General features: G+C 52.1%; 3 protein-coding genes across 5 annotated transcripts; 1 reads left to right on the forward strand and 2 right to left on the reverse strand.

The window, feature by feature from the left end:
• Positions 1-3,915: 3,915 nt before the first annotated feature.
• On the reverse strand, positions 3,916-20,996 carry tsr1 (TSR1 ribosome maturation factor). 3 transcript variants are annotated; one of them, XM_060847919.1, is made up of 16 exons: positions 20,752-20,989; positions 20,290-20,393; positions 19,189-19,405; positions 15,814-15,948; positions 14,887-15,299; positions 14,510-14,644; positions 13,440-13,587; positions 11,606-11,757; positions 10,570-10,775; positions 9,304-9,463; positions 7,654-7,764; positions 6,290-6,422; positions 5,569-5,685; positions 5,061-5,201; positions 4,660-4,734; positions 3,916-4,161 (listed from the first exon to the last, which is right to left on the reverse strand). In XM_060847919.1, the coding sequence occupies exons 1-16, from the start codon at positions 20,870-20,872 to the stop codon at positions 3,983-3,985; spliced, it is 2,547 nt and encodes an 848-aa protein (XP_060703902.1). In that variant the 5' UTR covers positions 20,873-20,989; the 3' UTR covers positions 3,916-3,982. The 3 variants fall into 3 exon arrangements, with proteins under 3 accessions (XP_060703902.1, XP_060703903.1, XP_060703904.1); XM_060847920.1 differs by lacking the exon at positions 7,654-7,764 and having other exon boundaries at positions 20,752-20,996; XM_060847921.1 differs by lacking the exon at positions 14,510-14,644 and having other exon boundaries at positions 3,918-4,161; positions 20,752-20,986.
• A 12,174-nt stretch (positions 20,997-33,170) lies between these two features.
• si:ch211-167j9.5 (tyrosine kinase receptor Cad96Ca) lies at positions 33,171-83,663 on the reverse strand. Its single transcript, XM_060848242.1, has 12 exons — positions 83,554-83,663; positions 80,238-80,327; positions 75,576-75,681; positions 73,346-73,529; positions 67,517-67,655; positions 66,710-66,808; positions 63,426-63,586; positions 62,952-63,083; positions 36,842-36,956; positions 36,002-36,101; positions 35,261-35,360; positions 33,171-33,908 (listed from the first exon to the last, which is right to left on the reverse strand). Exons 2-12 carry the CDS (start codon positions 80,308-80,310, stop codon positions 33,786-33,788), a joined length of 1,332 nt encoding a protein of 443 aa, XP_060704225.1. The 5' UTR covers positions 80,311-80,327; positions 83,554-83,663; the 3' UTR covers positions 33,171-33,785.
• An 8,467-nt stretch (positions 83,664-92,130) lies between these two features.
• On the forward strand, positions 92,131-113,572 carry wdr81 (WD repeat domain 81). Its single transcript, XM_060848055.1, has 11 exons — positions 92,131-92,173; positions 93,817-97,363; positions 100,385-100,492; positions 101,916-102,100; positions 103,048-103,229; positions 104,015-104,177; positions 104,525-104,675; positions 104,966-105,655; positions 105,957-106,102; positions 106,919-107,098; positions 111,217-113,572. Exons 2-11 carry the CDS (start codon positions 93,895-93,897, stop codon positions 111,538-111,540), a joined length of 5,598 nt encoding a protein of 1,865 aa, XP_060704038.1. The 5' UTR covers positions 92,131-92,173; positions 93,817-93,894; the 3' UTR covers positions 111,541-113,572.
• Positions 113,573-115,741: the final 2,169 nt, after the last annotated feature.

Below are 115,741 nucleotides of genomic sequence, written 5' to 3' on the forward strand. Positions count from 1 at the left end.
CTTTGGCAAATAGAATTAAGGAGAATCCAAAGGGTTTTTACAAATATATTAAGGACAAAGGGGTAACTAGGGAGTGAATAAGGCCCCTCAAAGATCAGTGAGGCGATCTTTGTGTGGAGCCACAGAAAATGGGGGACTTACTAAATGAATATTTTGCATCAGTATTTACTGTGAAAAAGGATATGGAAGATATAGACAGTAGGGAAATAGATGATGACATCTTGCAAAACGTCCAGATTACAGAGGAGGAAGTGCTGGATGTCTTGAAATGGTTAAAGGTGGATAAATCCCCAGGACCTGATCAGGTGTACCCGAGAACTCTGTGGGAAGCTAGAGAAGTGATTGCTGGACCTCTTGCTGAGGTATTTGTATCATCGATAGTCTCAGGTGAGGTGCTGGAAGAGTGGAGGTTGGCAAACGTGGTGCCACTGTTTAAGAAGGACGGTAAAGACAAGCCAGGGAACTATAGACTGGTGAGCCTGACCTCAGTGGTGGGCAAATTGTTGGAGGGAATCCTGAGGGGGAGAATGTACATGTATTTGGAAAGGCAAGGACTGATTAGGGATAGTCAACATGGCTGTGTGTGTGGGAAATCATGTCTCACAAACTTGATTGAGTTTTTTGAAGAAACAAAGATGATTGATGAGGGCAGAGCAGTAGACGTGATCTATGGATTTCAGTTAGGCGTTCGACAAGATTCCCCATGGGAGACTGATTAGCAAGGTAAGATCTCATGGAATTCAGGGAGAACTAGCCATTTGGATACAGAACTAGCTCAAAGGTAGAAGACAGAGGGTGGTGGTGGAGGGGTGTTTTTCAGACTGGAGGCCTGTGACCAGTCTATTTCTGTGCTGATACAGCCAATACCAGACTCTGTACAGCCAAACTTTCATTAGAAAGAAAGTTTAAGTCAACATCAGTTGGTGACTCTCTCTGGCATCATTCCATTGCAAAACTGTTATTGACCACGAGGGGATCCCATTGTTTTGCTCACAATAAGAAAGGTGTGAAATGTAGAATTCGAGAAGATTAAGTAAACTGAAGTGCAGTGTAAGCTGCTCCATAAATACAAGATGCTGCTGTTTGGCTGATCTTTTCCCACTGACCATCCTTCTCTTCAAGGATAGCAGTTTCTGCACTTCCCTCGGTACCTCGGAGCAGTGCCACAGCAGAGCTTCTAATTATGTGATAGAAATAAGATTGCTCTCAGGCACCAAGTTGCACGCATCTGCAAACCCAAGACGTTCTAGGCTGAAATCCTGCAAGTCATCAGATATATCAAATACAGAGTTGTTAGAGCAGGCCTACCTGGGTCCCAGTACAAACAGGTCTCTATAAAATCCCTGAAGGATAGTCAGGGTAGATGTAGGCCAGATGTTGACCCTGGTTGGGGAGGCGAGAGTCGAGGCACCCAATTTTAAGCAGTTAAGAGAGAACGGAGCATTTTTGTTTTACTCAGTTATGAACCTTTGTAATTCTCTACCTCAATGGGGCTGTGGAGGCTCAGAGTCTGTTTAAGGTAAAGATTGATCGAGTACCAGTGGCATAGGGACATGGGGAGTAAGAGGCAAAGTCTTCACTTGACCATGATTAGAGTGAAAGGCAGAGCACGGTTAGCAGACAGAAGATCCAATTGTTCTGAAGTTTCCAGGGCTCCAGTCCAACTGCCTCATTATGCAGGACTCTCCAGATTCCCAGGACAGCTCTCATCTGTTATACAAGACCCCCTGAGTCCTAGTAAAACCACCTGCTGTTATACAGGATAGCATGCTGCTGGTGTGTTGGGAGTGAATAGTTTTCCTGCCTCTGCCCGATCTGTGGTAAGGGCTGGTCAGCTGTTATCAACCTGCAGCACTTGGCTCATCCCTTGGTTCCTGATCAAGTGAGGCACCAAGAAGCCAAGATGAAGATTCTTTTGAATCTGGAACAGTTCTTACAGATTGCAGGGTAGCTAATATAACAGGAGGATGCCATGTGGCCCCTTGAACCTACTCTGCTGTTCATTATGATCATGGCCAAGTGCTGGATCCAATTCCCTGAAGTGTTTCACACTTGGTTGTCTCTTTGGGAATTCCACAGGCTCACCACTCTCTGGGTGAACAAATTTATCGATCTCAACACATTCTCAGACTGTGACCCCTGCGTCTGGACTCCCTCATCATCAGGAACATTCTTCTGTGTTAGCATTTTATAGATTTCTAGAAGATTCCCCCTTCCTTATTCTTCCTCCCGTCAATCTAAATCTGAACCAATAGAATCTCTCCATACATCAGTCTTACCACCCCAGGAATCGATTTGGTAAACCTTTGTTATATTCCCTCCTCATTCTCCCTCCGATGAGGAGACCAAAACTGCACACAATACTCTCACTGAGACGTTCAATGACAGAAAGAGATGCCCGGTCCTGTACTGGAACCCTCTCACTATGAAAGCCAACATCCCACTTGCTTTCTTCACTGCCTACTGCATCTGCCTGATGACCTTCCCACAGCAACGGGTGTACAAGAACACCCAGGTCTTATTGCCCACATCATGCTGAAACATCTCTGCATCCATATCACAGGTCCCAATCCCACCCAGCTTTGTCTCATCCACAAATCTGGAGACACTACATTTAATTCCCTCAACCTAATCATTTATATTGTGACCAGCTGAGGCCCTAGCACTGATCCCTTCATACCCCACTGGTCACCTGCTGTCACTTGGAAAAAGACCTGTTTATTCCTAGCCTTTATTTCCTGTCTGCCAACCAGTTCTGTGCTCAGTCAGTATACTATTCTAATTCCATGTTCTTTACCTTTACATACTAATCTCTCAGGGACTTCATCGAAAGCCATCTGAAAGTTCAAATAAACCACATTCACTGGCTCTCCTTCATGAGCTCTGCAAGTTACATCCTCAAAAAATTCCAGTAAATACATGAATCATCATTTCCCTTTTGTAAATCCATCCTGACTCTGTCCGATCTTGCTACTGCTTTGTAAATGCTCATCTTTTACAAATAGTGAGTTTTGAGAAGATTTGTAGCTCAGATTGAGGTTCTAGAACCCTCCTTTACAATGTACTTGACTATTTTCCCATCGACTGATGTCAGACTCACTTTCTCGCTGTCTCCCTTTGTAAACAGTGGAGTTACATGAACTACCTTCCAATCTGCAGGATCTGATCCAGAGTCTAGAATCTTGGAAGGTTATCACCAGTGTTTCCTCTGTATCTAGGGCCACTACCGTTGCTCCTCTGGGATGTAGCTTATCGGGGCCTGGGATTGATCTGCCTTCAGTCCCAATGTCCCCAACCCCATTTCCATACTAATACCGATTTCCTTCAGTTGCTCCCTCTCACTGAATCCTGTGATCCCCAACATTTCATGGGTGTCCTCCTTTGTCAGCACAGAACCAAAGGATGTATTTGGTTGATTAGCCATTCCCTTGTCTCCCATTATACCGTCCTGTGTTACTGACCATAAGGGGACTGCATTTGTCTTCACTAATCTGTTTCTCCTCACATACCTATCGAAACGTTTTCAGTCAGTTCCCCACAGGCTTAACCTCATGTTCTCATTTTCTCTTTGTTCCCTTTGACTGAACTCTAAACTGCTCCTGCTCACGTCTGTTCTTTCTTCTCTGGCTCTAATACAACATATAATTTCCCTTGCAAGCCATAGTTTGGCCACATTTCCCATTGCACTTTTGCACATGATAGCTATGAACTGTTGCAGGTCACCAGTGTGCTCTTTGAATGTTAGTCATTGTCTTTCGTTATCCCTTGAAATAACAAGGATATTCAAACAAAGGAAAGCACTGACCCCTTGTGGGAATGACTCGGCATTGCATCAACCGCTTCAAATTTAAACCTGTCCCAACCAATCAACTTCCAAATCTTCAAATGATACAAACTGAAAAAGGACAGTGTGAGCCAACATTTTCTGAATTGGAATACTTTTAAAATAAAAGGCACAGAGGAAGAAATCTGGCTGGACACTCTAATCCATCTCAACCTCCAGCACATTGACAGTAGATTCAGTTCGCTCCCAAGGTATTGGGCTCGGAACGTAGGGATCATATGCCCATTTTGGGAAAACTCGCTTGTATAAGCTCATCAGCACAGTATCCTGGGATTTCAGCTGGCCATCAAACAAACATTTCATGTGTCCGTGAGTCCCTGAAAACAACACATTTGTTAGGTCAGAGTTACTATCCCAGAGCTCTAAGATTAACCTTCAACCCACGACCACCCACATTACAACGGTGACGGAACGACGCACTGTCAGAGGGTCAGCGCTGAGGGGGCGCCGCACTGTCGGGGCGCCGCACTGTCGGAGGGTCAGCGCTGAGGGGGCGCCGCACTGTCGGAGGGTCAGCGCCGAGGGGGCGCCGCACTGTCGGAGGGTCAGCGCCGAGGGGGCGCCGCACTGTCGGAGGGTCAGCGCCGAGGGGGCGCCGCACTGTCGGAGGGTCAGCGCTGAGGGGGCGCCGCCCTTCGGAGGGTCAGCGCTGAGGGAGTGCCACCCTGTCGGAGGGTCAGCGTTGAGGAAGTGCCACCCTGTCGGAGGGTCAGCGCTGAGGGAGCCACGCATTGACAGAGGATTGGTATGACGTGTATTAGCTCATTAACCATCACCAGATGATTCATCAGATCAAGTGCTAGAAAGGACCTTACCTAAAGGCTCCTTGATGTGACCCTTTCGTCCCCATTTTGTTCGAAGTTCCACTGGCTTAAACCACAGCACATCCTCTGTAAAACAAAGCTCCTCCTTAATATCATCAGCCACTGTTCATTGGTGAAAGCAAGAAATTTAGTTACTGTCATCTCTTTCCAAAGTGGCATTAAAGCACTCCTAGGACAGGGACAGCACGGGGTTAGATAGAGCAAAGCTCCCTGTACACTGTCCCCCCCATCAAACACTCCCAGGACAGGGACAGCACTGGGTTAAATGGAGTAAACTGCAGCAGTCAGTGTGAGGTTCACGTATTCCTGATCCAAATGTCTGTGCCCGAGATTTCTGCTCCCCAAAAGTTGATGTTTAGAGAATAGAATCTCAGCACTGCCCAGCTCCTCACCTCGGTTGAAGAACATGTAGCGCACCACGGAAGTTTTGTTCAGGATTTTGAAGGGATGGCCACTCAGGATAATTCTCTTGACGATGATGCGGTCAGGGTCAGCCTTCAGTACAGAGCCGGTTGCAACGAGGTCATGCATACCTGGGACCAATCAGAGAGGTGGAGACAACAAACACTGAGACCAGGAGCAGCTCTGAGCTGCAGTGAGAACAACAGCCCTCCTCCAGAATGTTAGTGACACACTGAGGGCCCAGCTCCCCATCCTCCAACTCCATGCAGCAACTGTTCACAGTAATATAAATTATAGTGGCTATTCCACCATGTCAGCACCACACACACTCCACAGCCCTCCTCCTGCCAGCAACACCCATGCCCACCCCACCCTACAGACAGGCGCACTCAGTATCCAAGACAGAGCAGAGTACCCATCAGTCCCACCCCCACGAAACAGCCATCTGCCTGCCGTCCCCCTCACCCACTGACTCAGACGACAACCTACTGCACATACCATTGACTCTTTGCTTGAACATTAGGACGGAGGCTGGCGAGAAGGTGATTGGACCGTACACAGTGCCCACCAGAGTGCTGTTACAACGGAAAAAACGCTCATATTTGAACTTGTTGGCTGAGGTAAAGGAAAGGCATGGTTTAAATAAAGGAGCAGCATATTTAGACATTTGCTGAAACTCAGGCCCTCAAAAACCAAAAGCTATTTACAAGCTGCAATTAATATTTAAAACCTTCTCCCTATTCCTGAGGCCCCCGAGCATAGTTAGAGAAATGGCAATACAGCAGAAGATCCATTTATCTGCTTTTAATGACCATGAAATCAGGAACATTGGCCAAGGTAACAGTGAGAATGTTTTACACTCGTGCTCCAACATCATTCACTTCTGCTTGAAAGAACAAAGAACACCTCACAGAAAGCATCCCTCAGCACGGCACTCCCTCAGCACTGACCCCCCGACAGCGCGGCGCTCCCTCAGCGCTGACCCCCCGACAGCGCGGCGCTCCCTCAGCGCTGACCCCCCCGACAGCGCGGCGCTCCCTCAGCGCTGACCCCCCCGACAGAGCGGCGCTCCCTCAGCGCCACACAGAAACTCAAGCCTCTGTTTTAACCCTTCGTCAATGATTGTCACTGGACACCAGATGAGAACAGGATCAGCACGAACTCCCTCCCTCCCTCCCTCTGCTCTGGTCCAATACCTGCATCCCCGAGGCTCAAATACCTGATGTGTGCTGGGAATATAGAGGTGGAGCCCGAAATCTTCTGCAGCCACAGTGGAACACCATCTCCTCTTTCGACTTGATGGGCTCAGTGTTGTTTGCGTGCCTCCTGAGCAGGAAATGCATCACTGACATCTGTGATAGAGAGAAGGAGAGAAAGAGAGGTAGAGAGTAAAACCTCAAACAGTTCAAGTAAACATCACCGTCAAAGAGGCATGTACATGAGAAGAGTCATCAAATTCACAGATTAACAGTAGCACACAAACACACCAGCCTATCCATCAGCACTCTATAACACTGGGGGACAGTACTGGTGGGGACAGGTCTGTCACTGTACAACACTGGGGGACAGTACTGGTGGGGACAGGTCTGTCACTGTACAACACTGGGGGACAGTACTGGTGGGGACAGGTCTGTCACTGTACAACACTGGGGGACAGTACTGGTGGGGACAGGTCTGTCACTGTATAACACTGGGGTACAGTACTGGTGGGGACGGGTCTGTGACTGTATAACACTGGGGGCTGAATGTGCATATGATCTTGGTTAAACCGCACCTGGAGTCGTGTGCGCACATTTGGTCTCTCTATCTGAGGAACGGTATTACTGCCACAGAGAGAGTGTAACAAAGATTTACCAGAATTGCTCTTGGGAGGGTGAGACCAGCTTATGAAATGAGGTTGGACAAACTGGTCCTGAATTCTCTCCCGAGTTCTGAAGAATGCATGGCGATCTCATTGAAACTTAGAAATTACTTAAAAGGGACAGTCAGTGCCAATACAGCTAAGATAGAACCCCTGGTCAGAAGATGCCATTTAGGACCAAGACATTTGTTCTTTTCCTCAGACGCTCTGAATGCTTGGAACTCTTTTCCAAAGAGTGCCTGTGGAAGCTCAGACTTGGAGTAAATGAAGTTAGAGATTGACAATGGTTCACAGGGATAGTGTGTGTAAAGAGCATGGAAATGTTCGACCAGCTACGACCATATTGAATTGGTTGCCATTCTCAGGGGCGATGGCCTAGCCCTGCTCCTATATTTCTGACATCCCGAGGGATCCTGACAGGGCGGACATAGAAAGGTTGTTTCTTGTTGTGGGAGAATTCAAACCAGGAGTCAATATTTACAAATGAGGGATTTTCTATTTAAGACAAAGGTATGGGCTTTTCTCTCTCTGAGGAACATGAATCTTTGGAAGTCTTTGTGAAATATTGGTGGAGGCAGAGTCTGAGGGAAGATGGATAGGTTCTTGGTATGTGAGAGGATGAGATAGGCAAGTACATCAGCCACTTTCTTACTCAACGCTAGAGAGCAGGCTCGAGGGACTGACTGGCTTCCTCCTATCCCCGAAGACAATGTGTGCAGTACCTTGTGTTCGTGCGGCAGCAGGGTGAAGAGGGCCAGGGGAACCTCTGGGTCGAGACTGTCCATCAGTGACACAGGCACGCTGCCAATGTGTACAGTAACATACCAGCCTGGCTGTCAGCAGGAAGAGAAAACCACCAGTCAGCTAAACACAGCAGCAGCTAAAACCCCAGCATTGACTCTAACGAGCTGATAAATCCCAAAACACTCTCAAACTCTCTGGTACAATGTACAAAGTGTGAGAAACATACCCTCTTCCTGTACAATACCAGGTTCAGCACCAGAGATTCCCTAACATCTCAGATGGCAGCACAGGTAGTGGGTGAAAACCTGTCAGGGTTTCAGCAGGCAATAACCAGCAGAGGTATATGGGAGGCCCCCTGACACATGGAGGGAAGAGAGGACAATACTGGAGTTCCACCATACACATGGGTTACTGGCAACATGAGCCCATCTGTATCCCGGTGTGAGACAGTCCCTTCAGGAACTGCGTCCCAGAGAGAGACAGTCCCTTCAGGAACTGCGTCCCAGAGAGAGACAGCCCCTTCAGGAACTGCGTCCCAGAGAGAGACAGCCCCTTCAGGAACTGCGTCCCAGAGAGAGACAGCCCCTTCAGGAACTGCGTCCCAGAGAGAGACAGCCCCTTCAGGAACTGCGTCCCAGAGAGAGACAGCCCCTTCAGGAACTGCGTCCCAGAGAGAGACAGCCCCTTCAGGAACTGCGTCCCAGAGAGAGACAGCCCCTTCAGGAACTGCGTCCCAGAGAGAGACAGCCCCTTCAGGAACTGCGTCCCAGAGAGAGACAGCCCCTTCAGGAACTGCGTCCCAGAGAGAGACAGCCCCTTCAGGAACTGCGTCCCAGTGAGAGACAGCCCCTTCAGGAACTGCGTCCCAGTGAGAGACAGCCCCTTCAGGAACTGCGTCCCAGAGAGAGACAGTCCCTTCAGGAACTGCATCCCAGAGAGAGACAGTCCCTTCAGGAACTGCATCCCAGAGAGAGACAGTCCCTTCAGGAACTGCATCCCAGTGAGAGTCAGTCCCTTCAGGAACTGCATCCCAGTGAGAGTCAGTCCCTTCAGGAACTGTGTCCCAGCGAGTTTAAAAAAAAAATCTAAATCCTGACTAACAAGACATGATCTGAAAATGTGTTGCTGGTTAAATCGCAGCAGGTCAGGCAGCATCCAAGGAACAGGAAATTCGACGTTTCGGGCATAAGCCCTTCATCAGGCTTATGCCCGAAACGTTGAATTTCCTGTTCCTTGGATGCTGCTTGACCTGCTACGCTTTAACCAGCAACACATTTTCAGCTCCGATCTCCAGCATCTGCAGACCTCACTTTTTCCTCCTAACAAGACATGATGACTGCAAAGATCGGCTCACCCACGTCCCAGAGGTTAAACAGTAACCCCTGGTCTCTGGTTAAAGCTGATACACACTTCTGAAATTAGAGCTCAGGATCCTGCTGTCTAAAACCAATCTGGGATCTTTACAGTTCAAACATACGCAGCACGACACCTCTCCCTATCCATCTGCTGCTGAAACTACATTCCGAATCCTGAAAGCACAGACATAACAGCGCTCCCCCCAGCACACCTCCCCACCACCATACCCAAACTCACCCTCTCCCACACGTTACACACCCTGCCCCAATTACCATTGCACCTTCCACCTCCTCTTCAGTCTCCCTGTAGATTCTCCTCTTTGTCCGGGTATAATTCTGGAACTGGAATATTCTGGCATAATCCCGCGGCAAGTTCTCCTTGGGGTCCCAGGGTGAAGTGCGGAAACTCTTCAGCCCCCGATACTTCTGAAACCTGTGGAGGTCAACAAAACATGTCCAGAATAATCAGACATCATTTCAGGAGGATCTAAAGCACTGATTCGTGTTCTCTTAATTATTCTGTGCCACATTCCCACCACAATCACAGAATAGTCCACACAGGCGGCCATTCAGCCCGACATATCTGTGCTGATGCTTTGGAAGAGCTATTCAATGCCATAACAGGATAGCTAGCCATTGTGCTGGATACTGGCTACCCTGATCAGATCACTGCTCACTCTGTAACCCAAAACTTATGAATGGGCGTAAAGCTGCCACTTTCAGTCCCAAAACATATCCAATATTCGATGCAATTCTATGATTGAATTGTGTTTACTAAACAATCCCAATTGCACTGAGAATGACAGTAAATGGATATAAAATGATCAATTGGATTCACAGCATCATCTGCTTATGAACCATCCTACTATCGGACTCACATAATCTTCCATCTACAAAACCCAAACAGCTCAAGCAGACCTGAAGGAGGAGCTGACAGATTTATCACAGGTATTGTATCATGGAGGAGGAGGATCTCAGTAAAGGAATTCTCAGCAAACTCTTCAGGAGTAAACGCAGGAAATTCTCAAAGTAGTAAAAGCTGGAACGTGATGAAGATTTTCACTACTCCAAGGGCTGAGAGTCTAGCTTCACCAAAAGGCCAGAACATTCAGTCCCTCACTCTATCGTCATTCTGTACTGAAACAGGAACCATGTTGTGCCACACTGCTCAGTCAGGAGCTGTTCACACGTGATGCACTTGTGAGAGTGCACACACACACACAGAGACATGCCCAGCACTGGACTACAACAGCTGCCTGCAGTGTCCAGCAACAGAGGTATTGTCCAACAAAGCACAAAGAACTACCGTTGAGTGTCCCTGCTAGGTGCTGCTCAGTGCCAAGATAACCAGAAAGTTTGTTTCGCTGTCAACTTATATCACTGACACCTGGAAAACAATCACTTGGAAATGCTGTACAGAAGCAAAGGTAATGACTGGAAGGATGGACCTGTCCATCCTTTGTGTTGTGGAGTCTCGGGATGAGCCCTGTATGCAGTGTTACTGACCAAGCTCCACAATATCAGGCAGCCTCCACACACCTGACTCGAGCAGCTACATCCTTCGGTGTGTCTACCTCATCGGGGAACATTTCATCCATTCGCTCCTGCTTGCACTTTTCCAGCATCATCATCTCCTCCTCTTCATCCACCTTCTCATCATAATTATCATCGCGAATGCTTTCTGGAACCGTCATGGTTTCACATTCCTCATCAGCCTCTTCCTCACAATCACTTTCTCCGCTGGCCTATAGGAAAGGAATAATAGCAGCTGGAGGTGACAAATCCCCTTCTCACTTAAAAACCACCGCCAGCACCAGGGGTGTCCAGGTAACACTTCAGCACATCACAGACAAGCTGCTCCACACTCACTCTGCCCAAGTGTTTCAGAGTGCACTCACTGCTGCTACATGAGCAGAAGCAGCTACAAGAAACACAGCAATACCAGACTTTCAGCAATGAGATGAATTAGCAGATAAATGCCTGCTGGGGGGTCAGTTGTCAGTAGGACAACTCACCATTCAGCAGTATCACAGGAGTTTTCACATGCAGCTTAACTGGCAGACCCCCTGTGCACACCAACCCAACGACAGCAGCACCAACATTATAGCACCCCTTCAGAACCATGCTGTGTAGGTGGTGGGTGCCAGCCTATTGTACTTGCGTACCAGAAGCTCAGATACTGGGAATTGGGGCTCCTTGTAGCCCCAGTGAGATGAGCAGCCACTGTCACACTCTCTGGGAACTGCACCTACATATCCAAGTTGTACATCAGATTGTGACTTATGGCCAGCTCCCAGGGATTGTTCTCATTTACTAGACCACATGGTGCTGTTCTCCCCAGATGTAAATATTAAATATGATGCCAGAAATGGCCCCCAGAGCCCTGCTGAAAATAAAATAATGGCTGTTTCACTCTCAAACAAGTTACTAAAAAACCCTGACCCAGTGGGTGTAAAATTAAACAGCAACGTTTCCTGTCTCAGGGGAGTGGGAACTACAATTTTTAAACCGATTTTCTTTAGAACTCCGCGCAATTCAGAGACAGATCTACAGAACAAACAGCACCAAGGCTTACCTGTGACACCGTCTCACCCATTATCTCATCTTTCTCCATATCTTCGTCACTTTCCTCCTCATCTCCCTCATCATCCAGAATCCAGGTGGCCTGATAATCAGAGGTACCTTTCGGAACTTTCCGAACAATCTTCCTGCTTGAATTCAGAGTATCTAGGAGAGGGAGATGGGTAGAACTAACAGTGACGATTGAGTTATCAAAGCACCAAGCTAAGCAGTAGGCAGTGAACTTCCATCATTTTCCAATTACCATTAACTGGAGGCTCACTGCCTTCACTATCAAAAGATATGGAAAACATGTCAGGATTGGCATACATCAGGAGATGGAAGGGAGAGAGGAACTTAGTCAAGTTGCAATCCAAGGAAAATGGTACTGCTGGACTTGAAAGAACTGGCTCAAAAGATCGTACGTACATTCATGTACTTTTCCAAAATTCCGAGATTTGCAAAATGGAACTGCATCCCGTCAGAAAGTAGTAAATCTAACTCTCCTCTGTTCAAGGAGGGAAGGAGGCAGTAAACAAGGGACTACCACTCAGTCAGCTTGACACCAGCCATGGGGGAAGGTGTTCGAATTAATTAGTGAGGAAGATAAAACTGGGCACTACGGAAAAACTCAAGGTAATCAAGAAAACGTCAAGCTGCTACTATGGTGGGAAGAATAAAAATGTAGAGCGTTACTTGCAGATGTGAGGTGCTGTGGTGCACAAGTCACAAGGTTAGTATGCAGGCACAGCAAGTGAATAATAAGGTGAAAGGAATGCTCGGCCTTATTACAACAGGAAGGGAACATGAAAATCATGACATCCAGCTGCAGTCACACAGCACATTGGTGAGACCACTAGTCAAATGCTGTGTACAGCTCTGGTTTCATTATCTCAGAAACAATGCACATGTGTTGGAGGAGATCCAGAGGAGGTTCAGAATGAGGGGATGAGGAGGGACAAGAGGCATTTTGGGGACGAGGGAAGAGAGCTATAATATGACAGAGACAGAGAAAAGTGCAACATTTTCTATTTAAATAAATCTCGGTCCCACTAAATGAATACTTTAATTTAAGTATCTATTTAAAAACGTTAAGATAAACTAAAGCCACACAATAGTCCACACAATTTGCAGAAAGATATGCTTTAACTTTTGAACAACCTCACTCCATACTGTCTGAAGCAGGACATTAGATCCATCAATAGAATTGTGTGCACCACCATTGTTTAGCATTTGAACTTAGTGGAGTCTCCAATCCCCTACTTCCCTGGGATCGAACCAACACGAGTCCAACACCCCCCCTCAAAAAAACACCTCTGCTATCCTGCTGAGGACCTTTGGGTGATTTTACTGTGCAGTGTTATTCACCTTTCCACAGATTTTGAAATCGATTACCCCACTCTGTTGGAGTGATCAAGGCGGCATTCACATCATATTCTCACAGGTTCCCAAACAACACCAAGATGAAGTGGGGCAGGAGCAGGGGCAGGGGACTTCAAGAGGATGTGAGGAAAAATCTTTTCACCCAGAGATAATGGGAATCTGAAACTTGCTGCATAGAAGGATGGGAAAGGAGGCAGAAATCTTCATAACACTGTAGAAATATTTAGACGTGCACTTGTGACACCAAGGCATATATGGCTATGGCACAAGAGCTGAAAAAGGGGATTAGAACATTCAGCTAGTTGTTTTTGACCAGTGCAGACTCAATGGACCAAAAGACCTTTTCCCGTGCAGTATGACTGTGTAATCTGGGAAGTCTCTGGGTCTGGGGGAACTGGTAGAAGAGGCACAGAGTGACAATGTTGAGTTAGTCCCAGCTTGCCTGGAGTTTAGGATGAACCACTCACCCTCAGCCTCCTGCAGCTCTTCGTCTGTGGGCCAAGTCTGCTCTCCCTCCATCGGATCAGGAACAACTTCCGATTCAAGCGATTCCTGCTTTCTAGAATCTGCTTTCATCAGAACTTTCAGGTCCTCTTCCATCTCAGCACAGGGATCCTGACAAAGAGAAAGAATTCCAATCGATGAGTGCAGGATCAAGGATAGCAAGCCCACCCCGATGGCCCCATCTTTCAGACCTCTGCTCAGGCAGGCACAAGATTTCATCCTCACATTCTGCCCCCAGAAAGGGCTTCTCTCTCTCTCTCTCTCTCCTTTATTAAATACATTGCTGAGATAACATTATGTAACACATACTGCAAAAATATTTGCTTCACTGCTGACTGCTCATCACTTTTCATTTATAAATATTTCCATGTTGTAACAAAAACTTCCCACACAAACATATCAGACTGTAATTATACCTTCCCACACAAAACCTGGTGGAAATGCGTAGCCACATCGTGACGTGTTGACTGAAGCAGTTTCCATTCTAAATATGGACATAAGAACGAATGAAATTTCACTAATAAAATGTATATTGCTAATCCCATTGCAATCTGTAACCTCATTAGTCCTACAGTATCCCCACTATTTACCAGTGTAACTACAATGACAGATTTACTTATGCTTTTCAATGTTGGCATGGCAATTTATAATGGAAATATGAAAATTACATACAACCCAAAAACAACAGCTGAAGTGTATGTAAACACACCCAAAACCAGCCACATCCCTGGCCTTTTAACCTCTTCCAACGCAGGTCGATATCTGGTCTCTATTTCTCCAAGATGGATCAGTATTGGTATTAAATATTGATAATTACTAAACTGGAACAAGGACTGAGGGACTTCAGTTATGTGAAGAAGCAAGGACTGTTCTCCTGAAAGACAGGAATCCCTCTGCAGGAGATTTTAAATCAACCTGGTCAACTTCCTCAGAGGTTTTGATTGAGGATTTGAGGAGAAACATAGGAAGGTCAATTACCAGGAGACAGGTGTAAGGTGTGCTGAAAGGTCATGGGTCAGAAACACTAACTAACTTTGTTTCTCTCTTGAGATTCTGTGTAACCTTCTGAGTATTTCCAGCATTTCTGTTTTATTACAGACTGAAGAACCAAACAGGAAATAAAACAGGGAGATGAAGAGCTTCCTTCCGCCCCATGAGCTGCTATGACCTGGAACACATTGAAAGAGCAGAGCAGCAGATTCAATAATAATTTTCAAAAACAAATTTAACAAATACATGAAAACCAAAATAAAACTGTAGACTATGGAGAAACAAATGGGAAAAGGGGGAGAAATTGACTAGACCTTTCAGAGTGATAACACAGGCAGATGGACTGAATGGTCTTCTGTGCTGTACGACTTTATGGAAAAGCCTTTTAAATGCTTCAGTTAAATTTCTACTCACACTTACCGTCAGGCCCTCTCTTTTCTTTGTAGTCTTGGGGTTCAGGGGCATGGGGTCAGGTGAACCATCAATTTGCTGCATCTGGAAATCTCCGTGTCCTACAATGTGAACCAGCCTGTTTACATTCAGCGGCTGCCCCCGGATATAACCAGACACCTTCAGTGTCCCCACCAGCCCATTTCCAGCATCGGCCTCAAACGTCACTTGCTGAGCCAATAAGTAGGAGCGGTGATCTCGGAAAGCAAGGTGTCGCTGTTTCTGCATTGCAATGTGTCTGACAATCAGTGCAGCATCCTGCTCCGTGTCCATGTGAAAGAGTTTCGCATCAAGAAAACGTCTCTCGAAAATCTTGGTCAAACTCCTTTTAGCATCTGTTCGCTTCTTGACAGGAAGGTCATTGATTCCTTGAACCACAAACACTGTGGGACAACGGTCAGTTAGAATGAGGACACTGATCTAGATTAGCATTTCACACACCCCCACAGCAGGGCCTTTAGTCAGGACAAGCCATTGTACCCAACGAGTCATTCCTACCCATCTAAAAGAGCTCAGGGCCCCCACCCACGTCGGCGCGACCCCCCTCCCCCGACCCTCACAGGCGTCGGCGCGACCCCCCCTCCCCCGACCCTCACAGGCGTCGGCGCGACCCCCCCTCCCCCGACCCTCACAGGCGTCGGCGCGACCCCCCCTCCCCCGACCCTCACAGGCGTCGGCGCGACCCCCCCTCCCCCGACCCTCACAGGCGTCGGCGCGACCCCCCCTCCCCCGACCCTCACAGGTGTCAGCCCACCTTCCCTAATACCCATCCCCTCCAAACATCAGTCCCTCCCAATCCCCACCCACATTACACAGACTTTTAACCTTTAACTCTAGACTGATAGTCCTAGAACAAAGGCATGCGACTGTCAGAGCCCACCAGCACCCAGTCCGTACCATGACTTGGGAGGCCCTGTGCAAACAGGCAGGAGAGGCAGAAGTCACCATAACTGTCCCATCCCTCATGTGGATCCAGCACCAACATCAGCGTGTCCACCACTTTGGCAAGGTCAAGGACAGCATGGATATCACCTGAACATAGTACAGAAAGTGTGTTAGAAGAGCAGGAGGCCATTCTGCCCCTTTATCTTTTCTATTTTTAAGTTTTAACATAGCTGATCTGTATCACACCTTAGCTCCCAATGTCAACATCCTTCCAATAAGAAGTCTTTAAAGTTTCAATAACGCGGGTTTTCAGAGCAGGAAGATCCAGATTTCCATTCCTTTTGTGGGAACAAATGCTTCCTAATAACACCCTTAATGGCCTGGTTCAAACTTAAGTTCTGCCATACATCCCTCAGAACTAGAACCAGCGTCAGTAGGTTATCTCTATCTAAGCATCATTACAAATGTCAGCTTTTTTCCAGGTGGCTATATTTTAAATCAACCCTTTTAATTTCAAGTAAAATAGAAAGTGACCTTCTACTTGCTCTGGTTGGCAATAAGCCAGTGAGACCCGGTAACCACAGGGACTGAGAACCCAGATCTAGTCTTAATTACAATCAGGTAACAGGTTAAATATCAGGACAATGAGGATAAAGCAGCTTAACTTCACCACAGGTAAACAAACAGAGTGTCAGTCCATCACATTCAGAGAGTGCAGAGAGAGAAAGATGGCAGCGTGTGGGGGGGGGGGGGGGGGGGGGGGGGGGGGGGGGGGAGCTGCACCTGTAACAGCAGCATCGGAGTGATAATAGCAGCGATAACCAGAGGGTGCCTTACTGCTGCAAGTCAATTCAATAACCCTCCGATGGAATGAATGAAGGGATTTTGAAAAAGACTCTGCAAGACTTGCTCCGAGATGACGGAGACAAGAACCCATGGAAATGCCAGAAACAATTCTGGAACTTTAAAAGCAAAACCACATTTCTACCCAGAGCTGAGTGAGATGTACAAACATGGCATGAGATCAGAACTGCGTTATCAAACCAGAGTCTAAACCTTCACCGTTTCTCTCTGCATTGATGTAGTCAGACCTGCTGAGTTCCTCCTTCACTGTTTTTAATATCTGTGCTCTAGTTTAGAAACTAGTTGCATACTAAGTAAAGTTTAGTCAATGTTGGTTTTAGTGCTTATTACAGTAAAAATCTGAAAACTCTAAATCTTGTGCGATTCCTTTAATTCTAACCTCCTTTTGAAAAAGTGATTCATCTCTTACATTGTAATATCACCATAACCCTTTTATCATCTTCATTAGATCACCATTTAACTGTCTAAACCAAAGGAAATATTTCTCTAATCACATCTCCCCATTTACCCCCTGCTAATCCCCCGCCAAAGGTCAATACTGAGGTGTGGAACCCAGCCAAGGGCTGAATCCAGATACCCCTGCTGGGGTCTGACCAGCATTTTCCAAACATTTCCTCTCTCTGTATTACAGCTCCATCGAGGTAGAGACTAATTATCATTTTAGGATGTGTTTGCACTGGTCTTCTAAATGTTCATGTTTCTGCTGTCGAACACCGGGATTCCATCGTAGCTCCCATTTTTTCTGGGATGGAGCAGCAGTTAGATCTGCCACTCGGCTGGGCTAAAAGAGCAGCTGTTACATGCTGCAGACCCGCAGCAATCAGAATCAGAAAGTGACTGCAGAGTCAGTCAGTCATGGAGGGTGGGCTATTAACAGGTGTGAATTTCCCAGCCCTTTGTTAACTCCAGAGGGTTCTCGGAGGGTCAAGGGAGTAGAGGCTGCTGAATTGAAGTCGGGAATGTGACTGTAATGCCACCCCAGGCTCCCCAGGGGTGTGACCATCTGCTGGTTTTCAGCTGCAGCTGAACTGGTCCCAGACAGCAACACACAAATGATCCACACTGAGCCTAAACTGCTTTGGTAAGCATGCACTCTCCAATCACATACACATTGTTCTTTTGCTTGAAATACAAAGCCCCAGCTCTCTATTTTATAGATGATCATAGAATCCCTACAGTGTGGAAACAGGCCAACAAGTGCACACCGACCCTTTGAAGAGTATCCCACCCAGACCCATTCCCAACTCTATTACTCTACATTTCCCCTGACTAATGGGCCTAATCCACACATTCCTGAATACTATGGGACAGTAAGTATGGCCAATCCACCTAACCTGCACATCTTTGGGCTATGGGAGAAAGCTGGAGCACCCAGTGGAAACCCACAAACACGGGGAGAATGTGCAAACACCACACAGACAGTCGCCCGAGGCTGGAATCGAACCTAAGTCCCTAGCACTGTGAGGCAGCATTGGTAACCACTAAGCCACTGTGCTGCCCATTTGGTATTTCAACAGCCAGATTACAACATACACTAGCCCACTAGCCTGCTGAATGAATTACTCTCTTATACCATACCTCCCACCTTCTCTTGGTAACCATCTTCCTTTCCAGATAAAAATTCAAATCAGTTTTGAAAGCCTCAACTGTCCCTGTCTCCACCGCTCTCAGATGGTGGAAAACAGACCCTAACCATTCACTGCATGGAAGTGTTCCTCACGTTGCCATCGCTTGTTTTGCCATTGACCTTAAACATGTCCTCTAATTCTCAATCTTTCCACCAACAGGAACAATGCTTCCCTGTGTATTCCGTCCAGACCTCTCAGCATTTCGATCACCTTTAACAAATTTTCTCTTCTTCATGAAAGAAAAGCAACTTCTCCGACATCACTGGAGTGTCAACGCTGGAAACATTCCTGTGAATCACTTTCGAATGCCTTGTTAAATTGCCATAATGCACAAAGAACCACAGGCATCTGTCTCTCTCTCTCAGACACAAATGGACATTTGACAACTCAAGGAGCACAATTCCACAACATTGTCACTAAATAATTACCCTTAAGAGTGACATCTGTCTCATCTCCACCTTTTTCTGGGAATGCAGCTCATGTCAGTCCTCATTCCTAATGAAGGGCTTTTGCCCGAAACATTGAGTTTCCTGCTTCTCAGATGCTGCCCGACCTGCTGTGCTTTTCCAGCACCACACTCTAGACTCTGTTCTAAAGGGTCACTGGATTTCTCTCCACAGATGCTGTGAGATTTGCCAAGTTTCTCTGGCAATTTCTGTTTTTGTTTCTGATTTGCTGCATCCGGAGTTCTTTGGTTTACTTTCCTGTAGGTTGTAGACACAAACAACCACCCAGCAGAAGTATCTGAGACTGCATGACACTACTAGGGAGTTCAGCATGTATCATGGGTGGGTGACCACTCTCTAACTCCAGCACTGACACATGAATGAAATGCTGAGAACGTTGGCTCCATCAATCGGCCGAGTTTACTCTTTAGGAATTCTCTGCCACTGACCTGAATTTACTCGGATGAAGCTGAATCTCTGTTTGAACCTGGGGCAAATCAAGCCAAATTGTTCACCACTTCTGTTGAGGTCATACACACTTGAGGTCTCGTCACTCCGAATTAGTCTCATGACATCTGCGCCACTTGTACCAGAGTGCAAGACGATGACACCCACCAGATGGGGGGGACCCTCTTTTGTGCCCAGACTCCTCTTCTCCGCGAGCACCTAGAACAGAACATGGGTCAGAAGGTTTACCTTGTTATAGCTCATAAATACAAGCCACTTTTCAGCCTTTAGCTGTGTGTATAACTCAATCTGGAAATGGGGAGGGGCAGTTCAAGCACAAAATCCACAGATGCTGCCAAACACACCGACTGAATTTCTTCAGTACTTTGTTTCAGATTCCAACATGCGCAGCACTTTGTTTTATTTCATTTTCGGTAAAAACAATGACTGCAAATGTTGGAAAACAGAGTCTAGATTAGAGTGGTGCTGGAAAAGCACAGCAGTTCACGCAGCATCCAAGGAGCAGGAAAATCAACGTTTCGGCAAAAGCCCTTCATCAGGAATATAGGCAGACAGCCTGGAGGGTGGAGAGATAAGCTAGAGGAGGGTGGGGGTGGGGAGAAAGTGGCATAGAGTACAATAGGTGAGTGGGGAGGGGATGAAGGTGATAAGTCAGGGAGGAGGGTGGAGTGGATAGGTGGAAAAGGAGATAGACAGGTAGGGCAAGTCATGGGGACAGTGCTGAGCTGGAAGTTTGGAACTAGGGTGAGGTGGGGGAAGGGGAAATGAGGAAACTGTTGAAGTCCACATTGATGCCCTGGGGTTGAAGTGTTCCGAGGCGGAAGATGAGGCGTTCTTCCTCCAGGCGTCTGGTGGTGAGGGAGCGGCGGTGAAGGAGGCCCAGGACCTCCATGTCCTCGGCAGAGTGGGAGGGGGAGTTGAAATGTTGGGCCACGGGGCGGTGTGGTTGATTGGTGCATTTCATTTTCCCCAAATATTGGGGGTAGGGGTGGGGACAGGGTGTGGATGAGGCCGAGAGGCGAGTGTTGGAAGGGTGACAGAGGGATGAATAGCCAGAGGCAGAAGATTGAGAGCACACGCACTGCTTCCCTCCTCTGCTGGCGGATCTGAGTTGCATGGTGCCGCCGATCGTGTCTCCTCAGCTGCTTCTTCAGCTTCTTGGTGCTCACTTTCACACTCACTCTGCCTGGAGCCAACACAGAGACACAGCAATCAACCGCAGTCCTGAGGGGGATCATACCCCCACCCTACCCCTCACCCCCGCCCTACCCCTCACCCCCGCCCTATCCCTCACCCTATCCCCCCCGCCCTATCCCCCCCGCCCCCACCCTACCCCCCCCCCGCCCCCCCCCCCCCCGCCCTACCCCTCACCCCCACCCTGCCCCCCCCCGCCCTACCCCTCACCCCCACCCTACCCCCCACCCTACCCCTCACCCCCACCCTATCCCCCGCCCTGCCCCCCCCGCCCTATCCCTCACCCTACCCCCCACAGCCACGTGTGCTCCCCTAGCCCCACCGTGTGTGCGCCTCTCCCCCGCCCGCACCTCTCTGCTCCCGCTCCAGGCTGCCCTTGGTGCGGTGCCTGCCGGCTTTGTGCGCCTTGTTGCTCTGTTTGAAGGCCCCGGGCCGGTGCCGCTCCTGCTGCACGCACCCACCGCCCGCCATCTTCACAAAGAGCTCACTGCGGCGGCGGCAGGAGAAGTCCTACAGTCCCGCGGCATCCTGGGATACTGGAGGAGTGCACTGTTTGTGAAGCTCTACAGTCCCGCGGCATCCTGGGATACTGGAGGAGTGCACTGTTTGTGAAGCTCTACAGTCCCGCGGCATCCTGGGATACTGGAGGAGTGCACTGTTTGTGAAGCTCTACAGTCCCGCGGCATCCTGGGATACTGGAGGAGTGCACTGTTTGTGAAGCTCTACAGTCCCGCGGCATCCTGGGATACTGGAGGAGTGCACAGTTTGTGAAGCTCTACAGTCCCGCGGCATCCTGGGATACTGGAGGAGTGCACTGTTTGTGAAGCTCTACAGTCCCGCGGCATCCTGGGATACTGGAGGAGTGCACTGTTTGTGAAGCTCTACAGTCCCGCGGCATCCTGGGATACTGGAGGAGTGCCTGGGTCGTGGAGACCTACGGCATCCTGGGATACTGGAGGAGTGGGAGGAGTGGGGAGTGCAGATGCTGGAGAGCAGCTCCTATATGAGAGAGTGTGTTGCTCCAGCGGGTCAGGCAGCGTCCGAGGGGCAGGAGAATCAACGTTTCAGGCATAAGCCCTTCTTCAGGAATCAAATACTGGGGGAGTGGACGATTTGTGGGGGAGGTTGTCAGGAGCAGCCTTGAGTTGTGTTTCAGGGTCAGAAACACAGAGGAAACAGCGTTAGGGAGCGTTCAGATCAATGCAAATCTGGACCCATGTGTTTAAAGTATCAGTGATCTACAAATTGAAATATAAAGTCAGATAATTCTGGAAATACAAGGCCTGCCAATAATTCTGAGGCAGGCATTCCAGCATCTGCAGTGTTTTTGAGAAAAAAAATGTTGGTATAACTGACAGACTGCAATTCTTTCCAGATTTAATAGTGTCATTTGTGGAAATTACTGATGAAATGTGAGTATTGGCTAAAAAATATTCATGGGCAGACCATAATGAAGAGGAAAAAGTGACATCTACAAAAGAGCAAATTAATATTTTAGCAGATCAGAGCTACAGTGATCTGTTCCAGAGGGGACAAGGCAACATTGGATAAGAGACGTCACAGAGCGTTACAGATGATCTCCAGTCGATGGCTGAGGAGGACACATTATAACATACTACGACAACATATTTCCTGACAGGAGGAATGACAAGCAGCAGTTGTTAGCACAGACTGGAGAATAAATTCAGACATTCACAGCTCAACTTCATTTTTCACACAGCTTCATTCTACTATTTAAAACAAGAATTGGCCATTCAGCCCCTTTGGTCATTGTGACTGATCCATATACTAACATTACACATGAGTGGTAGAAATAGAGTCGTACAGCATAGAAACAGATCCTTCAGCCCAACTAATTGACGCCATCTATGTTATTCAACAAAACTGGTATGATATATTAGAGGAAGTCTTATGGCTTGTGTGCGATAATGATTGGGCAGAGAAAAACTGACTGTAGAAATATCTATTGGAGGTGAATATATATTCTGGTTGAAATGCAGTTTAAGAATATGAATACAGTTTAAGAACGAGAAAATGTAATGGTTGTCTCAGTAAAGGTGATGCTGAAGCTGTGAGATTGGAGTGAAATCTCAGCTGGTTCGTTGATGTCCTTTAGGGGAGGACACTGGAGCTGCATGACTGTCAGACAACGCTAGATTCACCAGTCTCACTGGTGAGGATTGTAAACCCCTCCCCCAACCCAATCAGACCATAACCCCTGCAGCCATTGGAGCAGAAAGGCCAATCGCCCCTCTCAGGGGCAACCAACTCCAAAGACAGGTGTGATGGAAGCTCGATGATTTCTATTTGTTTTAACATCATTTATTTCTGAGATGGATTTTTGATATTAGCTGGGCCAGCATTTATTACCCATCCCTAATTGCCCAGAGGGCAGTTAAGAGTCAGCTACATTGCTGTGGGTCTGGAGTCATGTTGTAGGCCAGGCAGGATAAGGATGGCAGATTTCTTTCCTAAAGGACATTAGTGATTGAAGGGCATTAGATTTCATGGTAATTGTTTGAGTCCAAATCTGAATTTTTTAAATTAAATTAAATTAAATTTTTTAAAGTGTTCTAAGACGGTAAGTGGATTGTGATCCGTGAACCCAACCGTTTCCGACAGATTGTTTGTGACATACACACTAAAATGTTGTAAGGCCAGTACCAAACTCAATCGTTCTTTTTCGATTGGTGATGTTGATTTTCTTTGAAAAGTAACCAGCTGGCAGTTCGATCCCATCCTCACCGTCCTGTAGAAGTGCAGCTCCAACTCCTATGTCACTAGCATCAATGGCGACTTTAAAAGGTTCTGAAACGTTTGGTGGAGCTAAAACGGGTTTGGTGGTGGGTGGTGGCTTTCACCTGGTCGAATGCCTCCTGGCATGGTTCTGTCCACTGCAACTTTGTGTTCTTCTTCAGCACGTTGGTTAACGGTGCCATTAAGCTGCTGAAGTCTGGAACAACCGTCCAGAATGCACCCACCGCATTCCAAAGACTGATGAACAGAGTTGTGGCTGGGTTAACAAACTGGGCAGTCTATCTGGACGATGTAGTGATCTTTAGTAATTCCTGGAAAGATCACATGGTACAGTTGGCAGAGCTCTTTGAATGACAAGAGATAGAATCCGCTGAACCCGAAGAATCAAAGCACCTCTTTCTTCGAGGTCGGTCTTGGAAATTCCTCAATGGCCTTCGTCTTTGTGTTCCGTGGGGTCAACCTTCCATGACCGATATTATGTCCCATGAACGTCACCTCTGCTTTTGCAAATTCAGCTTTATTTAAGTTTATCACCAGTTTTGCTTCTCTTGTCATTCAAAGAGCTCTGCCAACTGTACCATGTGATCTTTCCAGGAATTACTAAAGATCACTACATCGTCCAGATAGACTGCCCAGTTTGTTAACCCAGCCACAACTCTGTTCATCAGTCTTTGGAATGCGGTGGGTGCATTCTTCATTCCAAGGGACGTCACTTTAAACTGAGATAGTTTGGGATTACAAACAGAATTTTTTTTCGCAGTCTCTAATAAAGGTAACTGCCAGTAACCACGCATTAAGTCCAACCTGGTGATGTAACCGGCTTGTCCAACTTTCTCGATACAGTCCTCCAATCTAGGAATTGGATATAGGTCCAATTTGTAACAGTGTTGACCTTCCGATAATCCACGCAGAATCACTGAGTCCAGTCCAGTTTGAGAACTAAGATGATTGGCGAACTCCACTCCGTCTGGCTTGGTTCACGATGTCGTTGTTGAGCATGACCTCCACCTCCATCTGGACCTGCCTGGCTTTGAAAGGATTTAGCCGAAGGAAGTGTTGATTCATTGGAGCAGTATTCTCTATGTCCACTTCATGTACAATAACATTAGTCCTCCCCATCTGATTCTTACATATGTCCTGACACTGCAGCAACAAATCTTTCAACTGTGTTCTGTGTTCCTGAGACAGATAGCTTACTAATCTATCCCACTCCTCAAGGACTTCTTTATCTTTTAATCTATTTTGAGGCACATCAAAATCCACAACATCTGGATTTGATTCCTCATTCTGCGGGGCAGTAACTAACACCTGTTTCTCCAGTTCTTTCTGTCTTCTGGTTCTCTGGAGGGGACTTATACAGTCATTTATAATCCATGTGAAAGGATCTTCACATTTGGGAATTGGCAATAAACATGCTGGTTTTATTACTGCCTGTGGCTTACCCCACCATTTGGCATGCTTGACACGTATAGCAAAAGTTAACCACATCCTTTGCATTCTAGGCCAATAGAAATGTTTTTGTATCTTAGCCTGAGTCTTTCATACCTCTAGGTGACTTCCTACAGGTAGTTCATGTGCTAGCCATATCATCTCCTGTCCATATGCTACCAGCAACACAATCTGGTGCACATCTGCCCATCTGAGAATTCTATCTTTCAGACGATAACCCTCCGGAATATTCTCTGCCTGCTTTTCGGAGTACACATCCACATATATATCTTTTATTGTCTTGTCTTGCTGTTGCAATTCCCTTAGCATTTCAGGACTAAACACTTCTGTCTGACCCTCTGTGTGTTCAGGTTTTTTCTGCACCATTATGTCAACAGGGTATCTGATAACTGAACCTCAACTCCTTCATCTCTTTCTTTAGCTCTTGCTTCGTGCAATGACTTATGATAGGGAGATCTGGTTACTACATAATCTGGGAAAATACCAGGATATTTCTGAGTTAACTCCTCAGTTTCCTGATCTTCCTTGGGTCTTTCCACAACAAGGGGTGTCACTCTCACCTTGGATCCTGCTAAATCATTCCCAAGAGAAAACTGGAACTGACTCTGTTAATCACTCCCACTGTAACTTCCCCAGTCTTGAGTTGGTACTCCAACCTGATCTTACACAGGGGAATGCTAAATTTTTGTCCATCTATCCCATAAATTACCACACCCTCGAATAAGAGATCAGAAAGAGTGCAAATTCTCTCATCTCTTACTATCAGTGACTGGTTAGACCCTGTATCTCTCAAAACTATAACTTCTTTGTCCTTCCTCCACTGTTCTTTCTGAATAAACTCTACCCACAGATGTGAATTCTTTGTAGAAATCAGATACTAACTCTATACCTATCACCTGCCTAGGCTGTGCACTTTCTTGCAGCTCCTCAGCTCTTCTTGGGGGTCTCCTTTACTACATTCACTATTGCTACTGGTTTAGCTTTTTTTCCCACAATGCCTTTCTTTAACGACCAGCACTGCGACTTTGTGTCCCACTTTACCACAGTGGAAACACCTGAGGCCTTTCACCCTCATGGGCATCTTTATCCTGTGGTAAATTCTTACTAGTGTTCTCTACTCTTTCTTTCGTAGTGTAGGATCTCCCCTTTTCCCAACTTCTATCCCTCACAGGACAAGAGTCTGGCCGGAAGCTTGTCTTATACACCAGCATGTACCCATCTGATAATTCCGTTGCCCTGCTCACTTCCTATATTTTTTGTTCCTCCTCGTGAATCCTTATCTCTGAAAGTGAATTTTTTAAACAACTCCTCCAGCAGAATAATCTCTCTTAGAGCCTCAAAGGTCCTATCCACCTTTAAAGCCTGCACCCATCCATCAAAATGACTATGTTTAGTTTTTTGAACTCAACATAAATCTGACCTGGTTCCTTCTTTATGTTTCTGAACCGCTGTCTATATACTTCTGGTACCAATTCATAAGCACTTAAATACCCTGTTTAACCTCTTCATAATCTCTTGACCCCTCATCTGACAGCATGGCAAATACCTCACTAGCTCTGCCTACCTGTTTAATCTGAACGAGCATTACCCATAAATCCTTGGACCACTCCATCTGCCTAGCCAATTTTTCAAATGAAATAAAGAAGGCTTCAACATCTTTCGCATCAACATGTGGCAGAGTTTTGACATTCACCACCATCTCTAATCTCCATCCTATTAACTTGACTTTGCTGCCGAAGTGAAAGTGAGGACTGCAGATGCTGGAGATCAGATTCCTGAAGAAGGGCTCATGCCCGAAACGTCGATTCGCCTGCTCCTTGGATGCTGCCCGACCTGTTGCGCTTTTCCAGCAACACATTTTCAGTTTTGCTGACTAAGTTGCAACTTCTCAAGTTCAAATACTCTGTCTTTTTGCTCAGCTAAGAAGCATCTCTCACTCTCTCTTCACCCCCTCCCCACTTTTGTTTATCTTCTAATTCCATTTTCCTCAATTGTATTTTAAGTTTTTCTACCTCGACTGCACTTGCCTGTTTCACTGACACATCTCAGTGTTTGAGTAGCTCCCTTACAATTTCAGTTTTATATTTGTCCTTGATTAAACCCAAATCTAACTTCTTTGCTAATTATAAAAGTTTGGCCTTTTTCTTTTCTAAACTTTCTTGGCAAAATCATTTTCAAACCCCAGAACCACTTTAGCAATTTTAAGAACCATTTCTCTCACTTTTAATTTAGCCAACCACGGTCACCGAAATTAAACAAACTGTCTCCTACATTTTATTTAAAAATCTTGGACACAAACCAGCAAGTGTTTAAATCTGCTGGGCTTTGTTTGTACCCCAAATCTATTCAAATCTGTCCAAATCTCAGACTAGATCTGTCTAAATCTGTTCACATCCCGAAGCCGAAACCCAAACTGTTCAAATCCTCCCGGATGAACTCGAGGCTGTAACGACACGGGGTAAACCCCTCTGCTAACGTAAACCCGATGCACAGAGAAGCTCACCTCGCACCATAATCTGTTAAAATTCGAGAGGAAGAGAACCATCCTATAGGTCACTATTTAAAGTAAAAATTAACAAATTTATTCTTCAAGTCCAGCAGGGAATATTAAAAGCAACAACTATATACAACTCCTTTCTCTTAAACCTATCTTTTACCTCCCACTCGACAATACTTGTCTGATAAAAAAATCCTGATTAAGGTTTACAAAAAAAAAGTCACATTTCAAAATCCAGTCAGCTTTATCAACTCTTTTTTGTTGGTTCTTCTTTTGTAGATTTTCTCTGGGTCAGTTTCGATGTTCTGCTATGCAAACCTCTGATAGACAGGTACCTTTCAGAGAGCACTTCAGCTCGCAGTCTATATTTGTGAATGTGCTTGGCCGTTCTCCTTCTAACTGTTCAAAATGTCTGGTTTTATACCCCAAAACATCAGATCATTTTATTGGTTTAAATATTATCAAAGTACTAAATTCAAATGTGACTGGAATTTGGTATCTTGGGGCATAATTTAAACTAATTGGCTGAATTTGAATTAGTTTTTGTTTCATGGCAAGTCAGCTGTAGCTATTTGTTTCCTAAGTGTTACATTCTTACTCTCTTCAGGACTCTCTGTGTTTCGTCAGTTCTTGCTAGTTTTTCAACTCTCTTAAAAGGTAAAGTACATACCTTTACAACTCCATAGACACCCCCACCCCCAAATTGTCAGTGGGAAATTGAGAAATAAATTTGTAAGGAGATCTTGGGGATGTGTAAGAATAATAAGATAATTATGGTAGGAGATTTTAACTTTCCAAACATAAACCAAGATTGCCATAATCTTAAGGCTTGGCTGGAGAGGAATTTGTTCAGTGTGTACAAGGAACTTTTCTGATTCAGTAGGTGAATATACCTACTAGAGAAGGTGCAAAATCTGATTAAGGGCTTATTCCCAAAACGTCAACTCTCCTGCTCATTGGATGCTGCCTGACTTGCTGTGCTTTTCCACTGCCACACTTTTCAATTCTGACTCTCCAGCACTTGCAGTCCCTCTAATGTGCAAAACTTAACCTACTCTTGGGAAATAAGGCAGGGCAGGGCAGGTAGCGAGGTATCAGTGCGGCAGCACATTGGGACCAGCGACTATAATTCTATTCGTTTTAAAATAGTGATGGAAAAGGATAGACCAGATCTAAAAGTTAAAGTTCTAAATTGGAGGAAGGACAGTTTTGATGGTATTAAGCAAGAGCTTTCAAAAGTTGATTGGGGTGGATGTTCACGGGTAAAGAGTTTGCTGGAAAATGGGAAGCCTTCAATAATGAGATAATAAGACTCCAGAAATGGTATGTTCATGTTAGGGCAAAAGGTAAGGATGGTAGATGGCTAGAGAAATTGAGGTTTTGACCAAGAATAAGAATGAACCATATATCAGAGCAAATCCCTGGAAGAGTATATGAGCAATAGGACTATACTTAATAGGGAGATCAGGAGGGAAAAAGGGGACATGAGATAGCTTTGGCAAATAGGGATTCTACAAATACAGAGGAACCTCGATTATCCAAATATCAATTATCCGAATTTCGGAGGTTCCGATAGAAACATTACATCAAAGAGGTGCTTCCAGCACTGATTGCACCTTTTGTTTACAATGATTAAAAACGAACTCAGCTTACTGAAATGCTGCCGAGAACAGTCCTGGACATCGATGGGAGCTATGACTGACCCCTCCCCCTGCCCTCCCTCTCTCCCTTTCTCTCCCCACACTTTCCCTGGAGTTCCACACTGCGGGAAGTGGAGGAGATGCGGTGGAGGGCATCGTCGACCACGTCTGAGTGGAAATTGCGGTCTTTGAAGAAGGAGGCCATCTGGGTTGTTCGGTAGTGGAATTGGTCCTCCTGGGAGCAGATGTAGCAGAGGCGCAGGAATTGGGAAAATGGGATGGCGTTTTTGACAAAGGAATTGGGAATATGGGATGGTGTTTTTGGCGATGCTTTGGTGATTGACGATACTCTCCAACACATCTCCTCCACTTTCCGCTTCTCCGCCCTTGAACCCCGCCCCTCCAATCACTACCAGGACAGAACCCCACTGGTCCTCACCTACCATCCCACCAACCTCCAGATACATTGTATCATCCTTCGTCATTTCCGCCACCTCCAAACGGACCCCACCACCAGAGATATATTTCCCTCCCCTCCCCTATCAGCGTTCCAGAAAGACCACTCCCTCCATGACTCCCTCGTCAGGCCCACACCCCCCACCAACCCAACTTCTACTCCCGGCACCTTCCCCTGCAACCGCAAGAAATGCAAAACTTGCGCCCACACCTCCCCTCTCACTTCCCTCCAAGGCCCCAAGGGATCCTTCCATATCCATCACAAATTCACCTGCACCTCCACACACATCATTTACTGCATCCACTGCACCCGATGTGGCCTCCTCTATATTGGGGAGACAGGCCGCCTACTTGCGGAACGTTTCAGAGAACACCTCTGGGACACCCGGACCAACCAACCCAACCGCCCCGTGGCTCAACACTTTAACTCTCCCTCCCACTCCGCCAAGGACATGCATGTCCTTGGCCTCCTCCATCGCCAGACCATAGCAACACGACGCCTGGAGGAAGAACGCATCATCTTCCGCCGAGGAATCCTCCAATCACAAGGTATGAATGCAGATTTCTCAAGCTTTCTCATTTCCCCTCCCCCCACTTATCTCAGTCCCAACCCTCAGACTCAGCACCGCCTTCTTAACCTGCAATCTTCTTCCCGACCTCTCCGCCCCCACCCCACTCCAGCCTATCACCCTCACCTTGACCTCCTTCCACCTATCACATCTCCATCGCCCCTCCCCCAAGTCCCTCCTCCCTCTCTTTTATCTTAGCCTGCTTGTCACACCCTCCTCATTCCTGAAGAAGGGCTTATGCCTGAAACGTCGATTCTCCTGTTCCTTTGATGCTGCCTGACCTGCTGCGCTTTTCCAGCTCCAGCAAACATTTTCAACTCTGATCTCCTGCACCTGCAGTCCTCACTTTCTCCTCCTCGAAGATCTGCAAGGCAGTCCACGTGCAGAACTGCAGGAAATGGGAACGATACTGAATGAGTATTTTGCAATGTTTACTTTAGGGAAGGACATGGAAGATAGACAACATGGGAAAATAGGTAGCAAAATCTTGAAAAATGTCCGTATTACAGAGGATGAGATGCTGGATGTCCTAAAACATATAGAGATGGATAAATCCCCAGGACCTGATCAGATTAGATTACTTACAGTGTGGAAACATGCCCTTCGGCCCAACAAGTCCACACCGACGAGCAACCCACCCATTCCCCTACACCTAACACTATGGCCAATTTAGCATGGCCAATTCACCTGACCTGCCCATCTTTGGACTGTGGGAGGAAACCGGAGCACCCAGAGGAAACCCACACAGACACGGGGAGAATGTGCAAACTCCGCACAGTCAGTCACCTGAGGCAGGAATTGAACCCGGGTCTCTGGCGCTGTGAGGCAGCAGTGCTAACCACTGTGCCACCGTGCCACCCCATGTAACTGAGAACTCTGTGGGAAGCTAGGGAAGTAATTGCTGAGCCCCTTGCTGAGATATTTGTATCATCAATAGTCACAGGTGAGGTGCCGGAAGACTGGAGGTTGGCTAATGCTATACCACTATTTAAGAAGGGTGGTAAGGACAAGCCAGGGAACTATCGACCGGTTAGCCTGACCTCAGTGGTGGGCATGTTGTTGGAGGGAATCCTGAGGGACAGGATTTACACGTATTTGGAAAGGCAAGGACTGATTAAGGATAGTCGGCATGGCTTTGTGTGTGGGAAATCATGTCTCACAAACTTGATTGAGCTTTTTAAAGAAGTAACAAAGAGGATTGATGAGGGCAGAGCAGTGGACATGATCTACATGGACTTCAGTAAGGCGTTCAACAAGGTTCCCCATGGGAGACTGATTAGCAAGGTTAGATCTCATGGAATACAGGGAGGACTAGCCATTTGGATACAGAACTGGCTCAAAGGTAGAAGACAGAGGGTGGTGGTGAGGCTTGTTTTTCAGACTGGAGGCCTGTGACCAGTGGAGTGCCACAAGGATCGGTGCTGGGTCCACTACCTTTTGTCATTTACATAAATGGATATGAGCATAGGAGGTATAGTAGTAAGTTTGCAGATGACACTAAAATTGGAGGTGTAGTGGACAGTGAAGAAGGTTTTCTCAGATTACAACGGGATCTTGACCAGATGGGTCAATGGGCTGAGGAGTGGTAGATGGAGTTTAATTCAGATAAATGCGAGGTGCTGCATTTTGGAAAAGCAAATCTTAGCAGGACTTATACACTTAATGGTAAGGTCCTAGGGAGTGTTGCTGAACAGAAAGACCTTGGAGTGCAGGTTCGTAGCTCCTTGAAAGTGGAGTCACAGGTAGATAGGACAGTGAAGAAGGTGTTTGGTATGCTTTCCTTTAATGGTCAGAGTATTGAGTACAAGAGTTGGAAGGTCATGTTGCAGCTGTACAGGACATAATTTAGGCCATTTTTGGAATATTGCGTGCAATTCTGGTCTCCTTCCTATCGGAAGGATGTTGTGAAACTTGAAAGAGTTCAGAAAAGATTTCAGGAATGTTGCCAGGGTTGGAGGATCTGAGCTACAGGGAGAGGCTGAACAGGCTGGGGCTGTTTTCCCTGGAGCATCGGAGGCTGAGGGGTGACCTTATAGAAGTTTTCAAAATTGTGAGGGGCATGGATAGGGTAAATAGGCAAAATCTTTTCCCTGGGGTCGGGGAGTCCAGAACTAGAGGGCATTGGTTTTAGGTGAGGGAGGAAAGATATAAAAGGGACCTAAGGGGCAACATTTCACACAGAGCGTGGTACGTGTATGGAATAAGCTGCCAGAGGAACTGGTGGGGGCTGGTACAATTACAGCATTTGAAAGGCATCTGGATGGGTATGTGAATAGGAAGGGTTTGGAGGGATATGGGCCAAATGGGACAGGATGAATTTAGGATAGCTGGTTGGCATGGACGAGTTGGACCGAAGAGTCTGTTTTTGTGCTGTATATCTCAATGTGAAGAATTTTCTCAGTGAAAACCCTGTGGACAAGGAACATTGAACAACCCTCCCAGTCTTTCCTTTCACCCATTACATCCATTTGTTTTGTTTGTCTGGGTATATCAATATGTAGGGGTTATTTTACAAGGGGGGGAGGTTAGAATTTTAACAAGTAGAGTTGTATGTTGATGATTTATCAATCATTGTTGATCTGTAATGAGTAGTAATTCTTGTCAGGTATAGAAACCTGGTCTGTGCTTTCTGAAAAGATAGGTAACTTGGGGACCCTAGATATACTCTTGAAACTTTTTTGACATTCTGCAGAAGTAGTGGGGCTGAATACTTGGTGCATTGCCTCAGTGAGATGTAACACTAACTTTCCGACATCTCACTGATTTCACATAATGCACGGTGTTCCAAAAGTGAGTCTGTGGTTCCTTGATGATGCTTTCTCCTTGACCTATTTTCTCTGGCAGTGTGTTCCATTCTCAGGGTCAGGACAAGGAGGCAAGTCCCAAACCCACTGCAGCTGGAACAGGAATTGAACCTGAAATCTTAACATGATTCTGAACCACACAGTAGCCATCTGGCCGCTGAGCTAAATGGCCTCCACTTGTTACCTTACTGCAGTATAAACAACCAAGCTTGTGAGGTATTTACACTGCACACAGATAATGTAAAATGCTAGAATGATTTCAGCATAACATCTACGAGATAGCTATGGATATACCAAATATATTTAATGATTCTGAACTAGGCAATAGGCCTTCAGCTACTGAGCTAACTAGCCTCATTCTAGTATTTAATAAAGAATACATTAAATTGTGTTATCCAATTACAACAACGAACATCCAGAGTATCCATTCTTTCTTTAAGTCAGGGATAAAATTTCATTGAAAATTATTCTTGGAAGGTTCAAATTGTGTTGATTTCTGGAATGAAGGTCTCATGAGGAGAAGGTGAGTCAAAAAGTGAACCCAAAACATGGACTCTCCTGCTCCTCGGATGCTGCCTGATCTGCTGCGCTTTTTCAGAGCCACATTTTGACTAGGTTGGGCTTGGAGTAATTGGAGTTGAGAAAAATGAGAGCTGACCTTATTGAAATGTATGCCATTGTGAGGGATGCTTTCCCTCTTGGGGGGAGTAGAGAACAGGATGGGAGGGGTGGGAAACAGCTCCAGTGTGAGGGATCTCCCAGATGAGATGATGAAGAAGTAGTTCTCCTTTCAGAGAGCCTCCAGACTTTGGCATGTGCTCTGTCAGAGGGCAGAACAGGCTGGCTCTTTGAATTAATTCAAGACAGAATTAGATAGATCATTCATTGACAAGGGAGTCAAGATCACTGAGGGATAGGCAGCAAACGTAAGGCAAGACCTAATGTGGATTGAATGGCAGAAATGACTGGGGGGGGGTCAGATGGCCGTCTCCTGGAGTTATTTCTTCTGTTCTCTTCCGCTCTCAGACAATGATCTCAATCCTAAGGCTCATGGACCAGATGGACACACCAGCATCCCGGGCTCTGAGGACACATGACTATCTTCAGAGAATAGCACTCAATTCAGATTAGTTCCAGACTCTCACACTAAAGTGTCAAGGATTTAATGATGCGATCATTTGTCAATCTTTCCCCAACATATGCAGTGCTGTTTCACACTGAATCAAACCAGCCCCTGACGTAGGTGTTTTGGACAGAGGCAGACTGAGGTATGGTCCATGGGGTAGAGTTAACCAGCTCACGTTCCTCAATACAGTCTTCCACCTGAATGTAATCCTGCAGAGAAAGGAATCAGAGCATTATTCACAAGCAACGTTCAGACTCAATACAAATTGTAACCAACTCACTCTCCAACTATTAGTGCTGACTCTCACTGGGATACAGATCCTGAAGGGGCTGACTCTCACTGGGATACAGTTCCTGAAGGGGCTGACTCTCACTGGGATACAGTTCCAGAAGGGGCTGTCTCTCACTGGGATACAGTTCCTGAAGGGGCTGTCTCTCACTGGGATACAATTCCTGAAGGGGCTGACTCCCACTAGGATACAGTTCCAGAAGGGGCTGTCTCTCACTGGGATACAGTTCCAGAAGGGGCTGTCTCTCACTGGGATACAGTTCCTGAAGGGGCTGTCTCTCACTGGGATACAATTCCTGAAGGGGCTGACTCCCACTAGGATACAGTTCCCGAAGTGGCTGATGCCCACTGGGATACAGTTCCTGAAGGGGCTGTCTCTCACTGGGATACAGTTCCTGAAGGGGCTGTCTCTCACTGGGATACAGTTCCTTAAGGGACTGTCTCCCACTAGGATACAGTTCCTGAAGGGGCTGTCTCTCACTGGGATACAGTTCCTGAAGGGGCTGACTCTCACTGGGATACAGTTCCCGAAGGGGCTGACTCTCACTGGGATACCATTCCTGAAGTGGCAGTCTCTCACTGGGATACAGTTCCTGAAGGGGCTGACTCTCACTGGGATACAGTTCCCGAAGGGGCTGACTCTCACTGGGATACAGTTCCCGAAGGGGCTGACTCTCACTGGGATACCATTCCTGAAGTGGCTGTCTCTCACTGGGATACAGTTCCTGAAGGGGCTGACTCTCACTGGGATACCATTCCTGAAGTGGCTGTCTCTCACTGGGATACAGTTCCTGAAGGGGCTGGTCTCTCACCGGAATACAGTTCCTGAAGGGGCTGTCTCTCACTGGGATACAGTTCCTGAAGGGGCAGTCTCTCACTGGGATACAGTTCCTGAAGGGGCTGTCTCTCACTGGGATACAGTTCCTGAAGGGGCTGCCTCTCACTGGGATACAGATCCTGAAGGGGCTGTCTCTCACTGGATACAGTTCCCGAAAGGGCTGACTCTCACTGGGATACAGATCCTGAAGGGGCTGACTCTCACTGGGATACAGATCCTGAAGGGGCTGACTCTCACTGGGATACAGTTCCTGAAGGGACAGAGTTGAGAATTTGAGCAAATCTAATTATCAACTATTTGAATATGGAACATGTGATACTAATGACAGAGCTCTTGGCAATGGCCCTCACTCCCTTTTGCGAACTGGCCGGAGCTGAGGGGTCAGAGGAATAATTAGCCTTTCCCTGTGGTTCAGTAAACACAGCAATTACTCACTGCGTCATTCTCAACTAAGTCCTCCAAATACTTCGTGATGTCAGAGAATGTTGGCCGCTCCTCATGTCTCTCTATCCAACAAAAATCCATCACTTCATAACTGAAAAAATACAAAGAGTTCTTAGAAACAGGGATGCTGCAAGCTCAGTACATAGTCCCCATCAAACACACCCAGGATAGGGACAGCACGGGGTTAGATACAGAGTAAAGCTTTCTCTACACTGTCCCCATCTAACCCTCCCAGGACAGGGACAACACGGGGTTAGATACAGAGTAAACCTCCCTCTACACTGTCCCCATCAAATACTCCCAGGACAGGGACAACACGGCGATAGATACAGAGTAAAGCTCTCTCTACACTGTCCCCATTAACCACTCCCAGGGACAGGGACAGCATGGGGTTAGATACAGAGTAAAGCTCCATCTACACTGCCCCCCACATCAAACACTCTCAGGACAGGGACAGCATGGGGTTAGATACAGAGTAAAGCTTCCACTACACTGTCCCCCCATCAAACACTCCCCATGACAGGGACAGCACAGGGTTAGATACAGACTAAAGCTCCCTCTACACTGTCCCCCATCAAACACACCCAGGACAGGGACAGCACGGGGTTAGATACAGAGTAAAGCTCCCTCTACAATGACTCTCCTACAGCCTCCATCATTATTATCTAAACATGTTTTGAGAGTGGGAAGAGAATGTCAGAAATCATACTCAGATGAACGTTGGCCTCTTACATCTCATCTCGACACTGTGAGGGTTTCTTCATTTTGTATCCAGAGCAAACATTCAGAACTACCTGCTCAGCTGTCTCAAACTCCGGGTATGGGGAACTACCTGGAGACAGAGAGAGTGAGAATGTGAGGGGTGATGAGAGAGGGAGAGTGGGAGAGGGAGCATGAGATTGTGAAAAGTGCGGGAGAGAGAGAGAGAGAGAGTGCATGGGGCAAGAACGAGTGAGACTGGCGGAAAAAGGGTAGATAAAGAGAATGAGGGGGAGAAAGTGTGAGGTAGGGAAGGGAGAGTGGGAATATAGTGGGAAGGTGAGATTAAGAGAGTGGGAACGTCAGTGGGTCAGAGAGCGGGTGAGTGAAGTGGCGAGAGAGAGATAGAGGAAGAGAAAGTGAGAGAGACACAGAGTGTGAAAGAGGGAGAGAGACACAGGAAGACAGAGAGTGAATCAGCAGAGTCATCGATGACCCTGTCACACAGGGAGGTGTTGAGGGTGGGAAGAGGATGTCAAACACGTCGACTATCCCCACTGTGCAGCATTCTGTCTCCTTAAACAGACTCTGTCCAGCTGTGAACTCAGCGTGCAGGTTAATACCGTGAACCCATCGATCACTAAAGCCTCCCTTAGGACTATCCTGGCTTTGAGTGACAGCATCATCGAGCGAACTGTCAGCTTTAACATGTGGGGAATGCCGGGGGGTGGGGGTGGGGTGGCAGTGTGTGGAGGGGAAAGTGAAACAGGAATATAGTGAGCCAGCTGCCGGGGTGGGGGAGACATGTCTGGGGGATACCAGGGTCTTGGAGGTATGGGGGGTTGGGAGAAGTTGCCATGGTTATGTTCTTACCCAAAGTTTCCAACTCCCAGAGTAGAATGCCAAAAGCCCAGACATCCCCGTGCAAAGAGTAAATCCCATCAGTAAAGAACTCTGGTGGATACCAACGGAATGGAATGCCTGGGACCTGCACCGAAAGATCAAACCATCAGGAGGATAGCCTGTGTACAGCTGGGAATGAGGGAGGAGCACACAGAGACCACCCCCCGAGACCTAGCCCAGAGACCAACCCCCGAGCCCAGCCCCCCAAGACCAGCCCCCAGAGACCAGCCCCCGAGACCAAACCCCGAGCCCAGCCCCCCGAGACCAGCCCCCAGAGACCAGCCCCCAGAGACCAGCCCCCAGAGACCAGCCCCCAGAGACCAGCCCCCGAGACCAGCCCCAGAGACCAACCCGAGACCACACCCCGAGACCAGCCCCCGAGACCACACCCCGAGACCACTCACCGAGACCAACCCGAGACCACACCCCGAGACCACTCCCCGAGACCACTCCCGAGACCACTCCCCGAGACCAACCCGAGACCACTCCCCGAGACCACTCTCCGAGATCAACCCGAGACCACTCCCCGAGACCACTCCCCGAGACCACTCCCCGAGACCACTCCCCGAGACCAACCCGAGACCACTCCCCGATACCACTCCCCGAGACCACTCCCCGAGACCAACCAGAGACCACTCCCCGAGACCACTCCCCGAGACCACTCCCCGAGACCACTCCCCGAGACCAAGCCCCGAGACCACTCCCCGAGACCACTCCCCGAGACCACTCCCCGAGACCATTTCCCGAGACCACTCCCCGAGACCACTCCCCGAGACCACTCCCCGAGACCAACCCGAGACCACTCCCCGAGACCACTCCCCGAGACCACTCCCCGAGACCACTCCCCGAGACCAACCCGAGACCACTCCCTGAGACCAATCCGAGACCACTCCCCGAGACCACTCTCCGAGATCAACCCGAGACCACTCCCCGAGACCACTCCCCGAGACCAACCCGAGACCACTCCCCGAGACCACTCCCCGAGACCACTCCCCGAGACCAACCCGAGACCACTCCCCGATAGCACTCCCCGAGACCACTCCCAGAGACCAACCAGAGACCACTCCCCGAGACCACTCCCCGAGACCATTTCCCGAGACCACTCCCCGAGACCACTCCCCGAGACCACTCCCCGAGACCAAGCCCCGAGACCAACCCGAGACCACTCCCCGAGACCAAGCCCCGAGACCATTCCCCGAGACCATTTCCCGAGACCACTCCCCGAGACGACTCCCCGAGACCAAGCCCCGAGACCACTCCCCGAGACCACTCCCCGAGACCACTCCCCGAGACCAAGCCCCGAGACCACTCCCCGAGACCACTCCCCGAGACCATTTCCCGAGACCACTCCCCGAGACCAACCCGAGACCACTCCCCGAGACCAAGCCCCGAGACCACTCCCCGAGACCATTTCCCGAGACCACTCCCCGAGACCAAGCCCCGAGACCACTCCCCGAGACCACTCCCCGAGACCACTCCCCAAGACCACTCCCCGAGACCAACCCGAGACCACTCCCCGAGACCACTCCCCGAGACCAACCCGAGACCATTTCCCGAGACCACTCCCCGAGACCAACCCGAGACCACTCCCCGAGACCACCCCGAGACCACACCCCGAGACCACGCCCCGAGACCACTCCCCGAGACCACTCCCCGAGACCACTCCCCGAGACCAACCTGAGACCACTCCCCGAGACCACTCCCCGAGACCATTTCCCGAGACCACTCCCCGAGACCAACCCGAGACCACTCCCCGAGACCAAGCCCCGAGACCACTCCCCGAGACCATTTCCCGAGACCACTCCCCGAGACCACTCCCCGAGACCAAGCCCCGAGACCACTCCCCGAGACCACTCCCCGAGACCACTCCCCGAGACCAACCCGAGACCACTCCCCGAGACCACCCCGAGACCACTCCCCGAGACCACTCCCCGAGACCACTCCCCGAGACCAAGCCCCGAGACCAAGCCCCGAGACCACTCCCCGAGACCACTCCCCGAGACCACTCCCCGAGACCAACCTGAGACCACTCCCCGAGACCACTCCCCGAGACCACTCCCCGAGACCACTCCCCGAGACCACCCCGAGACCACTCCCCGAGACCACTCCCCGAGACCACTCCCCGAGACCAAGCCCCGAGACCACTCCCCGAGACCATTCCCCGAGACCATTCCCCGAGACCAAGCCCCGAGACCACTCCCCGAGACCATTCCCCGAGACCAACCCGAGACCACTCCCCGAGACCACTCCCCGAGACCACTCCCCGAGACCAAGCCCTGAGACCAAGCCCCGAGACCACTCCCCGAGGCCACTCCCCGAGACCACTCCCCGAGACCAACCCGAGACCACTCGCCGAGACCACTCCCCGAGACCACTCCCCGAGACCACTCCCCGAGACCAACCCGAGACCACTCCCCGAGACAAACCCGAGACCACTCTCCGAGACCACTCTCCGAGATCAACCCGAGACCACTCCCCGAGACCACTCCCCGAGACCACTACCCGAGACCAAGCCCCGAGACCACACCCCGAGACCACTCCCCGAGACCACTCCCCGAGACCAACCCGAGACCACTCCCCGAGACCACTCCCCGAGACCAAGCCCCGAGACCACTCCCCGAGACCACTCCCCGAGACCACTCCCCGACACCAACCCGAGACCACTCCCCGAGACCACTCCCCGAGACCAACCCGAGACCACTCCCCGAGACCAAGCCCCGAGACCACTCCCCGAGACCAACCCGAGACCACTCCCCGAGACCACTCCCCGAGACCAAGCCCCGAGACCAAGCCCCGAGACCACTCCCCGAGACCACTCCCCGAGACCAAGCCCCGAGACCACTCCCCGAGACCACTCCCCGAGACCACTCCCCGAGACCACTCCCCGAGACCAACCCGAGACCATTTCCCGAGACCACTCCCCGAGACCACCCCGAGACCACTCCCCGAGACCACTCCCCGAGACCACTCCCCGACACCAACCCGAGACCACTCCCCGAGACCCCTCCCCGAGACCAACCCGAGACCACTCCCCGAGACCAAGCCCCGAGACCACTCCCCGAGACCACTCCCCGAGACCAACCCGAGACCACTCCCCGAGACCACTCCCCGAGACCACTCCCCGAGACCAACCCGAGACCACTCCCCGAGACCAAGCCCCGAGACCACTCCCCGAGACCACTCCCCGACACCAACCCGAGACCACTCCCCGAGACCATTTCCCGAGACCACTCCCCGAGACCAACCCGAGACCACTCCCCGAGACCAAGCCCCGAGACCAAGCCCCGAGACCACTCCCCGAGACCACTCCCCGAGACCACTCCCCGAGACCACTCCCCGACACCAACCCGAGACCACTCCCCGAGACCACTCCCCGAGACCAACCCGAGACCACTCCCCGAGACCAAGCCCCGAGACCACTCCCCGAGACCACTCCCCGAGACCAACCCGAGACCACTCCCCGAGACCACTCCCCGAGACCACTCCCCGAGACCATTTCCCGAGACCACTCCCCGAGACCAACCCGAGACCACTCCCCGAGACCACCCCGAGACCACTCCCCGAGGCCACTCCCCGAGACCACTCCCCGACACCAACCCGAGACCACTCCCCGAGACCACCCCGAGACCACTCCCCGAGACCACTCCCCGAGACCACTCCCCGACACCAACCCGAGACCACTCCCCGAGACCACTCCCCGAGACCACTCCCCGAGACCAAGCCCCGAGACCACTCCCCGAGACCACTCCCCGAGACCAACCCGAGACCACTCCCCGAGACCACTCCCCGAGACCACTCCCCGAGACCAAGCCCCGAGACCAAGCCCCGAGACCACTCCCCGAGACCACTCCCCGAGACCACTCCCCGAGACCACGCCCCGAGACCACTCCCCGAGACCACTCCCCGAGTCCACTCCCCGAGACCAACCTGAGACCACTCCCCGAGACCACTCCCCGAGACCACTCCCCGAGACCACTCCCCGAGACCATTTCCCGAGACCACTCCCCGAGACCAACCCGAGACCACTCCCCGAGACCAAGCCCCGAGACCACTCCCCGAGACCATTTCCCGAGACCACTCCCCGAGACCACTCCCCGAGACCAAGCCCCGAGACCACTCCCCGAGACCACTCCCCGAGACCACTCCCCGAGACCAACCCGAGACCACTCCCGAGACCACTCCCCGAGACCAACCCGAGACCACTCCCCGAGACCACCCCGAGACCACTCCCCGAGACCACTCCCCGAGACCAAGCCCCGAGACCAAGCCCCGAGACCACTCCCCGAGACCACTCCCCGAGACCACTCCCCGAGACCAACCTGAGACCACTCCCCGAGACCACTCCCCGAGACCACTCCCCGAGACCAACCCGAGACCATTTCCCGAGACCACTCCCCGAGACCACTCCCCGAGACCACCCCGAGACCACTCCCCGAGACCACTCCCCGAGACCACTCCCCGAGACCAAGCCCCGAGACCACTCCCCGAGACCATTCCCCGAGACCATTCCCCGAGACCACGCCCCGAGACCACTCCCCGAGACCATTCCCCGAGACCAACCCGAGACCACTCCCCGAGACCACTCCCCGAGACCACTCCCCGAGACCAAGCCCTGAGACCAAGCCCCGAGACCACTCCCCGAGACCACTCCCCGAGACCACTCCCCGAGACCAAGCCCCGAGACCACTCCCCGAGACCACTCCCCGAGACCAACCCGAGACCACTCCCCGAGACCACTCCCCGAGACCACTCCCCGAGACCAAGCCCCGAGACCAAGCCCCGAGACCACTCCCCGAGACCACTCCCCGAGACCAAGCCCCGAGACCACTCCCCGAGACCACTCCCCGAGACCACTCCCCGAGACCAACCCGAGACCACTCCCCGAGACCACTCCCCGACACCAACCCGAGACCATTTCCCGAGACCACTCCCCGAGACCAACCCGAGACCACTCCCCGAGACCACCCCGAGACCACTCCCCGAGACCACGCCCCGAGACCACTCCCCGAGACCACTCCCCGAGACCACTCCCCGAGACCAACCTGAGACCACTCCCCGAGACCACTCCCCGAGACCACTCCCCGAGACCACTCCCCGAGACCATTTCCCGAGACCACTCCCCGAGACCAACCCGAGACCACTCCCCGAGACCAAGCCCCGAGACCACTCCCCGAGACCATTTCCCGAGACCACTCCCCGAGACCACTCCCCGAGACCAAGCCCCGAGACCACTCCCCGAGACCACTCCCCGAGACCACTCCCCGAGACCAACCCGAGACCACTCCCCGAGACCACTCCCCGAGACCAACCCGAGACCATTCCCCGAGACCACACCCCGAGACCAACCCGAGACCACTCCCCGAGACCACACCGAGACCACTCCCCAAGACCACTCCCCGAGACCAAGCCCCGAGACCAAGCCCCGAGACCACTCCCCGAGACCACTCCCCGAGACCACTCCCCGAGACCAACCTGAGACCACTCCCCGAGACCACTCCCCGAGACCACTCCCCGAGACCAACCCGAGACCATTTCCCGAGACCACTCCCCGAGACCACTCCCCGAGACCACCCCGAGACCACTCCCCGAGACCACTCCCCGAGACCACTCCCCGAGACCAAGCCCCGAGACCACTCCCCGAGACCATTCCCCGAGACCATTCCCCGAGACCAAGCCCCGAGACCACTCCCCGAGACCATTCCCCGAGACCAACCCGAGACCACTCCCCGAGACCACTCCCCGAGACCACTCCCCGAGACCAAGCCCTGAGACCAAGCCCCGAGACCACTCCCCGAGACCACTCCCCGAGACCACTCCCCGAGACCAAGCCCCGAGACCACTCCCCGAGACCACTCCCCGAGACCAACCCGAGACCACTCGCCGAGACCACTCCCCGAGACCACTCCCCGAGACCAACCCGAGACCACTCCCCGAGACAAACCCGAGACCACTCTCCGAGACCACTCTCCGAGATCAACCCGAGACCACTCCCCGAGACCACTCCCCGAGACCACTACCCGAGACCAAGCCCCGAGACCACACCCCGAGACCACTCCCCGAGACCACTCCCCGAGACCAACCCGAGACCACTCCCCGAGACCACTCCCCGAGACCAAGCCCCGAGACCGCTCCCCGAGACCACTCCCCGAGACCACTCCCCGACACCAACCCGAGACCACTCCCCGAGACCACTCCCCGAGACCAACCCGAGACCACTCCCCGAGACCAAGCCCCGAGACCACTCCCCGAGACCAACCCGAGACCACTCCCCGAGACCACTCCCCGAGACCACTCCCCGAGACCAAGCCCCGAGACCAAGCCCCGAGACCACTCCCCGAGACCACTCCCCGAGACCAAGCCCCGAGACCACTCCCCGAGACCACTCCCCGAGACCACTCCCCGAGACCACTCCCCGAGACCAACCCGAGACCATTTCCCGAGACCACTCCCCGAGACCAACCCGAGACCACTCCCCGAGACCACCCCGAGACCACTCCCCGAGACCACTCCCCGAGACCACTCCCCGACACCAACCCGAGACCACTCCCCGAGACCACTCCCCGAGACCAACCCGAGACCACTCCCCGAGACCAAGCCCCGAGACCACTCCCCGAGACCACTCCCCGAGACCAACCCGAGACCACTCCCCGAGACCACTCCCCGAGACCACTCCCCGAGACCAACCCGAGACCACTCCCCGAGACCAAGCCCCGAGACCACTCCCCGAGACCACTCCCCGACACCAACCCGAGACCACTCCCCGAGACCATTTCCCGAGACCACTCCCCGAGACCAACCCGAGACCACTCCCCGAGACCAAGCCCCGAGACCAAGCCCCGAGACCACTCCCCGAGACCACTCCCCGAGACCACTCCCCGACACCAACCCGAGACCACTCCCCGAGACCACTCCCCGAGACCAACCCGAGACCACTCCCCGAGACCAAGCCCCGAGACCACTCCCCGAGACCACTCCCCGAGACCAACCCGAGACCACTCCCCGAGACCACTCCCCGAGACCACTCCCCGAGACCATTTCCCGAGACCACTCCCCGAGACCAACCCGAGACCACTCCCCGAGACCACCCCGAGACCACTCCCCGAGACCACTCCCCGAGACCACTCCCCGACACCAACCCGAGACCACTCCCCGAGACCACCCCGAGACCACTCCCCGAGACCACTCCCCGAGACCACTCCCCGACACCAACCCGAGACCACTCCCCGAGACCACTCCCCGAGACCACTCCCCGAGACCAAGCCCCGAGACCACTCCCCGAGACCACTCCCCGAGACCAACCCGAGACCACTCCCCGAGACCACTCCCGAGACCACTCCCCGAGACCAAGCCCCGAGACCAAGCCCCGAGACCACTCCCCGAGACCACTCCCCGAGACCAAGCCCCGAGACCACTCCCCGAGACCACTCCCCGAGACCACTTCCCGAGACCACTCCCCGAGACCAACCCGAGACCACTCCCCGAGACCACTCCCCGAGACCAAGCCCCGAGACCACTCCCCGAGACCACTCCCCGAGACCAACCCGAGACCACTCCCCGAGACCACTCCCCGAGACCAACCCGAGACCATTTCCCGAGACCACTCCCCGAGACCAACCCGAGACCACTCCCCGAGACCACCCCGAGACCACTCCCCGAGACCACTCCCCGAGACCAAGCCCCGAGACCACTCCCCGAGACCACTCCCCGAGACCACTCCCCGAGACCAACCTGAGACCACTCCCCGAGACCACTCCCCGAGACCACTCCCCGAGACCAACCCGAGACCATTTCCCGAGACCACTCCCCGAGACCACTCCCCGAGACCACCCCGAGACCACTCCCCGAGACCACTCCCCGAGACCACTCCCCGAGACCAAGCCCCGAGACCACTCCCCGAGACCATTCCCCGAGACCATTCCCCGAGACCAAGCCCCGAGACCACTCCCCGAGACCAACCCGAGACCACTCCCCGAGACCACTCCCCGAGACCAAGCCCTGAGACCAAGCCCCGAGACCACTCCCCGAGACCACTCCCCGAGACCACTCCCCGAGACCAAGCCCCGAGACCACTCCCCGAGACCACTCCCCGAGACCAAGCCCCGAGACCACGCCCCGAGACCACTCCCCGAGACCAACCCGAGACCACTCGCCGAGACCACTCCCCGAGACCACTCCCCGAGACCACAACCCGAGACCACTCCCCGAGACAAACCCGAGACCACTCTCCGAGACCACTCTCCGAGATCAACCCGAGACCACTCCCCGAGACCACTCCCCGAGACCACTACCCGAGACCAAGCCCCGAGACCACACCCTGAGACCACTCCCCGAGACCACTCCCCGAGACCAACCCGAGACCACTCCCCGAGACCACTCCCCGAGACCAAGCCCCGAGACCACTCCCCGAGACCACTCCCCGACACCAACCCGAGACCACTCCCCGAGACCAACCCGAGACCACTCCACGAGACCAAGCCCCGAGACCACTCCCCGAGACCAACCCGAGACCACTCCCCGAGACCACTCCCCGAGACCACTCCCCGAGACCAAGCCCCGAGACCAAGCCCCGAGACCACTCCCCGAGACCACTCCCCGAGACCAAGCCCCGAGACCACTCCCCGAGACCACTCCCCGAGACCACTCCCCGAGACCAAGCCCCGAGACCACTCCCCGAGACCACTCCCCGAGACCAAGCCCCGAGACCACTCCCCGAGACCACTCCCCGAGACCACTCCCCGAGACCACTCCCCGAGACCACTCCCCGAGACCAAGCCCCGAGACCACTCCCCGAGACCACTCCCCGAGACCACTCCCCGAGACCAAGCCCCGAGACCACTCCCCGAGACCACTCCCCGAGACCAAGCCCCGAGACCACTCCCCGAGACCACTCCCCGAGACCAACCCGAGACCACTCGCCGAGACCACTCCCCGAGACCACTCCCCGAGACCACAACCCGAGACCACTCCCCGAGACAAACCCGAGACCACTCTCCGAGACCACTCTCCGAGATCAACCCGAGACCACTCCCCGAGACCACTCCCCGAGACCACTACCCGAGACCAAGCCCCGAGACCACACCCCGAGACCACTCCCCGAGACCACTCCCCGAGACCAACCCGAGACCACTCTCCGAGACCACTCCCCGAGACCAAGCCCCGAGACCACTCCCCGAGACCACTCCCCGACACCAACCCGAGACCACTCCCCGAGACCAACCCGAGACCACTCCCCGAGACCAAGCCCCGAGACCACTCCCCGAGACCAACCCGAGACCACTCCCCGAGACCACTCCCCGAGACCACTCCCCGAGACCAAGCCCCGAGACCAAGCCCCGAGACCACTCCCCGAGACCACTCCCCGAGACCAAGCCCCGAGACCACTCCCCGAGACCACTCCCCGAGACCACTCCCGAGACCACTCCCCGAGACCAACCCGAGACCATTTCCCGAGACCACTCCCCGAGACCAACCCGAGACCACTCCCCGAGACCACCCCGAGACCACTCCCCGAGACCACTCCCCGAGACCACTCCCCGACACCAACCCGAGACCACTCCCCGAGACCACTCCCCGAGACCAACCCGAGACCACTCCCCGAGACCAAGCCCCGAGACCACTCCCCGAGACCACTCCCCGAGACCACTCCCCGAGACCAACCCGAGACCACTCCCCGAGACCACTCCCCGAGACCACTCCCCGAGACCACTCCCCGAGACCAACCCGAGACCACTCCCCGAGACCACTCCCCGAGACCACCCCGAGACCACTCCCCGAGACCAACCCGAGACCACTCCCCGAGACCACTCTCCGAGATCAACCCGAGACCACTCCCCGAGACCACTCCCCGAGACCACTCCCCGAGACCAACCCGAGACCACTCCCCGATACCACTCCCCGAGACCACTCCCTGAGACCAACCAGAGACCACTCCCCGAGACCAACCCGAGACCACTCCCCGAGACCACTCCCCGAGACCACTCCCCGAGACCACTCCCCGAGACCAAGCCCCGAGACCACTCCCCGAGACCACTCCCCGAGACCACTCCCCGACACCAACCCGAGACCACTCCCCGAGACCACTCCCCGAGACCAACCCGAGACCACTCCCCGAGACCAAGCCCCGAGACCACTCCCCGAGACCAACCCGAGACCACTCCCCGAGACCACTCCCCGAGACCACTCCCCGAGACCAAGCCCCGAGACCAAGCCCCGAGACCACTCCCCGAGACCACTCCCCGAGACCAAGCCCCGAGACCACTCCCCGAGACCACTCCCCGAGACCACTCCCCGAGACCAACCCGAGACCACTCCCCGAGACCACTCCCCGAGACCACGCCCCGAGACCAAGCCCCGAGACCAAGCCCCGAGACCACTCCCCGAGACCACTCCCCGAGACCAAGCCCCGAGACCACTCCCCGAGACCACTCCCCGAGACCACTCCCCGAGACCACTCCCCGAGACCAACCCGAGACCACTCCCCGAGACCAAGCCCCGAGACCACTCCCCGAGACCACTCCCCGAGACCAAGCCCCGAGACCACTCCCCGAGACCAAGCCCCGAGACCACTCCCCGAGACCACTCCCCGAGACCAACCCGAGACCACTCCCCGAGACCAAGCCCCGAGACCACTCCCCGAGACCACTCCCCGAGACCAAGCCCCGAGACCACTCCCCGAGACCACTCCCCGAGACCAACCCGAGACCACTCCCCGAGACCAAGCCCCGAGACCACTCCCCGAGACCACTCCCCGAGACCAAGCCCCGAGACCACTCCCCGAGACCAAGCCCCGAGACCACTCCCCGAGACCACTCCCCGAGACCAACCCGAGACCACTCCCCGAGACCACTCCCCGAGACCACTCCCCGAGACCAACCCGAGACCACTCCCCGAGACCACTCCCCGAGACCAAGCCCCGAGACCACTCCCCGAGACCAATTCCCGAGACCACTCCCCGAGACCACTACCCGAGACCACTCCCCGAGACCACTCCCCGAGACCACTCCCCGAGACCAACCCGAGACCACTCCCCGAGACCACTCCCCGAGACCAACCCGAGACCACTCCCCGAGACCACTCCCCGAGACCAAGCCCCGAGACCACTCCCCGAGACCAATTCCCGAGACCACTCCCCGAGACCACTACCCGAGACCACTCCCCGAGACCACTCCCCGAGACCAAGCCGAGACCACTCCCCGAGACCAAGTCCTAAGATAAGCCCAAGACCAATCCCCAAGACCATCCCTGAGACCGGCCTTAGACTAGGACCTGAGACCACTTCCCAAGACCAGACCCCAAGACCACACACCAAGACCAATCCCGAGACCAGGCCCCAAGGTCACCCTCCAAGACCATTCCCTGAGACCAACTCCTGAGACCACTCCCTGAGAGCAGGCCCCAAGACCACCCTCCAAGACCAATCCCCGAGGCCAGGCCCCAAGACAGGATGCCAAGTCCAGGACCTGACCATTCACTGACAGGGCCCCAGCCTGGAGCACAGTTTGTTTGCCTGACTTGAGGCCAGGATATACTGACATTGGAGGCAGCTCAGTGTAGGAACACTCACCTAATTCCTGGGATGAAGGGTTGCGTCATTCAGAGAGGTTGAGGAGGTTGGCACTACTTGCTCATTGGAGTTTAAAGAATGAGAGGTGACCTGATTATAAAAGATTCAAAGCAGACTGACATGGTAGATGCTGAGAGGATATTACACTGAGGGAATCGAGAACAAGGTGCACTTTAAAATTAAGATGTGGGGAGCCAGTTAAGATGCTGATTGGAAGCAGTTTTCATTCAGACAGTTGTTGAATTTTCAACCCAAATTTTATAACACTGGGGTACAGCACTGGTGGGGACAGGTCTGTCACTGCATAACACTGGGGTACACTCCTGGTGAGGGGCAGGTCTATCACTGTGTAAAACTGGGGTAAAATACTGGGGGGGACAGGTCTGTCACTGTATAACACTGGGGTACAGCACTGGTGGGGATAGATCTGTCACTGTATAACACTGGGGTACAGTACTGGTGGGGACAGGTCTGTCACTGTATAACATTGGGGTAGAGTACGGATGGGGACAAGTCTCTCACTGTATAACACTGGGGTACAGTACTGGTGGGGACAGATCTATCACTGAATTACACTGGGGTACAGTCCTGGTGGGGACAGATCTGTCACTGTGTAATACTGGGGTACAGTCCTTGGTGGGGGCAGGTCTGTCACTGTATAACATTGGGGTAGAGTACTGGTGGGGACAGGTCTATCACTGAATTACACTGGGGTACAGTACTGGTGGGGACAGGCCAGTCACTGTATAACATTGGGGTAGAGCACTGGTGGGGACAGGCCAGTCACTGCATAACACTGGGGTACAGTACTGGTGGGGACAGGCCAGTCACTGTATAACACTGAGGTACAGTACTAGTGGTGACAGGTCTGACGCTGTATAACACTGGGTACAGTACAGGTGTGGACAGGTCTGTCACTGTATAATACTGGGGGACAGTACTGGTTGGGACAGGTCTGTCACTGTATAACACTGGGCTACAGCACTGGTGGGGACAGGCCAGTCACTGTATAACACTGGGGTACAGTACTGGTGGGGACAGGTGTGTCACTGCATAACACTGGGGTACAGTACTGGTGGAGACAGGTCTGTCACTGCATAACACTGGGGAACAGTCCTGGTGGGGACAGATCTGTCACTGTATAACACTGGGTACAATACTAGTGGGGATAGGTCTATCACTGCATAAGACTGGGGTACAGTCCTTGGTGAGGGCAGATCTCTCACTGTATAACAATGGGGTACATTACTGGTGGGAACAAGTCTGTCACTGTATAACTGTGGGGTACAGTCCTGATGGGGGCAGGTCTGTCACTGTATAACACTGGGGTACAGTACTGGTGGGGACAGGTCTATCGCTGTATAACACTGGGGGGTAGGTCTGTCATTGTATAACACAGGGGTACAGTACTGGAGGGGACAGGTCAGTCACTGTATAACACTGGGGTACAGCACTGGTGGGGATAGATCTGTCACTGTATAACACTGGGGTACAGTACTGGTGGGGACAGGCCAGTCACTGCATAACGCTGGGGTACAGTACTAGTGCAGACAGGCCTGTCACTGTATAACACTGGGGTACAGTACTGGTGGGGACAGGTCTGTCGCTGTATAATGCTGGGGGACAGTACTGGTTGGGACAGGTCTGTCACAGTATAACACTGGGCTACAGCACTGGTGAGGACAGGCCAGTCACTGTATAACACTGGGGTACAGTACTGGTGGGGACAGATCTATCACTGAATTACACTGGGGTACAGTCCAGGTGGGGACAGATCTGTCACTGTATAACACTGGGGTACAGTACTGGTGGGGACAGGCCAGTCACTGCATAACACTGGGGTACAGTACTGGTGGGGACAGGCCAGTCACTGTATAACACTGAGGTACAGTACTAGTGGTGACAGGTCTGTCGCTGTATAACACTGGGTACAGTACAGGTGTGGACAGGTCTGTCACTGTATAATACTGGGGGACAGTACTGGTTGGGACAGGTCTGTCACTGTATAACACTGGGCTACAGCACTGGTGGGGACAGATCTATCACTGAATTACACTGGGGTACAGTCCTGGTGGGGACAGATCTGTCACTGTATAACACTGGGGTACAGTCCTGGTGGGGACAGATCTGTCACTGTATAACACTGGGGTACAATCTGGTGGGGACAGGTCTGTCACTGCATAAAACTGGGGTACTGTCCTTGGTGGGGTTAGGTCTGTCACTGTGTAATACTGGGGTACAGTACTGGTGGGGACAGGTCTGTCACTGTAACACTGGGGTACAGTACTGGTGGGGACAGGTCTGTCACTGTATAACACTGGGGTACAGTACTGGTGGGGACAGATCTATCACTGAATTACACTGGGGTACAGTCCTGGTGGGGACAGATCTGTCACTGTGTAATACTGGGGTACAGTCCTTGGTGGGGGCAGGTCTGTCACTGTATAACATTGGGGTAGAGTACTGGTGGGGACAGGTCTATCACTGAATTACACTGGGGTACAGTACTGGTGGGGACAGGCCAGTCACTGTATAACATTGGGGTAGAGCACTGGTGGGGACAGGCCAGTCACTGCATAACACTGGGGTACAGTACTGGTGGGGACAGGCCAGTCACTGTATAACACTGGGGTACAGTACTGGTGGGGATGGGTCTGTCACTGTATAACACTGAGGTACAGTACTAGTGGTGACAGGTCTGTCGCTGTATAACACTGGGTACAGTACAGGTGTGGACAGGTCTGTCACTGTATAATACTGGGGGACAGTACTGGTTGGGACAGGTCTGTCACTGTATAACACTGGGCTACAGCACTGGTGGGGACAGGCCAGTCACTGTATAACACTGGGGTACAGTACTGGTGGAGACAGGTCTGTCACTGCATAACACTGGGGAACAGTCCTGGTGGGGACAGATCTGTCACTGTATAACACTGGGTACAATACTAGTGGGGATAGGTCTATCACTGCATAAGACTGGGGTACAGTACTTGGTGAGGGCAGATCTCTCACTGTATAACACTGGGGTACATTACTGGTGGGAACAAGTCTGTCACTGTATAACTGTGGGGTACAGTCCTGATGGGGGCAGGTCTGTCACTGTATAACACTGGGGTACAGTACTGGTGGGGACAGGTCTATCGCTGTATAACACTGGGGGGTAGGTCTGTCATTGTATAACACAGGGGTACAGTACTGGAGGGGACAGGTCAGTCACTGTATAACACTGGGGTACAGCACTGGTGGGGATAGATCTGTCACTGTATAACACTGGGGTACAGTACTGGTGGGGACAGGTCTGTCACTGTATAACACTGGGGGACAGTACTGGTTGAGACAGGTCGGTCACTGTATAACACTGGGCTACAGCACTGGTGGGGACAGGCCAGTCACTGTATAACATTGGGGTACAGTCCTGGTGGGGACAGATCTATCACTGAATTACACTGGGGTACAGTCCTGGTGGGGACAGATCTGTCACTGTATAACACTGGGGTACAGTACTGGTGGGGACAGGCCAGTTACTGTATAACACTGGGGTACAGTACTAGTGGTGACAGGTCTGTCACTGTATAACATTGGGGTAGAGTACGGATGGGGACAAGTCTCTCACTGTATAACACTGGGGTACAGTACTGGTGGGGACAGGTCTGTCACTGCATAACACTGGGGTACAGTACTGGTGGGGACAGGCCTGTCACTGTAACACTGGGCTACAGTCCTGGTGGGGACAGATCTGTCACTGTATAACACTGGGGTACAGTACTGGTGGGGACAGGTCTGTCACTGTATAACACTGGGGTACATTACTGGTGGGGACTGGTCTGTCACTGTATAACAGTGGGGTACAGTCCTGATGGGGGCAGGTCTGTCACTGTATAACACTGGGGTACAGTACTGGTGGGGACAGGTCTGTCACTGTATAACACTGGGGCACAGTACTGGTGGGGACAAGTCTGTCACTGTATAACACTGGGGTACAGTACTGGTGGGGACAGGCCTTTCACTGTATAACACTGGGGTACAGCACTGGTGGGGATAGATCTGTCACTGTATAACACTGGGGTACAGTACTGGTGGGGACAGGTCTGTCACTGCATAACACTGGGGTACAGTACTGGTGGGGACAGGTCTGTCACTGTAACACTGGGGTACAGTACTGGCGGGGACAGGTCTGTCAGTGTATAACACTGGGGTACAGTACTAGTGGTGACAGGTCTGTCACTGTATAACATTGGGGTAGAGTACGGATGGGGACAGGTCTGTCACTGCATAACACTGGGGTACAGTACTGGTGGGGACAGGTCTGTCACTGTAACACTGGGGTACAGTACTGGAGGGGACAGGTCTGTCAGTGTATAACACTGGGGTACAGTACTGATGGGGACAGATCTGTCACTGCATAACACTGGGGTACATTACTGGTGGGGACTGGTCTGTCACTGTATAACAGTGGGGTACAGTCCTGATGGGGGCAGGTCTGTCACTGTATAACACTGGGGTACAGTACTGGTGGGGACAGGTCTGTCACTGTATAACACTGGGGCACAGTACTGGTGGGGACAGGTCTGTCACTGTATAAAACTGGGGTACAGTACAGGTGTGGACAGGTCTGTCACTGTATAACACTGGGGTACAGTACTGGTGGGGACAGGCCAGTCATTGTATAACACTGGGGTACAGCACTGGTGGGGATAGATCTGTCACTGTATAACACTGGGGTACAGTACTGGTGGGGACAGGCCAGTCACTGTATAACACTGGGCTACAGTACTGGTGGGGACATGTCTGTTATTGTATAACACAGGGGTACAGTACTAGTGGGGACAGGTCTGTCACTGCATAACGCTGGGGTACAGTACTAGTGCAGACAGGCCTGTCACTGTATAACACTGGGATACAGTACTGGTGGGGACATGTCTGTTATTGTATAACACAGGGGTACAGTACTAGTGGGGACAGGTCTGTCACTGCATAATGCTGGGGTACAGTACTGGTGTGGACAGGTCTGTCACTGTATAACACTGGGGGACAGTACTGGTGGGGACAGATCTGTCGCTGTATAACACTGGGGTACAGTACAGGTGTGGACAGGTCTGTCACTGTATAACACTGGGGGACAGTACTGGTTGGGACAGGTCTGTCACTGTATAACATGGGGTACAGTACTGGTGGGGACAGGTCTGTCACTGTAACACTGAGGTACAGTACTGGAGGGGACAGGTCTGTTATTGTATAAGACAGGGGTACAGTACTAGTGGGGACAGGTCTGTCACTGCATAACACTGGGGTACAGTACTCGTGGGGACAGGTCTATCGCTGTATAACACTGGGATACAGTACAGGTGTGGATAGGTCTGTCACTATAACACTGGGGGACAGTACTGGTTGGGACAGATCTGTCACTGTATAACACTGGGGTACAGTACTGGTGGGGACAGGCCAGTCACTGTATAACACTGGGGTACAGTACTAGTGGTGACAGGTCTGTCACTGTATAACATTGGGGTAGAGTACGGATGGGGACAAGTCTCTCACTGTATAACACTGGGGTACAGTACTGGTGGGGACAGGTCTGTCACTGCATAACACTGGGGTACAGTACTGGTGGGGACAGGCCTGTCACTGTAACACTGGGCTACAGTCCTGGTGGGGACAGATCTGTCACTGTATAACACTGGGGTACAGTACTGGTGGGGACAGGTCTGTCACTGTATAACACTGGGGTACATTACTGGTGGGGACTGGTCTGTCACTGTATAACAGTGGGGTACAGTCCTGATGGGGGCAGGTCTGTCACTGTATAACACTGGGGTACAGTACTGGTGGGGACAGGTCTGTCACTGTATAACACTGGGGTACAGTACTGGTGGGGACAGGCCTTTCACTGTATAACACTGGGGTACAGCACTGGTGGGGATAGATCTGTCACTGTATAACACTGGGGTACAGTACTGGTGGGGACAGGTCTGTCACTGCATAACACTGGGGTACAGTACTGGTGGGGACAGGTCTGTCACTGTAACACTGGGGTACAGTACTGGCGGGGACAGGTCTGTCAGTGTATAACACTGGGGTACAGTACTAGTGGTGACAGGTCTGTCACTGTATAACATTGGGGTAGAGTACGGATGGGGACAGGTCTGTCACTGCATAACACTGGGGTACAGTACTGGTGGGGACAGGTCTGTCACTGTAACACTGGGGTACAGTACTGGAGGGGACAGGTCTGTCAGTGTATAACACTGGGGTACAGTACTGATGGGGACAGATCTGTCACTGCATAACACTGGGGTACATTACTGGTGGGGACTGGTCTGTCACTGTATAACAGTGGGGTACAGTCCTGATGGGGGCAGGTCTGTCACTGTATAACACTGGGGTACAGTACTGGTGGGGACAGGTCTGTCACTGTATAACACTGGGGCACAGTACTGGTGGGGACAGGTCTGTCACTGTATAAAACTGGGGTACAGTACAGGTGTGGACAGGTCTGTCACTGTATAACACTGGGGTACAGTACTGGTGGGGACAGGCCAGTCATTGTATAACACTGGGGTACAGCACTGGTGGGGATAGATCTGTCACTGTATAACACTGGGGTACAGTACTGGTGGGGACAGGTCTGTCACTGCATAACACTGGGGTACACTCCTGGTGAGGGGCAGGTCTATCACTGTGTAAAACTGGGGTAAAATACTGGGGGGGACAGGTCTGTCACTGTATCACATTGGAGTACAGTACTGGTGGGGACAGGCCTTTCACTGTATAACACTGGGGTACAGCACTGGTGGGGATAGATCTGTCACTGTATAACACTGGGGTACAGTACTGGTGGGGACAGGTCTGTCACTGTATAACATTGGGGTAGAGTACGGATGGGGACAAGTCTCTCACTGTATAACACTGGGGTACAGTACTGGTGGGGACAGATCTATCACTGAATTACACTGGGGTACAGTCCTGGTGGGGACAGATCTGTCACTGTGTAATACTGGGGTACAGTCCTTGGTGGGGGCAGGTCTGTCACTGTATAACATTGGGGTAGAGTACTGGTGGGGACAGGTCTATCACTGAATTACACTGGGGTACAGTACTGGTGGGGACAGGCCAGTCACTGTATAACATTGGGGTAGAGCACTGGTGGGGACAGGCCAGTCACTGCATAACACTGGGGTACAGTACTGGTGGGGACAGGCCAGTCACTGTATAACACTGAGGTACAGTACTAGTGGTGACAGGTCTGACGCTGTATAACACTGGGTACAGTACAGGTGTGGACAGGTCTGTCACTGTATAATACTGGGGGACAGTACTGGTTGGGACAGGTCTGTCACTGTATAACACTGGGCTACAGCACTGGTGGGGACAGGCCAGTCACTGTATAACACTGGGGTACAGTACTGGTGGGGACAGGTGTGTCACTGCATAACACTGGGGTACAGTACTGGTGGAGACAGGTCTGTCACTGCATAACACTGGGGAACAGTCCTGGTGGGGACAGATCTGTCACTGTATAACACTGGGTACAATACTAGTGGGGATAGGTCTATCACTGCATAAGACTGGGGTACAGTCCTTGGTGAGGGCAGATCTCTCACTGTATAACAATGGGGTACATTACTGGTGGGAACAAGTCTGTCACTGTATAACTGTGGGGTACAGTCCTGATGGGGGCAGGTCTGTCACTGTATAACACTGGGGTACAGTACTGGTGGGGACAGGTCTATCGCTGTATAACACTGGGGGGTAGGTCTGTCATTGTATAACACAGGGGTACAGTACTGGAGGGGACAGGTCAGTCACTGTATAACACTGGGGTACAGCACTGGTGGGGATAGATCTGTCACTGTATAACACTGGGGTACAGTACTGGTGGGGACAGGCCAGTCACTGCATAACGCTGGGGTACAGTACTAGTGCAGACAGGCCTGTCACTGTATAACACTGGGGTACAGTACTGGTGGGGACAGGTCTGTCGCTGTATAATGCTGGGGGACAGTACTGGTTGGGACAGGTCTGTCACAGTATAACACTGGGCTACAGCACTGGTGAGGACAGGCCAGTCACTGTATAACACTGGGGTACAGTACTGGTGGGGACAGATCTATCACTGAATTACACTGGGGTACAGTCCAGGTGGGGACAGATCTGTCACTGTATAACACTGGGGTACAGTACTGGTGGGGACAGGCCAGTCACTGCATAACACTGGGGTACAGTACTGGTGGGGACAGGCCAGTCACTGTATAACACTGAGGTACAGTACTAGTGGTGACAGGTCTGTCGCTGTATAACACTGGGTACAGTACAGGTGTGGACAGGTCTGTCACTGTATAATACTGGGGGACAGTACTGGTTGGGACAGGTCTGTCACTGTATAACACTGGGCTACAGCACTGGTGGGGACAGATCTATCACTGAATTACACTGGGGTACAGTCCTGGTGGGGACAGATCTGTCACTGTATAACACTGGGGTACAGTCCTGGTGGGGACAGATCTGTCACTGTATAACACTGGGGTACAATCTGGTGGGGACAGGTCTGTCACTGCATAAAACTGGGGTACTGTCCTTGGTGGGGTTAGGTCTGTCACTGTGTAATACTGGGGTACAGTACTGGTGGGGACAGGTCTGTCACTGTAACACTGGGGTACAGTACTGGTGGGGACAGGTCTGTCACTGTATAACACTGGGGTACAGTACTGGTGGGGACAGATCTATCACTGAATTACACTGGGGTACAGTCCTGGTGGGGACAGATCTGTCACTGTGTAATACTGGGGTACAGTCCTTGGTGGGGGCAGGTCTGTCACTGTATAACATTGGGGTAGAGTACTGGTGGGGACAGGTCTATCACTGAATTACACTGGGGTACAGTACTGGTGGGGACAGGCCAGTCACTGTATAACATTGGGGTAGAGCACTGGTGGGGACAGGCCAGTCACTGCATAACACTGGGGTACAGTACTGGTGGGGACAGGCCAGTCACTGTATAACACTGAGGTACAGTACTAGTGGTGACAGGTCTGTCGCTGTATAACACTGGGTACAGTACAGGTGTGGACAGGTCTGTCACTGTATAATACTGGGGGACAGTACTGGTTGGGACAGGTCTGTCACTGTATAACACTGGGCTACAGCACTGGTGGGGACAGGCCAGTCACTGTATAACACTGGGGTACAGTACTGGTGGAGACAGGTCTGTCACTGCATAACACTGGGGAACAGTCCTGGTGGGGACAGATCTGTCACTGTATAACACTGGGTACAATACTAGTGGGGATAGGTCTATCACTGCATAAGACTGGGGTACAGTACTTGGTGAGGGCAGATCTCTCACTGTATAACACTGGGGTACATTACTGGTGGGAACAAGTCTGTCACTGTATAACTGTGGGGTACAGTCCTGATGGGGGCAGGTCTGTCACTGTATAACACTTGGGTACAGTACTGGTGGGGACAGGTCTATCGCTGTATAACACTGGGGGGTAGGTCTGTCATTGTATAACACAGGGGTACAGTACTGGAGGGGACAGGTCAGTCACTGTATAACACTGGGGTACAGCACTGGTGGGGATAGATCTGTCACTGTATAACACTGGGGTACAGTACTGGTGGGGACAGGTCTGTCACTGTATAACACTGGGGGACAGTACTGGTTGAGACAGGTCGGTCACTGTATAACACTGGGCTACAGCACTGGTGGGGACAGGCCAGTCACTGTATAACATTGGGGTACAGTCCTGGTGGGGACAGATCTATCACTGAATTACACTGGGGTACAGTCCTGGTGGGGACAGATCTGTCACTGTATAACACTGGGGTACAGTACTGGTGGGGACAGGCCAGTTACTGTATAACACTGGGGTACAGTACTAGTGGTGACAGGTCTGTCACTGTATAACATTGGGGTAGAGTACGGATGGGGACAAGTCTCTCACTGTATAACACTGGGGTACAGTACTGGTGGGGACAGGTCTGTCACTGCATAACACTGGGGTACAGTACTGGTGGGGACAGGCCTGTCACTGTAACACTGGGCTACAGTCCTGGTGGGGACAGATCTGTCACTGTATAACACTGGGGTACAGTACTGGTGGGGACAGGTCTGTCACTGTATAACACTGGGGTACATTACTGGTGGGGACTGGTCTGTCACTGTATAACAGTGGGGTACAGTCCTGATGGGGGCAGGTCTGTCACTGTATAACACTGGGGTACAGTACTGGTGGGGACAGGTCTGTCACTGTATAACACTGGGGCACAGTACTGGTGGGGACAAGTCTGTCACTGTATAACACTGGGGTACAGTACTGGTGGGGACAGGCCTTTCACTGTATAACACTGGGGTACAGCACTGGTGGGGATAGATCTGTCACTGTATAACACTGGGGTACAGTACTGGTGGGGACAGGTCTGTCACTGCATAACACTGGGGTACAGTACTGGTGGGGACAGGTCTGTCACTGTAACACTGGGGTACAGTACTGGCGGGGACAGGTCTGTCAGTGTATAACACTGGGGTACAGTACTAGTGGTGACAGGTCTGTCACTGTATAACATTGGGGTAGAGTACGGATGGGGACAGGTCTGTCACTGCATAACACTGGGGTACAGTACTGGTGGGGACAGGTCTGTCACTGTAACACTGGGGTACAGTACTGGAGGGGACAGGTCTGTCAGTGTATAACACTGGGGTACAGTACTGATGGGGACAGATCTGTCACTGCATAACACTGGGGTACATTACTGGTGGGGACTGGTCTGTCACTGTATAACAGTGGGGTACAGTCCTGATGGGGGCAGGTCTGTCACTGTATAACACTGGGGTACAGTACTGGTGGGGACAGGTCTGTCACTGTATAACACTGGGGCACAGTACTGGTGGGGACAGGTCTGTCACTGTATAAAACTGGGGTACAGTACAGGTGTGGACAGGTCTGTCACTGTATAACACTGGGGTACAGTACTGGTGGGGACAGGCCAGTCATTGTATAACACTGGGGTACAGCACTGGTGGGGATAGATCTGTCACTGTATAACACTGGGGTACAGTACTGGTGGGGACAGGCCAGTCACTGTATAACACTGGGCTACAGTACTGGTGGGGACATGTCTGTTATTGTATAACACAGGGGTACAGTACTAGTGGGGACAGGTCTGTCACTGCATAACGCTGGGGTACAGTACTAGTGCAGACAGGCCTGTCACTGTATAACACTGGGATACAGTACTGGTGGGGACATGTCTGTTATTGTATAACACAGGGGTACAGTACTAGTGGGGACAGGTCTGTCACTGCATAATGCTGGGGTACAGTACTGGTGTGGACAGGTCTGTCACTGTATAACACTGGGGGACAGTACTGGTGGGGACAGATCTGTCGCTGTATAACACTGGGGTACAGTACAGGTGTGGACAGGTCTGTCACTGTATAACACTGGGGGACAGTACTGGTTGGGACAGGTCTGTCACTGTATAACATGGGGTACAGTACTGGTGGGGACAGGTCTGTCACTGTAACACTGAGGTACAGTACTGGAGGGGACAGGTCTGTTATTGTATAAGACAGGGGTACAGTACTAGTGGGGACAGGTCTGTCACTGCATAACACTGGGGTACAGTACTCGTGGGGACAGGTCTATCGCTGTATAACACTGGGATACAGTACAGGTGTGGATAGGTCTGTCACTATAACACTGGGGGACAGTACTGGTTGGGACAGATCTGTCACTGTATAACACTGGGGTACAGTACTGGTGGGGACAGGCCAGTCACTGTATAACACTGGGGTACAGTACTAGTGGTGACAGGTCTGTCACTGTATAACATTGGGGTAGAGTACGGATGGGGACAAGTCTCTCACTGTATAACACTGGGGTACAGTACTGGTGGGGACAGGTCTGTCACTGCATAACACTGGGGTACAGTACTGGTGGGGACAGGCCTGTCACTGTAACACTGGGCTACAGTCCTGGTGGGGACAGATCTGTCACTGTATAACACTGGGGTACAGTACTGGTGGGGACAGGTCTGTCACTGTATAACACTGGGGTACATTACTGGTGGGGACTGGTCTGTCACTGTATAACAGTGGGGTACAGTCCTGATGGGGGCAGGTCTGTCACTGTATAACACTGGGGTACAGTACTGGTGGGGACAGGTCTGTCACTGTATAACACTGGGGCACAGTACTGGTGGGGACAAGTCTGTCACTGTATAACACTGAGGTACAGTACTGGTGGGGACAGGCCTTTCACTGTATAACACTGGGGTACAGCACTGGTGGGGATAGATCTGTCACTGTATAACACTGGGGTACAGTACTGGTGGGGACAGGTCTGTCACTGCATAACACTGGGGTACAGTACTGGTGGGGACAGGTCTGTCACTGTAACACTGGGGTACAGTACTGGCGGGGACAGGTCTGTCAGTGTATAACACTGGGGTACAGTACTAGTGGTGACAGGTCTGTCACTGTATAACATTGGGGTAGAGTACGGATGGGGACAGGTCTGTCACTGCATAACACTGGGGTACAGTACTGGTGGGGACAGGTCTGTCACTGTAACACTGGGGTACAGTACTGGAGGGGACAGGTCTATCAGTGTATAACACTGGGGTACAGTACTGATGGGGACAGATCTGTCACTGCATAACACTGGGGTACATTACTGGTGGGGACTGGTCTGTCACTGTATAACAGTGGGGTACAGTCCTGATGGGGACAGGCCAGTCACTGTATAACACTGGGCTACAGTACTGGTGGGGACATGTCTGTTATTGTATAACACAGGGGTACAGTACTAGTGGGGACAGGTCTGTCACTGCATAACGCTGGGGTACAGTACTGGTGCAGACAGGCCTGTCACTGTATAACACTGGGATACAGTACTGGTGGGGACATGTCTGTTATTGTATAACACAGGGGTACAGTACTAGTGGGGACAGGTCTGTCACTGCATAATGCTGGGGTACAGTACTGGTGTGGACAGGTCTGTCACTGTATAACACTGGGGGACAGTACTGGTTGGGACAGGTCTGTCACTGTATAACATGGGGTACAGTACTGGTGGGGACAGGTCTGTCACTGTAACACTGAGGTACAGTACTGGAGGGGACAGGTCTGTTATTGTATAAGACAGGGGTACAGTTCTAGTGGGGACAGGTCTGTCACTGCATAACACTGGGGTACAGTACTCGTGGGGACAGGTCTATCGCTGTATAACACTGGGATACAGTACAGGTGTGGATAGGTCTGTCACTATAACACTGGGGGACAGTACTGGTTGGGACAGATCTGTCACTGTATAACACTGGGGTACAGTACTGGTGGGGACAGGCCAGTCACTGTATAACACTGAGGTACAGTACTAGTGGGGACAGGTCTGTCACTGTATAACATTGGGGTAGAGTACTGGTGGGGACAGGTCTGTCACTGTATCCTACTGGGCTACAGTACTGGTGGGGACAGGTCTGTCGCTATATAACACTGGGGTACATTGCTGTTGGGGACAGGTCTGTTATTGTATAACATAGGGGTACAATACTAGTGGGGACAGGTCTATCACTGTATAACGCTGGGGTACAGTACAGTACTGGTGCGGACAGTTCTGTCACTATATAACACTGGGGTACAGTACTCGTGGGGACAGGTCTATCGCTGTGTAAGACTGGGATACAGTACAGGTGTGGACAGGTCTGTCACTGTATAACACTGGGGGACAGTACTGGTTGGGACAGGTCTGTCACTGTATGACATGGGTACAGTCCTAGTGGGGACAGATCTGTCACTGTATAACACTGGGGTACAGTACTGGTGGGGACAGGCCAGTCACTGTGTAACTCTGGGGTACAATACTGGCGGGGACAGATCTGTCACTGTATAATACTGGGGTACAGTACTGGTGGGGACAGGCCAGTCACTGTATAACATTGGGGTACAGTACTGGTGGGGATAGGTCTGTCACTGTATAACACTGGGGTGCAGTACTGGTGGGCCAGACCTGTCCCAACCAGTACTGTGTAACACTGGGGTAGAGTCCTGGTGGGGACAGGTCTGTCACTGTATCGCACTGGGATACAGTACTGGTGGGGACAAGTCTGTCACTGTTTGACTGTGAGAATGAATCTGAAAGTGTTGTTGTTGTGATGTGATGATTCTGCTCCTTTCTGACATAATGCTGTGCTGATTATGGGGCATCTCCTTATCTATCCTGTCTCTGATGGATTGAATCCCCGGATCTCTCCAGGGAATGTGTTACACTGAGCGAGCATGCTCCTGGTCTGTAAATGCTGCAGCCAGCTGTGATCTAAATGAACGCTGCTACCTCAGTGGAAGGCAGCCACAGGCAGTATTCATTCTGTGTTCCCTGCAGTTTTACCTGTGAAGGCAGTGATGATGAGGAACAATTCACAACTCCCACAGAGAGATTACTTTCCAGATTCTGCTGCTCTGTGTCACTCCTGAAAGAGACTGCTTTGAGAAAGGAAAGAGTTGCTGATCATACTCACCCCTCTTCCTTTCTTACACTTCACGGCTCCTGTGTTGGACAGATCAGCAGCTAGACTGAACTCTGCAATCTTGCACTCTTGTGGAAATCGACCCACCAGAATGTTTCTTGCTGCCAAGTCCCGGTGGGCAATCTGCTGGGCATCAAGCAGCATCATTGAGCTCGACTGACCCAAACCCAGCCACACCAAACCAAATTAAAACTGCACCAAGGTGGACCAAGCTGTACTACTTTGCATTGAGCCGCACTGACCAGAACCAAACTGAGCCGAGCCGAGCTGCACTGAGCCTCACCGACACAAAACTGAGCTGGGTCACACTGAGGCCAGCAACATCAAATCAAACCAAACCGAAATGGGCCCCACTGAACTGCACCGACTAGAACTGAACCGAGCTGATCCATGCTCAGCAATACCAAACTGGGCCTGACAGGGCTGACCTGTGCCAAGGTAGGCTGTACCGAACTAAGTACTTACCTTTTTTGAAGCAATGTGCTCCATCCCCAGTGAAATGAAATAGGCAGATAATGTCAGCTGCGTTTGCAGGTCCTTACAGCTGGACAACTGGGGCCTGTTATTCTGTAAAAAGGTTTTCAGATTCCGACTTCCCACATGTTCCATTATCAGGATGTAGGGCTCTGTAACAGACAGGGCACTGGCTCAGAGCGGGAGGATGGCCCTCACATTTACCCCCTACTGCCCCCTCCACACACACACACCCCACACACTCCACCATATCCAACCTCCCACACCCACCCTCACTACCTCCCTATAACGTCCACACACACAGACAGACATCCTCACCCACCTCCAACCCCCCCCACACACACGGACATCCATCCCACACCACTCCTAACCACCTCACACACACTCTCACACACGCCCCCACACACACACTCACACACAACCCCCCCCACACACTCACACACAAATCCCCACACACCCTCACACACAAACCCCTACACACACTCTCTCACACACACACCCACACACAACTCCCCCCACACACACTCTCTCACACAACTCCCCCCACACACACTCTCTCACACACACCCCCACACACACTCTCACACACACACCCCCACACACCCCTACACACCCCTACACTCACACACACACCCCTACACTCACACACACACACCCCTACACTCACACACACACTCTCACACATCCCCCCACACACACACTCTCACACACAGCCCCACACACACTCTCTCACACAACTCCCCACACACTCTCTCACACACACCATCACACACACTCTCACACATGCCCCCCCAAACACTCTCACACACCCCGACACACATAAACCCCCACACACTCTCATACACACCATCACACACACACTCACACACAAACCCCCCACACACTCTCACACACACCCCCTACACACTCTCACACACACCCCCCCACACACTCTTACACACACCCCCCCACACACTCTCACACACACACCCCCACACACTCTCACACACACACCCCCACACACTCTCACACACAACTCCCTACACACTCTCACACACAACTCCCTACACACACTCACACACAACTCCCTACACACACTCACACACTTTCACACACACACTCTCACATATGCCCCCACACACACTCTCACAAACAACCCCCCCACACACACTCTCACACACACACCCCCCCCACACACACACACACACACAAACCCCCCACACACTCTCTCACACACACTCCCACACACAACCTCCCCACACACACTCTCTCACACACACCCCCACACACACTCTCTCTCACAGACCCCCACACACACTCTCTCTCACACACACACCCCCACACACAATACCCCCACACACACTCTCTCTCACACACCCCCACACACAACACCCCCACACACACTCTCTCTCACACACCCCCACACACAACCCCCCACACACACTCTCTCTCACACACCCCCACACACACTCTCTCTCACACACCCCCACACACAACACCCCCACACACACTCTCTCTCACACACACCCCCACACACACTCTCTCTCACACACACCCCCACACACAACACCCCCACACACACTCTCTCTCACACACCCCCACACACAACACCCCCACACACAACACCCCCACACACACACTCTCTCACACGCCCCCACACACAACACCCCCACACACACACTTTCTCTCACACACACCCCCACACACAACACCCCCACACACACTCTCTCTCACACACCCCCACACACAACACCCCCACACACAACACCCCCACACACACACTCTCTCACACGCCCCCACACACAACACCCCCACACACACACTTTCTCTCACACACCCCCCCACACACTCTCTCTCACAGACCCCCACACACACTCTCTCTCACACACACACACCCACACACAATACCCCCACACACACTCTCTCTCACACACCCCCACACACAACACCCCCACACACACTCTCTCTCACACACCCCCACACACAACCCCCACACACACTCTCTCTCACACACCCCCACACACACTCTCTCTCACACACCCCCACACACAACACCCCCACACACACTCTCTCTCACACCCCCCCCCACACACACTCTCTCTCACACACACCCCCACACACAACACCCCCACACACACTCTCTCTCACACACCCCCACACACAACACCCCCACACCCCCACACACAACACCCCCACACACACACTCTCTCACACGCCCCCACACACAACACCCCCACACACACACTTTCTCTCACACACCCCCCCACACACTCTCACACACACCCCTACATTCTCACACACACTCTCACACATCCCCCCACACACACAGCCCCACACACACTCTCACACCCCCACCACACACACACACCCTCTCTCATATACCCCCACACACCCTCCCACACACACATACACTCTCACACACACACTCTCACACACAATTCCCCACACACACTCACACACAACCCCACACAATTCCCCACACACACTCACACACAACCCCACACATTCCCCCCACACACACACACTCACACATCCCCCCCCACACACACACTCACACATCCCCCCCCCACACACACACACATCCCCCCCACACACACACACACATCCCCCCCCACACACACACATCCCCCCCACACACACACACACGTCCCCCCCACACACACACACACGCGTCCCCCCCACACACACACTCTCTCACACAACTCCCCACACACACACTCTCACGCACACACCCACACACACTCTCACGCACACACCCACACATGCTCACACATCCCACACACACACACGCTCACACACCCCCCCCACACACACTCACACACCCCCCCACATACACTCACACACACCCCCACACACACACTCACACACACCCCCACACACACACTCACACACCCCCCACACACACACACTCACACACACACCCCCCCACACACACACTCACACACACACCCCCACACACACACCCCCACACACACACTCTCTCACACACACACACACCCACACTCTCTCACACCCCTCCCCCACACACACACTCTCTCATACACCCCCACACACACTCCCTCACACCCCTCTCCCACACACACTCTCTCACACCCCTCCCCGACACACACTCTCTCACACCCCTCCCCGACACACTCCCTCACACCCCTCCCCCACACACACTCCCTCACACCCCTCCCCGACACACACTCCCTCACACACCCCCCACACATATACACACACACACACACACACACCCACACACCACCCCCACCCCACACACACACACACACACACACACACAGACACACATTTACCCTGTGAGATGTTCCACTCCAAGAGCTGGATGATATTCTTGTGATAGCCCAGTTTGTTCATGATGCCAATCTCCATCTGCAGTTTCTGCCGGGATACAGCTACCAGAGGCAATGGGATAGGTTACAGACAGTGACACAGTGTCACCCGGACATTCCTGCCACCGCAGGAACTGTAAAACCTGCACCCACACCTCCTCCCTCACCTCTATCCAAGGCCCCAAAGGAGCCTTCCACATCCATCAGAGTTTTACCTGCACATCCACCAATATCATTTATTGTATCCGTTGCTCTCTACATTGGGGAGACTGGACACCTCCTAGCAGAGCGCTTCAGGGAACATCTCTGGGACACCCGCACCAATCAACCACACCGCCCCGTGGCCCAACATTTCAACTCCCCCTCCCACTCTGCCGAGGACATGGAGGTCCTGGGCCTCCTCCATCACCGCTCCCTCACCACCCGACGCCTGGTGGACGAAGGCCTCATCTTCTGCCTCGGGACCCTCCAACCCCACGGCATCAATGTGGACTTCATCAGTTTCCTCACCTCCCACGCTCAATTCCAACCCTCCAACTTGGCACCGCCCTCATGACCTGTCCATCTTCCTTCCCACCAATCTGCTCCACCCTCCTCTCCCACCTATCACCTTTACCCCCACCATCCCCTCAGCTCCCAGCCTCATTCCTGACGAAGGGCTTGTGGCCGAAACGCCGACTCTCCTGCCCCTCGGATGCTGCCTGACCGGCTGCATTTTTCCAGCACCACACTCTTGACTGATCACGTACAGCCCCATTTCCAGTGACTTACCCCTCATGGTCAGCTTGCAGGTGACCAGCCGATGGCCCTTGCAGTTTCCCCGGGTGATTTTTGCTCGATAGAACTTCCCTTGTTTCCCAATCTTCAAAACCTCGAGTAAGGAGAGGTCTTCCACACTGAACTGCACGGGCTACAAACAACAGAGCAAACAACCAACCCCAACCCGGGGGGGGGGGAAATGGGTGAGTCCAATAGGAACAGCAACAGGCTATTCAACCCCTCAAGCCTGCAACCCCTTCCTTGAGATCACAGCTGATCTCCCACAACAAGACCCACCCAATCCCTCAACACAACCCCACACAGCCATTACTCTTTGAATCCAAAGGTCAATCAATTTAAGTGTTTGACATACCTGATCACAAATATACCCCAGTACCTGTACATACTGATATACCTCGATACAGCACACACTGATAAACCTCAGTACCCATACACACTGATATACCCCATACCTGTACACACTGATATATCTCAATGCCTGTACACACTGATATATCTCAATGCCTGTACACACTGATAGACCCCATACCTGTACACACTGATATATCTCAGTGCCTGTACACACTGATAGACCCCATACCTGTACACACTGATATATCTCAGTGCCTGTACATACTGATAGACCCCATACCTGTACATACTGATACATCCTGTACTTGCACACACTGATAGACGCCATTACAGTACACACTGATATACCCTATACCTGTAAACACTGATAAACTTAAGTACAGCACAGTTCACACTGATATACCCTGGTATAGTACACAGTGATATACCGAGGAGAAAGTGAGGTCTGCAGATGCTGGAGATCAGAGCTGAAAATGTGTTGCTGGAAAAGCGCAGCAGGTCAGGCAGCATCCAAGGACCAGGAGATTCGACATTTCGGGCCAGAGCCCTTCTTCAGGAATGAGGAGAGTGTGCCAAGCAGGCTAAGATAAAAGGTAGGGAGGAGGGACTTAGGGGAGGAGCATTGGAGATGCGATAGGTGGAAGGAGGTCAAGGTGAGGGTGATAGGCCGGAGGGGGGGTGGGGGCGGAGAGGTCAGGAAGAGGATTGCAGGTTAGGAAGGCGGTGCTGAGTTCGAGGGATTTGACTGAGACAAGGTGGGGGGAGGGGAAATGAGGAAACTAGAGAAATCTGAGTTCATCCCTTGTGGTTGGAGGGTTCCCAGGCGGAAGATGAGGCGCTCTTCCTCCAACTGTCGTGTTGTTATGGTCTGGCGATGGAGGAGTCCAAGGACCTGCATGTCCTTGGTGGAGTGGGAGGGAGAGTTAAAGTGTTGAGCCACGGGGTGGTTGGGTTGGTTGGTCCGGGCGTCCCAGAGGTGTTCCCTGAAATGTTCCGCAATTAGGCGGCCTGTCTCCCCAATATAGAGGAGGCCACATCGGGTGCAGCGGATGCAATAGATGATGTGTGTGGAGGTGCAGGTGAATTTGTGGCGGATATGGAAGGATCCCTTGGGGCCTTGGAGAGAGGTAAGGGAGGAGGTGTGGGCGCAAGTTTTGCATTTCGTGCGGTTGCAGGGGAAGGTGCCGGGATTGGAGGTTGGGTTGGTGGGGGGTGTGGACCTGACGAGGGAGTCATGGAGGGAGTGGTCTTTTCGGAACGCTGATAGGGGAGGGGAGGGAAATATATCCCTGGTGGTGGGGTCCGTTTGGAGGTGGCGGAAATGACGGCGGATGATACGCTGTATACGGAGGTTGGTGGGGTGGTAGGTGAGAACCAGTGGTGTTCTGTCCTGGTGGCGGTTGGAGGAGCGGGGCTCAAGGGCGGAGGAGCGGGAAGTGGAGGAGATGCGGTGGAGGGCATCGTCGATCACGTCTGGGGGGAATCTGCGGTCCTTGAAGAAGGAAAAACAAACATTTCTTCCTAGCCATATCGGAAATTAAAGACAGTAAGTACCAAAATCTTTCATGTACTTAACCCCACAGTCCGGATTCCTCAACTGTTCCAGAATCTTCCATCGGCCTCCAAAATCAGTCCGGCGCCATTAACCACGCGGCCGCTACAGCACCCGCGGCAACAACTGCCGCCGCGGACCATGACGTTACTTCGCCCCCACCGACCTCGCAGCCTCGGCGATCGCCGCCAGGCAACCGCCTCCACAATCGCCAGGAAGACCATCGCCGACGGATTCGCGACCTCCGCGGCTATTGGGAATAACACTGTTTCTGTCGTCGCCACAGCCACGTCCGCCCCCAATGACATCACTAACCTGCATGACCACAACGCTGCATGTGTCTCCGCCCCCACGCCGATCTCCATCACCACGCCCAACTCCGCCCCCACGCCGATCTCCATCACCACGCCCAACTCCGCCCCCACGCCGATCTCCGTCACCACGCCCAACTCCGCCCCCACGCCAATCTCCGCCCCCAGCCCACGCCTAACCCCGCCCCCACTCCCAGCTCCAGCCCCACACCAGGTCCTAGCTCCCAGCCCTGCCGTGTTTTCACCATCCCTCCAGAACTAACCCTCTCTGAGGATGAAAGATCAGTCCTCAGCAGGGGCCTCACCTTCATTCCTCCGTGCTTCACCATGGACACCCAGTCCCTGTACACCCCCATCCCCCATCACGAAGGACTTAAAGCCCTCCGCTTCTTCCTTTCCCACCGCACCAACCAGTACCCTTCCACTGACACCCTCCTTCGACTGACTGAACTGGTCCTCACCCTGAACAACTTCTCCTTCCAATCCTCCCACTTCCTCCAAACTAAAGGAGTTCCCATGGGCACCCGCATGGGCCCCAGCTATGCCTGTCTCTTCGTAGGATATGTGGAACAGTCCATCTTCTGCAGCTACACTGGCACCACCCCCCACCTTTTCCTCCACTACATCGATGACTGTATCGGCGCTGCCTCGTGCTCCCACGAGGAGGTTGAATAGTTCATCAACTTTACCAACACCTTCCATCCCGACCTCAAATTCACCTGGACTGTCTCAGACTCCTCCCTCCCCTTCCTAGACCTTTCCATTTCTATCTCGGGCGACCGACTCAACACAGACATCTACTATAAACCGACTGACTCCCACAGCTACCTGGACTACACCGCCTCCCATATTCCTATAAAAACACCATCCCATATTCCCAATTCCTTCGTCTCCGCCGCATCTGCTCCCAGGAGGACCAGTTCCAATACCGTACAGCCCAGATGGCCTCCTTCTTCAAGGACCGCAGATTCCCCCCAGACGTGATCGACGATGCCCTCCACCGCATCTCCTCCACTTCCCGCTCCTCTGCCCTTGAGCCCCGCCCCTCCAACCGCCACCAAGACAGAACCCCACTGGTTCTCACCTACCACCCCACCAACCTCCGTATACAGCGTATCATCCACCGTCATTTCCGCCACCTCCAAACGGACCCCACCACCAGGGATATATTTCCCTCCCCTCCCCTATCAGCATTCCGAAAAGACCATTCCCTCCATGACTCCCTCGTCAGGTCCACACCCCCCACCAACCCAACCTCCACTCCCGACACCTTCCCCTGCAACCGCAAGAAATGCAAAACTTGCGCCCACACCTCCCCCCTCACTTCCCTCCAAGGCCCCAAGGGATCCTTCCATATCCACCACAAATTCACCTGCACCTCCGTACACATCATCTATTGCATCTGCTGCACCCGATGTGGCCTCCTCTATATTGGAGAGACAGGCCGCCTACTTGCGGAACGTTTCAGAGAACACCTCTGGGACACCCGGACCAACAAACCCAACCACCCCGTGGCTCAACACTTTAACTCCCCCTCCCACTCCACCAAGGACATGCAGGTCCTTGGACTCCTCCATCGTCAGACCATAACAACATAATGGTTGGAGGAAGAGTGCCTCATCTTCCGCCTGGGAACCCTCCAACCACAAGGGATGAACTCAGATTTCTCCAGTTTCCTCATTTCCCCTCCCCCCACCTTGTCTCAGTCAAATCCCTCAAACTCAGCACCCCCTTCCTAACCTGGAATCTTCTTCCTGACCTCTCCGCCCCCACCCCACTCCAGCCTATCACCCTCACCTTGACCTCCTTCCACCTATCGCATCTCCATCGCCCCTCCCCCAAGCCCCTCCTCCCTACCTTTTATCTTAGCCTGCTGGACACACTTTCCTCATTCCTGAAGAAGGGCTTATACCCGAAACGCCGAATCTCCTGCTCCTTGGATGCTGCCTGACCTGCTGCGCTTTTCCAGCAACACATTTTCAGCACAGTGATATACCCCATACCTTTACACACTGATATACAATACACCATACCTATAGACATCGATATACCTCAGTACAGTACACACTGATATATCTCATACCTGTACATGTTGATATACCTCAGTACAGGACATGTTTATATCCCCACTTCGTGTACACACTCTTATACCAGAGTACAGTACATACCTCATACTAGTACACACTGATATACCCTATACCTGTAAACACTGATATACTTCAGTACAGCACAGTACACACTGATATACCCTGGTATATTACACAGTGATATACCCCATACCTATATACACTAATATACAATACACAATACCTGTACACATCGATATACCTCAGTACAGTACACACTGACATACCCCATACCTGTACATGCTGATATATACCGGTACATTACATGCAGATATACCTCAGTAAAGGACACACTGATACACCCCAATACGTGTACACACTGATATACCTTGGTACCTGAACACACAGATAGACCCAGTACATACTGATATATCCAATACACATTTATAGACCTTGTACCTGCACACATTGATAAACTCAATATCTATACACATTGAAATATCAATACCGGTATCCACTAGTAAACCCCATACTTGTACACACTGATAGGCACTGTACCTGTACACATTGATATACCCAATACATGTACATACTGATATACCCAATAACTGTACACACTGATATACCCCATACCTGTACACACTGATATATCCCACACCTGTACACACTGATAGACCCTGTACCTGTGCACATTGATATAACCAATACCTGTAAACGTTGATATACCCAATACATATGCACACTGATAGACCCAATACCCGTACGCAATGATACACTCAAAATCTGTACACATTGATATACCCAATACCTGTGTACACTGATAGACCCTGTGGCTGCACACATTGATACACCCAATACCTGTACACACTGGTAGACCAAACATCTGTACACATTGATAAACACAACACCTGTACACACTGATAGACTCTGTACCTATGCACACTGATACATTAGTAGACCCTGGAGCTGCACATGCTGATATACTCAATACCTGTACACACTGATATACCCGTACCTGTGCACACTAATGTACCTCATGCCTGTACACATTGCTATACCCAATACCTGTACACATTGATGTACCCAATACATGTACACACTGACAGACCCAATACCTGTACACACTGACAGACCCCAGACCAGTGCACACTGATATACCCAATACCTGTACACATTGACATACCCAATACCTGTACACACTGGTAGACAGTGTACCTGTCCGCAGTGATAGACAGTGTACCCGTACACACTGATAGACAGTGTACCCGTACGCACTGATAGACGGTGTACCTAAACACACTGATAGATGGTGTACCTGAACACACTGATAGACGGTGTATCTGTACATTCTGACAGAGCGTGTACCCGTACACACTGATAGACGGTGTACCCGTACGCACTGATAGACAGTGTACCCCAATACACTGATAGACAGTGAACCCGTACGCACTGATAGACAGTGTACCCCAATACACTGATAGACAGTGTACCCGTATGCACTGATAGACGGTGTACCTGAACACACTGATAGACGGTGTACCTGTACAGGTTGTGTTCCTGGTGCTATGCGTGATGAACGTAACTCATTGGTTTGTCGAGGTGTGCTTTGCAAATGTCGTGGTGAAGGGAGTACTTTCACCAGTGACACTCTGTTCCTTGCTTCTGGAATGTTCTCTCCTGATTTTATCTGACTTATCCAAGATTTCCTGTGTTTCATTTTTTTTCTGGAATAGGCAATAAGAAATTTTATCTCCATCATCCGTACAGAGTCGAAGAGTGTGGTGCTGGAAAAGCACAGCAAATCAGGCAGCATCCGAGGAGCAGGAGAGTCGACCTTTCAGGCATAAGCTTTTTGTCAGGAAATGAAGGGCTTCTGCCCGAAACATCGATTCTCCTGCTCCTCAGATGCTGCCTGACTGCCTTGTTTTTCCAGCACCACACTCTTTGACTCTGCTCTCTCGGATCTCCAGTGCTCACTCTCTCCACCATCCCTACAGTAAACTGCCCCTCTGTAAGGAAAACGTTAACAGACTGCCTGAGGGTCCAGGACAGTGGTCATTGTCTGGAACACCTGCTCATTATAATGACACTCATTAATTACAGTGCTCCTGTTAATTTGAATGAGACATTTCACATTGAAATAGCTCATCACAGCAAACTGATTGGAGTTAGACAGTGAATCGCAACAAGGCAGAGGTGGGTACTGTAGATACTGGAGATCAGAGTCAAGATTAGAGTGGTGCTGGAAAAGCACAGCAGGTAAAGCAGCATCCGAGGAGCAGGAAAATCGATGTTTCAGGCAAAAGCCCTTCAGAAGCTAGACAGCGAATCACAGCAGGATGAGACAAAATCCTTTTATGGTTCAGCCACTGCAAGGCAAATTGGGCTAAAAGCAGAAACAGTTGGAGAGATTCAGCAGGTCTATGGGAGCAGAAGCAGAGTTCATATTTCAAATCCAGTACGATGGTTCTTCAGATCAGACGTGGACCTTAGAAAATGGCATAAAGTAACCGGTGTTAGACTGGGGTGGACAAAGTTAGACATCAGAGCAGGTCAGGCAGCCATCTGAAGAGCAGAAAAATTGATGTTTTGGATAAAAGACCTTCATCAGGAAGGGCTTTTACCTGATATGTTAATTTTTCTGCTCCTCAGATGCTGCCTGACCTGCTGTGCTTCTACCCAGACCCACCCTTCTACCTTTTTGAGTAACCCTGCATTTCCCATAGCTAACCCATCTAACCTGCACATCCCTGAACACAATGGGCAACTTCCCATGGCCAACTCACCTGACCCGGACATCTTTGGACTGTAGGAGGAAACCGAAGCACCCAGAGGAAACCCAGACAGCCACGGGGAGAATGTGCAAACTCCACACAGACAGTCGCCCGAGGCTGGGATTGAAACCAAGTCCCTGGCGCTGTGAGGCAGCAGTGCTAACCACTGAGCTGCCCAGAGTAATACTAATGGGGTTGTTTAGCCTTAACATAGACTGTAAAAGGCAGACAGGCACCTACAAAAAGTCTGTAAATTTCTTGTGTGTGTCCAGGATTGTGTTTTGGATGCAACAAGGGGAGGACCAATACTGGATTAGTAATGAGCAAAGTCTTCATTGGTCACTTAGTTGTTTGTGAATATTTGCCAAATAGTGATCACAACATTACGGAGTTTAATATCGTTTGTAAGAGATTAGCAAAGATCAAATAGTAGACTTTTGGATATAGGTAAGGCAGACTTTAATGGGATGGGACAAGGATTGTCCACAACAAACTGGGAAACTCTGCCAATAGCTAACGGGTAACCAGGAAAGCGCGGACACTCTGTGAATGCCATTCAGAAGCAGCTTGTACCTATGAGAGGGAAAAGCTGTAGCTCAGAATAAAAGCAGCCATGGGCACCCAGGGAGGGAGGCAACAGCACAACGTTTTTTAAAAAGAGCTAACAAAAATGCAAAGAACAGTTCAGATCCCTCAGAATGGAACAAATACCAAGACCAACAAAAGGCCATAAAGCAGCTTTTCAGAGCAGCTAAAAAGGGCCTTACAAAAAGACCCGTCCAACCCTGCCTCCCATTAACATGTCTCAGGAGCAGACCAAACCAGGGTGTGTCAGAGACAGACACTACAGCTACAGATCTGATGCATGAACTAATGACAATTTACAGGACATAGTGACATACTGATTGGGTGAGTTGTTCAGGATTTTGTTGAAGAGTTGAGATTCTTATGTGGGCAGTGGGATCCTAGACCAGAGGCTGTTGTTGGGACACTCACCTCTTGAACCACACAATGAGTCCAACTGCAGCAGCGATCAGTAACACCAGGACTACGATCACCAAGAATTGGAGGTTGGAGCCTGAGCGATTGGAGTGATTTCCTTCTACAAAACATGAGAGACATCAGCACCAGCAGCCAGTGAGGAAAGGGGTGAGCGAGCAGGGGAGTGAGACAGAGACCAAGAGAGAGAATTGAGAATGAGAAAGGGAGGGTGTAAAGGGGAGAGAGAACGTGCAAGAGCAAAAGAGAGTGAGAGAGACGGTGTGAGAATGTGTGTGTGTGAGAGAGACAGAGTGAGAGAGCACATGACAGAGACAAAGATAAAATAAACTTACAACAGGATATTGATACACTAGGTGAATGGGAAAAACTGTAGCAGATTGGCTTCAGTGTTAGCAAGTGTCAGGTTATTGATTTTTAACTGAGGAAGGATACATCAGGGTCCTTTCTTGATGGTATGAAGTTAAATACAGTGATTGTTCAAAGACGCTTCGAGGATTCAGGTTCACAGATCTTTAAGATGTCACCAACAGGTGCAGAAAATACTCAAGAAAGCTAATGGAATGCTGGTCTTTCTATCGAGAGGACTGGGGTATAAGGATCATTGCTGGACCCAACATTCACTAGAGAACAGAATCTTCATTGGACCCAACATCATAGAAACCAGGATCATCACAGGAGCCAGCAGAGTCATGGAGTCACCCAACACAGAAACAGATCCTTCATCCAACCAGTCCAGGCCAACCAGAACCCAACCTGAACTAGTCCCACCTGCACTTGGCCCAAATCCCTCCAAACATTTCTGATTCATCTACTTATCCAAATGTTCAAATGTTGTACCCATAACCACCATTTCCTCTGCCAGTTCTCTGTGGAAAAAAGTTGCAGCTCATGTCTTTTTTAAATCTTTCTCTTCTCACCTTAAAAAATATGCCCTCTAAACTTGAAAACCCGCACTTGTCGCTCACCTTATCTATGGCCCTCATGATTTTATAAACCTTTATATAGTCACCCCTTAACCTCCTACAATCCAGTGAAAAAAGTCCCACGCTCCTCATAACTCAAACACTTCATTCTCAGCGGACATCCTGGTAAACCTCTAGTGAACCCTCTCCAGTTTAGTAATATCCTTCCAATAACAGGGCAACCAAAACTGAACACGGTACTCCAAAAGAGGCCTCATCAATGCCCTGTACCACCTCAACATAATGTCCCAAATCCTGTATTCAAAGGGCCAACATCATCCCTGTGTCTAAGAAGGCTCATGCAGTATGTCTCAATGACTACCGCCCAGTGGCCCTAACTTCGGTGGTCATGAAGTCCTTTGAAAGGCTGATCATGGCATTAATCAACTCCAGCCTCTCCACTACTCTTGACCCACTCTAATTTGACTATCGGACCAACAGATCCACGTCAGATGCCACATCACTTGCCCTTCACTCCTCCCTAGAACATCTTGACACCAAGAACATCTATGTAAGAATCCTACTCATTGACTACAGTTCAGCCTTCAACACTGTTATCCCCTCAAGACTGATTACTAAACTTAGTGATCTCAGACTAAGCCCTACTCTCTGCAACTGGATCCTCAGTTTCCTGACCCACAGGCTACAATCAGTGAAGATTGGGGACAATATTTCATCCTCACTAACACTCAATACTGGAGCTCCCCCAGGGGTGCGTACTCAGCCCCCTACTGTACTCACTGTATACCCATGACTGTGTCACCAAATACCAGACTAATACCATTTACAGGTTCACTGATGACACCACCATAGTCGGTCGAATCTCAGATGGCGATGAAACAGACTACAGACGGGAAGTGGAAGACTTGGAAAATGGGACACTGAGAACAACCTCCCTCTCAATGCCAGAAAAACCAAGGAACTCATTGTTGACTTTCAGCGGGATGTTACTCATGCCCCCCTACACATTAACAGCACAGAGGTGGAACGAGTGGAGAGTGTCAAGCTCCTGGGAGTGGTCATCCACAACAAGCTTTCTTGGACTCTTTATGTGAATGCACTGGTCACAAAGGCCCAACAACGTCTCTTCCTCAGGCAGCTGAGGACATTTGGTATGACGGCGAATACCCTTTGCCAACTTTTATAGGTGCGCCATTGAGAGCATTCTGTCTGGATGTATCACTACCTGGTACGGCAACTGTACCATTCAAGATCGGAGACGGTTACAGAGAGTGGGGAACTCGGCCCGGACAATCACAAAGGCCAACCTCCCATCTACAGAATCCATCTACCAGGCCCGGTGTCAAGGAAAGGCCACCAGCATTCTCAAAGATCCATCCCACCCTGGCAATGTTTTTCTACAACCTCTACCATCGGGGAGAAGGTACAGAAACCTGAACACATGCACCAGCCAGTTTCAAAACAGTTTCAACCCGCCTGTTGTTAGAATACTGAATGGACTCACAACTCTTAACATTCTCCTGTACTTCTAATTGTATAACTCCTGCCTTTGTTTATCTTACCAAACGCAATACCTTGTGTTTATCCAAATTAAACTCCACCTGCCACTCCTCAGCCCATTGACCCAATTGATCAAGATCTCTTTGTACTCTTAGATAACTCCTCTTCATCGTCCACAACTTCACCAATTTTGGTGTCATCCGCAAACTTGTTGTGGTTCTGCTCGCCGAGCTGGAAGCAAACTTACTAACCATGCCTTTTAAAATCTCATCGAAATCGTTTATATAAATGACAAACAAATGCAGTTCCAGCATCGATCCCTGTGGAACACTACTGGTCACGGTCCTCCATTCTGAAAAACAACCCAACCCTCTCTGTTTCCTGCTGTCAAGCCAGTTTTGTCAAACTTTCACTGAATTCCATGTTATCTAATTACCTGACTAGTCTCCCACGCAGAACCTTGTCAAAATTTCAAACCATCGTAGAGACCAAAACCATTGCTACAGCACAGACTAGCCGTGAGTGATGGCAGGAAATTGGGTTGCAGGCAGGTGTCATGGGGAGGGACGGGGAGTGTGATTGGTTTCCATGGTAATGGTGCTCTCAGTGGCCCTCCCTCCTGATACTAACTGCTCCAACGAGGCTCTGAGTGACACTGAAGCACAATGCTTCAATAATATCTTTCCTAAAACAGGCCCCACCCCACCCTCCCATCAGTAAAAACAATCCTTTTTGAAGTCCACATCTTTGAGTTTTACTTTCTTTTTGATTGGGACTGCATTGAGAAAAGGATCCTTTTAGAACAAGGGACTGGGGATGGAATCGGCTGTACTTTTAAAAAGCAAGTTCCTGAAGCTCATTGTGTGTGCTATTTACACTGCTGCTTTGTGGGCGAAGGTGTACGTAGATGGCATGGCACTGGACAAGCGTGCCCTGTGAGATTCGGCTGGCAACATGTAGCTGCTTGGTTTGTATGGTGGTGATCAGGTCATCAGCCTGCTGACTACATTCTGATTGGCTCTCGAGTTCCTGAGCAGCTTATGGATGTGAACGATGCTGACAGTTAATAATTGTTTACCTGAAACGAGAATTTATTTAATTATAATCCATAAGAGTTAAGTACAGAAGCGTAGTTCATGTGTTCAGTTACTCTGAGTCTGTCAGGAGGTAAAGTGAACTTTGTGCACTTGGATGAAACCTAATAACTTTTGTGTTGACTCCATCAACAGGGTAACTCAATGTCTCATGTGTTACCCAGCAATGCCTAACATAATTCACAGAGTGGGCATTGCTGGCTGGACCAGTATTTGTTGTCTGTCCTTAATTTCCCTTGAGGAGGGTGAAGGTGAGCTGCTTTCTGCCTCCAGTCCTCGCCCACAGTGCCCCTGAGGGAGGGAATTCCAGGATTTTGACCCAGCGACACTGAAGGAAAAGCTTTATATTTCCAAGTCAGGATGGTGAGTGGCTTGGAGGGGACCTTGCAGGGGATGGTGTTCCCATGCATTCGCTGCCCTTGTCCTTCTAGATGGAAGTGGTTGTGGGTTTGGAAGGTGCTGTCTGATGATCTTTGGTGAATTTCTGCAGTGCATCTTGTAGATGGTACACACTGCTGTTACTGAGTGTGGGTGTTGGAGGGGGTGGCTGTTTGTGGATGTGGTGTCAATCAAGCGGCTGCTCAGTCCTGGATGGTGTCGAGCTTCCTGAGTGTTGTTGGAGCTTCCCCCATCCAGGGCAAGCGAGGAATATTCCATCACACTCCTGACTTGTGCCTTGTAGGTGGTGGGACATGCTTTGGGGAGTCAGGAGGGGAGTTATTTGCCACAGTATTCCTAACTTCTGACCTGCTCTTGTAGCCATTGTGTTTATGTGGTGGGTCCAGTTGAGTTTCTGGCCAATGGTAACCCCCAGGATGTTGATAGTGGGGGATTCAGTGATGGTAACACTGGGACGGCTGTTAAATTCTCTCTTGTTGGAGATGGTCATTGCCTGGTGTGAGACCAAGGTACAATGAGATATCGATACAGTACTGCAGAAGTACAGCAACTGACCCAGGGCAGATTGTCCACAGGAATGCCATGACATTCTGAGACTCCACCTCCATCAAGACAGGGGCACCTTCCCCGATCAGTAACCATACCAGCCCCTCTCCTCCTGCCCCACCTCTCCAACCAACCACTGCTTCCACGTTTCCAGCAGCTCTGACCCAGATCTGCACTCTTCACCTCTGACCCACCTGTAGTTGAGTTTGGAATCGCTGTAGCTTCAGTAGTTGGGTAGACAGTGCTGTTATTGACTGCAGTGGCCATCCCTGCAGTTGGAGAAGCTGAAACACAGAGACAGGAGCCATTACTGACAACAACTCACTTTTCCCAGCCCCTCGGACTCCCTTTCCCTCAGCCACTCACCTCCACCATTGCACTCCACAAAAAGATCAGATCAGCCATGATCATTCCACATTCCCACTCACCACCCCAAATAACTCTTCACCCCTTTTCTTACCAACAACATATTGATTTCTTCCTTAAAAACATTAAAGCACTTTGCTTCCACCAACTTCTGAGGAAGAAAGTTCTGGAGACTCACGATCCTCGCAGAAAAAAAGCTTCCTCCTCATTTCTACTTTAAATGATAACGATACCAAGTTATATCCAATCGGTTTGTTTGAAATCACAAGTTTTTAGCGGGCAGCTCCATTGTCAGGTGAAGTGACAGGGAAGCACACGGAACCCAGAATTTATAGGAAGGGAGATTAAGGGCAGAGAGATTAAAAGATCATACAACTAGTAAAAAATTCCACAACGCCAGGGTATTGTCCATTGGATTTATTTGGAAGCAGTAACTTTCAGAACGCTGCTCCCTCATCAGGCAGCCAGAGGGGGCAGGATCATTTGACACAGAATTTACAGTAAAAGATCGATGTCACACAACTGATAGGATATATCAAACAAACCGAGATTGCTGAAGTCTTTCAGCTTTTAGAATGGGTTACAGATGTCGGTTCATTAATATGTAAATCCCAGAACTACTTCCAAGTCACATTTCCGAGATAACTTAAGGTTTTATAAAACAGGTGACATCTCAGCTCAGCCAATGCATAAAAGGTGTGAGGTTAGGGTGTGTCTGGGTCAGACTGGTTCTGTTTCCAAAGTAGGAGTTTATAAAATGTTCCATGGACTGACTGCAGATTGTGTGCTTTTTGAACAAAATAGAATGTTTCTGCAAATACAATGCAGGTTTGTTCAATATACGGCATAAGTTGTATGACACAATGATCATATGTCCGATGATCCTGCCCGCCTAATGAAGGAGCAGTGCTCCGAAAGCTAGTGCTTCCAAATGAACCTGTTGGACTCTAACCTGGTGTTGGGTGATTTTTAACTTTGTACACCCCAGTCCAACATCAGCACCCCCACATCATACACGGGGTGTGAGTGGAATGTTGAATACAGGAGCCTGAGGGTGACCAAGTGTGAGATAGTGAACAGCAGAATAACAACCAAATGGATGACCGACAATTGGATTCAATGACGCTGAGAGATGATTACGACATTTAGAAACTAAGGTGGTGCTGCAGACCATCAAACAGACAGGAATAACATGAATCTAAAACCAAGCTGCTGGAAAAGGCCAGCCAGTCCTGGAAATACCACAGGAAGGATCACCGGATCCGAACCGTCCACTCACACTGTTTCATCCTGTGGCCAGGTCTGCAGACAGCCTCGGCTGGTCAAACTGAATTCATTCCACTCTGCTATCAGGATGTTTGTATTTGTTTGTGTGTGACACACACGGACCCTCACTAGGGTACAGTCCCACACACACACTGACTCTCACTGGGGTACAGACCCACACACACTGATCCTCACTGGGGTACAGTCCCACACACACACTGCCCCTCACTGGGGTACAGTCCCACACACACACTGATCCTCACTGGGGTACAGTCCGACACACACACTGCCCCTCATTGGGGTACAGTCCTACACACACACTGACCCTCACTGGGGTACAGTCCCACACACACACTGCCCCTCATTGGGGTACAGTCCCACACTGACACTCACTAGGGTACAGTCCCACACACACACTGACACTCACTGGTGTACAGACCCTTACGCACTGACTCTCACTGGGGTACAGTCCCCCCCACACACACTGACCCTCAATGGAGTACAGTCCCACACATACACTGACTCTCACTGGGGTACAGTCCCACACTCACACTGACACTCACTAGGGTACAGTCCCACACACACACTGACACTCACTGGTGTACAGACCCCTACACACTGACTCTCACTGGGGTACAGTCCCACACACACACTGCCCCTCACTGGGGTACAGTCCCACACACACTGCCCCTCACTGGAGTACAGTCCCACACACACACTGACTTTCACTGGGGTACAGTCCCACACACACACTGACACTCACTGGGGTACAGACCCCTACACACTGCCCCTCACTGTGGTACAGTCCCACACACACTGACTCTCACTGGGATACATTCCCACACACACACTGCCCCTCACTGGGGTACAGTCGCGCACGCACACACTCACTCTCAATGGGGTACAGTCCCACACACACTGCCCCTCACTGGGGTACAGTCCCACACTCACACTGACACTCACTAGGGTACAGTCCCACACACACACTGACACTCACTGGTGTACAGACCCCTACACACTGACTCTCACTGGGGTACAGTCCCACACACACACTGCCCCTCACTGGGGTACAGTCCCACACACACTGCCCCTCACTGGAGTACAGTCCCACACACACACTGACTTTCACTGGGGTACAGTCCCACACACACACTGACACTCACTGGGGTACAGACCCCTACACACTGCCCCTCACTGTGGTACAGTCCCACACACACTGACTCTCACTGGGATACATTCCCACACACACACTGCCCCTCACTGGGGTACAGTCGCACACGCACACACTCACTCTCAATGGGGTACAGTCCCACACACACTGCCCCTCACTGGGGTACAGTCCTACACACACACTGACTCTCACTGGGGTACAGACCTACACACACACTGACCCTCACTGGGGTACAGTCCTACACACACACTGACCCTCACTGGGGTACAATCCCACACACACTGACCCTCACTGGGGTACAGTCCTACACACACACTGACCCTCACTGGGGTACAGTCCTACACACACACTGACCCTCACTGGGGTACACTCCAATCAGTGACTCTGCTAACTGGCCTTGTGCGATACCGTTTCCAATGTTCCACCTTTGATAGGAAGCGCAAGCTCTCGCTCACTCTGTCTGTTATATCTCTGCCTCCTCTCTCTTTTTCTTGACTTGTGTTCCTATCTCCGGGCTTGTCCTTATACTGAGTGTTTTCCCTTTTGTTCTTTCTGTCGGTCTTATCTCATTCTGTTCCTGTTCATTTCTTTTCCTCTCGATCTTTGTGTTCAGCTTGTTTGTTTTGGTTCTGTCCCACTCAGTGCCACACTCTAGCTGTCCCTCGTTCCCCCCACACTGTTCCACACTCACTCCCTCTATTCCTCACCTTCTTCTTCTCTTTCCTCCTCACTCTTTCTCTTCTCTGGGTGCTTCTCCCTTTGTTCGCCTGTCTCAGTCTCTCTGTTTGTCTGTCTGTGACCTTCACCCTCTCTGTGTGCTGTCTCTGTGATCAGATGTCGTTGTGTTGAGCAGCTCTCTGACACTCTGACCATTTCCTCTCAGTATATGTCCTGTGGTTATCTGAGATATACATTATACCCCAGCTCCTTGGCCAGCTCAATGAGTCAGACGAGGTGCCTGTGGGTTTCCGTGAACATAACAGTTTGTCAGTTGCGTGCTGTGAAATGCTTGCTCACATTCACACTCACAGGAGGACACACGTTTTTTCACATTGTCTCTGACTGGCCAGGATCCTCCATGGCCAGAGACTGGTGGACCAAGAGTCTTTGTACGGTCAGACCATGGAAGCAACATGGAGATGAGGACAATGGCAAAGTGTTAGATAGGAGGGTGAGCACTCCAACAAATTTAACCTTCCTGACTCCACCACCCAAAGTGCTGCCATCCTTGGCATGGTTTTCTTGTAGAATTTCCTTTTATTAATGTGGGTGTCACTGCCCGTCCCTAGTTGCCCCTTCGAGAAGGTGGGGGTGAGCTGCCTTCTTGACCCGCTGCAGTCCCTGCTGTAGGTAGACCCACAATGCCTTGAGGGAGGGAATTCCAGGATTCTGACCCAGTAACAATGAAGGAATGGGATATATTTCCAAGTCAGGATGGTGAGTGGCTTGGAGGGGAACCTGCAAGGGGTGATGTTCCCATGTATCTGCTGCCCTTGTCCTTCTAGATGGAAGTGGTCAGGGGTTTGGAAGGTGCTGTCTGAGGATCTTTGGTGAATTTCTGCAGTGCATCTTAGAGATGGTACACACTGCTGTTACTGAGTGTGGGTGGGGGAGGGAGGGGATGTTTGTGGATGTGGGGCCAGTCAAGCGGCTGCTTTGTCCTGGATGGTGTTGAGCTTCCTGAGTGTTGTTGGGGCTGCCCCCATCCAGGGCAAGTGGGGAATATTCCATCACACTCCTGCCTTGTGCCTTGTAGATGGCGGACAGGCTTTGAGGAGTCAGGAGGGGAGTTACTCACTGCAGGATTCCCAGCCTCTGACCTGCTCTTGTAGCCGCTGTGTTTATGGGGTGAGACCAATTCATAAGACTCTAAGATGGAGCAGAAATCAGTCCATTCAATCCATCAAGACTCCTCCACAATTCAATCATGGCTGATAAGTTTCTCAACTCCATTCCGTCATTTTCTCCCCCTAACCCTTGATTCCCTTAATCCTCAAGAACCTATCTCTCTCAGTCTGAAATATACTCAGTGACCCGGCCCCCACAGCTTTCTGTGGCAGTGAATTCCATAGTTTCCCCACTCTCTGGCTGAAGAAGTTTCTCCTTATCCCCGTTCAAAAAGGGTCTTCCCTTTACTCTGAGGCTGTGCCCTCGGGTCCTAGTCTCTCCTACCAATGGAAACACCTTCCCAACATCCACCCTGTCCAGGCCATTCAGTATTCTGTATGTTTCAATTGGATTCCCCCCTCATCCTTTTAAACTCCATCAGGTACAGACCCAGAGTCCTCAAACATTCCTGATATGTGAAGCTTTTCATTCCTGGGACCATTCTCGTGAACCTCCTGTGAACACGCTCCAGGGTCAGTACATCCTTCCTGAGATATGGGGCCCAAAACCATGCACAATACTCCAAATGTGGTCTGACCAGAGCCTTATCCAGCCTCAGACGTACATCCCTGCTTTTATATTCAATTTATTTTATACTGAATTTCTGGTCAATGATAACTCCCAGGATGTTGAGAGTGGGGGATTCAGTGATGGTAACACCATTGAAAACAGGGGTAATGGTTATGTTGCCTTTTGTTGGAGACAGTCATTAATCAGCATTTGGGTGGCACGAATGTAACTTGCCACTTGTCAGCCCAAGCCTGGATAATGTCCAGATCCCGGTCCATTTGAACAGACTTCTTTCAGTGTCTAAGGAGTCGTGAATGGTGCTGAATATTGTGTAAACTCCACACAGACAGCCACCCAAGTCCAACTTTAAACTCAAGTGAGGCAGTAGTGCTAACCACTGAGTCCCCGCTGTCCCACACTATTACAGATACTCGTCTTCAGCCAATTTGATCCATTCTGCATAATATCAAGAAATAGTTGGAGACACCGGATGCTGCAAAGGCTATGGGCCCTGACAACATTCTAGCAATAGTACTGAAGACCTGTACTCCAAAACTTGCCATTCCCCTAGCCAAGAGGTTCTGTTACAGTTACAATACTGACATTTATCGAATCATGTGGAAAAATACCCAGGTATATCCTATATACAAACATCAGTACATATCCAAACCAGACAATGTCTACTCTCGATCATCAGTAAAGTGATGGAGAATGTCAGTAACAGGGTGATCAAGCAGCACCTGCTCTGCAAAACCCAGTTTGGGTTCCCTCAGGGTCACTCAGCTCCTGACCTCATCACAGCCTTGATTCAAACATGGATAAAACAGCTGAATTCCAGAGAGGAGGGGAGTGACAACTCTTAACACCAAGACTGCATTTGACTGAGTGTGGCATTGAGGAGCCAATAGGAATTGAGGGAAACCTCTCCACTGGTTGGGGTTATACCTGACACATAGGAAGATGGTTGTGGTTGTTGGAGTCAGTCATCTCAGCTCCAGGACATCTCTGCAGGAGTTCCTCAGGGTCGGGTTCTAGGCCCAACCATCTTCAGCTGCTTCATCGATGACCTTCCCTCCATCATAGGATCAGAATAGGGATGTATGCTGATAATTAGACAATATTCAGCACCATTCATGACTCCTCTGCGATCACCAGCAGAACCTTCACTTCATATCAATGGCACAGAGTAGCACATCTCCTCATGGTTCAGACCTGAGGCAACAACTTTGGAACTGTATCCTGAAACTGTATCCCAGTGAGAGACAGCCCCTTCAGGAACTGTATCCCAGTGAGAGACAGTCCCTTCAGGAACTGTATCCCAGTGAGAGACAGCACCTTCAGGAACTGTATCCCAGTGAGAGTCAGCCCCTTCAGGAACTGTATCCCAGTGAGAGACAGCCCCTTCAGGAACTGTATCCCAGTGAGAGACAGTCCCTTTAGGAATTGTATCCCAGTGAGAGACAGCACCTTCAGGAACTGTATCCCAGTGAGAGTCAGCCCCTTCAGGAACTGTATCCCAGTGAGAGACAGCACCTTCAGGAACTGTATCCCAGTGAGAGTCAGCCCCTTCAGGAACTGTATCCCAGTGAGAGACAGCCCCTTCAGGAACTGTATCCCAGTGAGAGACAGTCCCTTTAGGAATTGTATCCCAGTGAGAGTCAGCACCTTCAGGAACTGTATCCCAGTGAGAGACAGCCCCTTCAGGAACTGTATCCCAGTGAGAGACAGTCCCTTCAGGAATTGTATCCCAGTGAGAGACAGCCCCTTCAGGAACTGTATCCCAGTGAGAGTCAGCCCCTTCAGGAACTGTATCCCAGTGAGAGAGAGCACCTTCAGGAACTGTATCCCAGTGAGAGTCAGCACCTTCGGGAGCTGTATCCCAGTGAGAGTCAGCACCTTCAGGAACTGTATCCCAGTGAGAGTCAGCCCCTTCAGGAACTGTATCCCAGTGAGAGTCAGCCCCTTTGGGAACTGTATCCCAGTGAGAGACAGCCCCTTTGGGAACTGTATCCCAGTGAGAGACAGCCCCTTCAGGAACTGTATCCCAGTGAGAGTCAGCCCCTTTGGGAACTGTATCCCAGTGAGAGACAGCCCCTTCAGGAACTGTATCCCAGTGAGAGTCAGCCCCTTTGGGAACTGTATCCCAGTGAGAGACAGCCCCTTCAGGAACTGTATCCCAGTGACAGTCAGCACCTTCGGGAACTGACAAAGTAAGATAATGATTCCATGTTAAATGTGAAAAGGTTATTTCACCCTCAACGAATTATCTGCTGCAGGTCAGACTCATTTCCCTACAAGTAATATAATCTCCAAATATCAAAATTGTCAGCAAGGTATGATGGTGTGAAAGGAGATAATTATTGTCCTGTGTTGTTTGTACAGGATGTGGTTTTGTTGCTGAAGTCAAGATTGGACCTATATATAATCTTTGTGACCACAGGCTGGGTTATGTTCTGTTGTGTGCACAGTTCAGTCAGGACTGACATTCACAGTCTGCAGCCATTGAGTCACCCTACACAGAAACAGACCCTTCATCCAGCCAGGCCATGGTGACATAACCTCAAACTAAACTAGTCCCACCTGCATGTGCTTGGCCATATCTCTCCAAATATTTCTTATTCATGTACTCAACTGAATGTCTTTTCAACATTATAACTGTGCCTGCATTCACCACTTACTCTGGAAGTTCATTCCACACACGGACTGCTCTCTGTGAAAACCAATTGTCTTTCTTTCTCCTCTTACCTTAAATCTGTGCCTCCTAATCCTGCAATCCCCCACCCTCTGCTCCTTATGATTTTGTAAAACTCCATAAGGTCACCCATCAACCTCCAACACTGCATTGAAGAAGCTCCCAGCCTGTCCTTATAACCTCTCCTTATAACGCCATTCCCAGCAAAGTACTTGTAAATCTCTGCTGAACCCTGTCTAGTTTAATAATATCCTTCCTTTAACAGGACAAACAGAACTGGATACAGTAATCCAGACCAGGAGTTACCAATGTCTTATATAACCTCAACATAACATTCCAACTTTGTACTCAAAGATCTGAGCAATTAATGCAAGCATGCTAAATTGTTACCACCTTATTTGTATATGATGGAAACTTCAAAGAATTATGTACTTGAATGCCTAAGTGTCTACCTTTTCCACAACATTACCCAAGACCCGAGTTTTAATCGTCTGAGTCTTACCCTCGTTTGTTTTAATCAAAATGCAAAGTCTTGCATTTATCCAAATTAAATTCCATCTGCCATTCTTCAGCCCACTGACCCAACTGATTAAATTCTCTTTGTAATCTTAGATGATCTTCTTCTCTGTTCACTTTATGGCCAATTCTATCTCTGGTAACTGAGGGAGATTGGCACAGGGAGAGTGCAGATTCTGGATCAGTGGTGCTGGAAGAGCACAGCAGTTCAGGCAGCATCCAAAGTGCAGCGAAATCGACGTTTCGGGCAAAAGCTCTTCATCAGAAATAAAGGCAGAGAGCCTGAAGCGTGGAGAGATAAGTTAGAGGAGGGTGGGGGTGGGGAGAAAGTAGCATAGAGTACAACAGGTGAATGGAGAAGGGAATAAAGGTAATAGGTCAGAGAGGAGGATAGGTGGAAAATAAGATAGGCAGGTAGGACAAGTCATGGGGACAGTGCTGAGCTGGAAGGTTGGAACTAGGGTGAGGTAGGGGAAGGGGAAATGAGGAAACTGTTGAAGTCCACATTGATTCCCTGGGGTTGAAGTGTTCCGAAGCGGAAGATGAGGCGTTCTTCCTCCAGGCGTCTGGTGGTGAGGGAGCGGCGGTGAAGGAGGCCCAGGACCTCCATGTCCTCGGCAGAGTGGGAGGGAGAGTTGAAATGTTGGGCCACGGGGCGGTGTGGTTGATTGGTGCAAGAGTCCCGGAGATGTTCTCTAAAGCGCTCTGATAGGAGGCGCCCAGTCTCCCCAATGTAGAGGAGACCACATCGGGAGCAACGGATACAATAAATGATATTAGTGGATGTGCAGGTAAAACTTTGATGGATGTGGAAGGCTCCTTTAGGACCTTGGATAGAGGTGAGGGAGGAGGTGTGGGCACAGGTTTTACAGTTCCTGCGGTGGCAGGGGAAAGTGCCAGGATGGGAGGGTGGGTTGTTGGGGGGCGTGGACCTGACCAGATAGTCACGGAGGGAACGGTCTTTGCGGAAGGCAGAAAGAGGTGGGGATGGAAATATATCCCTGGTGGTGGGGTCTGTTTGGAGGTGATGGAAATGTCGGCGGATGATTTGGTTTATGCGAAGGTTGGTAGGGTGGAAGGTGAGCACCAGGGGGGTTCTGTCCTTGTTACGGTTGGAGGGGTGGGGTCTGAGGGCGGAGGTGCGGGATGTGGACGAGATGTGTTGGAGGGCATCTTTAACCACGTGGGAAGAGAAATTGCGGTCTCTAAAGAAGGAGGCCATCTGGTGTGTTCTGTGGTGGAACTGGTCCTCCTGGGAGCAGATACGGCGGAGGCGGAGGAAATGGGAATACGGAGTGGCATTTTTGCAAGAGGTAGGGTGGGAAGAGGTGTAATCCAGGGAGCTGTGGGAGTTGGTGGGTTTGTAAAAAATGTCAGTGTCAAGTCGGTCATCATTAATGGAGATGGAGAGGTCCAGGAAGGGGAGGGAGGTGTCAGAGATGGTCCAGGTAAATTTAAGGTCAGGGTGGATTGTGTTGGTGAAGTTGATGAATTACTCAACCTCCTCGCGGGAGCACGAGGTGGCGCCAATGCAGTCATCAATGTAGCGGAGGAAGAGGTGGGGAGTGGTGCCGGTGTAATTACGGAAGATCAACTGTTCTACGTAGCCAACAAAGAGACAGGCATAGCTGGGGCCCATACGTGTGCCCATGGCTACCCCTTTGGTCTGGAGGAAGTGGGAGGATTCAAAGGAGAAATTGTTAAGGGTGAGGACCAGTTCGGCCAAACGAATGAGAGTGTCGGTGGAAGGGTACTGTTGGGATGTCGGGAGAGGAAGAAACGGAGGGCTTGGAGGCCCTGGTCATGGCGGATGGAGGTGTAGAGGGATTGGATATCCATGGTGAAGATGAGGCGTTGGGGGCCGGGGAAACGGAAGTCTTGGAGGAGGTGGAGGGCGTGGGTGGTGTCTCGAACGTATGTGGGGAGTTCCTGGACTAGGGGGGACAGGACTGTGTTGAGGTAGGTAGAGATGAGTTCAGTGGGACAGGAGCATGCTGAGACAATGGGTCGGCCAGGGTGGTCAGGCTTGTGGATCTTGGGAAGGAGGTAGAACTGGGTGGTGCAGGGTTCCCGGACTATGAGGTTGGAAGCTGTGGGTGGGAGATCTCCTGAGGTGATGAGGTTCTGTGTGGTCTGGAAGATGATGGTTTGGTGATGGGGGGTGATGTCATGGTCGAGGGGGCAATAGGAAGAGGTGTGCTCGAGTTGGCATTTGACTTCAGCGGTGTTGAGGTCAGTGTGCCAGACCACCACTGTGCCCCCTTTATCTGCCGGCTTCATGGTGAGGTTGGGATTGGAGCAGAGGGATTGGAGGGCTGCGCGTTGTGAGGGTGAGAGGTTGGAGTGGGGGGAGGGGGGTAGACAGGTTGAGGCGGTTAATGTTCCGGCGGCAGTTGGAAATGAAGAGGTCGAGGGCGGGTAATAGGATGTCCAGGTGGATGCAGTGTGTTGGAGGTGGGCAAAGGGGTCCTCGGAAGGTGGGTGGGAATCCTGATTGTGAAAGTAAGCTCAGAGGCGGAGGTGGCGGAAGAATTGTTCGACGTCACGGCGTGTATTAAATTCATTGATGCGTGGGCGGAGGGGGATGAAGGTGAGTCCTTTGCTGAGGACTGATGGTTCGTCCTCAGTGAGGGGAAAGTCAGGAGGGATGGTGAAAACTCGGCAGGGCTGGGAGCTGGGATCGGGTGTGGATGTGGAGCTGGGAGTGGGGTCGGAACCTGTAACTGGAGTGGGTGTGATGGTGGGGGGAATGGGGATGGAGTCAGGACCAGTCTCGGAGATTTATACAGTGTTTGTGTTTCAGTGTTAATTGGGGAAATTCTGTAACCAAGGTGGGTCCCTGGTCATGGCAGGGTGTTTGATGGACACCCACAGAAGGAGAATCTCTTGTGTCATGAAGAGGGAAGACTCGGTGAGGTGTGTGGGGGTGGGGGCTGTGGGGCTGCACTGCTCAGGGGGTGAGAGATCCTGGTGTTGGGGGGAGGGAGGGATGGCGGTACACTCACACCCTGTATTCCGCTAACGGCCTCCTGACTGTAGTTAAGGGGGAGTGTGTGTGTCCCTGAAGGTGGGGATCTCCCGTCCCTCTCTGCGGGGGGTAGGAGTCTGTGTGTGTGGGGGGGGGGTGAGGTGGGGTTACTGTCCCCAGGGGGGTTGGGATTACTCAGCTGGGGGGTGGGGTTTACTGTCCCGGGGGGGGGAAGGGAGTGGGGTTACTGTCCCCGGGGGGGGGTTTACTGTCCCCTGGGGAGGGGGGGTTACAGACCCCGGGGGTTACTGTTCCGGGGGGGGGAGGGGGAGTGGGGTTACTGTTCCGGGGGGGGGGGTTACTGCCCCCGGTTGGGGGGGGGGGTGGGAGGGATTGGGGTCTTTGTGTGTGGGGGTGGGGGTGGTGGAGGGGTTCCTGACCCCGGGAGGGATTGGGGTCTGTGTGTGTATCGGGGGGGTCGGGGGTTACTGTCCCGGGGGGGGTGGGGTTACTGACCCCGGGAGGGATAGGGGTCTGTGTGTGTGGGGATTACTGTCCGGGGGGAGGGGTACTATCCCCGGGGGTGGGGGGAAGTGTGGGCTCTATCGTAAAAGTAGGAGTCGGTATTAGCCCCGCCCCTTTGTCAGGCTGTTTCCTGGTCACGTGCCCAGAATGTATCCAAACGGTGAGTCATGTGACTGGTCACCTGACTCCGCGCGGTGGTGGTTCTGTTGCAGACGGAGCGGGGCGGGAGGTGAGTGTGAGCCCGGTATCTGCTCCTTCCCCAACACCCCCCAGGGCCCACACACCCGGGGGAGAGGGGGGACACGGCGGTGTAGAGGGAGCTTTACTCTGTATCTGTCCCTGTCCTGGGAGTGACTGATGGGGACCGTGTAGAGGGAGCTTTCCTCTGTAGCTAACGCCATGCTGTCCCTGTCCTGGGAGTGTTTGATAGGGACAGTGTAGAGGGAGCTTTACTCTGTATCTAACCCTGTCCTGGGAGTGACTGATGGGGACCGTGTAGTGGGAGCTTTACTCTGTAGCTAACGCCATGCTGTCCCTGTCCTGGGAGTGACTGATGGGGACAGTGTAGAGGGAGCTTTATTCTGTAGCTAACGCTGTGCTGTCCCTGTCCTGGGAGTGACTGATGGGGACAGTGTAGAGGGAGCTTTATTCTGTAGCTAACGCTGTGCTGTCCCTGTCCTGGGAGTGTTTGATAGGGACAGTGTAGAGGGAGCTTTACTCTGTATCTAACCCTGTCCTGGGAGTGACTGATGGGGACCGTGTAGTGGGAGCTTTACTCTGTAGCTAACGCCATGCTGTCCCTGTCCTGGGAGTGACTGATGGGGACAGTGTAGAGGGAAAAAGTGAGGACTGCAGATGCTGGCGATCAGAGCTGAAAACATGTTACTGGAAAAGCGCAGCAGGTCAGGCAGCATCCAAGGAGCCGGAGACTTGATATTTCGGGCATAAGAAGGGCTGATGCAGCGCTTATGCCCGAAACGTCGATTCTCCTGCTCCTTTGATGCTGCCTGACCTGCTGCGCTTTTCCAGTAACATATTTTCAACAGTGTAGAAGGAGCTTTACTCTGTATCTAACCCCGTGCTGTCCCTGTCCTGGGAGTGTTTGATGGTAGACAGTGTAGAGGGAGCTTTACTCTATCTCACCTGTGCTGTCCCTGTCCTGGGAGTGTTTGATGGGGGGGGGGGGCAGTGTAGAGGAAGCTTTACTCTGTATCTAACCCCATGCTGTCACTGTCCCTGGGAGTGCTTGATGGGGGGACAGTGTAGAGGAAGCTTTACTCTGTATCTAACCCTGTGCTGTCACTGTCCTGGGAGTGTGTGATGGGAGGACAGTGTAGAGGGAGCTTTATCCTGTATCTAACCCTGTGCTGGCCCTGTCCTGGGAGTGTTTGATGGTGGGACAGTATAGAGGAAGCTTTACTCTGTATCTAACCCCGTGCTGTCCCTGTCCTGGGAGTGTTTGATGGGGGACAGTTTAGAGAGAGCTTTACTCTGTATCTAACCCCGTGCTGTCCCTGTCCTGGGAGTGTTTGATGGGGGACAGTTTAGAGAGAGCTTTACTCTGTAGCTAACCCCGTGCTGTTCCTGTCCTGGGAGTGTTTGATAGGGACAGTGCAGAGGGAGCTTTACTCTGTATCTAACCCTGTGCTGTCCCTGTCCTGGGAGTGTTTGATGGGGAGGGTGAAGGTAAATCTGTGCTCTCCTGAAAATTCTCTGATTATTACTGTTTTTAAGATGTGTGTGTGAGTAGAGGCAGGTGTTGACTCTGATAAATGGCTCTGAGGCAGTGAAGTATTTGTCCAAGTTTAGTGTTTGCAGGCTCGGGGAAATTAGTTTTTATTGTGTTTTGTTCTGGTGTTTTTTGTTTTGAAGGTGTGGTTCTGCCGAGCAGAGGGAGGTTGCAAGGTCCTGCTGCTGCTGCCCATCGATGCCCTGCATCAGGCTGGGAACATGGATGCTCTGGTTGGATGTGTGGAGAAGGAGCTGGCCATTGAGCGTAGGCAGCTGGGGCCTGGTGAAGGGTGCTCGCTGGTGGCCTATGTGCCCACCAAGTGGCTGGGCAGTCTGAAGGAGAGGAAAGTGCTACCAAGCTGCTGTCCCAGACCTGAGGGCCTCAGTGATGCTGAGGTGACAAGCTTCCTGCAGCCATCAGTCAGCAAGCTGCCTGCCGGCTGGACTCGTATCTCCCTCCAGATCCTGAGAAAGGCATGCCTGGCCTACTGTGTGGGCCCCGACCTCTGCTGTGTGACCAGCTGCTCAGGTGGAGTAGGGAGAGGAGCCAGCAGCCCGGATCTGAGCTCTGTCTCTGGCTTCATGCAGCATGTGGCTGAACAGAATTACCGGAATCTCTGGCAGACAAGCCAGGGCCAGGCGTTGGGGCCTGCTGCTGCAGCTCCTCGGGAGAAGCCTGAGGCCTGCTACCTCCAGGCTCTGAAGGCAGCTCTCAGCCGGGTGTATGGCTGCAGCTTCATCTGGATCGGTGGAGAGTCTGGGCGAGAGCTTGGGCCTTCTCCAGCAGCCGTCAGCCGGGAGCCACAGCCCAATCTGCTTCCTGTCAAGGCCCTGCTGGAGTCAGGCCAGTTCCTGTATGTGATCCAGCCCTTCTGTCAGTATTCACTCCGGGATGTGGTAACCTACAGCCCTGCCAAGCTGGCTAATAGTCATGCCAAGGTGCTCTTTCTCCTGTACCAAGTTCTTCAGGCCATGCAGGCTGCTCACTGCGAGGGGCTGGCCTGTGGCAGCTTGTCCCTGACTCACCTCAAGCTGGATGAGAGACTCCATGTCCAGCTGCAGCTCAACCTGTCTGACTACGAGAGGCCGGAGGCCGGAGAGCTGACCGGGGAAGAGGCTGGTGACCAGGGCAGCGACCGGGAAGCCTTCACTGGGCAGCTGGATGAGTCCTCACTGTCAGCACTCCTCACTGACTGGGTTCATGGGCGGATTAGCAACTTCACCTACCTGATGGTACTCAACAGACTGGCAGGCCGCAGAGCTGGTGACCCCAACTATCACCCTGTCCTGCCCTGGGTGGTGGACTTCACCGTCCCTTACGGAAAATTCCGGGACCTTCGCAAATCCAAATTCCGGCTCAACAAGGGAGACAAGCAGCTGGATTTCACCTATGAGATGACCAAGGAAGCTTTCGTGGCGGGGGGCCAAGCTGCAGATCAGCTGCATGTCCCCCACCACATTTCAGATGTCCTCTCTGATATCACCTTCTACGTTTACAAAGCTCGCCGGACTCCGCGCTCTGTCCTCTGCAGTCATGTCCGATCCCAGTGGGAAGCCAATGAATATCCTGCCAGCATGGAACGGATGCAATCCTGGACCCCAGACGAATGTATCCCCGAGTTTTACACGGATCCCACCATCTTCCAATCCATCCACCCTGACATGCCGGATCTAGATATTCCAGCTTGGTGCAGTTCCTACCAGGAATTCATTGATATCCACCACAAGCTGCTGGAGTCGAAGGAGGTCTCTGCCAATCTGCACCATTGGATCGATCTGACCTTTGGCTACAAACTGAGCGGCAAGGAAGCGGTGAAAGCCAAGAACGTTTGCCTGCCCCTCGTGGACGGTCACACCCACCTGACTAACTATGGGGTGGTGCAGCTCTTTGACCAGCCACACCCCCCTCGGCTGTTCAGGGGTAGCTGTGCCCCACCAGAGTCTGCACCCCCCATCAGCCTGAAGGAGGCAGCAGGGAGCCAGCCGGTGGATGTGGTGGATGGTCTGGTGGTGGAGTCTGTGGGCTCAGAGGGGCAGGGGCCAGGTGATTGTTTGAAGGAGGAGGATCTGGAGGAGGGGACAGAGGCGCTGGATTCCCTGGCTGCCTCCGGTAAGCCTTCAGAGCACTTGCCTCCTTCCTCTGCCTGTAACCTGTCGATGGCAGATCCCCGAGCTCTCGGCAGCCGAGGGAATCGTAACCGAGGCCCGGCTTCTCGTGAGCTCCTCGAGGCCAAGATCCACCTTCCTGAGGGTTTCAATCCTCTGCAGCCTCTGGAGGAACTGGAGAAGCTCGACAACTTCCTGCTGCGTGGGTTGTACAGTGAGTTGCCGGAGCTTGTATGCCAGGATCATGCTCCCCAGCCGTCCTTCTCGCAGTTTGTACAGAGAGACATGCAGGCGTTTGGGGTCCTCATCGCTGAAATCTTCTTTGCTCAGAGGCTACGAGCTCAGGCACCAGACGCCCCTCTGTGGGATCGTTTTCTAGCTGTGCGGAAACTCTGTCCCCACCACATGAGAGAGATCGCTGCTCCACTCCAACACGCTGTCTCGATGTTACTGCAGCTTCACGACAGCCCTGAAGAGTTACTGAAGACTCGAAGCCCTGCTGATTGGAGCCGCTTGTTTAAGTATCGGGCTGTCTGTGAGGGGTTACCGCCCCCCAGCCCCAGCCAGCTGCTCAGTCCCTGCTGCCCCACCATCCCCTTCCCTCGTTACTTCAGCGCTCTTCACCAGTTTGTCTGCACCTACTATTCACACGGGTCTGAAGATGGAGACCAGGGCCGCGATTTTGTCTTCTCTCTCTGGCAACAGTTAGATAAACTCCTGGAGCAGATGCAGCCGGAGGGTCTGGAGATTCTCCTGCCCTTTGTCCTCACCCTCATGTCCAGTGATTTGACAGCTGTCTACACTGCCTGGTATTTCTTTGAGCCCATTTCCCGTGCTCTGGGACCTCGCAATACCAACCGTTACCTGTTGAAGCCCCTGGTGGGTGTCTACGAGAAACCCGGCTATGTCTGTAGCCGTTTCTACCTGTACACGGATTGTTTTGTAGTTCAGCTGATAGTGCGGCTCGGCTTGCAGTCTTTCCTGAGCAGCCTGCTGCCCCATATCCTGCAGGTCCTGACTGGGCTGGAAGGGCCTGAGGAAGACCGGGTACTCGATGGAGCTGGGGAGGATGAGGAAGGTGTGTCGGACATGCCAGCCTCCTACTCCAGCTCTGAGCTGAAGGCTGCAGGACCATGTGACTCATCCAATTTCATCGACTTCTCCTCAGGCATCAGTTTCAGTGACCAGGCTGAGCTGACCGAAAACGAGGACTTCCAGAATGGGATCTTCCTGGGCGACCGGGAACAGGAGTTGCTCAGCCTGGGGAAGCTGAGCGACAAGAGCAGTAACAGTGACGACTCGGCTGAGGACAGAGGCACCGACTCCGATTCTAAGGACAGGCTGAGCCTCCGCTCGATGGACAGCCATCAGGATCTCAAATTGGCCGAGGGTGTCCTCCTCCAGCCCAGGGATGACGAGGAAGAGGAGGAACAGGGGGCGGGGGACGAGGAGGAAGCAGCTCCTGAGGAAACAGTCTTCTGCTCTCTGCCTGATCCCAGGGAAAGGGAAGCCCTCCCAAAGGAGGATGATCTGGATGAGGAAGACTTGCTGAGTGAAGGGAAGGAGCAGAAGATCCTGTTTGGTAAGGGGCAGCACCGCCATGAACCAACGCAGGCCAACCCATCCCGGAGACTTGGGGGGGGGGGGGGAGGGGGTGCGAGGGCTGAGACGGGGGGGGCGGTGAGGGAGGGTGCGAGGGCTGAGACTGGGGGGGGAGGTGAGGGAGGGTGCGAGGGCTGAGACTGGGGGGGGAGGTGAGGGAGGGTGCGAGGGCTGAGACTGGGGGGGGGTGTGAGGGAGGGTGCGAGGGCTGAGACTGGGGGGGGTGTGAGGGAGGGTGCGAGGGCTGAGACTGGGGGGGGGTGTGAGGGAGGGTGCGAGGGCTGAGACTGGGGGGGGGTGTGAGGGAGGGTGCGAGGGCTGAGACTGGGGGGGGGTGTGAGGGAGGGTGCGAGGGCTGAGACTGGGGGGGGGTGTGAGGGAGGGTGCGAGGGCTGAGACTGGGGGGGGGTGTGAGGGAGGGTGCGAGGGCTGAGACTGGGGGGGGGTGTGAGGGAGGGTGCGAGGGCTGAGACTGGGGGGGGGTGTGAGGGAGGGTGCGAGGGCTGAGACTGGGGGGGGGTGTGAGGGAGGGTGCGAGGGCTGAGACTGGGGGGGGGTGTGAGGGAGGGTGCGAGGGCTGAGACTGGGGGGGGGTGTGAGGGAGGGTGCGAGGGCTGAGACTGGGGGGGGGTGTGAGGGAGGGTGCGAGGGCTGAGACTGGGGGGGGGTGTGAGGGAGGGTGCGAGGGCTGAGACTGGGGGGGGGTGTGAGGGAGGGTGCGAGGGCTGAGACTGGGGGGGGGTGTGAGGGAGGGTGCGAGGGCTGAGACTGGGGGGGGGTGTGAGGGAGGGTGCGAGGGCTGAGACTGGGGGGGGGTGTGAGGGAGGGTGCGAGGGCTGAGACTGGGGGGGGGTGTGAGGGAGGGTGCGAGGGCTGAGACTGGGGGGGGGTGTGAGGGAGGGTGCGAGGGCTGAGACTGGGGGGGGGTGTGAGGGAGGGTGCGAGGGCTGAGACTGGGGGGGGGTGTGAGGGAGGGTGCGAGGGCTGAGACTGGGGGGGGGTGTGAGGGAGGGTGCGAGGGCTGAGACTGGGGGGGGGTGTGAGGGAGGGTGCGAGGGCTGAGACTGGGGGGGGGTGTGAGGGAGGGTGCGAGGGCTGAGACTGGGGGGGGTGAGGGAGGGTGCGAGGGCTGAGACTGGGGGGGGTGAGGGAGGGTGCGAGGGCTGAGACTGGGGGGGGTGAGGGAGGGTGCGAGGGCTGAGACTGGGGGGGGTGAGGGAGGGTGCGAGGGCTGAGACTGGGGGGGGTGAGGGAGGGTGCGAGGGCTGAGACGGGGGGGGGAGGTGAGGGAGGGTGCGAGGGCTGAGACTGGGTGGGGGGGTTTGGGGGGGAGGGAGGGTGCGAGGGCTGAGGTGTTGGGGGGGGAGGGGAGGGAGGAGGAGGAGGGTGCGAGGGCTGAGACGTGGGGAGGGGAGGGAGGAGGAGGAGGAGGGTGCGAGGGCTGAGACTGGGTGGGGGGGTTTGGGGGGGAGGGAGGGTGCGAGGGCTGAGGTGTTGGGGGGGAGGGGAGGGAGGAGGAGGAGGGTGCGAGGGCTGAGACGTGGGGTGGGGAGGGAGGAGGAGGAGGAGGGTGCGAGGGCTGAGACTGGGTGGGGGGGAGGGAGGGTGCGAGGGCTGAGACTGGGTGGGAGGGTTTGGGGGGAGGGAGGGTGCGAGGGCTGAGACTGGGTGGGGGGGTTTGGGGGGGAGGGAGGGTGCGAGGGCTGAGGTGTTGGGGGGGAGGGGAGGGAGGAGGAGGAGGGTGCGAGGGCTGAGACTGGGTGGGGGGGTTTGGGGGAGGGAGGGTGCGAGGGCTGAGACTGGGTGGGGGGGTTTGGGGGGGAGGGAGGGTGCGAGGGCTGAGGTGTTGGGGGGGGAGGGGAGGGAGGAGGAGGAGGGTGCGAGGGCTGAGACGTGGGGAGGGGAGGGAGGAGGAGGAGGAGGGTGCGAGGGCTGAGACTGGGTGGGGGGGTTTGGGGGGGAGGGAGGGTGCGAGGGCTGAGGTGTTGGGGGGGAGGGGAGGGAGGAGGAGGAGGGTGCGAGGGCTGAGACGTGGGGTGGGGAGGGAGGAGGAGGAGGAGGGTGCGAGGGCTGAGACTGGGTGGGGGGGAGGGAGGGTGCGAGGGCTGAGACTGGGTGGGAGGGTTTGGGGGGAGGGAGGGTGCGAGGGCTGAGACTGGGTGGGGGGGTTTGGGGGGGAGGGAGGGTGCGAGGGCTGAGGTGTTGGGGGGGAGGGGAGGGAGGAGGAGGAGGGTGCGAGGGCTGAGACTGGGTGGGGGGGTTTGGGGGAGGGAGGGTGCGAGGGCTGAGACTGGGTGGGGGGGTTTGGGGGGAGGGAGGGTGTGAGGGCTGAGACTGGGTGGGGTGGTTTGGGGGGAGGGAGGGTGCGAGGGTTGAGACTGGGTGGGGGGGTTTGGGGGGAGGGAGGGTGCGAGGGCTGTGACTGGGTGGGGGGGTTTGGGGGGAGGGAGGGTGCGAGGGCTGAGACTGGGTGGGGGGGGTTTGGGGGGAGGGAGGGTGCGAGGGCTGAGACTGGGTGGGGGGGTTTGGGGGGAGGGAGGGTGCGAGGGCTGAGACTGGGTGGGGGGGTTTGGGGGGAGGGAGGGTGCGAGGACTGTGACTGGGTGGGGGGGTTTGGGGGGAGGGAGGGTGCGAGGGCTGTGACTGGGTGGGGGGGTTTGGGGGGAGGGAGGGTGCGAGGGCTGTGACTGGGTGGGGGGGTTGGGGGGAGGGAAGGTGCGAGGGCTGAGGGTGGGGAGGGTGCGAGGGCTGAGACTGGGTGGGGGGGTTTGGGGGGAGGGAGGGTGCGAGGGCTGAGCCAGAGGGTGGAGGTGTTGGTGAGACCCAGGAGGGTGGGGGCTGGTATTGCTCACCGTTTGGGAGTGCCTTGGGGGTGTGGAGGAGGGGGTGCTGACAAGCAGGGTTTGACTCAGGGTGAGGGGTCACAGAGGGGTGGTGGTGGTGGTTCACTGCGACCTGTTGTTGCTTCCTGAAGCTGATTGGTTGGTTTGTTGCCATGCAGATACTGCGTGTAAGACGGTGAAGTGGTTGACCGCGAAGCTGGGCCCCACGCTGAGCTGCCGCTACATCGTTCGCAATCTCTTGCGACTGTTGACCAGCTGCTACTTGGGTAAAGTAACCCTTTGTGATCCTGCCTGATTCACACTGGCCTGCTGTCATTATCTTCATGTCAGCAAACAGGTGCAGGCCATTTGGCCCCTCTCGCCTGCTCTCCCTTTCAGTGCAATTGGCTGATGTTTATCTTTCAAATCCCATATTCCCATCTATTTCAAAATAATCCTGGATTCCCATTCCTAACAGTAATCTGTAAACAATACCTTAAAAATATTCACTGACCACCCCCCCCCCCCCAACAATGAGGCAGTGTGTTCCAAAGTCCCCCCACCCTCTGAGATGAACACATTCCCCCCACCCCACCCTAAAAGGGTGACCCTTCATATTAAGCCAGTGCTGCCCCCCCCCCCCCCCCCCCCCCCCCCCCCCCCACTTCCCCCCTCTGTTCAGGACTGACCCACACGGGGAAACAACCTTCCCACAATCCCCTTGATGAGACCTTTCCGGATCTAATCCATCTCCCACAATCCCACCCCACCTTTCCAACCTGTGACAGGAACGAGCCCACTCTATCCAACCTTTCCCCAGAAAACAACCCACTCATTCCAGAGCTGAAAATGTGTTGCTGGTTAAAGCACAGCAGGTCAGGCAGCATCTAAGGAACAGGAAATTTGACGTTTCAGGCCAGAGCCCTCCTTCTTTTCCTGATGAAGGGCTCTGGCCCGAAACATCGAATTTCCTGTTCCTTGGATGCTGCCTCACCTGCTGCACTTTAACCAGCAACGCATTTTCAGCTCTGATCTCCAGCATCTGCAGACCTCACTTTTTATTCACTCATTCCAGGGATCTATCCGGGAAACCACCTCTGGACCAGCTCCCACACAATTACACCCTTCCTTCACTAGAGACCGAAACCACACGCAGTGTTTGAGATGTGGTCTCACCAATTCCCTGGGGAACTGCAGCGGGGAATCCTTCCCTTTATATTCAATTCCTCACGTACTAAAGGGTAACATCCCATTGGCCTTCCTGATTACGTTCTGTACCTGGATACTATGTGGCAGGAGAAAGTGAGGTCTGCAGATGCTGGAGATCAGAGCTGAAAATGTGTTGCTGGAAAAGCGCAGGTCAGGCAGCATCCAAGGAACAGGAGAGTCGACGTTTCGGGCATGAGCCCTTCTTCAGGAAGCCTGAAACATCGACTCTCCTGCTCCTTGGATGCTGCCTGACCTGCGCTTTTCCAGCAACATGTTTTCAGCTACTATCTGTTGTCACTCCAACTCTAGAACTCCTAGATCCCTCTGCAGCTTGGAATTCTGCAGTCTTTTGTCACATGTGTCTGGGGCAGGGGTTTGGGGGTGTGGAGACTGTGGATGGTGGGATTTGTAACAGAGACAAAGATATTCTTCTAAAGTTTAAATTTCACCTCTACTTGCAGCGGAAGTGAATGGAATTAATTTGAATTCCCCTGGTTGCAGGTTCCGAGCAGCATCAGTTTGTGTTGCCTGATGATGATGTTGATGATGTGGGGAATATCTGTGAGTGTCGGATGGTGCTGGGAGATCTGACAGCGAGACCAGTCCTCGAATGCCTGATGTATGTGGCCCAGCTGTATGGGGAGCCCGTGCTTACGTACCAGTGTCTCACCTACGTTGTGTACCTGGTAAGCTCACTGTCACAAGCTTTTCAGCTGTTAGTTTAACGAAACCCTGAAGTTACCCAAGTCCGCTTTTGTGAGATTACTGAGTGAGCGGCTTTCTGATTTGTTGAGTGTTTGGGGTTTTTTTAATAGAAAACTCTTTCCTTTGGGAGCAGTTTCACAAGGCACACCCAAGGAGCTGCAAACGTCCCCTCGGTTCTCAACTCTGTCCTAGTGAATGTAGAAACTTTGCAGCAACTAATTCTTTCGTTTCATGTCACTGAGGTGCTCAACAACAACTTTTGTTTATATCGCACACTCAGTAAAGTGAAACCTCACACGGGTCTTCACAGGAGCTCTTCCGATTGAACTCGGTCTGGTGTGGCCAGTATCTCTGACCCAGGCTTGCTGCAGTTCTCCAGTGAAACCCAGCAAAAGCTGGACAAACAGCGCCTCATTTTCCACTTGGAGATTCTTCAGTTTTCAATATCAAGTTAAATCATTTTAAGTCCTGAGCACCTTGCCCCATGTCCTGAACCCCACCCTCCTGCTGCCCACACACCAGGCCTGATACCAAAAACAGCCCATCGCCAGCTCCTCAGGGTCCCAACCAGCAGGTATTGATTTCCCCCAGGCTGACCTTTACCTCCCCTTCCTCCCAGGGTTAGGCCACAATCAGGTCAACTATGATCTCCTTGACTAGCAGCTCAGGCTGGACGGATCGAATGGCCTAATCTGTCCATATGTTTGTATCTGGGTCACCTCTGACCTGCCTTTTGATGTGTTGGATGGCCAAGGGTTTGAAGAAACACAGTGTAGCTCGTTACCAGCCAGCATGCCCCCACCCCCGAGCGGTTAGGGATAGTCAAACACACATACACGCAACCCCCCCCACCCCCCGAAATCACTTGGAGGGACTCGAACAGCTGGAACAGACTGGCTTCCTACTGACCTGACCTCTGACCCTGCAGGTTGGCCCTGGTAACAGCTGGAGGTTAAACAGTCGGAAGGAGGCAGGGTTACTGTCTGGAGTGGTCCTGATGCAGAAGATCATTGTTTACCTGTCGGACACCACCTTAATGGATGTGCTGCCCAAGATTAACCAGGAAGTACTTCTCCCAGTGCTGGATGCCCTGACATCACCGTGCACCAGGTAGGCCGAGGCTCTGAGACTCTGTCTCCCTCAATCATGGGAATGTCCCTGAACCTGCAACAAGGCTTCTGTGTCTGAGAGTGAGAGAGACACTTGGGGCAGAAGTAAATCTCCCCCAACCTTGGCCCATCTCACCTGACAGACACCAGTTCATACCCAAACCCCCCCCCCCAACACAATCAGCTCGTACACGCACGCGTACACGCACGCACACACGCACACACACACCTTCAGAGAGACAGACCCAGTGCACAGATAAATCAGAACATCTTCCCCCGACCCAAAAACAGGCACCCACACCCACCAATCTACCCCATCCCTCACCCTCCCACTGCCACCCCACACAGACACAAGTGGTTTCACTGAGAGAGGTAAACCTGACCATTTCCCTGCAGCCATGCACACTGAGCCAATATTCACTGCTGTACCCAGCAGACCTGAACCCCACCCCATTCTAGTGAGCACAGGAGCTAGGGAAGGGGCTTTCCTGCAGAGAAAGCTGGGGGACATTTGATGGGGACAGTGTCACTGTGGCTTTATTTTCATCTTCAAAGAGTTAAGGGAGCTGTTTCTGTTTCTAACCTTGTCCTACCCCTTGGGACAATACCCACCTGACTTGGCACCCTGTATCCAGTCAGCTTCTCCCAGTCAAGGTGTTCTGGATTGTTTAAATTTGGTTGGAAGGTGTTGGAGGTGTTCCACTGTAGCTGTGATTCTCAGTTGTACCCTGCGGGGGGGATTGGGCAGGGTGTCTGTAACCATGTGTCTCTGTGTGTGTGTCTCAGTTTCCCAAGTGGGGCCCAGGCTCGTTCGGTGCTCTGTGTGAAGACCCTCCGTCTGATCGTGTTAGTGTGCCTGAGGATTGGACAGGAGATGGTGATCCAGCACATGAGTGAGACTCTATGTCGATTCTTTGAAGGATTCTCTGTCCCTTCTGATGTAGAGCAGGTAAGCCCCTCACAACTTCAGATACTCTCCCTGTTAGCCAGTTTCAAGCTGTACGTCAGTGGAATCCATAGCTTCAGAGATATGTGATCCCAACCCCACACTGACAGGAAATATTAACAAGCACTGCAATGCTGAGGGGGCGCCGCCCTGTCGGAGGGTCAGCGCTGAGGGGGCGCCGCCCTGTCGGAGGGTCAGCGCTGAGGGGGCACCGCCCTGTCGGAGGGTCAGCGTTGAGGGGGCGAAGCAGACCCTGGTCTGAGATGTTTGGGAGGAGGAGAATGAGGTGGATATTTGGTTTCTCTGGTCAGGTCTCTGGCTGTTTGCTCTGAGTTTGCTTCTCTCTGCAGGTGGAAGTGAGTGAGAATTTGAGACCTGGAAGTAGAGGAAACTCCGACAGCCCGGATTCAGGCAGGGATCCCATTGCCCTCCAGGAGCTGCAGAAGGTGTTCAGTTTGGAGATGGCTTATTCTGCCTATGTCCCATTCAACTGCCTGATTGGTGAGGAGGGTGTGTGTGTGTGCGCGCGCGCGGGGGAGGCTGGGATGAGGCCATTGAGTCCCCTCCCTGGGTGGGCTCTGGGGATGTGGGGGCACAGAGCTATTTCATGGGTCTCTGATCCTCTGTCTCTGATGTGGTAAGGGGCCAGGAGGTGCTCTGTATTCTGGGTCCGTTCCAGCACCCGCTCAGGCTTGGCCCTGACCCTCTGTCCCTCGGTGGGAAGGGGAGGGCGATGGGGTGGGGGCTGCTCTGATTCTCAGCCTCTGAGTAAAGCTGTTTGGTGTTTGCAGGTGACACGATGATTAAGAAAGTCCTTCGGAATCACCATCACGTCTGGAAGCTGATGACCCAGTACCAGGAATCGGTGAGCGCACAGACCCAGGAGTCGGCAGTCCCACTCTCTCCAGGTGTCCCGTCGGGGAAGTCTCTCTCCGGATATGACCGGCCTCTGGCTGATGATGGAGTAACCGGAACATTTGGGAGTGTGACGGTGGGGAATCGGATTGAGATCCCAGTGGAAAGTGTTTTGGAGCCTCATCTCTCGGCCCAGGTGAAGCAGTGCCCGACTCCCCTGGTGTTCGCTGGCTCCCAAGAGGGGGGTGCCCTGAAACAGGAGCTGCCCCGCAGTGCCCGGGTGCTGTGTGGGAACTGGCTGGCGTATTGGCAGTACGAGATTGGGCTGAGTCAGTATGATACCCATTTCCACTTCCATCAGATTCGGCTGCAGACCTTCACTGGGCACACAGGCACCATCAAATCCATCGCCAGTCTGAGTGGTGAAGACTTCTTTCTGAGCGCCAGCCGGGATAAGACAGTGCGGCTGTGGCCCCTCTATAACTACGGTGACGGTACGCGAGAGATGGAGCCGCGGTTTGTTTACTCCGAGCACAAGAAGTCTGTCTTCTACGTCCACCAGGCAGAGGCCCTTCAGCAGGTGCTCAGCTGTGATGGTTCCATCCACCTCTGGGACCAGTTCACGGGTAAGAGAGTGCAGGTCCCCTCACCACGGGGAAGCCCCCCCTCCCCAAACAGGGACAGTCTCCCTCAACCCCCCCAAACAGGGACACTGTTGACTCCCCCTCAGAGAGGGTTTAGGGAGACAGACACAGTGGGGTTGGGGGGAGTGTCTTGGAGGGTGTGTGGGGGAGGGGAGGTTTTCTGTTGGGGGTGGGTGGGTGGCAGCAGGGTGCCTTTCTGGGAAAGGGAGCTGGAGGTGTACTCTCCGTACGGTATTCCAATTTTCCCAAAGGGATTTGCAATGTTCTAGTTGGTCTTTTCCAGGGAAGACCGTCAGGGTTTTTGATGCATTTGACTCTCGGAATCCAATCACAGCTGCTGCCTCGATGCCAGCCCCTCACTGCAGCATCATCACGGCCACCGCTGACTCTGTCCTCCACTTCATCGATCCAAGAAAACCCGGATTTCAGGTAAAACCACCCACAGGGTCAACCCACCCAGTGACGGGTCAGTGCTGAGGGAGGGAGCGCCGCACTGCCGGAGGGTCAGCGCTGAGGGAGGGAGCGCCGCACTGCCGGAGGGTCAGTGCTGAGGGAGGGAGCGCCGCACTGCCGGAGGGTCAGCGCTGAAGGCAGGAGTGCCGCACTGCCGGGAGGGTCAGCGCTGAGGGCGGGAGCGTCGCACTGCTGGAGGGTCAGCACTGAGGGAGCGCCGCACTGCTGGAGGGTCAGCGCTGAGGGCAGGCGCGCCACACTGCTGGAGGGTCAGCGCTGAGGGCGGGAGTGTCGCACTGCTGGAGGGTCAGCGCTGAGGGCGGGAGCGTCGCACTGCTGGAGGGTCAGCACTGAGGGAGCGCCGCACTGCTGGAGGGTCAGCGCTGAGGGCAGGCGCGCCACACTGCTGGAGGGTCAGCGCTGAGGGCGGGAGTGTCGCACTGCCGGGAGGGTCAGCGCTGAGGGCAGGAGCGCCGCACTGCCGGGAGGGTCAGCGCTGAGGGAGGGAGCGCCGCACTGCCGGGAGGGTCAGCGCTGAGGGAGGGAGCGCCGCACTGCCGGGAGGGTCAGCGCTGAGGGCGGGAGCGTCGCACTGCTGGAGGGTCAGCACTGAGGGAGCGCCGCACTGCCGGAGGGTCAGCGCCTCTGCAGGAGTTTGTGGTGATAGTGAGATGATGGGGCAGTGACTGTGTTAGTTGCCTGTGGGTATTAGTCTGCTCTCTGGGCTGTGGGTGAGTTTTGCTGGGATCTGTGTGTTTGATTGGTGCTGGGTGCCGGGCCCCTGTCTTGCAGCACGAGTTCCGCTTGAACAGCAGTGTGACAGCTGGGCTGATCCGTTGCCTGGCGGTCAGTCCCACCGGCCGCTCAGTTGCTGTTGGATTCTCCTCTGGATATATCTACCTGCTGGACACACGCACTGGGCTCCTCCTGAAGGTGTGGCAGGCCCACGACAGTGACATCCTTCAACTCAAGGTACGTCAGTCCCTGAGGACCATGTTAGGATAGGGCAACTGCTGTTGGAGGGTCCTCATAGGGGCTGATCAGTGCACCAGGGACTGAGTGACCAGTGTACAGGGCAGAAGAAGACCATTAGAGCAGCAGGAGGCCATTCAGCCCCTCAAACCTGCTCTGCCATTTAATAATATCATGGTTGATCCAACATTCCTCACGTCCACTTTCCTGCCCTCTCCCTGAAACCATCGGTTCCCTGACTGATCAGGAATCTCTCTCAGTCTCAGCCTTAAACACACAGTGACTGTGCTCCCCACAGCGCTCTGTGGCAGGGAGTTCCAAAGACTGAGAACCCTCTGAGAGAAGACATTCCTCCCCATCTCGGTTTTACAGTGGCCTGTTTATTCTGAGTGTGTGCCTATGACTGTGCTCCCAGCCCCTCCCATGAGGGGGAGCAGCCTCTCAGCACTGACCCTGTTAGGCTTCTGTTTCACTGAGATCACCTCCCATTCTCCTAAACCACAGCAAGTGGAGTCCCAGCGTTTGCTCGTAAGACCATCCCTCCAGACTATCCTTCTCTGAATTACTGACCACCAAATGATTTCCTTCCTTCAATAAGGGGCCAAAACTGCTCTCAGAATTCCAGATGTGGTCTCCCCACCACCTTGTACAGTTGCTGTAAGACTTCCCTACTCTTATACTCCAACCATCTTGGAAACAGGCCACCATTCCACGACCCTTCCTGATTACCTGCTTGTCCCGGTGTGCTGGGTTTCATACACAACTATCCCCAAGTGCCTTTGTGCTGCAGCTTTCTGCAGTTTCCCTGTATTTAATTAATATTCCGTTCTTTTGTTCTCTCTCCCAAACTGAGCAACTTCACATTTTCCCAGATTATATTCCATTTTATTCCTCACAAAGTTTGATCAGTCACTCTATCAAACCTGCCTTTCCACATGTTTTTGTGTTACCTGCAAATGTGGTTGCCATGGATTCACTTCCAACCTCCTGTTATGGTCCCAGCACTGATCCTTGTGGACCCCCTGGTCACAGGTCACCAAGAGCCCCAAACCCTATTTGCAGTTTCCTGCCCATGAGCCAGTTCTCTCTCCATGCCGATACATCACCGTGCGCTGCTATCTTTTGACTTAATGTTTTGTGACGTTCCCGGATGAAAACCTTTTGGAAGTCCAAAAACAACTCAACTACTGATTGGCTCTGGCTGAGACTTCCTGAGAACACTGTAATAACTCAGTCAGGCACTATCTCCCTCTCATGAAGCCATGCTAATTCTGTTGATTCGATTATGATTTTCCAAATGTGCTGCGATTACTCCCTTAATAATTGATTCCAGCACTTGTCCATCAATAGATGTTAGGTTAATCTGCCAAAAGTTACCCTTGTTTTGCCTCCATCCTTTTTTGAACGTGGGTGTCACGTGAGCAGTTTTCCAGTCCTTGCCCAGAATCCCCTGATTGTTGGGATGGGACCCTGACTCAGCCCTTGGCTGTCCCCTGATTTTCCATCCCCTCCCCACCCACAGACACAGACCCAGACCCAGAACCCCTTGGCCTGGTGGTCACTGTGATACCTGATGCAGTGACTGACTCCTGTAACTGAGCTTGACATGAAAGGCTTTCCCCTCAGGGACTCGACCCAAGCGCTGCTCCCGATGTGTGATTGTGTAATCACCCTAGTTACCAAGTCTCTAACCGGTGATAATCCTGGTCCGATTGCATGAGTTACCAAGTCTCTAACCGGTGATAATCCTGGCTCGATCGCACTAGTTACTGATTGAAAACTGTTGCAGTTATGATTCAGTGCCTCTCTGGGATGTGGCCATTCCTGGGCAGTTTTCTGCATTTTGCTCCTGTCTGCTGCTCCTACTGAATGGTCCTGAGGTCATTCGAGTGCACATTTTGGGTCTTGGCGTCAAATGTTTACGCAGACCAGGAGAAAGCTGCAGGGGTCTTTCCTGGAGACACGTCAGGATGTGTTTTTGGATTTAACTGTGGTCTGTTTGGTCATGCAGTCATCTCATGTAATGCCAATTGGTTACTGCCCATTTTATCGTCATAGGGTCATACAGCATGGAAAATCAGATATCCTCAATTAATCTAGTCCCCCTAAACCCTTCCTAATAATGTCCATGTCCAAATATCTTTTAAATGTTGAAATCGTACCAGCCTCCGCCACTTCCTCTGGCAGCTCATTATAATTACTCCCCACCCTCTGCATGAAACTGTCATCCCTTAACTCCATTTTATATCTTTCCCCTCTCACCTTAAACCTATGCCCTCTAGTTCTGGACTCCCCACAGGGAAAAGACCTTGTCAATTTATCCAATCCATGCTCCTCGTGATTTTATAAACATTTTATATGGTCACCCCTCAGCCTCCGATGCTCCAGGGAAAACAGCCCCAGCCTGTTCAGCCTCTCCCTGTAGCTCAAATCCTCCAAATCCTGGCAACATCCTTGTAAATCTTTTCTGAACCCTTTCAAGTTTCACAACATCTTTCCGATAGGAAGGAGACCAAAATTGCACGCAATATTCCAACAGTGGCCTAACCAATGTCCTGTACAGCTGCAACATGACCTCCCAACTCCTGTACTCAATACTCTGACCAATAAAGGAAAGCATACCAAGCGCCTTCTTCACTATCCTATCTACCTGCGACTGCACTCCAAGGTCTCTGTATTCAGCAACACTCCCTAGGACCTTACCATTAAGTGTATAAGTCCTGCGATAGGGTTAGGCTCTGATTGGTCATTATCAATTCCTCGGGATATAAACTATCCAAACCTCCAGCCAAAGCAGTCCCTGTCAAATGCTGCTTCCCAATAAAATCAAACACACAACCGTAAACACTGAGAAACTCAGCAGGTCAACACATGAAGAGAGAAACAGGCTTAATGTTTTAGGTCCTGTGACCTTTCATCAGAACAGAAAGCAGCTGGGAAAGGGTGCTGTTTATGCTGATGACCGGGAGGGAGTCTGGACAACACCTGCCCACATCTCTCCTCACTATCCCAGGTCCCAGGCTCGCTCCCCCGAAGAAGCAGCAATTGACCTGCATGACGACTGTATTCACTGCTCACGTTGTGGTCTTCTCTGCTGGGAAGACACAATGCAGATTGAGTGATCGCTTTGCCAAACATGAAAGCTCTATCGGTAATAATGACCCTGAGCTCCCAGCTACCTGCCACTTCGACACCCCACCATGTTGCCATGGCAATACTTGTCTCAGGCCTGCTACTGTGCTCCAGAGACCCTCTACACAAGCTCGAGGAACAACACCTCATCTTCCATGTCTGTACCGCAATGTGTTCATGACCCACCACTAAGTTTAACAATTTCAGAGTGAGACCACCTCCCTCCATGTTATCACCCACCCTCACACCATCAGGTTCTGTTCCCTCTGGGGAAATGTTCACATTTCCTGTTATCATCAGTTCAGCAGTTACATCTCCCCTAGTTTATCGTCAATCCCGAAATCTGCTTCTGTGCTTCCCCCGTTCCCGGCTGCCTTCGGTTCTGATGAGCAATCACTGGACTTGACGCATTAAGTCTGTTTCTCTCTGTACAGATGCTGCCAGACCTGCTGAGTTTCTCCAGCACTCTGGCTTTTGTTGCTGGTTCCTAGTGTAGAGTTGGAAGAGTTGTGGGCTGGCCAGGGTTAAAGGAGTTTAGTTTGTTTGTGTTCAGTGGGCCAGTGTGTGGGCGAACTGTGTTGATCTTGGCTAACATTTCACAGCAGGGTAAACAGAACAGTGGGGCCCTGGGGTTCAGGGTTCACTGGCCTCACACAGCAGCTTGTCCCAGCAGGAAGTCTCACCAAACACCATTCCCTAGCTGGATCCCTGCAGCATTCCGACTTCAGCCAAGATTGGAGAAATGCCCGTGTTTAAAAGGCAGACTTAAAACCTGTTTGAATTGTGGGTGTTCATCCCAAAACCTTCCCCTTTGAAGACTAACTTTCAAACGTAGGTCTGGTTAACTGACACCTCTAACACAATGGGGAAAAGGACATTATTGCCAATGTTCTGGTTAAGCCTCTTGGAATTTTCTACTTCTAAATAAATGTAGGTAGTTATTGTTATCTTGCTGCTCACTGTATTCTGGTTTTCCCTTTGCTCAGAGTGCAGAGAGCAACGTTCTGGTCAGTTCGTCTACTGACCACTCCCTCACCATCTGGAAAGAGTCTGACCAGAAGCCATTCCACCATTACCGGTCACCCTCTGACCCTGTGCACACATTTGATCTCCATGGTAATGAGATTGTAGCTGGCACAGTGGCCAATCGCATTGGGATCTACTCTATGCTGGATAGCTCATTCCCGATCTCCATGAACAAGCTGAGTTCAGAGAACTTCCGTGGAACACTGACCAGCCTTGGGATCCTGCCTACAAAACGGCTTCTCCTGTTGGGATCTGATAACGGGGTGATCAGACTTCTGGCCTAGACTGTTGGAACCTACAACAACCACACACTATTTTCACACAGACCTGCGGCCCTCAGCTCTCCCTTCGGTTATTGAAAGTGAGGAAGTTCAGCTCGTCCTCCAGTGACGAGCACAGTTACTCGAGTGGCCCCCTCCCAGCACACAGGGTTTTTAAAATGTATAATGAAGGAGCTGGTTGGATTTCAATTTTGAAATGCTCTGGAGAAAGGGCAGGCCCGCTCTGAAAGTTTCAGAATGTTTACAGTCTGGAAATATGGAAATTCCTTTTAAACAGAACAGTTTCTGTCTGTCTGTGTTGGCCAGTTGCTCCAGGGCTCCGCTCTCGTTATAAACCAGACCCACTTCTACACTTGGTGCTTTCTGTTCAGTTGATGCTCAGGTGAAAGTTAAGAGGCTGCAATCTGTCTCAATGACTGGGATCCCCTCCCTCCCTCGCTCATTGAGTTATCGTCTACCCCAGACACTCGGTCTGTACTGTCTGTCAGGCCCGTGTCAGGTTATGGTGGGGTTAATGGCTCACAGCAAGCAGGAGCTGGTTTGAGTTCCATTATGTACCTGTCCCATCCTTCCTGATATGGGGAATTAGCCTCCATCTGTTTAAATGATGCATCCACATTAGGTCTGTCTGACTTCAGAGACCCAATGACCTATAGGAGGGGCATTACAGAAATAAGCTTCCTGCCCCTCTGCGGAGAGTGGGCAGTGGGGAGGTAATAAGGAGCAGATATCACTGGGTAATAAGGACCTGGTCACTGGTCACGCAGACAGACAGAGGAGACGGTAAGCCAGGGTGGAGGTCAGGGGTAGTGTCCTGGACAGTCTGACCTCTGACCCTGAGGGGACCTTTTAGGTAAGGGGTCAATAATTACTGCGGGAAGTTGGTGAGTATTGAATGGAGTGTAACCTCCATAGTCAGGATCTGGGGAAGTGTGTCACTACATCTTTAATGGCCTTCTATTCCAGTCTGTATCATAGTGTCTTCAGAAAAAGGAAGGTGCTGAGTGTTTTCTAACGTTTATTTCAGGTATTAAAGAGATACTCGACTGTTAAATATCAAATTGCTCACTGTGTGAGAGGGTTCTGTCTCCATGGAAACCTGACACCCATTTGTTCTGGGTTGGTGTGTGGGTGCACTGTCCCCTCCCTCTCTTTCAGGAGAGGGTGGAGTCAATCTTGAGTCAGCTGGGTGGGGGTTGGCTGTGCACTCATACCCACCCCACCCTGCCCATTGTCCTGTACCCACCCCACCCGCAGCACCCCCTCTCTCACCCCCTCCCGCACCCAGTCTGAGAGGTGGGGAGGGGCTGCTATTCAGCAGTAACTTACCCAGGGTAGGAGCGGGTTAATATCCCTCTAACATTCCTGGGGCAGGAGCGGGTTAATATCCCTCTGTAACATTCCTGGGGCAGGAGCGGGTTAATATCCCACAGTAACGTTCCCGGGGCAGGAGCGGGTTAATATCCCACAGTAACGTTCCCGGGGCAGGAGCGGGTTAATATCCCACAGTAACGTTCCCGGGGCAGGAGCGGGTTACAATCCCACAGTAACGTTCCCGGGATAGGAGTGGGTTAATATCCCACAGTAACGTTCCCGGGATAGGAGTGGGTTAATATCCCACAGTAACGTTCCCAGGGCAGGAGCGGGTTAATATCCCACAGTAACGTTCCCGGGGCAGGAGCGGGTTACTATCCCACAGTAACGTTCCCAGGCAGGAGCGGGTTACTATCCCACAGTAACGTTCCCAGGCAGGAGCGGGTTACTATCCCACAGTAACGTTCCCGGGGTAGGAATGGAGCTATTTCCCGCTTCCGAATCCCGCCGAACAGCTGGTCTTCACAATGAACGTTGCCTGGGTAGAGGGTGCGCTAATTGCCTTGGGGACCTGTTCAATGAATGCCCTCTGACCTCAGGTAACAAGCCATTAAAATTTGTTTTTGTGCCTCTCTGGGTGAACAGTGCACAGGAACATTCCAGAAATACAGGTGATTCATCCACTGATGTGAATATTTATAAATAAAAGCAAAACTTCAAATCTGTTGGCTTTTTTTTTTGGACAGCACCACCCTTAAGAGGCACTTGGTGAGCTTGGGGCTATAGCAGGGGCAGCAGTGTGCTCACTGAGCTGGGATAGGAGGTTGGGTCAGGCTGTTGAGGGGTAGAGTGGTGAAAGATATTCTCAGGAGTGTGATGGAATATTTCCCATGTGCCTGGATGGGGGCAGCCCCAACAACACTCAAGAAGCTCGACACCATCCAGGACAAAGCAAACAACCACATCCACTCCCTCCACCACTGATGCTGAGTAGCAGCAGTGTGTACCATCTGCAAGAGGCACTGCAGAAGTTTGCCCAAGATCCTCAGACAGCTCCTTCCAAACCCATGACCACTTCCATCTAGAAGGACAAGGCCAGTAGGTACATGGAAACACCACCCCCTGCAAGTTCTTCTCCAAGCCCCTCACCATCCTGACTTGGGAATGTATCGCTGTTCCTTCATTGTCACTGGGTCAGAATCCTGCAATCTAAGGGCATTGGGGGCCAACCCAGAGCAGGAGTTTAAGAAACTAGCTTACACCCACCTTCTCAGGGGCCAATGAGGAACTGGCAATAAATGTTGTTCATTCTCTTATCCTGTGATGGGTGTAAGAGTATTGTGACTTATGTCCCAGTTGCCCTTGTCATGTTGTTGCTGTGGTTAGTGGTTGAACCCAGCCTTAACCAGGTCTCCAGACTGGAGCATTCTCCATCCTTGACCAAGCAAACCATTCTCCATTTTGTGAGTGTTTTTCTCAGATTCCAGGCCTGTATTGGCTTCTAGAGATCCCCAGAACAGTAGGTTATATTTATATCACAGCCCCTATTGTACTCAACAGTGTTGACTGCTTCACTGGGCTGTCCGTCACAAACTTTTCACCCTACCTGCTATATGTAACAAGGATAAATCAAATATTGTCCAAGGTGCTATGTACATTTCGGAAATGGGTGCTCCTTACCTGCCGCAGCTGAACAGAGCTATTCAATGCCTTGGGCTGGTATTTGGTTACAAAGTGAGTGATAGAGATCATAATTTCTGCAAAATTCTGATCTCTGTCTCATCCCAGAATTCTGTTGTTCCACATTTAAGTCATGCCTTCAGCAGCTGAGACTCCACGCCCTGTAACTTCCTCCTGAATCCCACTCTCTCCTCCCCCCACCAACTCTTTCAAAACACTCCCTTCAATCTCCCTCTTTGACCAATGGTTGGTCAAATTGACCAAGTATTTCCTTACATGCCACCTTGTCTAATTTCTCCTGAAGCACATTAACTGTGTGTAAAGGGCACTATATAAATGTAGATTTTTTTTGGTTGAGTGAGGGAATGTTTTCCTTTCCCATGCCCCCTCCAATTGCTCAAACAGACAGTGGCGGTGATGACACCGTCCTAGATCCCAGGAAGGTTTCTCCACATGGGCCTGATGTTGAAGGAGTGGGATCAGGTCAAACTGATTAGGGACTTCTTCCAAACTGAAAACTTCCCTCAAATCATTGTCTGATTTCCCACAAGCATTGAAACTCATGACATAGGGCTGATGGAGTTGATAATGAGAACCATATCCTGTGGTGGCAGGGCTCCAGAATGAGGGGGGGGAGGCTGGGTGCAAATTCATAAAACCTGAGCCTGGGCATTTTGGGATATGTCTGTCAACAGTTCCTCACACTCGGGCAGTGAAAATCCAAAATCCAACCTCCCCCCTCCTTCCCATTCCCACTCCAAAATCCACACCCTCCCCCCGACTCCAAAATCCACACCCTCCCCCTCCTTCCCATTCCCACTCCAAAATCCACACCCTCCCCCCGACTCCAAAATCCACACCCTCCCCCTCCTTCCCATTCCCACTCCAAAATCCACACCCTCCCCCTCCTTCCCATTCCCACTCCAAAATCCACACCCTCCCCCCCGACTCCCAAAATCCACACCCTCCCCCTCCCACTCCAAAATCCACACCCCCCTCCTCCTTCCCATTCCCACTCCAAAATCCACACCCTCCCCCTCCCCCTCTCACACCAAAATCCACACCCTCCCCCTCCCCAACACCCAGAGGGCATGGAGGGGTCATTGTTTAATTTGAAAACTGCTGTATTAGTGGAGTTATAGCTGGACATGGACATAGACATAATCAGAACAAGCATGATCCGATCAAAGGGTAAGGCAGGCTCGAGGGG

Source organism: Hemiscyllium ocellatum, chromosome 31 (genome assembly GCF_020745735.1).
Source record: "Hemiscyllium ocellatum isolate sHemOce1 chromosome 31, sHemOce1.pat.X.cur, whole genome shotgun sequence".
Taxonomy (NCBI): domain Eukaryota; kingdom Metazoa; phylum Chordata; class Chondrichthyes; order Orectolobiformes; family Hemiscylliidae; genus Hemiscyllium; species Hemiscyllium ocellatum.

Coding starts and splice junctions, on each gene's coding strand:
- tsr1 (XM_060847919.1), bottom strand. CDS start 20,872: ATGGCGGGCGGTGGGTGCGTGCAGCAGGAGCGGCACCGGCCCGGGGCC. Junction 10,776..11,605: donor TGGGTGAGACGGTGTCACAG/GTAAGCCTTGGT, acceptor CCTTTCCTATAG/GCCAGCGGAGAAAGTGATTG. Junction 6,423..7,653: donor TGCTGCCGCACGAACACAAG/GTACTGCACACA, acceptor TCTCTATCACAG/ATGTCAGTGATGCATTTCCT.
- si:ch211-167j9.5 (XM_060848242.1), bottom strand. CDS start 80,310: ATGGCCACTGCAGTCAATAACAGCACTGTCTACCCAACTACTGAAGCT. Junction 36,102..36,841: donor CTGGGAGTTGGAAACTTTGG/GTAAGAACATAA, acceptor CTCTGTCTCCAG/GTAGTTCCCCATACCCGGAG. Junction 33,909..35,260: donor ACTTAGTTGAGAATGACGCA/GTGAGTAATTGC, acceptor CTTTCTCTGCAG/GATTACATTCAGGTGGAAGA.
- wdr81 (XM_060848055.1), top strand. CDS start 93,895: ATGGATGCTCTGGTTGGATGTGTGGAGAAGGAGCTGGCCATTGAGCGT. Junction 100,493..101,915: donor GTTGACCAGCTGCTACTTGG/GTAAAGTAACCC, acceptor CCCTGGTTGCAG/GTTCCGAGCAGCATCAGTTT. Junction 103,230..104,014: donor CTGACATCACCGTGCACCAG/GTAGGCCGAGGC, acceptor TGTGTGTCTCAG/TTTCCCAAGTGGGGCCCAGG.